General features: G+C 38.4%; 3 protein-coding genes across 3 annotated transcripts; 2 read left to right on the top strand and 1 right to left on the bottom strand.

The window, feature by feature from the left end:
* Positions 1 to 15,359: 15,359 nt before the first annotated feature.
* On the top strand, positions 15,360 to 120,429 carry PIK3C2A (phosphatidylinositol-4-phosphate 3-kinase catalytic subunit type 2 alpha). Its single transcript, XM_079928496.1, has 33 exons — positions 15,360 to 15,490; positions 44,392 to 45,531; positions 63,057 to 63,160; positions 68,862 to 69,019; positions 70,497 to 70,617; positions 71,268 to 71,379; positions 72,531 to 72,610; positions 72,741 to 72,804; positions 79,732 to 79,875; positions 81,695 to 81,743; positions 81,824 to 82,034; positions 84,250 to 84,372; positions 85,462 to 85,629; positions 91,339 to 91,450; positions 91,826 to 91,971; positions 93,556 to 93,744; positions 94,209 to 94,302; positions 94,796 to 94,890; positions 95,248 to 95,428; positions 98,817 to 98,921; positions 102,703 to 102,795; positions 104,063 to 104,192; positions 106,694 to 106,830; positions 108,291 to 108,460; positions 109,226 to 109,382; positions 110,066 to 110,175; positions 111,835 to 112,042; positions 113,222 to 113,346; positions 114,269 to 114,386; positions 114,479 to 114,551; positions 114,886 to 114,995; positions 115,083 to 115,208; positions 116,869 to 120,429. Exons 2-33 carry the CDS (start codon positions 44,458 to 44,460, stop codon positions 117,049 to 117,051), a joined length of 5,070 nt encoding a protein of 1,689 aa, XP_079784622.1. The 5' UTR covers positions 15,360 to 15,490; positions 44,392 to 44,457; the 3' UTR covers positions 117,052 to 120,429.
* On the bottom strand, positions 61,623 to 62,636 carry LOC307190583 (phosphatidylethanolamine-binding protein 1-like). The gene has a single exon (XM_079929835.1). The coding sequence runs from the start codon at positions 62,618 to 62,620 to the stop codon at positions 61,964 to 61,966; it is 657 nt and encodes a 218-aa protein (XP_079785961.1). The 5' UTR covers positions 62,621 to 62,636; the 3' UTR covers positions 61,623 to 61,963.
* A 6,150-nt stretch (positions 120,430 to 126,579) lies between the features above and the next one.
* On the top strand, positions 126,580 to 129,615 carry RPS13 (ribosomal protein S13). The gene is made up of 6 exons (XM_079929357.1): positions 126,580 to 126,676; positions 126,821 to 126,869; positions 127,274 to 127,352; positions 128,315 to 128,484; positions 128,809 to 128,909; positions 129,536 to 129,615. Exons 1-6 carry the CDS (start codon positions 126,654 to 126,656, stop codon positions 129,567 to 129,569), a joined length of 456 nt encoding a protein of 151 aa, XP_079785483.1. The 5' UTR covers positions 126,580 to 126,653; the 3' UTR covers positions 129,570 to 129,615.
* The last annotated feature ends 4,163 nt before the right edge of the window (positions 129,616 to 133,778 follow it).

A 133,778-nucleotide genomic window follows, 5' to 3' on the forward strand; every position in this document is an offset into this window, starting at 1 on the left:
TCAGTGGCAGAGACTGGAGCAAGACTTTCAGGTCTCAAATGCCAGCTCCACCCCTCCCAGGTTGTGTGACCTTGGGCAAATTATTCAACCTCACTTTTCCTCAGTTTCTTCATTTGGAAATGGGGAGAATAATCAGATTGTGTGAAGATTAAATTAGTTAATAGTTATAAAGTACTTACAACTGCATTTGGAATATATTAAGTGCTATATAAGTATTCGCTGAATATTAGATATTTATTTAACACAAATATTAGTTATTATGGTTAGCTATTATCCAACACTGTTGAAATAAACTCTACTTAGGTTACTTTTCAGAATTATCTTACCTACCCTCAACCTTGCTCCTCTCCTATCTGTAATTCTACAAATACACTGCATCTGTTATTTGTTCATATTATTCTCACAGTCTGGAATGCCAGTTCCAACCATGACTGACTGAAGAATGCTTAACTGTCCTTCAAGATACAATTCAACGATCTCTTCCTCCCTGAAGGTGGCTGCTGTCTCCTATTAGCTGCCCCATCACAGATCTCTAGTCTGACCCTTCCCTGCTCTCACTGCCTCTTGTCCTGCCTCAGACCAGCAGGCAGAGCAGGCAACAATTCGTGCTTGTGGGAATAAATGGGTAAATGGAATACTGACGTTTTCAAGGGAATTCAAAAAAGTGTAAGTTTTCTGTTGTGACATGTATTAAGTTCATTTTTATGCCCTAAATTCTCAGAGAGGAAAGAAAGAGCTGTTCACGGACACTTAATGGAAGGTGGAAATAGAATACTTTGGAAATTAGAAGGGGGTTTTTTTTAGTGTTTTTTTGGGGAGGTGTGTTGTTTTGGTTTGGTTTTTGCCTTTAATTAACATGGACCTGGCTCCCCCTGCTGGATCTAGAGTAAAACGTGGGTGGACTTGGAGAGTATTATACTTAGTGAAATGTCACAGACAAATATTATATGATATTACTTATATATGGAATCTAAACGATAAAACAAACTAGTGAATATAGCAAAAAAGAAATAGACTCACAGATATAGAGAACAAACATGATTACTGTCAAGGAGCGGGAAGGGGGGAGGGGCAAGATAGGGGTAGGGGATTAAGAGATACAAACTACTATGTATAAAATAAATAAGCTACAGGGATTTCCCTGGTGGTTCAGTGCATAAGACTCCACGCTCCCAATACAGGAGGCTCGGGTTCGATCCCTGGTCGGGGAACTAGATCCCCCATGCATGCCGCAGCTAAAAGATCCCGCATGCTGCAACTAAAGACCCCACATGCCACAACTAAGACCAGCATAGCCTAAATAAATAAATAAATACTTTAAAAAAGCTACAGGGCTTCCCTGGTGGCGCAGTGGTTGAGAGTCCGCCTGCCGATGCAGGGGATACAGGTTCGTGACCCGGTCCGGGAAGATCCCACATGCCACGGAGCAGCTAGGCCCATGAGCCATGGCCGCTGAGCCTGCATGTCCAGAGCCTAAAAAATAAGCTACAAGAGTATATTGTACAGGGACTTCCCTGGTAGACTTCCCTGGTGGTGCAGTGGTTAAGAATACTCCTGCAAATGCAGGGAACACGGGTTCAAGCCCTAGTCCAGGAAGATTCCACATGCTGCGGAGCAACTAAACCCGTGCGCCACACTACTGAACCTGTGCTCTAGAGCCCATGAGCCACAACTGCTGAAGCCCGTGTGCCTAGAGCCTGTGCTCTGCAACAAGAGAAGCCACCGCAATGAGAAGCCTGTGCACCGCAGTGAAGAGTAGCCCCCGCTCGCCGCAACTAGAGAAAGCCTGTGCGCAGCAATGAAGACCCAAGGCAGCCAAAAAAAAATAAAATAATAAAAAATTTATTTAAAAAAAACTGATTTGGGACCCTTCTCCTTTAAGAAAAAAAAAAAGAATATATTGTAGAGTACAGAGAATATAGCCAATATTTTATAATAGCTATAAATGAAGTATATAACATTTAAAAATTGTGAATCACTATGTTGTATACCTGAAACTTGTATAATATTGTACATCAACCATACTTAAATTTAAAAAGTCAATTCATTTCTGTAAAGGCAGAGGAAACAAAACTCATAGCATATTTAAAATAGTACCGAGAGCTTTCATCAAGGCTCTTATTACAGATGGCATAGTTGCAGCTATCCCCGTAATGACTGGCTACATAACAATTACAGTTACCTCATGTATTTGGAGGGAGAGGTGTGGCTTTGAAATCTAAGTCCAGGACTGCAGGCCAGGAAGTCCTGAGTGTATATCCAACTTTGACAAGACCTGCAAAAATTGGTCTCTGGCAAATAATTTAACTTGTTTTTTATGGCATTGTTAATTTTTATTTTACTGTCTGTGTGCCGGCACAAGAATGCTACTAGCATCTCATTGCCATTGAAGCACTTGAATGATATCAGTTGTCAACTGAATACCAAATGTCTCCTATGTGCACAGCAACACTCAGGGCCCTGAGGAACCGAAGAGCAGTATAATGTTCCTCCCCTCAAGGATCTGTGTGTCTTAAGGGAACGTGGAGGTTGTGTATGGTGCTTCGAATGGTGTCTGATATACAGTTTTAAGTCTTCAAAAAACATACATTCACTTCCTTCTTCCACCTCTGAATCTGGCTTCTGCCCAGGGCTAGAATCCCTGATTTCAGGCCTGATGGAACATTTTCTGTGATGGATTCTTCCCATCTAGATTGTCTAGATTGCCTAGATTGTCAGTGCCATGAGAATAGGGACCAGGTCTTATTCATGCTCCATCCCCAGTAACCAGGACCATGCCTGGCACATGAAATGTGCTCAGTACATTTTGTTGAGTGAAGGATCTTCCAAGGAAACTCATTCTATTTTGGGCTTACCCTCATTGTTAAAGAAGTGAAGTGAAATCTACCTCCCCGTCATTTGCATTCACTGGTTCTTCTCTTCTCTAATCTAAATAGTTCTCAATAAATGTAAACTCTCTTTCTACCTCCCCTTCATGCCCTTCTGTCATCATTGCCCTCATGAATATCACAAGAGACTATTTAAACCCCTTGCTGAAATCTAGGTACTACTGACTGTACCTCCAGTGTTCCTCTAATCCATTAACCAAATAATTAAAAACTCACAATGTAATTGAGGAAATCCAACCTGAAACATGAAACAAAGAGGAATCAAAGCCTTTAAATGTGGTGGGTGATTGTGGTCAGACAGGAGTAAATTCAGGAGTTCAGAAAAGGGAACTATCCTTAGGGTATAAGAGAGTGAGAAGAGATTTTCTGCAGTTTTGGGGCTGAAACGTTGATTCATTCATCTTAAGACCTAGATGAAGCAAATAACACAGTACTTCCCCTCACATGTTCACTCTCTAGTGGAGGAGACAGGTAACTATCAAGTGAATTAATAAAATGAACTTAAAAGATGGTGCTATGAAGAAAAAGGCAGGGTGCTTGGGAGGGAGAATAATGAGGTGAGGTAGGTAGGGGACAAACATCAGCTTTAGAGAGAACGGGGGTCAGAAAGCCTCTCTGAGGAGCCATCAAAAAGGAGCTTGAAAAAAAAAAACGGAGCTTGAGAAAAAGTAAGGGTGGGAGGGGTTTAAAGCATGAATTGGAGGACAGATGTTAGAATCAGTGAAGTACAAGGAAAGAAACAAACATGAACTCCAAGGTAAAACTTGTGTTTAAGCAAATATCTAGCTCAAAATCTTTTGTTTGTTATTCCAAATATTTGAGCATTACTTCATATAAAAACATACACACGCAAATACGTTCTGAAACATGTAAATAGTTTATATGTTCCCAAAAGGATTCGAAGCACCTTATAGAAATATAACAGGAAATAATTCAGAAATTAGGATGAAGGTGAAAAGTAAAGACAGTGCTCCCTTCGGCAGCACATATACTAAATTTGGAACGATACTGAGAAGATTAGCATGGCCCCTGCGCAAGGATGACACGCAAATTCGTGAAGCGTTCCATATTTTTAAGCAGCCGCATATCACAGAGAGATCAGCTCGGTGCTTTGTGTCCACCTAGAGGGGTGGGATAGGGAGGGTGGGAGGGAGACGCAAGAGGGAGGGGATATGGGGATATATGTATACGTATAGCTTATTCACTTTGTTATACAGCAGCAACTAATACAACAATGTAAAGCAATTATACTTCAATAAAGATGTTAAAAAAAAATAAAAGTAAAGACAAACAGGAGAAGGAAAATGAAGTCAATTGTTAGGACTGACATACAAAAGTGCATATTATACAGTTCTAAACAGTAACTAGATCTGGGCTGTATATTTGATTCTGAGCTTCCAGGAACAGAGCAATAGGGAAATATGAACAATTATGAAATTCAGTGTGCCCATAATAAAAAAAAAATGAAGTAGTTCTTAAGAGAAATATAGCTTCCTAGCTTCCTGGTATTAAGATCTGAGAGAAATACTCCTTCATCATGAGTCACTCTGTGACATACTGGTCAAAGTCCTCAACGATATCCCTGCAGTAAACACAACAGCAAGATTCCCAGGGCCATCTCTCAGAACTAGCTTGAATGCATAAAACCAAAGTGCAGCTCAGTAAAAGCAGTTCTATAAGGGACCAGAGGCAATCCAGCTACACAGCTTATACTAGCAGCTGTGAATCAGCGATAACAGTTAGAATGTCTAGAGAAATGGATGGATTACTTATCCTTCAGGTAATCCTCAATGAATATTACTTCTTTCACCTGAGCTTTTGATAAATAATGTGTAGGAGAGAATTGAAGTCATTTCTCTGGCAAGAGACTAGAGTGGAAATGATCTTGCTGCTAATTAGTAATTGTTTTGAAAATCAATGGCACTGAAGATAGGACTAACAATCTTTTAGAGAAGTAAGGGGTCTAACAGTGTGATAGCTTGAAAAAAGGCTATCCTACTGCCATTTGGAAGTGGACTTAAAACTTTCCTCGAAAAATAGATCTTAACCCACATAATCACATGGACAGATAATGCCTCAGGCCCCAAAGTACTTCCACACACATGTGGTCAAGATCATTCTAGCTGGGCTTCCCTGGTGGCGCAGTGGTTGAGAGTCCGCCTGCCGATGCAGGGGACACGGGTTCGTGCCCTGGTCCGGGAAGATCCCACATGCCGCGGAATGGCTGGGCCCATAAGCCATGGCCGCTGAGCCTGCGCGTCTGGAGCCTCTGCTGTGCAACGGGAGAGGCCACAACAGTGAGAGGCCCGCATACCACAAAAAAAAAAAAAAAATCATTCTAGCCTCTATTAGTCAAGAGAACTCAATAAATTAGTTAAAAATTTTTACTTTCCAGGTAACTGCATAGTGCATGTGCTGTATAAATTTTTTGTCAATAAATCAATTAAATGTTGGAGGACAGCGACCTAAAACAATATTTGAATATAAAAAGAGTTGATTTCAAGCCATGCTCTCTGACGATAATTATGTAGAAAGATTCAGAGCCTGCTTAGTGGTAATATCCTCAGCATAGAGGCAAATAATTATCTTTCCCTTCTTAAAAAAAAAAAAGCCATGCACTAATCTCATCTAAAAGTGCCTTTAGGGGGCTTCTCTGGTGGTCCAGTGGTGAAGACCTCATGCTTCCACTGCATGGGGCATGGGCTCCATCCCTGGTCAGGGAACTAAGATCCCACATGCCCTGCGACATGGCCGGAAATAAAAAATGGTTTTAGTTCTTTAAGGAGCACATTTTGAAAGAAAAAGCGGAAGCTTTCTGCTTGAACCAGTAGAGTTATCTGATCTGTTAGTTTGACTGAGACTGGCTAGCTGGTTGCCAAACTGGTTTTGTTTCCCTCTGGGCCCACAGTTCAACTAAATTTCCCAGCCTCCCTTGCAGTTAGGTGTAGGCAAGAGAATTCTGGCCAGTTGAATTGGATGTATTTCACCTTCAGGATGGTGCAAGAAACCTCAGAGTGACTTTGGGTGTAGTGTACCGAAGACGATAGACCTTTCCATCAGTCTGGGTCACTCAACACCCAAGCTCTTATTGGGCATATGTGTGAGAGAAATAACTTTATATTGCATTAAGCCACTGAGATATCAAAGTTTGTTGTTACAGCAGCTAGTGTACAGTCAATACAACATTTAAATCAAGTCAAGAATATGCTTCTACCTCTCTGTACCTCAGTTTCCTTAACCGTAAAATGTAGATTTTAATAGCACTTACCTCATAAATTTGCTCTAAGAATTAAATATGTTAATTCATGTTAATGCGTCCAACAGTGCCTAGCACATAGTAAACATTCAATTCATGTTAACTATTATGGTTATTACAATAGTACAAATCTTCCTAGTAGAATTAAGTTCCATATAACTCAAATTTCCTCTGACTACTCAGATTGTAGTAACAAGTGATGTCACATTCATGTTACTATCTGCACTGTGCTGATCTGTGCCCCAATCACTGCAGGATTTCAGTACATTTCTTGGTCACCTTGGGTTGTCCCATACATGCTCTGAAATTATTCTCTGATCTCCATTTTGTTGTCTGCTAACCACTTTTGAAGTTACTGGGAAGTAGGGGGTGGCAGAATGAGGAAGGCTTGCCGTCACGGTGTACTGCCTCTCATTTGTCCCAAAGCTATAAATCCTCAAAGTGCCAGAATAGACTCCCATCCATTTGTATCTGTTTTTTCTCAAATTTGCTTTAATTTTTAAACTTTGTGTAATAATATACTGCGTTTCAGGAAATGTTAGAAACACATTTAAGGAATTATTCTCAGATAACACAGAACAAGTTTTAATTCATTTAATTTTCCATTGTCAGTCAACAGGCTTATGGGAAGGGGCAAACAGTCCACACCACTGAATCCAGGAATTCTCAGTGAGGTGCCTGGGCCTCTTCTTAACCCACTTCTTGTCCATACAGCGGGTCACCACAGTTTACCCCAAAACTGCTCCTAGGTTTGGCTCACAGGGATTTTTAACCTGAGGCCCACAGACCTCCCTACCCAGCTGAAATAATCCCCAGGATATCCATGGACAGAACTCAGAGGCCTGTGATCTTGGATGGGGGAAAAAAATTATATATATATATATATATATATATATTACTAATCTCTAATAGAAATATAGCAATTCCTTCATTACTAATGTAGGCAACAAGTTATAGTAGTATTAGCTGTACCTGTGACTGTCACCAACAGATATACTAATAGATATTTCTATGTTACATTATAGCAGTTAAAAATATTTTGAAATAGCATTTATGCTCACACTACCATGAAATTATGGTAGTCACTAGATCTGCCAATGTCCTCCCTTTTGTCTTATTTCGTACATTAATAAGGATGTATATTACTATAGCAAATGCTGATTTAATATTCTGAGAACTATATTTTAATATAATTGGCTTCCAAATGTTTGTATGTAGAAACATTGTTCTGAGAAAGGAATCTATAGACTTTACCTGACTGCCAAAAGGGTCCATGGTACAAAAAAGGAAAACCTTTGGGTTATTGGGTTTGACATTAACTCCACACCCCCATGTATTTTTCCTTACTCACCCTCCTCTGTAGTCTTGAAGAGGACTATAGGGGTGAAAAACACTCAGACACGTTGAAATGCCATCCCCTAGGACAGCTTGGTAGGTGGTTAAGAGCTTGGGCACTGGAGTCAACTTGTCCTGCTCTACCACTTATTAACTGTGTGACCCAGGGCAAGTTACTTAACCTCTCTGTGCCTCATGTCTGTAAAATGGGAATTATAATTTTTCCTTCCTCATAGGGTTATTGTGAAGAATAAACAAGTTAATCCATTAAGTCTCTTAGAGTCTAGCACATAGTAAGCTCTCAGAAAATGTTAGCTGCTCTTTCAAGTGCCTGTCACAGCTGTTTCTTTATGATATTTATAGGGAAGGGAGAGGAAGAAAGAAAAGAGTAGGCTAGACATTCCTCTTGTGAGTCATAGCCTACACATATTACTTTTATGATGCACAAAGTTAATATCCTTTTTTAAAGCACGCATAGTTCTTCCTTGAAAAGTTTCCAATTTAATTTTATGTTTTATATAATAAGTCCCAACTGAATCTTTTTTAATGCTTCCGTAGCAGTACAAATGCTCCCTGCCCTTGGTTTACAAAAGCAGGGCTTACATTTAAATAACATTAGTCTTTCATAATTCATGCTCCTTTCTAAGCACTTTAAGAGGTGAATCTTGGCTATGTCATTTTAACTGAAGGGGAGAAAATATTAAAAATAAATGAAAGTAGATTCATTCATTCATTCATTTAACAATTATTACGCTCCTGCTCTGTGCCAGGCACTGCTCTAAATGCTGAGGACTTAGTGATGAACAACACAAAGTCCGTGCTGTCACTGAGCTTACTTTCTAGTGTGGACAATGAACTAAAAGTATCAGGAGGTGATCAATGCTTCACAGAGCATTAAAATAAAGTGATGTTATATACATAAGGACTAGGTGGTTATTTTATATTGGGTAGTCAGGGAAGTTCTCCCCAAAGAGGCGACATCTAAGCAGAGATCTGAATGACAAAACAGAGCTAGCCAATAAGGAGACAACATTCCACGCAAAGGGAAGAGCTAGTGCAAATTCATTAGAGCAGGACTGAGCTTACCTGTTCTTATCTCTTTAGGAATGAAAAGAAGGCTGCTGTTGCTGGAACATAGTGTGCAAAGGGCGGAGCCATTCAGGAGAGTTAAACAGGGATAAGATATTGTGAGGTTTTGCAAGTAAAGGCAAGGTTTATTTTCAGTGCAATGGGAAGCTACTACAGAGTTTTAGTCAGAGGCGAGGTGATCTGATATACCATTTAAAAGCACTCCAAGACAGGGAAGGAGAGTTGAAAATAAATAAAGTCCACTTACTCATGGGGAATGAATTTAGTGGGGCAAGACTAGATATGGGAAGACTGGTTGGATGGTGGCTTAGACCAGGATTACAGCAGAGAGGTGGCAAAGATGGTCAGTTTACGCGTTAGAGTATATTTTGGAGGTAAAGCCAGTAATACTTACTGATTGGGACATGAAGAAATGAGAGGAATCAAGGATAACTCCTGACCTTCTGGCCTATGTAACTGGGCTGATGGTGCCAATTGTAGCGATGGATAAATCCTGGGGGAATGAGGGGATGAGGAAGTGGGAACAGATGTGAGATAATGAGTTGCAATTTCTCATTTAGTGCTCATCTTAATTTTGAGTTGCCTATCAAACATCCAAATGGAGATATCAAATATACGGTTACACAAGTTTTAAGTTCAGGGGAGAAGGCAGGGGCTGGAAATATAAGTTTAAGAATCATTGGCCTAGGAATGGTATTTAAAACCACGGGACTTGATGAGCTCACCTAGTCAGACAGTATAAACAAAGAAAAAAGAGTTGAAGACTAGGTCTTGGGGGCACTCCTAACTTTGGAGGTCTGATAAAGGGGAAGGAGCTGATAAGAAACTAAGAAGTAAGCAGGAAGATAGAAGGAAAACAAGATGAACCTGGCATCATGGAAACTTTGAGAACAAAGTGCTTCCAGGAGGGAGTGATAACTAGTGTCAGAAAATGCTGAGTGGTCCAGAAGGGTGAGGACAGAGAATTGACCTGTGTCTTTGGCGAGATGTGGGTCAGTAGTGACTTGATAGGAGATGTTTCAGTATGTGGAGGGGGATGAAAGTCCAAGGGGATGAGAAAGTAGAGTTGGCGAATATGAGACAGTTCTTTTGAGGCACCAAAATCGGGCAGAAGCTGGAGGCGGTGTAAGATCAAGGGAGAGAGGGAAGTTATGTGTGTAAGGGGGTTCAATGAGGAGGGCTGGGTAGGGAAGTTGTGAGAAAGGAAAACATAGGTCTAAACTTTGGTTTCTGCCCTCAGGGAGTTTATGATCTTATCTGGGAGAAGTTGAGGATAGCAGTAGCAAAAAATTTAGGCTTTGGATTAAATAAAACAGCATCTGTAATGCTGAGCACGATGCCTAACAGTAAGAACTCAATAAATGGAAGTTATAATTACAAAACAATTTGAAAGCACTCTAAGATAGGCAGTAATTAAGGACTAAACTGAGTAAGTAATTGAATGTTAGGATTTTAGAAAATGGAGAGATTACTGTCAGCCACAGCGACCATACTTCCCAGTTAAAACTCAGGACCCATCATATGACAGTGGGTTAAAAAAAAAATCTGTCAGTATATTTATGTGAACAAATTTGCAAAGGTCTAAGATTTAAAAAAACTTTCAGCCACCTACTTAAACAATTGCCTATATTGGAGATACTTAAGTTCCATGTATCCCCAAATACCCTGAGCCATTTTGAGGCCTCTGTACCTGTGCTCTTGCTTTTCCCTCTGCCTGAAACACCATTCTCCACCTTTACATGACTAACTCCTACTCATTCTTCAGGGTTACTTCCTCTGGGAAGCCTCCCTTGTCCTGCCCTCCCCTCCAGCGGGGCTGGGAGCTCCTGTGTTGGGACCTTGTGCACAATTTTTTTTTTTTTTTTTTTTTTTCGGTACGCGGGCCTCTCAGTGTTGTGGCCTCTCCCGTTGCGGAGCACAGGCTCCTGACGCGCAGGCTCAGCGGCCATGGCTGACGGGCCCAGCCGCTCCGCGGCATGTGGGATCTTCCCGGACCGGGACACGAACCCGTGTCCCCTGCATCGGCAGGCGGACTCTCAACCACTGCGCCACCAGGGAAGCCCCTTTGTGCACAATTTTACCATAGCTTTTACCACACTGTATTGACATTTTGTATTTGTGTACCTTTTGTGGTTTTTTCTGCTGTTTTGGGGTTTACTAAACTGCAGGCTTTCCAAGGGCAGTGTCAAGATTGTATTCACCGTTTTTTCCCTTGCACTCAGCCCAGCTTATGGCTGATCTCAATCAATGTCTATTGAACCCAACAGAATCTGATACTAGGACTATGCTGGAATATCCTGGACACAAGTCCTTGAATGACTGATAACTAGCTTAAACACCCCACCGTAATCTTATAACAGGTTTATAATATGAGAACTACTCAGGACCCCATCCTTCCTCACTCCCTCTGAGTCTGCACAATTCCACATACTTCCTGAGCTGTTTTACAACACTTCCCAATACACTTTTTAAACAATCTTGTTTCTGATCATTCAGCTTCTAATCAAAATGTATTAGCCTCCAGTGCTGTCTAACTATACTTCATGCCAAAATTATTAAGCTCTCATGGTTTTCTCTTCTAAGTTGAAAGGAATACACACTTATGGTAACAAAGCCAATCTGTATAAAAGGAATATATAGTTAAAAGGAAGGCTCCATTCTGTTGCTGACTCCCAGTCTCCCAGGTCCTCTTTATAGACACAGTCACTACTACCAACTTCTTTTGTATCCTTCCAGAGGTATCCTATGCTATTACAACACACTCGGTTGTTTTTTATTTTAATACATTTATTTTACTTATTTTTATTTTTGGCTGCATTTGGTCTTCGTTGCTGTGTGAGGGCTTTCTCTAGTTGCAGCAAGTAGGGGCTACTCTTCGTTGTGGTGCGCAGGCTTCTCATTGCGGTGGCTTCTCGTGTTGTGGTGCACGTGCTCTAGGCGCGTGGGCTTCAGTAGTCGTGGTATATGGGCTTAGTTGCTCTGCAGCATGTGGGATCTTCCCAGACCAGGTCTCAAACCTGTGTTCCCTGCATTGGCAGGCAGATTCTTAACCACTGTGCTACCAGGGAAGCCCTTACACACTCTGTTTTTTAAAACATAAATACTAGCATTCCACAGATTATTTGCAGCCTGGCTTTTTCCTTTAACAGATAGCTTGACTGTAACCTCATGAGAAAAGCCTTTAGGCGAAAGTACCCACCTAAGCCATTCCTGGATTCCCGACCAAAGAAACTGTGAGATAGCAAATTTTTGTTGCTGTAAACCGTTAAGCTTTGGGATAATTTGATATGCACCAATAGATAACTAATATACCTTCATCCTTTCCTCCTCTTTTTCCAGAGCTTCCCAAGTTACTTAGAGATATCTCTAGTAATGCTTTTAGAACACTGTATCATACTTGTTTCTAAGTCTCTTTCCCCTACTTGACTATCTCCAAGGACAGGAATCCTGGCCCAGTTAGCTTTATATTTACCATGTCTTACGCAAAGTTCAAGCTAGAACATCATCACTTCCCTAGATTTTTGCAATAACCTCCAAACTGGGCTGCCCAAATCCCCTCTAGCCTCTCTCTGATCCATTCTCTACCCAGCCCTAAGAAACCTTTTTAAAATGCAACTTGGGTTATTTGAGAGCTTAAAATCCTTCTCCTCATTCTTAGGATAAAGACCTAAATTTTTAATACAGCCTCCCAGGCCTGGCATGGTCTGCCTGCCCCATCACCACATATAAAGCCACTTCCGCTTTGTTCCCAGCACAACAGCAACACTGGTTTTTCATTTCCTCAGCTGAACCATTCCCCTTCCTCCCTCACTGTCTTTGCTCACACTGTTCCCTCTGCCTGGGATGTTTTTCCCCTCCTCCTCACTCAATTTCTACTCATCCTTTAGATTCAATGTCATTTCCTCAGGGAATGCCTTTCTGCTTTCCATTCTAAATCAAAGACCCCTATAGTTTTCTTTCATACCACTTATCACAATTGAGATTAAGTGATTGTTTAATTAGGTGTTTAATATTTGTCTCCCCTGGTGGACTCTAAGCTCTGTTAGGGAGGGGACACCTTGTCTTGTTCACTACTTTATCCCCAGCACAGACCATAGTGCCTGACATATTGAAAATAAGGGCTCAATACTTTTTTTTCTTTTTCTTTTTTGCTAAATGAAACACAGGACAAACATTTCCTATTCCTTCTTCAAATCTTTTCATCATCTACACATTTAACCTTCTGAGTGTCATTCCTCTATGACAGTGTTATCTACCTTAGGTAATGACTTCTGAGAGGTAGAGATCACAGCTTTTAAGTTGTATCATATAGGACCCAGCAGAGTTCTCCTACTGAGGTGGGGATACAGCTTTGGGAAAGGAAAGAGAATAGGTTTACTTATTAACGGCCTTTTGTAGCTACTTTATTGCTGTTAATATCTCTTTGGCCTGTTGGGGGCAGTGTGAAGTTAAAAGAGCATGAGGCATGCAGTCCCACCCAGCTTTGGATCCCAGCTACAGTACTTAGTAGCTGTGTGACTGTGGGCAAATTACTCATGTTCTCTGTTCCTCAAATTCCTCAGCTATAAAATGAGGATATCATAATGGTACCGTTTTATGAGGTTGTTGGAGGGATTCTTGTAAATTCCTCTCCATGACTTGTAAAGCACTAAGAACAAGGACTGGCCTTAGCAAATGCTCAATAAATGTCAGCTACTATTTTTATCTGTGGTAAAACAAGGTTGCCCATTTCTCATTTGGTACTGGAAGAAGTTTGGGAATATTTGTGGTGCTGTGAAGTTCCCTGTGGGAGGTTAGGATTGGAACACTTAAAAGTATAATGCCTCCTCCTCAATTCTTTTCTCTACCTTTAAACCTTAATATTGAAGCCAGTGGGAGAAGGGAAAGAGGAGAAACAGCTGCCAGGTATGTTCTATTTGGTTCCAAATGACAGCAGCACCAGTTTGCACTTTCTCCTAGAAGTTTGTGTTTCTATTGTTCACACGTGCATCTTCATATGCCTATTGCCAGAGAGATGAGATAAGCTAAGCAAGAGCCACCATTTCAGATTCTTGACACCTGGTAGTTTGTGAATGCTGCTTTTTTGGAATCCAGAGAACCATCAAGCTCCCTTTCTTCCTCTTCTTATTGGGACCCTTCTGATTGATCAAAGCCTATGAAGTATTGGCCATTCAAGAGCCATAATAAAACAGTAATAAAATAATGAAGTCTGAACTGCAACAAGGAACTCACTCAAGCAAGGGCCCTCTGCTGCTGGGAACCAGAGAAAATATTTCTCCTAAGAAAAATGTAAGAAGGATACAAAAAAGTCAAACAGATAATCTTCCCTCAAGACACAGTGTTCTCTCAAGTCCCCGTCCTCCTTTTCTGAAGGAAGGCACACTCAATTCTGGGGCAGAAGATAGGAAACGAGCCCGAGACAATTGGTTTTCCCCTCCCCTTTTAATCTCCTGAAAGAGCTGCCAATTCTAGAAATTCCTCCTTTGATCAGAAGATAAAGCAGAACAATGCTGTAGCACTAAGCAGATTCCTAAGGGACATTCTTCGAGAGTGTGTAAAGCCTGCCTGGAAGTGTGTGTACATGGGGGGAGGAGGGGAGTTGGTGGAAAACCAGGAGTAGGAAGGGTGGGTGGAACAAGAGCTGGTAGCCACAGACACAAGGAATAATCATATAGTTGCTTCTAGACTTCATAGAGTAGCAACTCCAGCCACTCTCATTTCCTGGGAGGCATAGGCATGTTTATTACAGTGATTAGAGGGCTTCATCCACTTCAAATCCTCCCTCCAAAAAAAAAAAGACGAAAGAAAAATCGGATTTATATTCCACTACTTGTTGGAAGTGAGTTTTTACTTCTCTTACAGCTTTCTCACTTTTTTTTTTTTTCTGTCGGAGAATTGCAGCCCATACTAGTCTATCACATTAGACTGGGAACCTCTGGAAGGAGCTCTTCTCTTACTGTTTAAGGGACAAAAATACTATGGATTAGAGTCAGAACTGAGTTTGAATCATGCCCCCAGCTTCACCATCTGTAAATGGGTTTAATTTTCCTATCTGCTTAACATGGTCATGTAATTTTTTTAATCTAACATTTGAGGGCTAAAACTTTACAAGCATAATCTCATTCAATTCTCATGAGGAAAGTGTTATTATGGAGATTGTATGTGAAGATATTTTGTAATGTAGAAAAGAGCCGTCTGGCTGTGAGTTATTATTAGGCCATCTTCTTCACCTGGCTGTTGTGAGATTAGATGAGACACCGATGTGAAAGCACTTTAAACGATCCACGTGATGGGCTGACTACTAATTACACACCCCGCAGCACCTGATCCACTGTGAGGACTCGGTAAACGCTGGTTGGAGTGAACGATTTTATATCTTGCCTGTTCCCTTCAGTCCTCCAATCACAAACTAATCTCCTCGGGCCTGGGGCCAAAACCACGAATCTGGGAGCTGCAGCCCGGATGCAGGCGAGTGCAGAGTCCCAGGAGAGGGCACGGGAACAATAGAACAGTTCGGTGGTTGGGGGGGGGGACTTTGGACGCCGGGCCTGAGAGGTGGCCGACTGGGGTCCCCGGAGACCCCCTCCACTGTTCTGGGGCTGCACAGACAGACGTCCTGAACCCGCACGGCACTCCTCCCGGGGAGCCGGAGTCACCCCCACGCTCCCCCAGCTAGCGCCTCACGCGACGCGCCCAAGCCCCGCCCACTCCTCAGGTAGGCCGTCCACACCAGCCAATCCACGAGAAGCCTGGGCACGGAAGGCGGTGCTTAACCGGCCGGAAGTGACGTATCTGCTTGGCTGGCCCCAGACTCCGCCGATGCTTTCGGCAGCAGCTGAGGCGGCCGAGTGGAAAATGGCTCGGACCGTGGTGGCTGTGGAGGCTTGGGTTGCGGTGGAGGCAGAGGCTCAGGCAGCGTGAGGTGAGGAGCGGTAGGTGCGGCGGGGGCCGGAACCTGGGACCCTGCTCTGCAAATGCGGCGAAGGGCCCCGGGGGTCTTGGGAGGGTCTCTTGCCGCGGCCCCGAGTCCCCCGAGTGCCCGCTTCTGACCCTCCATCCCGTACTCTCGGCGCTGACCTAATCGACTTACCTCCCTCCGGGCCTTGTTTCCATCCAGGCCGTTGCCAGCTGCCCCTCCGAAGGTGCTTGCGTCCCACCAGGACCCTCTCGTCGGGGGCGGAGGGGGTCGCGCCTGGGAGTTAGTTTTGTCCCAAGGGGGGAGGAGAAGCCACCCCCTGGTTCTCGGGACCCGGCCGGAGCCGCGATGGCCGGTCCTACCCTCTGGTCGAATTGTTGGATTCTGGCGACTGTGTGTGCTGCACTTCTCAGCTGTGACCCGCATCCCCCCACCCCCGCTGCTTTTCTCCTCCTTGTCCCATCTCCGGCTTTGGGGGCGAACGATCCTTTTTCTCCAACCCCACCCCCACCCCGGTTCCTTTTTTTTTTTTTTTTTTTTGCCGCGAATCCACTTGCTTCGGGGAAGACAGTATTATTTCAGTGTGTATTTAGTGCATCATCTTTCTGGGAGGGCGATCAGATTAAAAATATTTGCTTAACTCTTCCTGAATGACGGAGGAACAATAAATAATTGAAGGGAAAAAAGCGCATGCTTATTTTCCTCACTAAATGGTTTGGCTTTAAGAACGAGATTCTCCAGCTGTGGAATTTTTTCTGGGGGGAGCAGGGATTGAGGAGGGAAATGAGGAAGGAGAAAAGTAAGTGAGGAATAAAGTCTGGAGATACAGAACGTGGAAGAGAGAGCCTGTGGTGGTTCTTTCCCTATATTAGCCTGATGGAAGTTCAGGTTGTAATTATATTTTTATTTTGAACAGTGGGTGTTGAATTGGGTGTAAGGAAGGAGGCCTTTCTCTGTGAACAAGATTACTTCTTAGAGAGGTACCCTAAAATCTTTCCAGGTGGGTGTCAGGCAGAAAAGTTCTGTTGGGAAAATTGTGTAACATACTGGAGCAGCAAAGCCACAGATTAGAAGAGATGCAGAAAAAAGAAAGCTATTCTTAGAAGAGTGGTGAAGACGTAGTATAAAAAGAGGGACGGCCATAGGGGGCTCCAGGAACACTGATTCCAGGAGAGACTTTGTACCTTTGCCTCCTTGGCTTGTGATTAAGTTTCCACATAAGACACCTCTCAGCAACTCTGCCAGGGCTGGGGCTGATGCTCTTATTCGTCGTAGCAAATTAGACCGAAGTGCGTTGGTTGAGGTCTGTACCGTCGAAGATAACTGCTTGTTGAATATTACCAGTCTTTGAGTACTGAAAAGCATTTTGACTGAATTACTTAACTCAAACCTAATTCATGAGTGATTTTACATAGGCTTGAAGTAATTTTGCCTAAATTAATAGATTCTAAAACAATTTTTTTTTACGAAAATCTCTGTTGTGATTTGTGTTCTGTATGCAGTGTTGCTTGCAGTTTTTCTTGGCAAGCAATATAGTGTTTCCGTCCATAGGTTTCACAACTTTTTCTATTTCACGGAATATAAAAGTTGGCATGCTTGCATTCTAGAAACTATAACTTTATGTAATTAGTTGTATGCTAAGCATATGATTCTTTGTTTTTCTCTTCTGTAAATGGTTCTAAAATTTTCAATTAATTGGAGATTGCTGCATCAGTTTCCATGTCCAGGAATCCTTCTTTATCTAGCCCAATGTTTTTGCACTTAGTAAGCACATTAAATAAATGAACTTACACCTAACCAAGAGTATTGAATTTCCCAAGAGTTCAGAGTTCTTATCAGAGCATCAGAGCAAACTTTTCAGAGCAACAGGGTGAAGCACTTTTTTTTTAATGTTTTGTAACTTGTGTTTCTTTGATAATATAAATTATCCATTTTTATTGTATTTGCTGTATTCCAAAAATAATTTAAGACAGGTAAATGATAAAGGTGAATGTTTTAGTGCAGTTCATTCACACAGTACACGATGTGATTACCTGAGTAAGGCTAAGAATTGACCGTATGGAAGATCTTGTTTTCAGAGGGCCTATAGGGGTGTCTGGTACAGCAGTGGTTCTAGTAATAGAAAAATGAATGAGATAGTGCTTGTCCCCAGTAAGTTCTCTAGTCCATCTGGGGGAGACAAACACAAATTATAACAGTATGGTTATAAGGGCATATAAGGGTTGTGGATCCAAAACACTAAAAAGGATGTGATCACCTGGGCTGAGAGATGGAGAGGGAATGAGTGCATCCCATGAGGACAGAGATGCTCAAATTGAGTCTCAAAGGGTGAATTCCTTTTATTAATGAGGGCAGGATAGAGGTTATCAGCTTCCAGACCCTGCTACTGTTTAATACCTCTGGTACCTTGTTTTTTTCATTTGAGAGTTGGACTACATCTAAATCAATGATGTCCAGTAGAAATATTAAATGACAGCCACGTATGTAAGATATTGTACATTTTCTTGGTAAATCTTGAAATCTGGTGAACATTTTACACTTAAAACATATCTTACTTTGGACTAGCTACTTGTCAAGCACTCAATAGGTGTTTGTGGTTAGTACATACCATCTTAGACAATGCAGATCTAGCATATGAAAATTCTGCTTTTCTGTCTTGGATTCCTGCTTGAAAAGGAAAAGCAACTCCTATGAGAAATGTATAAATGTAGTAATTTATAATTTCTAGTCATTTTGATAGTAGTCATATATGATGTTCTTTTGATTGGAATTATAGTCATACTTGAAAATGATGTTGCTGTAGGAGATTTTTCAGGTTGTTCATAGGGTTTTGGTTGGGACTAGAAGAAACTTTGTTTTCCCTGTGTCTGGTGCAGTCACATTTTGAAATATCTTTATTTTGTGTTTTTATATATACTTTGTATCTCTCCTTGTCTCTGCAGTCTGTTATTTATAACATGTGATGGATTCAAAATACAGTGAGATAGTGCACATGGACATTTTAGGCAGTTAAAAATGGAGATTTGTACAATTTTAAACTACATTTTGGATTTCTTAAAATTTTTATTTCAGCTATTTGGGTACAAAAGTGAATGGGGTTTTTAAACACTCTTGATTTTAATAGATTAGAAGGCAGTTATTATTGGTTTAGCAGTGTATTTATCTTTTAACCTTGAGAATGAATTAAGATACTATAAAATGAACATCCCTACTGTTAAACATATGGCTTTCTGTTAGTCTTACAGTACAAAAGTTACATTATTGATAAATGATGTACAGTGCTGATTCACTTAATTTGTTGTGCATTGAGTTTGGTTTAAAAAAAAAAACAGAGGCTTATTTTAGTCATGATAACTATGACTAACAATGATAAAGTGGGCTTCCCTGGTCACAGTGGTTCAGAATCCGCCTGGCAGTGCAGGGTACACGGGTTCAAGCCCTGGTCCAGGAAGATCCCACATGCTGTGGAGCAGCTAAGCCCATAAACCACAACTACTGAGCCTGTGCTCTAGAGCCCGCGAGCCACAACTACTGAAGCCACAACTACTGAAGCCCACATACCTAGAGCCCGTGCTCTGCAACAAGAGAAGCCACTGCAATGAGAAGCCCAAGCACCGCAACCAAGAGTAGCCCCCGCTCGCTGCAACTAGAGAAAGCTTGCGCACAGCAACAAAGACCCAATGCAGCCAAAAATAAATAAATAAAATTAAATTAAAAAATTTTTAAAAATGATAAATTATATCCTTACATTTGTATTGATTAATGATTATAGAGTAAGTAATGCTCCCCTCTCCCCCAAACCTTATTCTCTGAAATAAATGGGGCAGGTATTTTCTCATTTTCTTGAAGAGGAAAATGAGACCCAGTGAAGTTGTGACTTGTTTAGAATAACACATTAGCGGTATTGCTTGAATTTACAGTGTCTTACAATGCTAAGCCTAGAGTTCTTTTCATTGCATCTCTTCTGTAGTACTTCAGTGTTTAGATACATAGCACTTAACAGATTTTGGAGTGTGTATCAATGGGTACTTCCTGCCTTTAAGGAATTTATATTCCAACTTGGAGAGACCAACTACAATACATATAGCAGAAAGTAATTTCGTTATTAAAAATTATTAATGGGAAAGAAAAAATGTAAGGGATAGTATAGTTACATTTAAAATAGATGAGTTAACCAGGCAAGATGTTTGATTTTTGAGTAGAGGGTTTAGATCTTAAACTATTACTGTAGGAAGAAGGTGATGAAGTGTTAAGGACAGAATTATTTCAGTGTACCGGGAACAACTTGGGGAAAAACTTAGATAAGAGAGAAAGTATAGCTTTAAGGAAGGATTTGCAAAGTTTATTTAAAAAGATAAAGGCAAGACAGAGGTGAAGTAGGAAATGAGAATAGACATCTGCAATATAAATTTAGAGGCCAGTGGTCAGAACTTTTATATTATTTGGATGATTCAGGAAATCTTAGCACGTGCTGTGAACTTGTTGAGGCTTGAGTAGTGTGGAAGACGTGGCTAAGAGTACGGAAAGAGAGGTTGTTGACTATAATGAGCAGTAGAGTAATGTGAGTTCCTGTTAAATGAGTAGGGATTTCATAAGAATTTTACTATGAGAAAAGAATAGGCAGTGTTCATAAAGGAAAATCGGTTAAAAATTTTTCAATATGGGTAATTCTAATTGAAGCAGGTCATTTTTTAAAAGAGTATTTTCCTATAAAAACTGAAATTGGCAGTTTACTTTCAGAAAATAGTAGTAGAAGCAGGAAGATGTTAAGTATTGTTAAAGTTCTACTGTGGAATGTGGGGAAAAAGCAAAGGCAGTCCTTCTAGATAAAGGGGTGGGGAATATGAGAGGAGACAGTAGAATGAAATCAAAGGTAAGAGGTACTTACCTTCTGGTGAGGTGGGAAAAGAACATGGATGTTGATGGGAGAGATACGTGCACTTAAATACCTGCCTAATTAGGGACCAGGAAAACACTTTTTCAAATGTTTTATTTGCAGTTTTGGAAATTATGCAAAGCAGGTATCCCCTACCCCCCGTAAACTCTAAAGGAGACCTAATTACCTGTAAACAAAACCATAGTGCTGTGAGTAGCCATAACCAGATTGATTTATTAAGTCACTTTATATGTGTTCATAATGTAATTTATAACTGTTCTGACTCTTCTTTTTAGTTGTTGTTTCTTTTTAATTTATTTTTGGCTGCGTTGGGTCTTCGTTGCTGAGCGTGGGCTTTCTCTAGTTGTGGCCAGCGAGGGCTACTCTTGGTTGCAGTGCTCCGGCTTCTCATTGCAGTGGCTTCTGTTTGTTGCGGAGCTCGGGCTCTAGGCATGTGGGCTTCAGGAGTTGTGGCAAGTTGTGGCACGCGGGCTCAATAGTTGTGGCGCACGAGCTTAGTTGCTCCGTGGCATGTGATACCTTCCCAGACCAGGGCTCGAACCCATGTCCCCTGCATTGGCAGGAGGATTCTTAACCGCTGTACCACCAGGGAAGTCCCTTCTTTTTAGTTTAGTGTGTAAGTGTTTTTTAGACTATAGCGCTGAGTTGGGAAATGTGCTCTTTGTCTCGAGACTATAGCCTGGTTTCATCTGACTGGATCTCATGATGACATTTATCAGACTGGAATTCTGCCTGTATTAAAATACATGACATGGGAGCTTCCCTGGTGGCGCAGTGGTTGAGAATCCGCCTGCCAATGCAGGGGACACGGGTTCAAGCCCTGGTCAGGGAAGATCCCACATGCCGCAGAGCAGCTAAGCCCGTGCACCACAACTGCTGAGCCCGTGTGCCACAACTACTGAAGCCCGCGCACCTAGAGCCTGTGCTCCACAACAAGAGAAGCCACAGCAGTGAGAAGCCCGCGCACCGCAACGAAGAGTAGCCTGCGCTCACTGCAACTAGAGAAAGCCCGCGCTCAGCAACAAAGACCCAACGCAGCCAAAAAAAAAAAAAAAAAAACCTGAACAGTTACAGTGTCATGTCATGTTTTTGTTTGTTTGTTTTGTTTAACTCAGATTTATTGATATATAATTTACTTATAGTAAAATGTATCTGTTTTAGGTGTACAGCTCTATAAATTTTGAGAAATAGTGACAGTGTGTAACTGCCACCACCACAATTAAGATATGGAATAATTCAGCCGCTTTAGAAAGTGTCCTTTTGCCCCTTGTAATTGTTTCCTCCCACTCACCCTCCAGTCTCTGGCAACAACTGATTTTTTTCATTTCTATAGTTTGTTTTTTTTTTTAAGTTGTTGGGGGTAGGAGTTTGTTAATTTATTTATTTTTGCTGTGTTGGGTCTTCGTTTCTGTGCGAGGGCTTTCTCTAGTTGTGGCAAGCGGGGGCCACTCTTCATCGCGGTGCGCAGGCCTCTCACTATCGCGGCCTCTCTTGTTGCGGAGCACAGGCTCCAGACGCGCAGGCTCAGTAGTTGTGGCTCACGGGCCTAGTTGCTCCGCAGCATGTGGGATCCTCCCAGACCAGGGCTCGAACCCGTGTTCCCTGCATTAGCAGGCAGATTCTCAACCACTGCGCCACCAGGGAAACCCCCTCATTTATATAGTTTTGCCTTCCAGGAATGTCATGTAAATTGGCATCCTACGGTACCTATAGCCTTCTAAGTCTGGCTTCTTTCACTTAGCATAATGTTTTGAGATTCAATAAACCCTTTAAAAGAAAGAAACCAAACTAATTTTTAGAACAGTTTTAGACTACAGAAAAATTGTTAAGATAGTACAGAGAATTCCCATAAACTCTGGACCTGGCTTCCCTTATTGTTTTTTTTATGTTTGTAAACTATATTTGCTAATTGTCAAAAACACAAGATTCTAGAATTAAGTTTTTTGTGTGGAAATTGTGTGAAGGTTTCTGTCATGATGACTTTCTAATGACTTTTATTGTAAATTATATATAACAAAATTTGTCATTTAACCAATTTTAAGTGTACAGTTAATTCAGTGACATATGTACAATGTTATGCAACCATCACCACTATTTCCAAAATTTTTCATCACTCCAAACAGAAACTCTGTACCCATTAAGCAGTAACTACCCATTCCCCTTCATCCTAGCTCCTGGTAATTGCTAATCTACTTTCTGTCTGTATAACTCTACTTAATTGCCAAGATATGGAAGCAAGCTAAGTGTCCATCAACAGATGAATTGGTAGAGATGTAGTATATACACACACACACACACACACACACACACACACACACACTGGAATACTACTGAGCCATAAAAAGAAGGAAATTTTGCCATTTGCAACAATATGGGTGCACTTGGAGGATATTATGCTAGGTGAAATAAGTCAGACAGAGAAAGACAAATATTATATGATATCACTTAAATGTGGAATCTAAAAATACAATAAACTAATGAATATAACAAAAAAAGAAACAAACTCACAGATATAGAGAATAAATTAGTGGTTACCAGTGGGGAGAGGGAAGGGGAGAGGGGCAATATAGGGGTAGGGGATTAAGAGGTACAAACTATTATGTATAAAATAAGCTATAAGGATATATTGCACAATACAGGGAATATAGTCAGTAGTCTATAATAACTATAAATGGAATGTAACCTTTAAAAATTGTGGGGAATTCCCTGGTGGTCCAGTGGTTGGGACTCCACACTCTCACTGCTGAGGGCCCGGGTTCAATCCCTGGTCGGGGAACTAAGATCCAACAAGCTGTGTGGCGTGGCCAAAAATTATTTAATTAATTTATTTATTTAAAATTAAACTAATTTATTTATTTATTTTGCCTGCATTGGGTCTTTGTTGCTGCACGTAGGCTTTCTCTAGTTGTGGCGAGTGGGGCTACTCTTTGTTGCGGTGTGTGGGTTTCTCACTGCGGTGGCTTCTCTTGTTGTGGAGCACTGGCTCTAGGCATGCGGGCTTCAGTAGTTGTGGCACACAGGCTGTAGAGCACAGCCTCAGTAGTTGTGGTGCACGGACTTAGTTGCTCCGTGGCATGTGAGATCTTCCCAGGCCAGGGCTTAAACCCCTGTCCACTGCATTGGCAGGCAGATTCTTACACTGCGCCACCAGGGAAGAAGTCCCTATCCTTTTTAAAAATTATAGTCATTCTAGTAGGCGTGAAGTGGTATCTCATTGTGGTTTTGATTTGCGTTTCCCTAATGAATAATAACGTTGAGCATCTTTTCATGTGCTTATTGGCAGTAAGCTGCCTGGTTTTTTTTGGCCATGCCAGGAGGCTTGTGGGATCTTAGTTCCCCAGCCAGGGATCAAACCTGCGCCCCCTGCAGTGGAAGTGCAGTCTTAACCACTGGACCGCCAGGGAAGTCCCTAAGCTGCCTTTTTAAATGGTAGGAACAGGGACTTGCCTGGTGGTCCAGTGGTTAAGAATCCACCTTCCAATGCAGGGGATGCGGGTTCGATCCCTGGTTGGGGAACTAAGATTCCACGTGCCGCAGGGCAACTAAGCCCACACGCCGCAACTACTGAGCCCACACACTCTGGAACCTACACACTGCACTGAAAGATCCCGCATGCCGAAACTAAGATCCCACGCAGCCAAAAATAAATAAATAAATATTTTTAAAAAATGGGACTTCCCTGGTGGCGCAGTGGTTAAGAATCTGCCTGCCAATGCAGGGGACACAGGTTTGAGCCCTGGTCTGGGAAGATCCCACATGCCGCAGAGCAACTAAGCCCATGTGCCACAACTACTGAGCCTGTGCTCTAGAGCCTGTGAGCCACAACTACTGAAGCCTGCGCGCCTAGAGCCTGTGCTCCGCAACAAGAGAATCCACCACAGTGAGAAGCCCGTGCACCGCAGGAAGAGTAGCCCCTGCTCGCTGCAACTAGAGACAGCCCACATGCAACAATGAAGACCCAATGCAGTCCCCCCCGCAAAAAAAAAAGGTAGGAATGTACTGATGGTTGTTCCAATAGTTGAACAGGTGTAATGCATGTCTCTTGAAAATATTTATTTATTTGGTTGCATGGGGTCTTAGTTGCAGCAGGTGGGCTCCTTAGTTGCAGCACATGGGCTCCTTAGTTGTGTCAGGTGAGCTCCTTAGTTGTGACACCAGGGTTCCTTAGTGCGGTTTGCCAGCTCCTTAGTTGCAGCATGCGGGCTCCTTAGTTTTGTCATGCAAACTCTTAGTTGCAGCATGCGTGTGGGGTCTAGTTACCTTACCAGGGATCGAACCCGGGCCCTCCGCATTGGGAGTGCAGAGTCTTATCCACTGCACCACCAGGGAAGTCCCGTAATACATGTATTTTTTTATGCCTGTTATATACTAAGAGCATATGTATATTATTTTATTTAACCCTGACTACGCTGTAAGATACCTGTGTTTTACAGATGAGAAAACTAAGACAAAGGCAGATTAAGTAAATTGTTTAGGAATATACAGTAAGAGGAAGGTCTGATATTTGAGCTTGGGTCTTGCTGCTACTTCATTTTCTTCTCTTTGTTATCACTGTTGTTCTATAAAACTAGTAATTTCATGCATTTGATGTCATGTGAAAATAGAATTTTGTTAGCCATAGAAATTGATGGAGTTTAGGAGAAAAATTCCAGCAGTATTCATGTCAGTTTTTCATTATTATTCCCCATTTGGTGATTCTTAGTTGCAATCCAGTTTTATTTTCTCCTACCTTAAGCCATGTTGGAAATGGAGGCATATACCATAACAGCACAGAAGCTTACTGTTATTTGCCATGTTGAAATTGGGGTAATGTCAGGGTATATTTAATGATTCATGTTAAATGAATGAACAATAAAGTAGTCCAAAGTTCAGTAATTATCTTCACAAAACAATACTACTGTTGGGATTCTGGGTTAGATTGAAAACTGCTTTGTCAGTAAAATGTCTTTGAACAGGAACCTCTTGCTGTGACAGTATCCCCACCTTTGTCCCATTCCCAGCCACATACAGTGATACGCATAAGCAGATATAGAAAGTTGTTCTGGATGAATGCTCTGGTTGTGAACCCCTTATGTGTAGAATGCTGCTCGTAAGAGCTGAAGGTGGTATAATGACTGCTAGTTACTTATTGGACTACAGCGTAGCTGTTGATTTTTGTCAAAATGGGAGAATTAAGCCCTTTATTAATTGCTTATAATATTGGGCAAAGCATAATTGTAAGTGTGGTATAGAGGTTAAAGAATGCGAGAGCCAGGCTCAGCTCATACATCTTTAAACTTGTGAAGAACCTTGGGAAGTCTCTTTTCTTAGCTTTTCCCATGACTTCACTCTTTTCTTATGTCCAGGTTATGGTTCCAATTTCATCTTTTCTCTCATTCTACTATTAAAAATATTACCCCCCATCTAAATCATTCTCTATTACTTTTTTCCCCACATTTTATTTACTGTCTAAACTTATCTTTTTTGTTTGCTTGTTTAAATCAAGCCACTTAACATTTCCATTGCTGTCATCCTAATTCAAGTTATTACTGGTTCTTTCCTGTACCATTTCAGTTATTTGTTAATTGGTCTCCTGGTTTCCATTTTTGTTTTTCTTACATCTGTTTTCCATAGAGCAAATAGAGATCTTTGAACAACGCAAATCACGTAAATGTCTTTGCATAAAACACACCTTTGGCTTCCTATTACGCCTAATAATTGAATATGCTAGTTTTCCCCTCCTTGGAGGTATATTAAGTTTAATTATAAAAGTTCATATTGATAGATGGAGGTTTTAGGATTATTATTTTTTTGAGAGAAGATTTTTGATTTTGGATAATAGAGCTTGGTGGTTTAACTTATTCTTGATTCTTGTCAAAAAACATTTCACTAAAATTCCACTAAAATTAGGTTGAAGTAAGGAAGTTTTACTGTGGCATAACCCTAAACATAGAAATATAACTCTGCACGTTTAACGTATCTAAATTTGGAAAAAAATGATTAAATTGTACAAGTGAAATTATTATAGAAACCTCCCTGGTTCTTTAGGAACAGACTCTCTAGATATTATATGTATATTTAAAAAATTTTTATTTATTTATTTTGGCTGCATTGGGTCTTTATTGCTGCGTGCAGGCTTTCTCTAGTTGTGGCGAGTGGGGGCTACTCTTCGTTGTGGTGTGTGGGCTTCTCATTGCGGTGGCTTCTCTTGTGGAGCAGGGGCTCTAGGTGCATGGGCTTCAGTAGTTGTGGCATGCGGGCTCAGTAGTTGTGGCTTGTGGGCTCTATAGCACAGGCTCAGTAGTTGTGGCACATGGGCTTAGTTGCTCCACGGCATGTGGGATCTTCCTGGACCAGGGCTCCAACCCGTGTCCTCCACATTGGCAGGTGGATTTTTAACCAGTGTGCCACCAGGGAAGTCCCTAGATATTATATTGATTTGACCTTAACTCCACCAATGTTAGTAAAACCTGAAGCTGTTTCTTTCAGGTAGTTGTTTAATCGTATTACTCTGCAACCCCACTAGGTTAATTGTCTGGTGTATTTTTATCTTATTTTGTCTTCGCAACTTGAGATTTGCTTGGTGATGTCTTTCTTCACTTATAGAAAGTTTGTGGCCATTTTCTCTTCAAATATTTCTTCTGTTCAGTCTCTCTATCCTCTCCTGGGACTCCAAATACATGTATGTTACACCATTTGAAATTGTCCCGTAGAACTCAGGCATGCTATTTTACCTCTCCCCCTCTTTTTTTCTCTTTTAGTTTGAATATTTTCTTTTGATTTGTTTCTGAGTTTACCAGTCTTTTCTTTGTTGTTAAGTCCATCTAATTAATTCTTCATTTCTGATATATTTTTCCTTTCTGATATTTCTTTTTCATTCTTTAAATAATTTGTATTACTCTGCTGTAATCCTCCTCTGCTTCATGTATATCATCTACCTCTTGTGCTAAATTTAGCATTTTCATGCTAATTACTTTAAAATTCCTATTTGACAATTTCAGCATTTGGGCCATCTCTGTGTCTGCTTATTTTGACTGTTTCTAATACCATGGGCCACATTTTCTTGTTTGTCTTATAATCTTTGATTATATGCCAGACAACTTATATAAAACAAGAGTAGATACTGAAGTTTACTTATTATTTACTTAATATTTGCCTCCAAAATGCCCTGTATTCTGTCAGGCCGTTAAATTGAGAAAGTTTGATTTATAAGTAAAATGGGTCCGTGCTCTGTTGCAGCTTTAATTTGATTCGATTCACCACTACATTGAAATACTTTGGGGCAGAATTATAACTTTCTCTTTAGGAGGATTTGGGATCTGAGCATTGACTTGATTCCAGAGATTTGTTCTGCAGCCTAGCTACCAGCTTTTTGGGTTGCTGGGAAGTTTCTTTGTTCTCTAGTCCTGCTTTCTGTGTCTCATGAGATCTCTGTCTTGCTTCCATTACCCCAGCCTCTGGAGGGCAGCTGTCTTACAGTCTTAAAGGCCTGGAATGCCTTGGGGGGCTTTTTCTCAGCTCTCCTGCTATGTCCTGAGCCACTGGTAGCTGAGAGCTTGGAGTGCTATGATGGATTTCTCCCTGCTCACCTCCCCGGTCTTTTTTAGGGGCAGGTGGCTGCCTTGTACTTCAGGGAGGCCCACGAACCTCACAGGGGATCTCTTTCAGCTCTTCTGCCATGTCCCCAGCTTTCACTATGCTAGCTGTGCCTTTAGTGAAGACCCATGGAAAAGATTTGGTGGGTGGGTACAGACTTGTTCACGGGCCTAGCCGCTCCGCGGCATGTGGGATCTTCCCAGACCGGGGCACGAACCCGTGTCCCCTGCATCGGCAGGCGGACTCTCAACCACTGCGCCACCAGGGAAGCCCTTATAATTCTTAATCTAGTGTTTTAGACCACTCAGACTTGCCTCTATCTCTTCTCAGAATGGTAATCTGTCATGCTAGCCTACATGTGACTGTTAAAAGTCTGGCTTATTTCTCCTTATTCCTGTCTACAGTGCATTCCTCCTCCTCCTGCTGTATCAGGGTTGAGAGTAGTGATGGGACTGCTTCTCCTGTGAAGGGTTTATCACTTTCTGGAATTTAATTTATTTGTTTTTTTTATGTCCTCTACTCTCTGATGTCTTAAAACTATTTTTTTTAGCTTATTTAGATTGTTTTTTATTGTTGGCATGAGAGTGACAGTCTCTTGCCACTTTGTATATCCTAGTAAGAGAAAAACCCTCTATTACATATTTATCACCTTTGTTTTAAAATAGCCTGCAAATGATGAAATATTTAAAACTCTACCAAAGTTTAGATAGTGAAAAGTAAATCTGGGCTTCCCTGGTGGTGCAGTGGTAAAGAATCCGCCTGCCAATGCAGGGGACACGGGTTCGAGCCCTGGTCCGGCAAGATCCCACATGTCACGGAGCAGCTAAGCCCATGCGCCACAACTACTGAGCCTGCGCTCTAGAGCCCACAGGCCACAACAACGGAGCCCACGTGCCACAACTACTGAAGCCTGCACGCCTAGAGCCCATGCACAACAACGAAGAGTAGCCCCCGCTCGCCGCAACTAGAGAAAGCCCGCGCACAGCAAAAAAAAACCCAACGCAGCCAAAAATAAATAGATAAATAAATAAATTTATATTAAAAAAAAGGTAAATCTGCTTTCCATCATTGGCTCTTCCCAGTCCTCCCTTTTTAGTTATTGACTTAGTAGTTTCTTGCCTCTATCACCTCAGTCTCCTAAGGTTTCTCTTCCTTTGCAAGTCAGACCCTTCCAACTATGCTTCTGATTCTCTTTTTCAACACTACCCAGTATCTGAGCTAGTATTTATCTCCTGTCTCTTGTGCCCTTCAATCTTTGTGCCCTGAATCCTTCTCTTCAACCTACCACATGTTGAAATCCTTTCCCATTTTAAACAGCCATTCCTGACACCTCCTCTTGTCTACCTAGTTCCTTTTACTGTCAAAGAATATGCCCTTTTTACTTCTAATTCCTTACTTTTTCAGTTTTCTATACTTATTTAAATCACTAATGAGGATCTGGGGGTGGGGAATGAGGAGTGACTGCTAATGGGTAGAGTTACTTTCGGGGGTGATGAGAATGTTCCGAAATCTGGTAGTGGTCACACAATTCTGAATATACCAAAAACAACTAAATTGTATGCTTTAAGTGGATGAATTTATAATAAGTTAATTAGATCTCAGTAAAGTTATTAAAATAATCACAAATGAGGTCTTAAATCTAGAGTTTTTTCAGTCTTCATCCTGTGTCATCTCTGTAGTTCTGACAATAGTGACATCTCCATTTTAGGACATCCTATTTCCTTATTTCTGTTACCAGTCTTTATACTTATCTGTTGTTTTCCTTTGACCTTTTGTTTCCTGTTTAAGTATTTGTGGCCCTCATGATTTCTTTTTTCTCTCTTTGCTCTATGCATTATCCCAGTTCAGTCTCTACTTTTATGACTTTATTCAGTTCTTTAGTTTTGCATAGATAAGAAGGTTCATCTCTAGCCAAATCGCTCTGTTGAGCCCAACGCCAGTATTTTATTTATTTATTTATTCATTCCAGTACGCGGGCCTCTCACTGTTGTGACCTCTCCCGTTGCGGGGACGCACAGGCTCAGTGGCCATGGCTCACGGGCCCAGCCGCTCTGCGGCATGTGGGATCTTCCCAGACCGGGGCATGAACCCGTGTCCCCTGCATTGGCAGGCGGACTCTCAACCACTGAGCCACCAAGGCCAGTATCTTAAATTAGCAAGTAGAGATGAACTGTATTTCCCACAAGTACTTAAAATGGTAATGTGTTTCAGTCTGTCTAAAAAACATGGGGCTCTGAAGAACCGTTCTGAAAATATATACACATGATTTTCTTCCCTCAGAGAATGAAATTAATGGTTTATTATTTGGCACATTTAAGATGATTTCTAAGTACTTTAAATGAAAATGAATGCAACAAGAGTGGATTAAAAATCTGTTGTAGCTCTTAGGTTAAAATATTAATTTTGAGTCTATTTTTGTGTACTCTTGAGTATGTTACAGAATACCGAAGACACTCCACAGTGACGAACTGCTTCCTCCTTGTTCCAGGACTGTTCTAGGTGCTTGGGGATACAAGGGTGAACCCAACAGATAAATCCCAGCTTCATGAATTTTATAGTCTAGTGGGGAAACATAGACAATAAAATAAATAACTAAAATATACAGTATTTTGGATGGTACTGCATGCTAAGAAGAAAATAAGTAAAGTGCATAGGCAGTTGAGTCAGAGAAAGTTGTGGTTATAACTAGGTTATCAGGGAGGACTTTACTCATATGTTACCTTCTCAATAAAGACTTGAAGGAGGCGAGAAAGCGAGTCATTCGGCTATCCAGGGGAAGAACAGTCCAGTCAGAGAAAACAGAAGAGCAAAGCCTCTGAGTGAGAAACATGATGTATTTGAGGAACAAGGAGGCTCATGTGACAGTAGCAGAGAGGAGAGTTATAGGAGAGAAGAAATAGGGGACCAGATATTAGAGTGCCTCGTGGACTATTGTGAAGATTTTATCTTTTCTCTGAGATAGGAGCTGTTGCAAGTTCTGAGCATAGGGGTGAGATGATCTTTTTCAATATCACTGTGGCTGCTGTGTTGAGAATAGTGTGAAGGGGCAGGATGGAGGGGTGCTGGAGACAGATTGGGAGGCTATTTCACTAATCCAGGCAAGAGATGATGGTTGGTCTAGGGTGGTAGCAGGAATACAATGAAGAAATGCTCAAATTCAGAAATATTTGAAGGTAACGCCTCTAAGATTTTATGTACATATCCATAACTATCTCATAGAGCAGGGGTGCCCAACCCCCAGGCCGCGGACTAGTACCGGTCCGTGGCCTGTTAAGAACCGGGCTGCACAGCAGGAGGTGAGTGGTGGGTGAGGGAGCGAAGCTTCATCTGCGGCTCCGCATTGCTCCCCATCACTCCCCATCACTCACATTACCGCCTGAACCATTCCCTACCCCCCCATCGCCCCACCCCCATCCATGGAAAAATTGTCTTCCAGGAAAGTGGTCCCTGGTGCCAAAAAGGTTGGGGACCGCTGTCATAGAGCCACTACCAAACATTGCTGCCTTCCTGACAAGCTATAATTGAATTAAGATTTTCTAATTTAATTCAAATAAGCAAAATAAATAAACTGGGTATACATACAATGGTGAGAGTGTGCAGTCATCTATCTCAGTGATAGGAATATCTTACTATTCATTTTTAAATGTTTTACTTGTGTTTTTAAATGCAATGTATATTTTTTTACATAAATTGATCATGTTATGTGCAGTGCCCATTAAGTGATTCACAGATGGTGAAAACTTGAAAAACCATATTTTATAGTTTGTTGTTTTCTTTTACAGTCTTAACGCTTTCCCCATATCCCTTAATGAGTTAGGGCAGTGTCCTTAATTTAGCCTATAGATTGGCAAATGACAAAGGACAGTATAGCTCTTGTATTTTTTTACGGCATCACTAAAAAGTTGAACTTCTTGTGTTCACATAATTTGCCACGTGTGGGTAAGAAAAATCCCAACATACTATTCGTAATGCAGGTGTTCTTTATTTTTCACATACCATGTATAATATAGACATGAAAATGTATTTAAAATATGTGGGGAGTGGATTCTTTTATATTGTGAAATAACAGAAAAAAGTGCATAAATCGTATATGATTGTTTAACAAATAATTGTAAAACCAACACTTGTGTAACCAGTTGCAACGTTAGAAACTAGAATGTTGCTGGTATTCCAGAAGTCCCCAGTGTACTTCTCCCTTACCATAAATCTCTCCTCCCTCCATGAGTAACCACTATTCTAACTTTTGATAATCCTTTCCTTTTCTTTGAAGTTATACCGTTATGTAAGCATTCTTAAACAATGTAGTTTAGTTTTTCATGTTTTTGAACTTTATGTGAATGGAATCGTTGTATGTATTTTTGTCTCTCCATTTGCTTAACATTATGTTTCTAAGTTTTAGCCATTTTTTATGGTTCTAATTCGTTCATTGGCGTTGATGTACAGAATTCCATTGAATGAACTACAATGTAATAAATAAACATTTGGTCTTTGTCCCTGGTTCCTGTCATACAACTCCTAAAACTCTTGGAATCTCCAGACCATTGTCTTTTTGTATGTTAATAAGATGACTGTTGTCTGGGATCCCTGGATAGTTTCTGGATGAGGGCTGGTTGCCAGAAAGACCAAGGTGTGACTGCAGGTTTGGAACTTTGAGCCCTACCCCCTGACCTCTGGGGAAGAGAGAGGAGCTAGAGATTGAGCTAATCAATGACCAGTGATTTAATCAGCCATACCTATGTAATAAAATCTCCGTAAAAACTCTTTTTAAAAAAAATTTGTTATTTTATATTTGAATATAGCTGATTTTTAAAAAATATTTATTTAGCTGCGCCCTGTCTTAGTTGTGGCATGCAGGATCTTTAGTTGTGGTATGTGAACTCTTAGATGCCTCATGTGGGATCCTCGTTCCCTGACCAGGGATTGAACCCGGGCTCCCTGCATTGGGAGCGTGGAGTCTTAACCACTGGACCACCAGGGAAGTCCCTGGAATATAGCCGATTAACAATGATAGTTTCAGTGCGCAGCAGAGCGCCTCAGCCATACGTATACATGTATCCATTCTCTCCCAAACTGCTCTCGCATCCAGGCTGCCACATAACATTGAGCAGAGTTTCCTGTGCTATACAGTAGGTCCTTGTTGGTTATCCATTTTAAATACAGGAGAGTATACAGTTGATGCCAAACTCCCTAACTTTCCCTCCACCCTTCCCCCCGGTAACCATAAGTTTGTTCTCTAGGTCAATTAGTCTGTTTCTGTTTTATAAATAAGTTCATTTGTATCATTTCTTTTTAGATTCCACATATAAGGATATGTGATATTTCTATTTCTCTCTCTGACTTACTTCACTCAGTATGACAATTTCTAGGGCCATCCATGTTACTGCAAATGGCATTATTTCATTCTTTTTAATCAATGACTAGTGTTTTAATCAACCATGCCTATATAACAAAATCTCTGTAAAAACTCTTAAATGATGGGTTTCAGGGAGCTTCCAGGTTAGTGAACACACTGGGGTGCTGGGAGGGTGGTACTTCAGAGAAGCCATGGAACCTCCGAGCATTTTCCCACCCCCAACTTTGCCCTATACATTTCTTCCATTGGTTGTTCCTGACTTGTTTACTCTATAATAAACTGGTAATGGTAAGTAAGCTATTTTCACGTGTTCTGTGAACCTTACTAGCGAATTATCAAACCTGAGGTGGGATCCTGGGAGCCCCTGATTTGAACCCAAGTTGGACAGAAGTGTGGGTAACCTGGGTATCCAGTACTTGAGACTGGCATCTGCAATGAGAGCAGTCTTGCGGGACTGTGCCTGTTAACCTGTGGAGTCTGACATTAACTCTGGGTAGTGTCTGAATTGAATTGAATTGTGAACATCCATTTGGTGTCTGGGAGAGTTGGAGAACTGGTTGTTGGTGTGGAAAAACCCATACATTTGGTGTCAGAAGTGATGTGTGTAGAAACAGACCATCAACGTATTCTCCTTCATCCGTGTTCGGACAGGTGAAGATTAGGGTTATTTCCTATTTGGGGTAATATGTGCAATGTTATTTGAAGGTTCTTATGTACATATTTTGTGCACATATGCATGAATTTCTTTAGGGTATATACAATGGAATGTAATTGCTGGGCCATAAAGTAAGGGTATCTTCAATTTTTCTATATATGATCCGTTTTCTTTCTTTTTTTAAAAAAATATTTATTTATTTATTTATTCATTTTTGGCTGTGTTGGGTCTTCGTTTCTGTGCGAGGGCTTTCTCTAGTTGCAGCAAGCAGGGGCCACTCTTCATCGTGGTGCGCGGGCCTCTCACTATCACGGCCTCTCTTGCTGCGGAGCACAGGCTCCAGATGCGCAGGCTCAGTAGTTGTGGCTCACGGGCCTAGTCGCTCTGCTGCATGTGGGATCTTCCCAGACCAGGGCTCGAACCCGTGTCCCCTGCATTGGCAAGCAGACTCTCAACCACTGCGCCACCAGGGAAGCCCCTCTTTCTTTTTTTAATATTTATTATTTTTTATTTATTTTATTTTATTTTATTTTATTTATTATTTTTGGCTGTGTCAAGTCTTAGTTGTGGTATGTGGGATCCTTTGTTGTGGCATGTGGGCTCTTCGTCGCGGCATGCGGGATTCTCTCTAGTTGTGGCAAGCTGGCTCCAGAACACATGGGTTCAGTAGTTGCAACAAGCATGCTTAATTGCCCCGCGGCATGTGGGAATCTTAGTTCCCATACCAGGGATTGAACCTGCATCCCCTGAATTGGAAGGCGGATTCTTAATCACTGGACAACCAGGGAAGTCCCTGATCTGTGTTTTCTGAAACAGTTGTACCAACTTAGATTTTCCCATTGTTTCATATTCTTATCACTTAGTATTATAAGATTTAATTTTTTTCCCCAGGGTTATATGTGTGTTGTGGTATCTTACTGTGGTTTTTTTAAAAAATTTATTTTGTTTATTTTTATTTTTGTCTGCGTTGGGTCTTCGTTGCTGCACGTGGGCCTTCTCTAGTTGCGGCGAGTGGGGGCCACTCTTCGTTGCAGTGTGTGGGCTTCTCATTGCGGTGGCTTCTCTTGCTGTGGAGCACGGGCTATAGGAGTGCGGGCTCAGTAGTTGTGGCACGTGGGCTCAGTAGTTGTGGCTCGCGGGCTTTAGAGCACAGGCTCAGTAGTTGTGGTACACGGGCTTAGTTGCTTTGCGGCATGTGGGATCTTCCCGGACCAGGGCTCGAACCTGTTTCTCCTGCTTTGGCAGGTGGACTCCTGACCACTGCGCCACCAGGGAAACCCCAGAATTTTTTATTACATGTATTATTAGTTGGTGGATTTCATGTGTTTGAATGTGTTAGTGTAAATATTGCTTTTTTGAAGACTGCTTTTTCTAACTATTCCTTGTGGGTGTATGGAAATATAATTGATTTCTGTATCATATCCAGCAATCTTGCTGAACTCTGGCATGTAATTCTGTTAATTATCTGCATATTCTTTGGAGTTTTTACTTTATCTGTATGTAATGTTGTTTCTTCCTACGTGATCCTAGCTCTTATTTCTTTTTCTTGCATTTCTGTGCTGTCTAGGAGTCTATAAAATGTTGAATAAAAATGGTGGTGGGCATCCTGGTTTTTGTTCATAGAGGGAAAGCTTTAAAGGTTTTACAATTAATTGTGATTTTTGTTGATACTTACCAAATAAGGAACTTCCCTTCTGTTCATAGTTGGCTAAGAATATCTGTTGAGGTGAATATATGCTTTTCCTAATTTAATTCTTTAATTATTGATGTGGTAAATTGCATTTTGTATTTACTACTAAGTTTGGTTTGCTGTTATTTTTGTTTATTTTATTTTATTTTATTTTTTTGTGGTATGCGGGCCTCTCACTGTTGTGCCCTCTCCCATTGCGGAGCACAGGCTCCGGACGCGCAGGCCCAGCGGCCATGGCTCACGGGCCCAGCCGCTGTGCGGCATGTGGGATCCTCCCGGACCGGGGCACGAACCTATGTCCCCTGCATCGGCAGGCGGACTCTCAACCACTGCGCCACCAGGGAAGCCCGGTTTGCTGTTATTTTGTTTAGAACTTTTTGTGTTTATGTTCATGAGTAAGATTGGTTTATAATTTTCTTGTCTCATCCTTGCCTGGTTTTGTTATCAAAGTTAGAGTAATTTTATAAAATGTTTGGGGAACATACCTTCTTGTCTGTTCTCTGGAAGGGTTTGTGAAAGGTTGTTATTGTTTATTATATGAAGCCAGTGAAGACATCTGGCCTTGCAGTTTTCTTTGATGAAAAAATTTTTGGCAACTAATTCAATTTCTTTAATGGTTATAAGATTATTCAACTTTATATTTTCTATTTGAGTCAGTTTCAGTAAGTTACTGTCCTCTAGGAATTTGTCTACATTTTAAAATTTATTTGGTTAAACTTAATAATATCCTCGTTATCTTTCTAATGTCTGCTGCATGTGTTGGATGTCCCTTTTTTATTCTTGATATTGTTTTTTTTAAAAAATAAATTTATTTATTTATTTATTTTTTGGTTGCATTGGGTCTTTGTTGCTGTGTGTGGGCTTTCTCTAGTTGCAGCGAGTACTCTTGTGGTGTGCAGGCTTCTCACTGCAGTGGCTTCTCGTTGCAGAGCACGGGCTCTAGGCGCACGAGCTTCAGTAGTTGTGGCACATGGGCTCAGTAGTTGTGGCACAGGGGCTTAGTTGCTCTGTGGCATGTGGGATCTTCCTGGACCAGGGCTCGAACCTGTTTCGCCTGCATTGGCAGGTAGATTCTTAACCATTGTGACACCAGGGAAGTCCCTTGGTATTGTTTATTCCTGTCTTATTTTCTTCTTGATCAGCATCACAAGATATCTTCTTAGTGTTTTCAAAAGAACCAACTTTCAGTTTTGTTGATCTTCTCTGTTGTATATTTTTGGTGTTTTGTTTTGTTTTGTTTTGCTTTGCTTTGGGGTTGTTGTTTGTTTGTTTTTTTTTTTTTGCTGCACCACATGGCTTACAGCATCTTAGTTCCCCAAACTTGGGGCCTCCTGCAGTGGAAGCTTGGAGTCCTAACCACTGGACTGCCAGGGAATCCCTCTGTTGTATATTTATATATTTTTTGTATATTTTTTATGCCACTTAATTTCTTCTGTGGTCTTTATTCCCTTTCTACTTTTATTTTGGTGTTACTTTTCTACTTTCATGAGATGGATGCTTAGTTCATTAAGTTTTCAACCTTTCCAGTTTTCTAGCATCATTTAAAACTCTAAATTTTCCTTTATCTACTGTTGCATGTATCCAGCAAATTTTGGTATGATGAATATTTTTTTCCTTTATCTGTGTGTTTATTATCAGTTTAGTATAAAATTAGGTTTAGTATAGCTTTTAAATTGCTATTGCCTCAACATGAGTAAAGGTAAGTGTCTTTACTCTTTTGTGAATTGCTTATTCAAACTCTTTGTCCATCTTTCCATAGGGTTGTTTTCCTTTATGGGCTTTATGTTATATATTACTAAAATAAGTTCTTTCTCTGTGATATGAGTAGCAAATGTTTTTCCCCAGTTTGTTTTTTCATTGACATTTTTAATAGTCAAGTTATTTTTATTTTACTTTTCAGCACCTAGAACAGTGCCTGATTCATAATATACACCCAATGAATATTTACTGAGGAAATGAATAAATTCAGTGGTGCTTGTTTGCCAAACAAAAGTTATTTTTTAAAATGTTTATGTACTTGAATTCTCTTATGGCTTCTAGGTTTTTGAATCACATTACAGCAGCCTTTTTTATGCTGGTGTTATGTAGGAATTCTCTGTTTCTTTGGTTTTATGATTCTTTTTTTTAACAGTTAAATATTTAATCTCTTTGTAATTTATCCTGTGTGGTCGATTGTGAAACATTTCTCTATGAAATGTTAACAGTTTTCTAATTGTAAAAAGATTAATTGGAGGGACTTCCCTGGTGGTCCAGTGGCTAAGACTCTGCACTCCCAATGCAAGGGGCCCCGGGTTCAATCCTTGGTCAGGGAACTAGATCCCACATGCCACAATTAAGAGTTTGCATGCCACAACTAAAGATCCCGTGTGCAACAACTAAAAGATCCCGCATGCCACAACTGAAGATCCCGCCTGCTGCAACGAAGATCCTGCATGGTGCAGCTAAGACCTGGTGCAGCTAAGACCTGGCACAGCCAAATAAATAAATGTTTTAAAAAGATTAATTGGAAATTATGTACTTTAAAAATACAAAAGTTACAGGGGATGATAAGGCCTTTGTTAAAAGGTTGTATGTTATCTATGGGGCATAAAGAAATAAAAATTTTCTTCTCCTGAAAGATAACTAATGGGCAATTGAGATATGTTATTGACTTGAGGGAAGGGGCAACTTTTGGTAAAATAAACTTTTCCTTACCATCCAGAAAGTAATGATGCTTGTTCACCGTGCTTTTTGTTTCTTTCCTCATAAAGTCTAACCTTGTGTTGTCCACTAGCCACCTTTGTGTTGAGCACTTGGTGTGTGGCTAGTCTAAGTTGAAATGTGGTTAGTGTAAAATATATACCAGATTTTGAAGACTTAGTATAAAAAAGTGAAAGTACAGTATCCCATTCATTTTTTTACATTGATTACCTCTTTATAATATTTTGGATATATTGGATTAAACAAAGTTTATTATTAAAATTAATTTCATCTGTTTCTATTAATGTAGCTATAAAAAAATTTAAATTTCTATGTGACTTGCATTCTATTTCTGTTGAACAATGCTACTCTAACCTTATCTCATCCAAAACCTGGACATTCTTCTTTTTTGTCTTTTTGACAGATTTGTATAGTGTCTAATAACAATGTACTTGATTATTATTATTATTATTATTTTGGTCATGTGAGTTCTTTCCCCCTCCATGAATCAATTAGAGATAGAATATGCTTTTCTAATGCAGTTTGTCTGTCTGTTTGTTTTTAAGCACAGATGGAGCCCCTCTCTCCTATTTTTACTTTTCTGTTGCCACCTCTCCCTCCTAGTTTTCAAGATAATTTTCTCCCACTTCTTGTTTGTTTGTGTTTTTAGGTATTTATTTGGCTGTGTTGGGTCTTAGTTGCAGCACATGAGATCTTCGTCGCGGCATTCAGGATCTTTCATTGTGGCATGTGGGCTCAGTAGTTGCAGTGCATGGGCTCTCTAGTTGTGGTGCATGGGCTCAGTAGTTGAGGCATGCGGGCTCTCTAGCTGTGGCACGCGGGCTTTAGAGCACGCAGGCTTAGTTGCTCCGCGGCATGTGGGATCTTATTTCCTCGACCAGGTATCGAACCCTCGTCCCCTGCACTGGAAGGTGGATTCTTAACCACTGGACCACCAGGGAAGTCCCACCACTAGTTTATTCTAAACTCAACCACGTGATTTTTCAGTTTTAGTTGAATTATTAATAAATGAGTTCTTTCAGTCTGTTTGTTTCAGAGTTTAGTTTCTCTGATAAAAGAAATGGTGTCTTAAGTTCTCTAGTCATTGATGCATTATGCATTCATTCAACAACTGTAGTATAAGTTTGAGAGTAGAGGATAAATAAAATAAGAATTCATGCCTGCAATGAAATTATAAATTTGCTAGTCATCTGGTGATAATTAACTGATAAATTGATACATATTATAGCTAAATAGCAGTATTAACTACTTCATGATAGAATTAAAAGAAAATTTATTAATGCAGACAGAAATAACCCTAGGATTGAGGAAGAAAGTTGGTATTTATAAAGGATAAGATGTGTCTAGACACTTATTGATTCCACATAACTGTTAACATAAAAATATATTGTAGTGAATTAGCACTGCCTGGATTTGGGTCCTAATTTCACCACTTGCTAGCTGCTATGAGCTTGGGCAGATTATATGTTTGTATACTAGGGATAATAATAGTAGCTACTTAATAGAATTTGTGAGGATTAAATTAGTTAAAATATTTTGCAATTTTTGAAAATATATGCAATTTTTGCAAAATATATGCAATTTTTGGCATATAGTATCTATATATCTCCAAACACAGGTCTATGTATAGATAGATGTAGATATTTTCTAGAGTTTTAACAAACATTTAACTGCAGTCTTCATAATTTTATTTTTAGTAGTGGCATAATATTCAATCCATGGAGGTACCATAATTTATTTGTCTTTGAGATTCATTTTCATTTTAAAGGAGAATATTGTTGAACTCAAATAATTGTTTTTCCATTTTCTTAGGTTCTTGAATTTTAAGATCAGAAAGCATTTAGATGGGTAGCAGGACTGACTTGTTTTATTTTTGTCTGAGATTTAAATTTAAATTGTAAATGAATGTTAGAAGAAGCCAAGAGCTTTTAAATTAATTCACTTGGGTCTGCAAATGGTATCCAAAAGTTTAACTGAATAGTTTAATTGACCTCTTTTGAAGAATTTTAAAGCAGCTACAGCCTTGTGATCTGCACTGAGTTACTTTATGTTGGGAAATTTTTGGCAGATGGTATACAATCATCATTCAAAAACAAGTTATATTGTCTTTCCCTGCTTGGATTGGGTGAACATTAGCATGGAACATTTCATTTTGAATGAGCATGTTGGAAGTTATTTCCTGCTAAATGTTTGTCATCAAGTGAAGTTTTATTTTCAAAAATTAATGGAGCATGTCAGTGCAGCAGCCTTAGAAAAATAGCTGAGGCACAAGGTTACTTTTGGACAACCGTTTAAGTCCTTTATTATTATCTGAGTATACATGCATAATAATCTTTTGGGAAACTAAAATACGGTATTTTTTTAAGGCCCAAAACTTTAAAATATGGTATTTAGCTGCTAACAGACAGCTGTTACTGGCTACTTAGAGTTGTATTTACTTTAGCATATACTACTTTGAGTTGGAGCTAGGGATAGAGCAAGCAAATGTATTGGTGATGTATAAAAACATCACCAATTGTATAAAAACACCACAAATGAAATGACTCATTTCTCTTGTCATATATCCATACACTTGTGCCACCTGAAATCCCTTCTCCAAGACTCCAATAGCCTTCATTCCCTCCTGTTAAAACACATGTTAATTAAATTAAGTTCCATGTTTATTAAGCAAGGTGCTTTTAAATGTAGTGGGGAAGAAAAAAATGAACAAACTAGGCTTCCCTGCTTAAGAAGCTTATTTTAGTCTGTCTGGGTAGAGATTTCTGTGTTAATCAAAATACTTTTGGTTATCATGGAAAAAAGTAATTTTAAACGGGCTTACGCAAGGAGAGGGATTTATTGGCTTACATAAATGAAAAGACTGGCCTTAGACATGGGTTGGATCCAGATGTTTAATGTAATAGCTAGAATTTATATAATTTATCTTAGCTCAGCTTTCTTCTGGCTTGGGTTCATTCTCAGGTAATATCTCCTCAAGCGGTGGCAAAGATGGCCAAAACAGCTCCAGCCTTACATCCTATCAGCTTAGTAACCTCAGTGATAAGCTTCTTTTCCAAATAGTTCCAGAAATTCTGTAGTTAGCTCTGGCCAGACTTGGATCTTCTGGAGTTGGGGTAGGGTCGAGCGGGAGTAAGGATAGTCCAGCTTAATTCAAAGTAGGTGAAACAAAAGAAAGATAAGTGGTGTCCAAAAGTTATAGATTCTACTACCAGAAGAAAGGATGCTGAGCATGCAAAAACAGCATACAAAGTAAAGATAAAAATTTTTAGTTGAGCTAAAAAGATAAATTCTGGTAGGAGCTGCTTAAGTAAAGCCTCAGACAGGAGACTGTATTTTGAATTGGGCCCTAAAGGACAAGTAGAATTTTTCTAAGGCAGAGTAAGTAAAGAAAGGACTTTCTAGGTCACTCATTCAAGAAGTTTGGCAGTGAAAGGAGAAAATTAAATTGAAAGCTACTGGAGTCTAAAGGGGAATGTTAGATTTTTTATCCTCAGTATGGAGAAAACTTGAGCATTTTTGTGGTAGAGGAGCAGAAGCAAGTAAAGGAGAGATTGATAATACAAAGGAGGCAGTCATTGATAAAGAAGGGGAATTCAATAGGATAAAGGATATAAGTGGAGGAGGCATCCTTAGAAAGGAAAAGGGGCTATTCATTCTCTGAGGATGTGTGAAGGAAGGTAGTAGTGGTAACTGTGGAGGTTAAAACAGAAATTTTCTATTAAATATGTAAGTGACTTCAGTTTTGTTTTCTAAAAGTAAGAAGAAAAGGTGTATGTTATCTACCCATTCCAAAATGATTTTGTGGGTTAGCAGTTTGACTTGAACTCAAGCTGGGTGGTTTCTTCTGCTGGTCTTGCCTTGGGTCACTCAGGTGGCTGTGGTCATCTCAACTGTGGACAGATGGTCTAAGATGGTGTCTGCACTCACATGCTTGGTGGTTGATGCTGGCTGTTGGCTGGATCTCTTTCTCTTTGTGCTCTCTCATCCTATGTGAGCATTTACATGGCAGTGGCTGCACTCAGGTAAGGAAGAGCTGAAGCAGTTGGGCTTCTTATGATAGGCTTAGAACTCTCACAACGTCAATTCTTTCACATTCTGTTGGTCAAAGCAAGTCACAAGGCCGACTGAGATCAAGTAGAGAAATAGACCCCACCTCTTTATGGGAGGAACAACAAAGTGCATTGCAGAGCGGCTGTATATACGGGAATGGGAAGAATTTGTACCCATTCCCCCCCACCCAACATTTTATTGTGAAAACTTTCAGTCATGAGGCCAAGCTGAAAGAATTTCAAAGTGAATACCCACATATCTACCACCTAGATTCTACTATTAACATTTTCCTATACTTGCTTTATCATTATTTATCCATGTATCATCCCTCTATCAATTTATCTTATTTTTGATGCATTTCAAAATAAATTGTAGATGTTAGTACTTTTCTCTAAGTACTTCATGCATATTTAGCAAGTCAGTATTCAGTTTTTTCTTTTCACAAAACATTTATATACAGTGACGTGTACAGACTTTAAGTGTACATCATACCTAGTTTTGCAGCCTGCCAGGGAAGGGAAAAATTTGGAATAGCTTTTCAGTGAAATGCCTCAGAAACTCAACTGTAGTTGTATAAAAGAATTGCAGATGATGTCTTTCTTGACTGCCTTTCTTCATGTCATCACTAATAACTTTTTCATTTAGTATACCTCAACACTTAGGATTTTCATTTGTGTTACATTAATTTGAATTCACTTTGGAATTTCCCTACGTACTTTCATTAAGCATTTATTGAGCACATATTGTAGATAAGCACTGTACTAGAAAAAGGATGTAAACAGGAGCTCTCTTGCTTTATATTCAAACTAGGTGTATCTCAAATCAGATCAGATTAACAGTAGATGCCATTTATTTAATGCTTATGCTTAAGGCCTATGATAGACACTTTTAGTTGCATTGTTTCATTTTTAATTCTTTGTAATTTGGGAAATAGATACTTTCTCATATTTTAAAAGTTAGGAAACTAGGCATGTGGAAAAGTTATCACTTGCCCAAGGCCTTACAGCATCATAAATAAAGGTGATATAACTCCAGAACCCCCATTTAATCCCTGTATCTTATTGATTAGAAGCAGGAAATATGCCCTCTGTTGCACAGTAGATAACTAACCCTTTAATTGGTCATTTTGCTTCATAGGGTAGTCTTGATCTGAATTAAGTGTTTATTTTAAATAGAGGACTATAAATGTTTATTAACTGATCATGAGAAAGTTTACTAAACTATCTTCTAGTTTATGAATAGATACTTTAGCAATTGGAAAAGGAGAAATTTTAGTATCATAACTATTGATTTAACTGCAGATAATTAGAATAGAAGTGTGATCAGAACTATGTGACAGATTCAGCCATAATTTAACCTTTGAGTGCAGTATTACAGTTTCTTATAGCCTTAACACTTATCATATTATTCTAATCTATGTTACAGTATACATTTTTAAAATTTCTAGAATATTATAAGCCCTAAATTTTTTATACGATGATTTGATAAAATAATAGTTACTTGATTTTATTTACTAGGTGTTGAATACTTTTATTGCTAATTGGCTTTTGAGCAATTTTACAAATAGTAAAAGATTGAAACCATTTTGACTTGCTATTTGCATAACAGTAAACTGTGTCTGAACTCTTGAAAATTTGTGACTAGCACTTAAGCCATTTTATGCCGAGAATTCTGCCAGAAGTGCAACTGGTTAATGGCAGCCAGTGTGACAACTGAAGTGACAGCTTCTTGAGTTCATTTACTGTGTTAGCTTTCCTGTTAGGTCAGGGAATGGGATAAAGTCATGTATGTCTAAACATGTCTCTTAACCCAACAGTGTATAAGGTGTTTTAAAAGTGTTCCTTCACCAAGATTTTCCCTATTTCATTTCATTTCGTGGTATGTTTGTAAGTGGCATTAAATCCTAAATCATATGTGGTAGATTACAAACAAAACAAATTCGTGTTTTAAAAATCTAATCGAGTGTTATATTTATTTTTACGTGCAGGTCTTGCTATTTTGGAAGCTACAAGAAAAAAAATAGATTGGAGAAGGTTTGGTCTTTTAAGTGGACATGGCTCAGATATCCAACAACAATGGGTTTAAGCAGTGTTCATCTTCACATCTGGAACCAACAAGAACAAAAGATGTGGGCAAAGAAGAAGCATTACAGATGGAAGCAGAGGCTTTAGCAAAACTGCAAAAGGATAGACGGGTGACCGATAACCAGAGAGGCTGTGAGTGGTCAAGCAGCACCAGACAAAAAGCACAAGTTTATAGCAAACAGGATTATGATCTCATGGTGTTTCCTGAATCAGATACCCAAAAAAGAGCAGTAGATATTGATGTAGAAAAGCTTACCCAAGCTGAACTTGAGAAACTATTGCTGGATGACAGTTTCGAGACTAGAAGAACACCTGTATTGCCAGTTACTCCTGTTCTGAGCCCTTCATTTTCAGCACAGCTGTATCTTAGACCTGCTATTCAGAGAGGACAGTGGCCACCTGGATTATCTGGGCCTTCCAGTTACTCTTTACCTTCTGTTTACCAGTCAACTTACAGTAGTAAACAGACTGTATTCCAAAATGGCTTCAATCCAAGAATGCCTACTTTTCCATCCACAGAGCCTATATATTTAAGACTTCCAGGGCAGTCTCCATATTTTTCATATCCTTTGACACCCACCACACCCTTTCATCCACAAGGAAGCTTACCTATCTATCGTCCAGTAGTCAGTCCTGACATGGCAAAGCTGTTTGACAAAATAGCTAGTACATCAGAATTTTTAAAAAATGGAAAAGCAAGGACTGATTTGGAGATAACAAATTCAAAAGCTACTATCAGCAATCTACAGGTGTCTCCAAAGTCTGAAGATATCAGTAAGTTTGACTGGTTAGACTTGGATCCTCTAAGTAAGCCTAAGGTGGACAGTGTAGAGGTATTGGACCATGAAGAAGAGAAAAATATACCAGGTTTGCTAGCAGACGATCCTTGGGATGCTGTTCTTCTTGAAGAGAGATCACCAGCAAGTTGTCACCTTGAAAGAAAGGTGAATGGAAAATCTCTTTCTGGGGCAACAGTAACAAGAAGCCAGTCTTTAAATATTCGAACAACTCAGCCTACAAAAGTCCAGGGCCAAATATCTCAGGTATAGTCTTTTCTTACTCACTTCTCAAACTTAGTGTAACAGAGAATTCATATTTGTGTACATAATTTATTTGGTAAAAGAAATATTTTTTATGTTGAATCTTGTTTTCTTAAGTATACTGTGAATGTTAGATTGTGTGGAAAAGGATTAAATGTGTTTAGGCAAATTGAAAAAAATTTTTTTAAATTAAAAATTAAAAAAAAAATTTTGGCTGTGGTGGGTCTTTGTTGCTGCATGTGGGCTTTCTCTAGTTGCAGTGAGCAGGGACTACTCTTTGTCACAGTGCACAGGCTTCTCATTGTGATGGCTTCTCTTGTTGCAGAGCATGGGTTCTAGGCACACAGGCTTCAGTAGTTGCAATGTGTGGGCTCAGTAGTTGTGGCATGTGGGCCCTAGAGTGCACGGGCTTCGGTAGTTGCGGCTCATGGGCTAAGTAGTTGTGGTGCACAGGTTCTAGGGCGTGCGGGCTTCAGTAGTTGCGGCACGAGGGTTCAGTAGTTGTGTCTTGTGGGCATAGTTGCTCTGTGGCATGTGGGATCTTCCCAGACCTGGGATTGAACCCGTGTCCCCTGCAGATTCTTAACCACTGCGCCACCAGGGAAGTCCCAGGCAGATTGAAAAATTGCTTACTATTAATATTATCTTTTCTAGGATTGTGGATTTTGAAAACCTATAATCAAGGATCTGGCTTTCACTGATAGGCATTAAAAATAATTTTTATCTGTCTCTCCTTGTCCATTCATTATATGTGGTCCTACTTTCTTTTCCTTATTGCCTTTATTTTTCAGGGTAAATAAGGAATTTTGGTTTTTAACCCCATTATAGAAATTCTCATGTATATTGTTTTGTTGTTTTTAACCATGAATGAATGAATGAGTAGAAGAAAGGGAGGGAGGGAGGAGGGAGGGAGGAAGGAAGGAAGGCCCCAGAGAGATGGGAGAAAAGCCATTTAAAGGACTCTCTTTAAACACCTGTATTGATATAAGTGAAGAAAAGAACTGTAGTCTATATAGCATAGTTGCTGAGTTCATATAGTCTTACTGTCTGGAAAAATTAGTTAAGGGTGCCTGGGACAGGATGTCTTCTCTTAGAAGAGAGGCAGCAGGGTTTAGACTTTTCCTTTCCATAGATAGTATACCACTGAAGATTTGTATTTTGCTCTTATGGTATCTGTGGATTCTAGGAATGTTTAAGCCTCATTCTTACCTTAATGTGAATCATATCATTCAGCTAATTAGATCAGCATTTGGCTACTGTTTAAGCACTGAGATTCAACTAGCATTTAGGGGAGGATAAGCAAATTTTGCATGATTTGGATGGGTTTATGTTGAATTGTTGATTCTTAAAAACCATTTTAGATGTCTTGGGAGAAAAAAGCAGATATTAAGAAGGTTAAGAAAAAAGGATGAGGATTTCTTTGGATAACACAATCAGAACCCAGAAAAATCTTAACCAGTGCAGTGTTTTCCAAATGTATTTTGACTACCGCTCCCCACTAAGAAATACCTGTTATTAAGGTCTCTTAAGCTTTTCAGTACTGTTTACAAATTTAGTAACAGAATTTCTTAACACCTTTCAATTTAAAAGTCACAGGTTAATTTCACAGTTTAAATTGGAATCATAAATATTTATTCTAATGTCATATTATTTACTCTTAATATTCTATGTCATCTTGTCATGATTTTTGTCTTTGTATTTACAAATAACAGTCATTTCCTAAAGTATTTGAAAGGAGAAGGGAAAACTTTAAGCCAAATCAGGAAGTGTGGGCGGGGGGCTTATACCTAGTAGTGGAGCTGCTGGTTATTCTATGCTTAGCTTTTTGAGGAACCAGCAAACTCTTTTCCATAGTGGCTGCATCATTTTACATTCCCCCCAGCAATGTATGAGAGTTCCATTTCTTCACATGCTTGCCAACACTTGTTATTTGACAGTTTTTTGGATTATAGCCATCCTGATGGATGTGAAGTGATATCTCATTGTGATTTTGATTTTGATTTCCTGTTGACTAGTAGTGTTGAGTATCTTTTCATATGATTATTGGCCACTTCTGTATCTTTTTCGAAGAAATGTCTATTTGTCATTTGCCCATTTTAAAAATTGGGTTGTTCATAGCTTTATTCATAATAGCCAAAAAGTGAAACAACCCAAAATGTCCATCAGCTGATGAATGGGTAAAAGCAAAAGCGGTATGTCTGTACAATGGAATATTATTCACCCATACAAAGGAATGAAGCCCTGATATATGCTGCAACATGGATGAACCTTGAAAACATTGTAAGTGAAAGAAGCCAGACACAAAAAAACATGTATGATTCAATTTATATGATATGTCCAGAAAAGGCAAATCCATAGAGAAAGAAAGCAGATTAGTGTTTGTTGGGGGGGTTGGAGGAAAGAGGGAATGGGGAATGGTTGCTTAATGGGTACAGGGATCTTTTTGGGGGGGGGTGATGAAAGTGTTCTGGAATTAGAACATTTCAGTGTTCTTACCATAGTGGTGATGGTCACATACCATTATGAATGTACTGTGAGCCAACAAATTGTACATTTTTAAATGGTTAATATGGCAGTTTTTATGTTCTATGAACTTTACCTCATTTTTTTTTTTTTTTTTTAAAGGAAGACACTGGTCCCCCTGATCCTCCCATCTTGCTCAGGCCAGGTTACTGCCGGATTCACATTTGGGTCAGTGTTCCAATAGAGAGATCCCTCTCTAACTGTGGATCTCCTTTTTATGGATTTAGCATGAAGGCATGGTGTTTGACACCGTGTAGTCTGGATTAGGGGTATCAGAAGTAGTTTGGGAAGGGCAGCTGCCAGTAACTGGAGATCTCAGGAGCTAGGGAAAGTTGCAGTCTCTGCTATCAGGGAAAAAGAAGCCCCTGGTCCTAAAGGGAGCTGAGTTTAGGCTCAGCCCTCCCACTGGTAGAAGGCAGAGCCCCTGATTGTCCAGGCAACCCAGAGTGAGCATCCAGGTCACTTTCAAATAATCCTCCTGCTCCTTGCATCACACCTTCATGGGTATGCATTTGCACCTCTACAATATATGCATTGTAGCCACAATACATAGGTTATCTTGAATTTAATAAAATATTTATAAATGACTTTGGTTTATTTCATTATCTCTGGATCTCTAATTCTAACTTTCCCAGCAGTGGAAATTCATTTATTCACTAAGGGAAATAGATTATTCCAGATGAGCTGAAATTACCATTCCAGGTGAACTCTGGTTATCATCTTAAACAAGTTGAGGTTTCTGGGTCTACCAGAGTTACTTGCTATCAATGATCCAAGACTGGACTCAGAACCTAAGAGCTACATGCTTTTTATCTGTGCTGTAAATGTTCAAACTGAACTCTTTTTTTTTATAATCACTGAGACAATAGAGAGTTCCTAAGAATCCTATGAGATCAGAGTGACCCATACCTATTTCACAGTTGAAGAAACTGAAATGTGAAGAAGTTAAGGAATTATTAATTTTTTCATGTAATAATGGTATTGTAATTAGTTAAATGAACTCGTATTTTAGAGATATTTAAGATGATAACCACAGTTATCTAGTCTAACCAACTTTATTTCATGAATGAAGAAACTTAGATCCAGAGGGTGACTTATCTCCAATTAATATTTTCTTCTTCAGTTTCTTTGTAACTTAAAACCTGTGGCATAGATTGCCAGTGCTTTTGCTGCAAAACACTTGCTTCCTTTCCCTGTTGCCCTCTATAGTTTAGACTGGTCACTTCTGGTTCAACCGATGTTTTCTCCACCCTTTCCTTTGGTGGGGGCAGGGCTGTGATACTCATTTATATCCCTTTCATTGTCTCCCTGCATACATCTTTTCCTACTCATTTTTAATATTTGTCACAGTATCATCTTGATATTTTCCCTATTTGGGGTACTTTCAGAAATCATCTTGCAGGACTGATGAGGATAGGTAGTTTCCTAAAGATAAGAAAAGAATTCCCCTAACAAGATCTGGGAAATCAGATCACATGGGAGTTGCAGAGAATTACTGCTTGTTCAAACTCTAGGAATCAGGCTTCTAGGCAAGTTTTAGCAGAAACATGTTCTTAGATTTTGTTTAAAGTACAGGGGGAAGGATCAAGGAGTAATCAAATTGGTTGCGAGAGACATGAGTCAAAGCCAGGTAAGCAAAAATAACATGACTTGATCAGCTGATCAATCAGAGACGGGAGCTAGATTACTACAGTGTACATGAGTAGCTTTACTAAATGGCACAGTGTCTGAATTGAGGTGGCTTAGGCTCCTTAAAGGAGTTTAACTGTGGCATGGCTGAGGAGGTATGTAGTTGTTGATCATTCTGTTATACTCTGCTCTTTTATTTTTTTTATTTTTTAATAAATTTATTTATTTATTTTTAGCTGCGTTGGGTCTTCGCTGCTGTGCGCGGGCTTTCTCTGGTTGCGGCTAGCGGGGGCTACTCTTCGTTGTGGTGCGCAGGCTTCTCATTGCGGTGGTTTCTTTTGTTGCAGAGCACGGGCTCTAGGCACGCAGGCTCAGTAGTTGTGGCTCGCGGGCTCTAGAGTGCAGGCTCAGTAGTTGTGGCACATGGGCTTAGTTGCTCCGTGGCATGTGGGATCTTCCCGGACCAGGGCTCGAACCCGTGTCCCCTGCATTGGCAGGCGGATTCTTAACCACTGTGCCACCAGGGAAGTCCCCTCTGCTCTTTTAAAACCCCATGTAATAATTATGTTTGAGCACCACATTCTAAAAGGGACCAGTGGTAGACTAGAGTGTGTCTTGAGAAGACTACAGTGTTCAGGATCTAGAAGCTATGCTATTTAAGGAACTGTTGAAAAGATTGGAGATATTTTGCCTGAAGAAGCAAATATTAATTGGAGCTAATTCACACTCTGAATCTGAGTTTCTTCATCTATAATATAAAGTTAGTTGGACTAGATAATTTCTGAGATCCTTTCAGGAATAATATTTAAAGTTTGGAAAGTTGCCCTGTAAAAGAGGAAGTTGACTTTTTTTCTTTTAAAGTTTTATGTTTGGGACATAGGTTCTCAAAGCAGTTCAGGAAGTAGAATACCTGAAAATCATGGTATTCTTGTAAAACAAAGGTGAAATAGTTATGTTCTAAGTTTTCCAATACATTAAGTGCGTTGCTTTGTGCAAATTACATGGTACGTTGTACTAGATTTTGTTTTTGTTTTTGTTTTTGCGGTACGCGGGCCTCTCACTGTTGTGGCCTCTCCCGTTGCGGAGCACAGGCTCCGGACGCGCAGGCTCAGCGGCCATGGCTCACGAGCCCAGCTGCTCTGCGGCATGTGGGATCTTCCCGGACCGGGGCACGAACCCGTGCCCCCTGCATCGGCATGCGGACTCTCAACCACTGCGCCACCAGGGAAGCCCTGTGCTAGATTTTAATAGACAAGTGGTAGCAGGTGTAAAAGTTAAAATAACCTTTCATAGAAAGCTTAAAATTACGCAAGTCCTAGTTGTTTATATTTTTCTCTATGAATTGAGAAATTCAGTTTAGTAACTTAGTTTTAAAATTCATTGTCCCAAAAAGTAGAACAAGGACCAATGGGGAATAAAACTCAAAGAGGCAGATATACAGTTAAATATCAATAAAGGAACTTATAAATAGCCATTTGGTAATGGTTCCTCTCAGGTGGTCAATGCATAGTTATTGGAGGTCTTTAATCAGAGGTTTAGTGTGCACTTGTTACAAATGCTATAAAAGGATTTTTATTTTCAAAGAAAAGTTCTAAGCCCTTTTATTAACACTAAAATTTCATCATTTTGTTTGTGTACAAGAAGATAAAGTTTGGTTTGATTTAGACCAAAAGGGGGAGGTAAACAGAACACTAATAATAGGCTGATTTAAGAAGTCTGTGACACAAACATTGGCGTGCAACTTTTTAATTTTTCACACACCATTCATCTCTATTTAAAAACTTTTCCCTGAGGTTCATATTTTTTGTTGGGAAATAAGATTGCAATGCCTGTTCTTTATAATTACTTTACATACTTAAGTGTTCATTTCCTGTAAGAGTTTTATGCTTTGTGGTAAAAACTCTGAAGGGTATTTTTCTTCTCACTCAGCAGTCTTACTTCCTATTTCCTTCTAGTGTCTTTTGTCCATAATAATCTAAATACTTTAGTTCAAATTTTTGTTTTCAAAACCAGGAAAAGGCATAGTACTTAAAACTGTCTTCTGGCAATTTAAGTTTAAATCACACTTTTAGTTAATAGCTATAATTTAGCTACTTTGAATAGATCCCAAAGATTTTAGTAGTGAATGAAATTATTTTCATAGAAATGGTTTTGCAAAGTTCTGTGGCTATTGACTTTTTCTAAAAGTTGATTATATTAACACTATAAACATGTATATCCCCATTAGCACAATGTCTAACGTTAATTTTAAAGAAGAGGTAAAGTTGAATAAAATGTGGTTTTTCATTGTCTAGCTGAATATAGTACATTAGTTGAGTAGATTACTGAAGTCTCTATAAAATTTTGGTAACGAAGTAACCAACTTTGTTCTGAAAAGCAGCTGATATGTTTATATTTAATGCTTAAAATACATTTATTGAAAACTTGGTGTTCCATCTAATTTCTGGGGTAAGATGGCATGAACCTGGGAGTTGTTTAGGTGTAAAGCTTTCCCATATTCTTTTTTTTTTGGACATGGTTTCATTTTTTTTTTTAATTAATTAATTTTTGGCTGGGTTGGGTCTTCATTTCTGTGCGAGGGCTTTCTCTAGTTGCGGCAAGCGGGGGCCACTCTTCATCGCGGTGCGCGGGCCTCTCTCTGTCGCAGCCTCTCTAGTTGCGGAGCACAAGCTCCAGACGCGCAGGGCTCAGTAGTTGTGGCTCACGGGCCTAAATGCTCTGCAGCATGTGGGAGGATCCTCCCAGACCAGGGCTCGAACCCGTGTCCCCTGCATTAGCAGGCAGATTCTCAACCACTGCGCCACCAGGGAAGGCCCTCCCATATTCTTATAACTGCTTTATAGAGTATGCACTGATAAGTTTTTGTGAATTATTGCAAACCTGCGTCACTTTCCTTAAACCCTTAATTTACCCTTTCCACCTCTCCTTGACCTCACTACCTTTTTAAAAAATTGAATTATAATTGACCTACAACACTGTTAGTTCCAGGTGCACAACATAATTTAGTGACTTGGCATTTCTGTACATTACAAAATGATCACCATGATAAGTTTAGTTACCATTTGTCACTATGCAAAGTTATTACAATATTATTGACAGTATTCCTCATGCTTTACATTTATCCTCCTGACTCATTTATTTAGTAATTGGAAGTTTGTACCACTTAATTTCCTTCACCTGTTTCATTCCCCCACTCCCAACCCCCGCCCCTGACCTCCCCTCTGTTCTTTTTCTTCTTCTTTTTTTTAAAAAAAGATTTATTTATTTAGGCTGTGCTGGGACTTAGTTGTGGCATGTGGACTTCTTAGTTGTGGCATACGAAGTGTTAGTTGCAGCATGCATGCAGGATCCAGTTCCCCGACCAGGGATCGAACCTGGGCCCCCTGCACTGGGAGCATGGAGTCTTACCCACTGGACTACCAGGGAAGTCCCTCCCCTCTGTTCTTTATATCTGTGAACCTGTTTCTGTTTTGTTATATTTATTCATTTGTATTGCTTCTTAGGTTTCACATATAAATGAAATCATACGGTATTTCTCTGTCTGACTTATTTCAGTTAGTATAATAACCTCTAGGTCCATCCATGTTGTCCCAAATGGTGAGATTTCTTTTCTTTTTTTAATGGTTGAGTAATATTCCATTGTATGTATATACCACATCTTTATCCATTCATCTGTCAGTAGACACTTAGGTTGCTTCCATATCTTGGCTGTTGTAAATAATGCTGCAGTGAACATAGGGGTGCATGTATCTTGTCAAATTACTGTTTCCGTTTTCTTCACAAAAATACCCAAAAGTGGAATTGCTGGATCATATGGTAGTTCTATTTTTAATTTTTTGCGGAAAAAAATACTGTTTTCCATAGTGGCTGTATCAATTTACATCCTGCCAGCAGTGCACTAGGGTACCCTTTTCTCCACATCCTCACCAGCACTTGTTATTTGCTGTCTCTTTGACAATAGCCATTCTGACAGGTGTGAGGTGATACTTCATTGTGGTTTTGATTTGCATTTCCCTGCTGGTTAGTGATGTTAAGCATCTTTTCATGTGTCTGTTGGCCACTATACCTTCTTTTGAAAAATGCCATTTTTTAAATCAAATTGTTTTTTTGATATTGAGTTGTATGAGTTCTTTGTATATTTTGAATATTAACCCCTTATCAGCTGTATCCTTTACAAATATCTTCTCCGGTTCAGTAGACCACCTGCTCATTTTGTTGATGTTTGCTTTGCTGTACAAAAGCTTTTTAGTTTGGTGTAGTACCATTTATTTATTTTTGCTTTTGTTTCCCTTGCCTAAGGAGACATATTCAAAAAAATATTGCTAAGATTGATGTCAAAGAGCATACTGCCTGATTTGTTCCAAAAGTTTTATGGTTTCAGGTCTTACATTTAAGTCTTTAATTTATTTTGAATTTAATTGTGTATATGGTGAGAGAAAGTCCAGTTTGATCCTTTTTCATGTAGCTGTCCAGTTTTCCCAGCACCATTTATTGAAGAGGCTATCCTTTTCCCCATTATATATTCTTGCCTCCTTTGTCATAGGTTAATTCACCACGTAAGTGTGGGTTTATTTCTGGGCTGTCTGTTCTGGTCCATTAATTGATGTTTCTGGTTTTGTGCTGGTTCCATACTGTTTTGATTACTGTAGCTTTGTAGGGTAGTTTGAAATCAGGGCGCATGATACCTCCAGTTTTGTTCTTCTTTCTCAGGATTGTTTTGACTGTTGGGGGGGGTCTTTTGTGTTTCCACACACATTTTAGAATTGTTTGTTCTAGTTCTGTAAAGAATGCCTTTGGTGTTTTTTTTTTTTTTTTTTGACTGTGCTGCACAGCATGCGGGATCTTAGTTCCCTGAGCAGGGATCGAATCTGTGCCACCTGCAGTGGAAGCGCAGAGTCTTAACCACTGGACTGCCAGGGAAGTCCTGCCATTGGTATTTTGTTAAGGATTGTATTGAATCTGTAGATTGCTTTGGGTATTATGGCCATTTTAACAATATTAATTCTTCCAATCCATGAATACAGTATATATTTCCACTTGTGTCATCTTCACTTTCTTTCATCGGTATCTTATAGTTTCCCGAGTACAGTTCTTTTACCTGTATTGGTTAGATTTATTCCTAGGTATTTTATTATAATATCTTTGACACAACTGTAAATGGGATTGTTTTCTTAATTTCTCCTTCTGCCAGTTCTTGTTAGTGTATAGAAATACAACAGATTTCTATATATTAATTTTGTATCCTACTGAATTCATTTATTAGGTCTAACAGTTTTTTGGTGGCATCTTTAGGATTTTCTCTGTATCATATGTCATATGCAAACAGTGACAATTTTACTTCTTCCTTTCCAATTTGGATTCCTCTTCTTTTTCTTGTCCGATTGCTCTGGCTAGGACTTCCAGTTACCTTTTTTTTTTTTTTTTTTAAATAGTGAAGTTATGGTTATTCTTTGTATGCACTTGCCCACCTCAGATTTATTTGCCTCTTCTTTCTGGTTTGCAGGGAAGAGATATTCCTTCTCTTTTCTCAAACTTAACTCTTTCACCTCTTTTCTTGTTCCTGTCTCCCCAAAGTATTTTTTACGATTATTCTTCAAAGTGGAATTTGTACTTACTGCTTTTCCAGTCCCTCAACATCCTCTCTTGTTCCTACTATATTGCAGAAACTTGTTTCTGGTAGTATGAATACTAATTGCCAATCTAGTGACCATACTCACTGTCCATCCTTATTGCTTCATTTGCAACAATTGACCACGTTCCTTTCTTGAAACTTCTCTTGTATTGCCGTAGTTAAATCTACTTCCTAGTTTTCCTCCTGTAATCTTTGAATCGTTTTCCTTGTCTAGTTTCTAAATATAGGCACTCCCCCAAGGTTTTGTTTTTGGTTGTTTTTAATATATCTGTTCTCTCTCGGTCAGTGCTTTATTCTTGAGGCTCTGAGATAGAGTTTGAAAGCTACTGATCTAGACTCCTTGGCTGTCTATGGTTGAGATGCAGTGATGATTAATTTTATGTGTCAGTTTGACTGGGCTATGGGGTGCTCCGACATTTGGTCAAACATTATTCTGGGTATGTCTGTAATGATGCTTCTGGATGAAATTAATATTTGAATTTGTAGACTGAGTAAAGGCAGATTGCTCTCCCTAAAGTGGTGGGCCTCACCCTAACAGTTGAAGGCTTGAATAGAACAAAAGGGCTGACCCTACCACCAAAAAAGGGGAATTCCTTCAACTTGACTGCCTTTGAGTTGGAACATTGGGGTTTTTTCCCTGACTTTGGACTCAAACTGAAACATTGGCTTTTCCTGGGTCTTGAGCCTGCCATACTCAGACTTAGAACTATAACATCAGCTCTCTTGGGTCTCCTGTTTGCTGACTGCAGGTCTTGAGACTTGGCATCCTTTATAATCACATGAGCCAATTTCTTATAATAAATCTCTCTCTCTCCATTCATATGTGTATAAAGAGATGTCCCAGCTTGATGTCCAGTAGGTGCAGTCCCTTAGGTATTCCTCAGCCTCCTGAAGAGACTTTCCTTTTGATGGAACTTGGACCCAAAGTCCGTTTGGTTGGGATATTGCTCTGTCAGTGATCCATATAGATGCTGACAACAATTAGCAGAGAGAAATTTCCCTGTAGAAAAGTGCAGAAATTGGATGATTCCCAGTTCTTTGTCTTTAGCTCTGGAATAGAATTTTGTAATAGAGTATTTCTAGATGATGACCAAACATCTCCATGGATTTCCAAACCCAAAATATTTACTAGAGAACTCAGTATCTTCCCCCACAAACCTCTTTGTTTCATATATTGGATAATGACATTAGTGATTTTTTCTTATTATCATTTGCCTCTTTCATTCATTGAAAAATATTTGAGGGGACTTCCCTGGTGGTCCAGTGGGTAAGATTCTGCACTTTCAATGCAGGGGGCCCTGGTTGGGGAACTAGATCCTGAATACATGCCGCAACTAATAGTTTGTATGCCGCAACTAAGAAGTCCGCATGCCACAACTAAGAAGCCCACATGCTGCAACTAAAAGATCGCGTGTGCTATAATGAGCATCCTGCATGCCACAACTAAGACCCGGCAAAGCTGGGTCTTAAATAAATATTAAATAAATGTTTAAATATTTAAAAAAAAGAAAGGCTCTTATTTAAAAAAATTAAAAAAAAATTTGAGGACAAAATGTGTGGGCTACAAATATTAACCATTCACAGACCTCATCCTTAAAGAACTCGGGTTAGAAGGGGGAGACAAAATGTATGTGCATATAACTGCAGTATGTAATAGAAAGCCGGGAGTGCTGCATAAAAGTTTGTGCAAGATCAGTGGAGGAAAGAGATGATTTGATGCTTAAGTTGTTTGGAGTTTGAGGAAGGGATCAGGAGCAAGAGTTGAGGGAATAGGTGTGAAATTTTTTAAAAAATTGTTTTTGGTTCCAGAAAGAGTGGAAAAAAACAAAAAAATGCTAATGTTAATGTAAGGATGAAATCATTGGCAGCCCAGCTGTTTTTTACTTTGTGAGCAGAACATTTGTGTTAATTTTCCAGATTCTATTATTACCTTGATGTATGACTAGATAATTAGTTATTATAATCTATTTCTGTCACCATCAATTGAAACTTATAACTTGCTTGAAAGGAAGGACCTAATACATGAAAGGCACTGTAAAAAATACTTTTTTGATTTTAAAAAAAAAGCATCTAGAAATGCCACTAAGGAGATTCAAAATCTATTAATAAGTGGAACATGAAAAACAGACAGAGTTAAAGAAGGAAAGATGGTTACTAGGTCAACAAAAATACGAATTTTTTATAGCATTGCTCCTGCAAAGGTCACAATGCTGTTTTTCTCTCGTGTTTTAAAGGTTTTTTTTTCAGGAGACTTTGTTGTGAGGTACTAGAATGGCATAGTGAATAAGTTAGGTTGCCTGGGTTGAAATCCTAACTCTGATTATATTAGTCATGTGACCTCATGTGCCTCGTTAACTTCTCTGTGCCTCATTTTTTAATCTGTAAAATGGGGATAATAGTAATGTTACCCACCTACTAGAGCTTTGTGAGAAATAAATAATATATACATACATATATATATATATACACACACACACATACATACATGACTAAATTTCTTACAGCAGAACCTTACATGTAAGAAATGCTCAGTAATTGCTAGATATATTTTTGTGTGGTAAAATACATATAACAAAATTACCAGATTAACCATTTTAAGGTGTACAGTTCAGTGGTATTAAATATATTCACATTGTTGTGCAACCATCACCACCAACCATCCCCATAACTTTTCATCTTGTAAAACTGAAACTCTATACCCATTAAGTAGTAACTCTCCATTCTCCCCTCCCCCTGGCCCCTGGCAACCACCATTCTACTTTCTGTCTTTATGATTTTGAATACTCTTAAGTACCTCATATAAGTGGAATCATATAATATTTGTCATTTTGTGACAGTCTTATACACTTATAATGTCCTCAAGTTTCATCCATATTGTAGCATATTGTAAAATTTTCTTTATTTTTAAGGCTGAATAATATTCCACTGTATACCTCAGTTTGCTTGCTTTTCCATTCATCTGTTGGTTTATACTTGGATTGCTTCCATGTTTTAGCTATTGTGAATAATGCTGCTATGAACATGGGTGTAAAAATATCTCTTTGATACCTGCTTTCAATTCTTTTGGGTATAGACCCAGAAGTAGAATTGCTGGGTCATATGGTAATTCTATTTTTAATTGTTTGAGAAACCACCACATCGTTTTACACAGAGGCTACACCATTTTACATTACTACCAACAGTGCCCAAGGGTTCCAGTGTCTCCACATCCTTGCCAACATTTGTTGTTTTCTGTTTTTTTGTTTGTTTGTTTTTGTGGTACGCGGGCCTCTCACCATTGTGGCCTCTCTCGCCGCGGAGCACAGGCTCCGGACGCGCAGGCTTAGCGGCCATGGCCCACAGGCCCAGCCGCTCCGGGGCACGAACCTATGTCCCCTGCATCGGCAGGCGGACTCCCAACCACTGCGCCACCAGGGAAGTCCTGTTTTTTGTTTTTTTTGTTTTTTTGTTTTTTTGTGTTTTTTTTTTTTTGCGGTACGCGGGCCTCTCACTGTTGTGGCCTCTCCCGTTGTGGAGCACAGGCTCCGGACGCGCAGGCTCAGCGGCCATGGCTCACGGGCCCAGGCGCTCCGCATGTGGGATCTTCCCGAACCGGGGCACGAACCCGTGTCCCCTGCATCGGCAGGCGGACTCTCAACCACTGCGCCACCAGGGAAGCCCTGTTTTTTGTTTTTAATAGTAGCTATCCTAGTGAGTGTGAGGTGGTATCTCACTGTAATTTAGATATTATTTTTAATAATAATAATAATTAGAAAAATACTTATTTTATAGAATCAGATATTAATTATGAAAATTACTGCTGTTCTTTTTAGGAGACAGTTGAAGGAACTACATAGTGCCTTATATTTTTTCATTGTTTTATGATTGCTATGGCAAATTCATTGGTTCTATGGAAGTAAATTTTAACTTGTTTTTAGAGGGAGCAGAACATTTAACAAATTGAACCAATGGTTCGGTTCCTTATGAACTGGATATAAAGTTTTACAAAAATATGAAATTCAGTTAAATTTGATTCTTGTCTTCAAGGAGCTTTCACATTAGGACAAATATAAAACAGGATGTAATGATACCGGTGTTTGGTTCAGACTAAGTACTTAGAAATTCTAGGAGGGAAGAAATGCTTCATACTGAATATTCATAGAAGACATTGTAGATGAAGTGGCATTCCATTGGGCCTTAAAAAATTAATAGATCTTTGACTTGTGTTGTGAGGGAAGGTTAGGAGGAAGACATTGAAGACAAACAGATTCAGAGGCAAGATAGTTCAGTTTGTGTTTCATAGGAACAGGATATGAGTCAAACTAACTTGGACATAATATTCACTTGGGAAGTTCTGGGAAATACTATTGGATTAGATTGTGGCAAACTTGGAGTGGCAAACCAGAGGATTTCTTTAGAAATATAAAAATCCATTTTTCAGGTAGTATGCTCTATTTGCTACGATACTTGTTTATGTAACACAGATTAACTTCTGTAATTGGTAAATATGGGATTGATGTCAGTATAATGGGGAGGTAGCATTCGTTCAAAAATAATCTTTCCCAGCATATCAACATTTCAAAGCAATCTAGAACAAACTCTCATAGTTAAAGGGAATATCTTAGTAATGCAGGAAAATATTAGGAAAACACTGAAAGTTCTGCAGAAGTGAAAATGGTGGCTACAAGAACAGTTCCACATTTCACAGGGTTAAGCATTCTGATGAAACAGTAAGTGCAGACAGAGAAGCTGAGAAGACATTTCTGTTTGCATTAAGAACTTTGGTGAAGAAGTGTACATCCTGGGGTATATTTTTAACTTCATTGAAATTGGTCTTCGCTAGAAGCAAATGCCCTTCAGAATCCATATAACAAATTAGGAAGCAGGAGCTCCAGGGTTTAAGGAGGCTTCAGAGGATCAAAGACCATAATTCAAGGTGCAAATTCAAGTGGAGATTTAACTGCACTAGTGTTTCTGTAAAGACTTATTGTTTTAGTTAGGGCTTTGATTACACTTTTTTTTTTTTTTTGTGGTACGCGGGCCTCTCACTGTTGTGGCCTCTCCTGTTGCGGAGCACAGGCTCCGGACGCACAGGCTCAGTGGCCATGGCTCACGGGCCTAGCCGCTCTGTGGCATGTGGGATCTTCCTGGACCAGGGCACGAACCCGTGCCCCCTGAATCGGCAGGTGGACTCTCAACCACTGCACCACCAGGGAAGCCCGATTACACCGATTTTTGAGTAGTCTGCCTTAACTCTGTTTTTCCCATGAGCTCTGTTATTTGTAGTAGCGATTTTTCTAGAACTCAGGGCTGGCCACTTCCCCATGTACATATCACATTCTAGCAGAAGGGGCTCTGCCACATTATAAAAGCAGTAAATTAGTAAAGGAGTTGTCCTGAATTTTCAGTTTAATTTTCTGACAAAACCTTGTTTGTCATGGTTATGGAAATCCATTACAACTCTTGAAATTTATACACTATGTTCTCATTCACTCAAGTTTTAATTGAGAATGTTCCCATTTTAATTTTAAAGGAAATTTACATTTGGAATTTGTGCTAAATCAAGTATTTTTACGTAGTAAGTCAAAACACCTCTAAATGGACTCTGCTGCTTGGCTGTGCTTGGGTAGTGAATTTATCTTCCTAAATGTTGCACACAAATTTTGATCAGACATAAACTTAACTTTTGAAGGAATGTCAGGGTGTTTGTACAAGTTTATTAACATAGAAAATGCCCACTAACTCCTAAAACTCATTCTCTTATATAAAGAACCAGATGCTTTCTTGGAATTTGAGACCTAAGTTGAATATATAGAATTCCTGGTTTATTAGAGGAGTCCCAAATGGGCTTGATATCTTCATTTTCTTAAAACAGAGCCTAGTCCTTTAATTTCATTCAGCTGTTAACTTTCTGAAGTGTTCATTTCTGGAAGATTTTGAATGGAAATGTCTTTAGCGTTCCATTCTTATTGACTGATACAAAGTACAGCCTATTTCTACTTTTTTTTTCCATCTACACATGTTTTTATTTTTATTCAACTATAAGCAAGTAGCAGAATTAACACAACATTCAGCAACTCCAGACCAGCTTTTCTTACACCGACGAGTGATCAATTTAACACGTACAGACTTTCGGATTTCTGATGACCTCTCACTCAGCCCCGCAGCTCATCTAGATGGCCAAGCTTTAACAGCAAAGTGACTCTCTCCCTATTGCTTTTTCCAGTATTGCTCTTTAAAGGAACCAGAGCGGGACACTGACAGCCAATAACCAGCCTGAGATGTATCACGTTGGGGGCTAGTGGACATGCCAGCCCCTGGTTGTCTTAGTGAGAGACAGGGCCCTGAAAACAAATGCCAGAAGATGCCATCACACACAGCCCTGGGCTCGGGCTCACAAAGGCAGAGGCAATCAATCTTTTCGTTTTTTCAACCTCCCTTAAAGATTCTTTGATGCTCTGTTCTAATACTGCAGACCTCGTCTTTTTACCAGAATTTTTTTCCTCTTTAACGTCTGGGTTGTTATATTAACATTTTGATGACCCCATCCTAGTACCAAAGTATCCCCCACCAAAACGGAGTTCAAATTTGATCAAAACATAAACCCCCTAGAATTATAGAGAACAGGCAGAAGGAAAAGACACCCTAAACCTAAATCTTACTGCTCAGGCCTCAGGGCAGGGGGAAGAGAAGAAATCTACATGCATCACTAAACTGAAACACTGCTTGGGAACTCTGGGATGATGTCCATCTCCTGGCTTTCCTCTGCTTCCCAGACAGCTGCTCGTAGAGTTTGGGCACATAGTCATCCCATTTGGCCTGGTAACACGTGCCGGCCCCTGGAGCCCCGAGCTCATACTTTTTGCAGAAATTCGCCACCTTGAATCTGCCACCGTGGTCTCCAGATCTGTTGCTGAGAATGGGCTCATCACACTTCAGTGGCCTGTCCTGCTCGTAAACCAGCCAGATGTAGTAGTGAAGGCCTGTGCCCTTGGGAGGCCCAGAGCCCACATAATCGGAGAGGACTGTGCCGCTGCTGATGTCGTTCCCCTTCATGTTGACCACTAGGAAATGGTGCCATTCCCTGTATTTGGGGTCCTTCCTGCTGGGAGCATCCGGGTCTGTCAAGACCAAAATATACAGTTTACCTGGATGAAGGCCATCCCATGCAATGCTGGTGGGCCAGTTCTTCACCTGCGTGGGTGTCAGCACTTTACCCAGCTCGTCAACCTCTGCCCCGCCGTATTTGACCTGCAGTGGGTGCTGCGGCCTCTCATCCACTTCCTGCAGGCTCAAAGGCCCAGACTGCTTGTTGAGGTCCACGAGCATCACGGAGCCAAGGGGGGCGGACAGCAGGGAAAGCAGCGGGAGGACTCAGTGCAGGGTAGTAGTCCAGACTCCCAGGCCTATTTCTACTTCTGAGCAAGTAAAACCAATGAACTTTAAAATAAGGCTTGGGACTTCCCTGGCGGTCCAGTGGTTAAAGATTGCGCTTCCAATGCAGGGGGCGCAGGGTAATCCCTGGTCAGGGAACTAAGATCCCACATGACATGCGGCCTGGCCAAAATTAAAAAAAAAAAAAAGACTTAGTTGGCATTACTTTTACAAAGATAGAAATCCATACTTTAAAACTTTGTTACTGATATGATTTATTTTACCTCCATATTTTTGTACATGTTTTTATAAAAATGTGTTTGTGCTATATGCTATTTAGCGTTTTGGGGATCTTTTACTTTTAAAATAAAAACACTCTTTTTCATTACAGAAAGGCCCAAATGGGACCAGTACTTTGCCAGCTGAAAGTTCTCTTCTACAAGAAATTGAAGTACAGAATGAGGAAGTGGCAGCTTTTTGTCAATCCATTACAAAGTAAGGAATTTTTCTTTATAAAGATGATTTTTTATTAAGTAATTTTTTAAAATTTATCTTAACCAGCTTAGTGCTACTAATTACAAAATTTTTTAAGTTTTAACTATTTTCTCCCTGTGGCTAAAATGTCAAAACAATCAGTTAATTGGTACATTAACACAAACTACAGTTGAACCTGTTAGTGTTCTGAGTATTTAGAAGAAAAAATTGAGGTCAGACAGTAGATTTCTGATAGTCTATTACCGAGGGAGAATATGGCTTAAACATAGAAGTTTCATTAGAATTAGAAAATGCCTTTTTTTTTTTTTTTTTGCGGTACGCAGCCCTCTCACTGTTGTGGCCTCTCCCATTGCGGAGCACAGGCTCCAGACACATAGGCTCAGCGGCCATGGCTCACTGGGCCCAGCCGCTCTGCGGCATGTGGAATCTTCCCGGACCAGGGCATGAACCCGTGTCCCCTGCATCAGCAGGTGGACTCTCAACCACTGCGCCACCAGGGAAGCCCAGAAAATGCCTTTTTTTTTTTTTTATGGCTGTGCTGGATCTTCATTGCTGCACACGTTGAGGTGCGTGGGCTTCTCACTGCAGTGGCTTCTCTTATTGCGGAGCACGGGTTCTAGGTGCACAGGCTCAGTAGTTGTGGTGCGTGGGCCCTACAGCGCACAGGCTTCAGTAGTTGTGGCGTGTGGGCTTAGTTGCTCCATGGCATGTGAGATCTTCGCGGACCAGGGATCAAACCCATATCCCCTGCGTTGGCAGGCGGATTCTTAACCACTGGACCACCAGGGAAGTCCCTGCCTTTTTTGCCTTTATAGGGAGACTTAGTTTTGCCATAAACTTTCTAGCATTCAAAATATTGTCCTACTTAGAATTAAGAGATGATATAACAAGCAAGATTAGAGGAGCAAATATATTTTCTGAAGGTTAGAAAAATGCATTTCTAAAATGTTCTTTTAATCCTAAATGTGTCCAGTGTTCTTAATACATGAAGAAACTGAGACTCAGAGAAGTTACCTACCAAAGTTTACTCAGCTAGTCTGTAACAGAGCGAGGTCTCCATTACCTCTGGTTTGGTGTGTTTTCTTTCCATCATTTCACTGTATTAGTGAGGACTTCTGTTATGAGTGCAAGAAACCCATCTTAAACTAGCATAAATCAAGGAAGGTTATGTATTGGTTCACAAACCCGTATAGCAGAAAGAGGGAGGATGGGGCAGAGCTCAGTGACAGCAAGATCCAGGAATTCACACACTGTAATTGATCCCTACTCCCTTTGGACTCTTCTTCTTCCTCCCTTTTCTCCCTGGGCCCTTTCACCATGCATGTTGGCTTCTACTAGAGATGGAGTTTTGAAGGCAGGGAATATAACCACCGATAGCTTAGACTTTGATATTCTAATGGTCTTGTTAACAGAAAGGAGAGAGTCCTTTCAGTCAGCACCAGATAGAAAAATCCCACGGAAGGAGGGAGTGGAACAACAAACATTGTGGCCAACTGGATGAGATCTGTTATCAAAAGAAGGAAAAGTAGGGACTTCCTTGGTGGTACAGTGGTTAAGAATCCGCCTGCCAATGTAGGGAACACAGGTTCGATCCCTAGTCCGGGAAGATCCCACATGCCACGGAGCAACTAATCCGTGAGCCACAACTAGTGAGCCTGCATGCCACAACTACTGAAGCTCACACACCTAGAGCCCGTGCTCCGCAGCAAGAGAAGCCACCGCAATGAGAAGCCTACCCACTGCAACAAAGAGTAGCCCCCGCTCTCGGCAACTAGAGAGAGCCCGTGCGCAGCAACAAAGACCCAATGCAGCCAAAAACAAACAAATAAATAAATTTATTTTTTAAAAAAAGAAGGAAAAGTAGATCACTACTGGGAGATTTATTCTGAATCCAGTATTTTCCCCAGTGTGGTTTAAGCAAAGCAGAGTTTGGGGTTCCCAGATCATTTTCGAGTATATTCATCATTTTTATGATATGGGACTTATTATATTTAACTAGATTTTCTAGACTATTGGTAACATTTCATTAAAATTCTATCTTCTTGTGTGTCACCTTTTAACCAGCATTCCTTTTCTTCAGGATACCTTAGGGAAAAAAAAGAAGAAAAATATCAGTAGAGTCACTTTTTCTTTCCTGAAAAGGTTACTCTTTTTTTTTTTTTTTTTTTTTTTTTTGGCGGTACGCAGGCCTCTCACTGCTGTGGCCTCTCCCGTTGCGGAGCGCAGGCTCAGCAGCCATGGCTCACGGGCCCAGCCGCTCCGCGGCATGTGGGATCTTCCCGGACCGGGGCACAAACCCGCGTCCCCTGCATTGGCAGGTGGACTCTCAACCACTGCGCCACCAGGGAAGCCCAAAGGTTACTCTTAACTGTGTTTTTAAAACTCATATTTTTCAGTAGACGTTTAAAATAGAAGAGACATTTAGGTGACTGAGAATGCAAATTGCATGTGTTAGAAATTACCTGTGCCTTTATTCCATTATACCATTATGTATGTGTGGTTAACAGTTTAGAAATAATCTTTTATCTTAATGGTTTGGTATTAATCTGGTATGTGTTTTATCTTAATGGTTTGGTATTAATCTGATATGTGTTCATCGAGTTTTTAAAATTTTCTTTCCAAACAAACCTTGTCTATTAGACTGTGTTGAGTGACTATTGCATTTAAGCTTTGCATGTTGAGAAATTAGGCTCTCTGTGATCTGCCTTTTTTTTCTGCATTTGAATCTTAGTGTTATTTACACAAACTCTGCCACTAAGCTAAAATGATCATTTTTATTTATGTGTGCACACGCGCGCGCACACACACACACACAAATGGCTTCTGTAATATTAAAACCTCAGATGAACTAGAGACAATGAATTCTTTTTGTAATTTATTTCTGTTAGAGTGGGATTGCAACAAATGTTTCAGAGAAGTAAGAGGGAGAGGTGTTTTTGAAGCCATGTTCTAGAAAATTCTTTCATTCCCCTCTGACCTTGGAGATTGGAGTCAGGAGAAGTCTTGATGTCTTGAAGAAATTAATGTCACTTTCTATTTTTTCCAGTGTGCAGATTTTAAAAACAAGTGTTTATACTCTTAGTAAATGCCTCATTTTTTGAAATCTCCTAAAATGATTAATTTCATTATTTTAATTCAGCTATGACATTAGTGTAAGATTGTCAGGATGATATTTGTTTACAGTTAAGCCTACTTCTAGGCCTTGTTTTTTTTTGCTTCTGTGAAATCAGGGAGTTGCACTAGTGATCTCAAGGGTCACTTTCAGTTTAAAGTTCTGTAAAATACTTTGAATCGGGACATTTAATTATTACTGCATTTTTCTTGTTTTTATTTCTTTTATTTCTTTCCTTTCACACTCATCATAATTGACAAAACTTGCTGTATCTACTAGTTACATAGGTCCAGAGAAAGTTCTCAGAGGAATGTTAGATACCAGTGGAAATTTTTTCTGCTTCATTTGTGGTCCCCTAGGGTAAGATGAAAAACTACACTTTACACTTGTCATTCTGAATAGCCTTTAATTTCCTTTCCTCATATATGGTTCCAATGTAATATTTATATTCTACAAAAATGTCTTGATCCCAAGGATTCCCTGTAGGTTTTTACCTCTGCATTTAGTTAATTTTATTCTAAATGACGCTGACTCAAGTTTCTTATAAAGTAGTGTCAATTCAATTAAAAACCCTCATTTTTTAAAATAAATTTATTTTTATTTTTAATTTATTTTTGGCTGCATTGGGTCTTTGTTGCTGTGTGCGGGGTTTCTCTAGTTGTGGTGAGCAGGGGCTACTCTTTGTTGCAGTGCGCAGTCTTCTCACTGCCGTGGCTTCTCTTGTTGCGGAGCATGGGCTCTAGGTGCACGGGCTTCAGTAGTTGTGTGGCACGCAGGCTCAGTAGCTGTGGCTCGCGGGCTCTAGAGCACAGGCTCAGTAGTTGTGGCTCAGGGGCTTAGTTGCTCCGTGGCATGTGGGATCTTCCCCGGGCCAGGGCTCGAACCCACATCCCCTGCATTGGCCGGTGGATTCTTAACCACTGTGCCACCAGGGAAGCCCAAAACCCTCATTTTTATATGTAACTTTTTATCACTAGAATTTTTGTCCAGTAAATTCTTGTTTTCTGAACTGTCATCAGGAATTTCTGATTTTCCTTTTATCATCCTTAAGGATTTCTGAAAATTGAAGGCTTCCTTGGATATAGATAAAGTTCTTTACCGTTTTATATATTAGTTAGCTACGTGATTTGCTGTGAGTATCTTATTTCATGTGGTATTTCTTGTTTCATAGGAAACAAGAATACCAAGTATGTGAGAAACAATAAAAAATCTTAGGCTGGGTCCTGTGAAGGTCTTGTCATTGTGTTACAGAGGGGTAAGCTTGGCAGCAATCAAATATTTGAAGGTAATGTGTCCATATCTAAAGGTGCATTTCCAACATCAATTTAAGTTTATTACTTTCTATTACCTTTTTTTCAATTACATTTCTTTTTAATATTGGATCCTTTGTGGCACTTAAGATCACAGTGCAGAAACCAGATTTATTCATTTATTCATTTATTTGACGAGATGCTTATAACGCTTACCATGTACTAGACACTGTTCTGAGTGTCCTTATAAACTTAATTCACATAATTCTCACAACAACCCCATGAAGTTAGTAGTAGTATTACCCCCATTTTATAGAAGAGGAAACTGAAGCAACAAGGAGATTGAATAACTTGCCTAAGATTACACAGCTAGTAAGTAGTACAAACAGGATTTAAACTTGGGAAGTCTGACTCTAGCAGTAGTGCACAAATAGTTACACTTGCTGCCTGCCTCTCCAGAACCTTTCTTATTGTCAACTCAAACTATTTTATTCTGTTCCTATAACTTGATTATTTTAATCTCTACAGAGCGAATAGATAAAACTTCCAGCATTCATTCCGTTTATAGCCCTGTGAAAAGCAGATGGGAGAAGTGGAGTTTGTCTTCTAACTTCCAGAAAAAAGTCAGTTAAGGGAAGCCCACAGGCTTAAAGAAGGCATCAAATCCTCCTTTGTCTTCAGATAATAGAAGTGCTATCTGGAGATGAGCCATACACCTGCCTTATATATTTAAATTTAAACTATTTTGCTACTATGAATACCAAGAACACTTCACAGGCAATTTTTTTTGCCATTCCCTAAGTCTTAGAAATCACTTTGAGGGAATAAAGGCCTCATAGCACTGTAAAAACCCATTGTCTATGTTTTTCTATCATGCTAACAACCAAAAACTGTGTAGGAAAAAGGATGTCAGAAAAAAAGATTTTAAAAAGACAACAAACTTTTCATCCCTCTGGCAATTACAATTTAGGTCTATCACCTGTATTGTCAGTGGTTCATTAAAAATGTACATTTTGTGAAATTATACTGTTTAGCCAAAAATCTGAAGCAGAGAACCTCATTTAATGCTGTGTATCCAGTGTGTGTTTTGTTGATGTTGATAGTGTTACCAAAGCGGTCCTGGCAGTACTTAATCTCTTTCCTTGGATTCTGTTTTTCAAAAGGCAAATGCCGGTGTTTTGGAGTTTTGACAGGGGTCCATTCATTGCATTTCTCCTGAGCTGCTCTAGAATTGGACAGTAACACAGAATTGAATGGCTATAAGCATGCAAAGCCTTGTTCAGAGCTCTCAAATGCAGCTTTCAAAAAAAGAATTTAATTTCTTGTTTTTTGTGAATAGATTGAAGACCAGTTTTCCATATACCAATCACTGCACAAATCCAGGCTATTTGTTAAGTCCAGTCACAGTGCAAAGAAACATATGTGGAGAAAATGCTAGCGTGAAGGTCTCCATTGAAATTGAAGGATTTCAGCTACCAGTTACCTTTACATGCGATGGTAGGTTCATAGTTCCCCAACGATCTTGTTTTGCTCTGATTAGGGAGAAAATGTTTAAAATGTTAATGTTATCATTCTTTTAATAAACGGACTCAGTTATCATTAGGTATCCTTTAAAAATCTCTGTGTGTGTCGGGGGAGGGGGGTAAAATACTTAACATGCATTAGTTATCCCTTTCTAGAAATTGGCGTTCATATGGATAGTTCTGTGGTTTGGGTTAGAGAAAAAACAGTTTACTTTTATAACTACATATTTCTCTGAAAGATGCTGAGTAATTTGGTTAATCAGTGGCTCTTGGCCAAAGCCCAAAAGCATTAGCTAGCAAGGCTAATTATAGTCCTATTCTTTATATTCTAAAGAAAGACTTATTCTCTTTAAACATACCTTAAATTTTGGTTTGGGGAATCGTATGCAGTAAGAATTAATACTAAAATTGAAGGAAAGTAAGGTCAATAAGCTTCTTGATTGAAATAAGCATGGATAAGCATTGATAGCAAATGTTTTGATTTGTATCAAATTTTGACTTGATATATCAAGATCTGATTCATTTAAAAATATATCAAATGCCTATTGTTTGGTGCTTCATAAATGTGCACATTTATAGTGTACATCTCTTTTAAGAAATGTAACCATTTTATAGTAGAAGTGCTTTGTGTGTTTAAATAATAACTGTTATGATACATATAAATGTGTTCAGAAATGTAGCTATTGTATTAGATAGAGGTTTTATGGCCTTTTCTGCCAAGCTGTTAATTTTCATGAATTCTGAATGTAGTCACTGTCTTCTAAGTTGAACATAAAAGCTCTAAGTATAGAAATAGGTTACTTTAGTTTTTAATGGTTTGTAATCTTAGTATCCAGCTATTGTGAAGAATGATAATTGAATAATACTTCCTACTTTCTATATTGTTATTCTTCATTGGATAATTTACCAGGCAAATGTCAAATGTTTAAAATGGTGATTCTTTTTCCTTATGATTTGGTTTAAATAATTGTTTGCTAGACACTGCTAAATGTCATCCTTTTTGGAGGAGTCTGTAAAACAGAGGTGGCTTTCTTAGCTTAGATCTGCCCTGTCTAATACGATAACCACTAGCTACATGTGACTATTGATTACTTGAAATATGGCTAATATAGATTGAGATGTGCTATAAGTGTAAAATACACACTGGAATTCAAAGACTTACTTTGAAAAGAGAATGTAAGATATCCCATTAGTAATTTTGAAATACCAATTATATATTGAAATGATATTTTGGATATATTAGGTTAAATAAAATATATTATTGAAATTAGATTCATCTGTTTCTTTTTACTTTCTTCAACATGGCTACTAGAAAATTTTAAATTACATATGTGACCTGCATTATAGTTCTCTTATATAGTGCTGTTTTAGATTGTAAGACATACAGTCTGAATAGGTATATACTTAGTGTTGAATGTATACAATGAAAATGATGACTAACTCTTTTACAGTGAGTTCTACTGTAGAAATCATAATAATGCAAGCCCTTTGCTGGGTACATGATGACTTGAATCAAGTAGATGTTGACAGCTATGTTCTTAAAGTTTGTGGTCAAGAGGAAGTGCTACAGAAGTAAGTATTCATTTAATTATTGAGCAACATTTTTGGAAATTTCATTTTAATGGATTAAATTAGAAAAATTTCAAGTTAAATTTATAATCTAAAACCACATTGGGTCCTAGTGAATTGGTTTATTGTATCAGTTAACTTATATTAAGGTATACGTTGTCGAAGACATTGTGTCTAAGACAGTAGAGGATCTTGCCCTTAAGAAGCTGATAGTCTTAGATGGGAAGAATGGTGGGCAATTGGTTGACAAGTGAATTTAAAGTTGTTTTTCTTTCTGCAGAGAGGCAATAGTTACATCATTAGGGACTCCATTTTCCCTTTGTAGCATGCAGTATTACTTTATACACAGTGTTTAGTTGTGATTTCCTTTTAGTTGCCTGAAATAATCATTATATGAATCTTTTTCTGAACCTACTAGAAATGCTCTGTCCCTGTTTTTTTTCCTTGTTTGTCTTCATCTTCTTTCTTCTTTGCTTTAACTCTTCTCATGTAGAATTATTTCTCTATTTAAATGCTCACACTTGGTTAAAAAAGTCTCTGTATTTTACCATTCTCTTCAATTCCTGATGAGTAAAATTTACATTTTACTCTCACCTGTATAATTTCTAGTTTGAGGAGAATAACATTGATGAATAATTGATATATTTTAACAGTAATCATTGTCTTGGAAGTCATGAACATATTCAAAACTGTCGAAAATGGGACACGGAGATTAAACTACAACTTTTGACCTTCAGCGCAATGTGCCAAAATCTGGCCCGAACAGTAAGTGTGTACCCTATAACTGAATTGCATTTGGTTGAATCTAAATAATTTTAGATTAATTTAGATATTATTAAATATTAATTTTAGATTAATATTAGTTTGGATTAATATGTAATTCTAAATAATTGCTAATCAGCCAATTTGCAATGTGTACGTGCTCTGAGAGTTTTGGGTTTGACTGGGAGTGAGGCACGCTTTATCCCCTACAGGATAAAGCAGATGTGGGGAGAGTTTTAGCAGACCGGGGGGAGACTTTCAATCATGGAGGTTTAGGTAGCATACTACTCAGAGTTGGAGGCATGTTTGAAAATCAAAGTGGAGGAATTATAAAAGCTTGGCTTATAATAGTTTTACACAAGTTACACAATGAAAACATCAGGGTCAGTCAAGGAGAAATGAGGAAGAAGAAAGATTTTGAATGCTAAATATGGTTTTGGGGAGAAAAAGATCCACATTGACCTTTGCACCAAACTGAGAAAAATATATTATTTTTCACAAAATGAAAACTAATTCTCTGTTTTAAAACTATAGTACTTTCTTTTGAGGTTAAAGCAAAATAGAATGCAAGAAATTAGGCCATTTTATTACTGTATAAACACTTGATGACTTTTAACCTCTAAAGAGAATCATTCATTTGGTAGAATTTTAGGAGGAAAAATATCAATCATTTCTACTTTCTCTTTTCTTTATTTTCCTAGGTTTTGCTCCTATGTTAGGTAGAATTTATTTCACTTGGGTAGAAACTATTTCACAAAACTCAGTACATTTTAACAATCATTAGTAACTTCTCTTTTCAGTTTCTTAAGGCATGATGTTTTTGAGTATTTTGAATAATAAGGGTTATGGTTGAAGAGACCAGTGCCTTATTTATTGAAGGTAAGGTAGAAGGAAATTTGGTTATCATTATAAAAAATGCAGAAATTCAGATGATCTCTTCTCATCTGGTTCCCACCCCACCTTCATTTGGCTGTCCGCCATCTTTAAAAGTGCTTTTAGCTCTCCATTCTCTCTCTATAGCAGAGGCCTCGGTTCTCAAAAGTCACTTTCATTTCAAGAATTTATCATACGCTTAACCTTACTTAATTTGGCAATAGAAAGACCAAAGAATGGATTTCATTATTTGGTAAACATTTGTCTGTATGTTTATTTAGGCAGAAGATGATGAAACACCTGTGGATTTAAACAAACACCTGCATCAAATAGAAAAACCTTATAAAGAAGTCACGACAAGGTGTGGCATCTAAAACATTAATTTCAGGTTTTCAGACGTTACTTTTGGATGTGAATGCACTTATTTTGGTGAATAAAACAATCATTTTTGCATATGGTATCTTTCAGCCACAATAACTTCTTTATTTCAGACATCCTGTTGAAGAACTTTTAGATTCTTATCACAACCAAGTGGAACTGGCTCTTCAAATTGAAGTAAGTCTTAATTCACATTTTGGCTTGATGATTTAAAGATTCTTTTCTCTGTACACTCTTAAATACTAATGTTGGAATTAGATTAAATATTTTAGAAGGACTATTTAAACTATATTCTTGAAGTTGATATTTGATAACTTGTTTTCTGACCCAGCATATTAACAAAAATTCTCAGTAGTGCTTGAGTTACCTGAGCTTTATTACTAAGAGGAACCTTCACTTCAATTCAAAAAGCATTTATTGAATACTTGCTATATGCTAGATGCTGGAGTTATGAGAATGAATGACCTAATCCCCACCTACCAGGAACTTAAAACTAGCAATGAAAGATTTAAACAGAATTTCAACATAGTAAATGTAGAATAGAGGTATGTTTTGGCGTTCTTTGAGAGATTGATGAGGGGCACTTCTCCCAACTTGAAGGTTCAAGGAAGGCCTCTAAGTAGGGATGCTGCCGGAGCCAAGTCTTAAACAGTATGAGTTAGCTAGAAGATAGTTGGGAAGGGCATGTGAACAAAAGTACATAGGTGCGATACATATGTGGAAGTGTAAGCACTTCTCTGATACAAAGTGTGAAGTGAAGGTTGAAAGATGAAATTGGAAATAGCCAGATATAAATTACCACCATACAATTCATGTGAAGGAGTTTTACTTTATTCTCCAGATCGGGGGCCATATCCAGTCCACTTCCCATTCTTGTAAAGAAAAATTTGGGGGACACAGCCACATCCATTTGTTTACATATTTTCTATGACTGCATTTGTGCTCTAATACTAAAGTTGAGTATTTGGGACAGAGACCATATGTCCTGCAAAGCCTGAACTATTTACTATTTTCATTTTACAGGAAGAGTTTGTTGACCCCTCCTGTAGCCATTCAAGGTGTTTTAAGCAGAGGGTAGGAAGTGGAGTGGGGTGGGGTGGGTGACTTGTTTAGTCTTGAGCTCTGAAGTCACTCTGGCCAAATTGTGGAAGTTAAATTTAAACTTGGCAGGATTGGTTTCAGGGAGACTACTTAGGAAAGTTTTTGATAGTAGTCCAGGTAAAAGACAGTGAGTGTGGTACAGGTAAAGAGGAGGGACTGATTAACAATATTTAGTAGATAAAATTGGTTAGATTTTGATAGGTAATGAGATGTAAGAGAAGAAGAAATAGTGTAGGATGACCTCCAGATTTCTAGCTACTGTTATACTTTTTATCAATATATAATTATGTTGATTTATCCAACAAATATTACTGAGTATCTCCTCTCTCAAGGCACTGTTGTAGGTGCTGAGGATGTGGCAGGGGACAAAAGAAACTGTAATCCTTGCTCTTTAGAGAATTTACATTCTAGTTAGAGGAAACAGAGTAAAATAAACTAGCAAGGTATATGTTATATCAGGTGGTAAGTGCTATTAGAGAAACATAGAGGAGGGTAATGTTGCAATTTCAAATAAGGTAATCAGAGAAGGCCTCATTGAGAAAATGAACTTGAGTAAAGAACTGGAGAAGGAGAGGAAGAAGCTACCTGGTTATCTGGGGGAGAAGTGTGCCTGGTATGTATAAGGTCTGCTAGGCTAGAATAGAGTGTTGAAGGGGGCAATAGTGGAAACAAATGAATGAGGAAGATTTTTTTTTTAGTCACAGGAGAGAGAATGATGGCTTGGACCAGAAGTGATGAGACGGGGTTGAAATTCTGTGACAATTTTGAAGTTAATGCTAGGAGGATTTACCAATAGATTGGATGTGGAGCATGAGAGAGAGAGAGAAGCATAATTCCAAGGTTTTCTACCTGAGCATTTGGAAATTTGGAGTTGCTTTTAGTGAGATGTAGAAAACTGAGAGAAGAACAGGTTTGTGGGGAAGACCTGAACTCAGTTTTGGACATTTTGTTTGAGATGACTGTTATTCATCCAAGTAGTGATATTGAGTAGGCAGTTGGATATGAGTGTGGAATTTAATGGAGGAGATCCAGGCTGGAGATAATAAACTGGGGAATCATCAGAATATAAATATTTTGCAGCCATAAAACTGGATGAGATCACCAAGAAAACCACTGCAGGTAGAGAAAAAAAAAAAAGTTCAAGGATGGAGCCATGGGTATACTCCCATCTTATAATAAAACAAAAAATCCACATCCCCCTGCAGCAATCACCCTACTTCTCTGTTCTCCTTATAACAAAACTTGAAAGTTAATCTGTTTTTTCTGCTTGTACTTCCTCTCTTCTCACTCTCTTATGAACCCACTCCAACCAGGCTTTCATTCTCAACGGTTCTCTGAAACTGCACTTAAGATCATCAAGGACTTCAATGATCAGGATTCCAGTAATAAGTTCTTAGTCTTTCTTTTTCTCAACTTTTCTATCGTGTTTGATAGAGTTGATCGTTTCTTCCTTCTTGAAACACTCACATGGCTTCTGGGATACCACATTCTTGGTTCTCCTACTTCCAGTGTCTGCTCTGTGTTCACTCTTACTTGTGGCTTCGAAGCTCCTTATGATCTCCTTATCTTCCTGACCTCCAGAACATTAGAATGCCCGGGGTGCTCAGTTCTAGGACCTCTTCTTCTCTCTGTATTCACATCGTAGGTGATCTCATTTAATCTCATGTCCTTAAATACCCTACATATGTTGATCATCACTTCAGATTCAAGTGTCTATTACTTGATATTTTTATATGAATGTCTGACATCTCAAATTTAAGATATATGAAACTGAATTTTTATGCTATCCTTCATATCTATTCATCAGTCTTCCCCTTCTTAATAAATGGCAGCTCTGTCCTTCCATTTGCTCAGGCCAAAACCTTGTAGTCATATTTTATTTCTCAAGAAAAAGATATTTCACATCCCATATGCAGTCCCATTCCTGTCAGCTCTGCCTCGAAAATACATTCAGAATGTGACCACCCTTCATCACTACCAAAACTATACTCCTAGTCAGCTATAGTAGTTAACAGCAGTTCCTTACTGGTCTTCCAGCTTCTACGTGTCCTTCTATAGCCTGTCTTCAATAGGCAACCAAAATTATCTTTTAAAAATATATCACTAAATGCAATGTGGTATCCTGGATTGTATCTTAGAAGAGGAAAAATACATTACTGGAAAAACTGGTGAAATCTGAAGAAAGCCTGCAGTTTAGGTAATAGTAATTTAATGAGTGTTAATGTCTTAGTTTTGACAAATTTAACATGGTTATGTAAGAAGTTACTTAACCCATTTTCCTTTAATGTTGAATGAGAACTCTCTTTACTATTCTTGCAACTTTTCTGTAAATCTAAAATTGTTCCAAAATAAAAAAAAAATTTAAAAAATGACTATAATCACAGAAAGCAAATGTAAAATAAGAGAAAATCAAAGCCAAAAGATGGTTCTTTGAAAAAATTAATAAAATTTGTAAACCCTTAAAAATATTAAATCATGCCACTCTTTTGTTCAAAATACTGTTTACCACCTCAGTCAGTAAAATTCAAATCCCTAATTGTTGCTTCAAGGCCCTACACATTCTGACCCACTACCTCTCTGATCTGGCTTCCTACCCCTTTCTTCCTTTGTTCTAGCTGATCTGCAGGTATGCTCCCCAGCTGGGACCCTTGTGCTTATCCCTTCTTTTAATGCTCTTTCCCCAGATACTTGCATGACTTACCCTTTCAGTTTATTAACGTCTGTGCTCAAATGTTGTCTAATCAGAGAGCTCTTCACTGACCATCTTATCAGAAATAATAGTGACTCTGTATAGCTTTATTGAGGTATAATTTATATACTGTAAAATTTACCCATTGGATGTGTACAATTCAATGATTCTTTTAGCAAATGCATAGAGTTGTATAATTGTCACTACAGTCCACTTTTAGGATATTTTCATCACTCCCAGAAGTTTCCGTGTACTACTTTCCAGTCATTCCCCATTCCCATCCTCAGCTCCAAACCACTGCTGATCTGGTTCCCGTCTCAGTAGGTTTGCCTTTAATGGAGGTTTCCTGTAAATGGAATCATACCTTATGTAATCTTTTACATGTGATTTCTTTCACATACCATACTGTTCTTAAGCTCTGTCCATGTAGTATGTATCCACAATTTTTTTTTTATTGCTGAATACTTCCATTGTATGGATATACCACATTTTATTTATCCAGTTACCCAATAACTGACATTTTGAATGTTTGTAGTTTTTGATTATTATGAATAATGCTGCTATAAACATTCATGTATAAGTCTTTGTGTGGATGTATGTCTTGATTTCTCTTAGGTAGGTTTATGGGAGAGGTCAGGAAGTTGAAAAGTTCTGATCCCTCCTGGTCTTAGTTTTCTAGGGATAAGATGTTAATTTATTTCACTAAAATGAAGTTAGGGTGGCAAGTAGGGGTTTTGAGGCAAGGAATAATGGTTGGCTTCATCTTCTAAGGGGAATGGGAAAGAGAGCTGACCAGGGCTTGTAAAAGGAATGTTAAATGGCATGCAGATGCCTGCTGAAATTGGAGACTGTTGGATCTTTATGGTTGTGAGATTTTCTTTAGAAGAACTAGCTGCCTGGTAGAAGAAGCAGAGAAGTCTCTGAGCTCAGAGAACAGGTTTGGTCAGAATGAGGGTGTGAGGGCTGGAAGCAAAGGAGATTATGATCAGAATATGGTATTGTGGTTAAGATTCTGATAGGGTACAATTATGGGGTTGAAGATGCTGTGAATTTTTCAACATTGACAGGTTTTTTTGGCTGTGTTGGGTCTTTGTTGCTGCGTGTGGGCCCTCTACAGTTGCGGCGAGCAGGGGACCACTCTTCGTTGCCGTGCACGGGCCTCTCACGGCGGTGGCCTCTCCTGTTGCAGAGCACGGGCTTCAGGAGCACGGGCTTCAGTAGTTGTAGCACGAGGGCTCAGTAGTTGTGGCTCACGGCTTAGTTGCTCTGTGGCATGTGGGATCTTCCCAGACCAGGGCCTGAACCCATGTCCCCTGCGTTGGCAGGTGGACTCCCAACCACTGCACCACCAGGGAAGCCCCACATGGACATTTGTGTAACTGAGGCTTCTTATAGAATATAGAGATAAACGTCCAGAGCAAAAATAAGGCATGTAGTAGGGGAAGTGACCACATGTCAGTGGCAAGGCAGATCAGTCAGTCAGGGGCCAAGTCAGGCAACAGAAACTATACTGTAGTTTTTTGAACAGGGAAATTTAAAGAATTGTTAATTAGTAAAAGGTAATTAATTACTATAAGGGGTAAAAGAGGACTGAAGCAGGAGTTGGCACATTATGGCTCACATGACAAATCTGGCCTGTTTTTGTAAATAAAGTTTTATTGGAACACAGCCTTATTCATTTATGTTATCTGTGTCTGTTTTCATGCAGAGTTGAATTGTGACACACTATTTGACCCACAGAGCCTAAAACATTTGCTGTCAGGCCTTAAAAAAGTGCCAGCCTTGCTCTGAGGGGTCCAGAAGTAACAGGTGCAAAGAAGCGCAATTATCAATTCTACGTTGAGGAGTAATGTGGATAGTGAAGGAACTTTGAGGACTTACGATAGAGCCTCTCCCTCAGCCCCAGGCTGAAATTTGGCCTCTTTGAAGAGGGTATGGCTATCACAGGAGCACACAGGTTGCCTATGGCAAAGAAATTTGGTAGAGCTGTCAGATTGGAGGAGCATGGCTTGAGGGTACAGCTGGAGCGGGTAGTTGAGGACCACTGGGCTTCCATACTGAATTTAAAAATAGAGGACTGGAACCCTGATGAGAAGTACCTTCCTGCTGTTATTGCCTTTGAGTGTCCTTTCAGTGCCCTCTATTGACAAAACCTAACATTGTGCTAGCTGGCAAAGGAGAAATGTTTGTAAGGTCAAGTTCTTGTATCACAGAGTAGAGCAAAGAAGGGTGGATTTGGAACTGATAGACAATAAATTGATAACTGGCATATAAAAAATGATGGAGAATAGTATAGGAGAATGGCATGAGCCTCAAAACTGGAAAGGTTTTTGCATGAAGGTGGAAGAGCAAAAATAAGAAATACAAGTCAAGTAAGCAAAAATTGGGACCTTCGGGATCTGAGGACTGCAAGGTAATTGGGTATTTGAGAAAATGAGGTGGTTTCATTTACACGTGAAGATGAAGAGAACATTTGGTTTATGGTAGCCAAGCCTCAAAGGTGGAAAATTTTAAATGTTTAAGGGATGGTACAGTACTGAGTTTCAGCCCATTCTAACAGTACTTGGCATTTAAGTTTGGTGTAAATATTTGATGAATTAATCCATTATATAAGAATGTTTTTGTTTCTTAATGAGATATGTACTTTAAAACGATGATGGGGGAGTGGAGAAGGATTTTTGAATCATCCTCATCAGGAAAATTATTTTATAATATATTTGTACATGTATACTTACATGGTGAAATGATCTGTGGTTGAATAGTAAGGAGGGATTGTCCTCACAGAAGTTTTTTCATCAGACAAGACTTAGAAAGTGTTGGTTGTATAGATGCAAATGATGCTGAAAAGTTGACTCACTTTTAGTAACTGTTGCCCAGTGTTATTAATTTGTGACCAGTCTCTGAACAACCTGGTTTTTGATACCAGATTTTTGCAGGAGAGCGAGAAGTGTTGATGTTTTTAATGTGGAAATTATTCACAAAATGAAAATTAAAAAGAACTCTAGCTTTTTAAAGTGATTTCATAATTTGTTAGTGATTTATTGCTTTTGCTTCTGATTCTAATAAGAAATTAAAGGCATTTGCATATGAATAATTGTACAGGCAGAGTGAAAATTAACCAGGCCTGCTTTTTTCCTATTTCAAAGTAACTTATGTAATTGAAAAGCTATCTTGTTTCTTTTCTTTTTCATCACAAAAGAGTAAAGGATATCTGTTCTTAGGCACATCTGAAATGTCTGGTTTTTTACTTCATCTCTGAAATAGATCCTTTAAATTTCATATGCTTATGTTTATTTTACTTTTTATTTTTAAAGAACCAACATAGAGTGGTAGATCAAGTAATTAAAGCTGTAAGAAAAATCTGCAGTGCTTTAGATGGTGTGGAGACTCCTGCCATTACAGAATCAGTAAAGAAGCTAAAGAGAGCAGTTAATCTTCCAAGGAGTAAAAGTGCTGAAGTGAGTATTTTTTAGTAATTAGCATTTTATCACGCGCAAATATGTACTTAAGTGAGCATCTATCACTTAAACTGGGAGATTCTTGCTACTGCTAGACAAAGTGTTAACCTTTTTTTTTTGTTTAGTTTTAAAATAAATTTTATTTATTTATGTATATATGTATGTATGTATTGGCTGCGTCGGGTCTTCCTTGCTTCGTGCGGGCTTTCTCTAGTTGCGGCGAGTGGGGGCTACTCTTCGTTGTGGTGCGCAGGCTTCTCATTGCGGTGGTTTCTCTTGTTACAGAGCATGGGCCCTAGGCGCACAGGCTTCAGTAGTAGTGGCTCGTGGGCTCTAGAGTGCAGGCTCAGTAGTTGTGGCACACGAGCTTAGTTGCTCTGCGGCATGTGGGATCTAACCGGACCAGGGCTTGAACTCATGTCTCCTGCATTGGCAGGCAGATTCTTAACCACTGTGCCATCAGGGAAGCCCAAGTGTTACCGTTTTAACTTTGGCTTTTACTTTTGAGCTGATTTGGTCACTTACTTGGTAAGGTGGAGAATTCCTAAGAGGAGATGGACTGCCTTGAAGAACTTTGTGAGAGTTGACACTGAATAGGTGGATGCCCAACTGAACTTTTTGTGTGTAGAGAGTAACTCTGGCAAAAATGAGTTGGTTTGGGGTTTTAAGGTAATACTACGCTTGAAGGACCTGGATAGTAATAGCTAACATTTCCCTCCCTCTGGATGGAAGTGTTCATGATTGTCAACGGGGAAGTTCTACTTTGGACTATACCTCCTTCCTATTGGAAAGACCCAGGAGCCTCAGTAATAGTGACTTAAATTGCCTCAGAGGCAACCAGGTTAGGAGCCCTCACTTGACATCATACTGTTGCATTTAGTAAAAGTTCTCCCCATGATGTTTCCACCGGGATATAATTAACTATTTTCAGAGGGATGTTCATAGCTTTGATTGGAAGGATGAGAGAAGGATCACAAGACATGATAAATTTAAAGAAAGGAAAAGTTATATTGTTGGCATGTTCCTCAACAAATGTTTAGGAGCTAGCTTAATCCATTCATTCTCACAGAGAGCCTATTCTTATGGTATATAGAAATTTGGACCTCTCGTGTTTTGTTTGTTTGTTTTTTCCTTTCTTATTATGTGCTTGTTTTTATAAATTAAAAAATATGTCTGAAATCACTTGGAGGTGATAAACTGCCATGGTCCTAATGTTGTCTGAGGCTTCTACTCATTATATTCATTTGCTGGATAAAGGAGCAGAGAGTAGGAGAGCTCAATTCGAATAATTATAAGAGCTTTTTTTGAGACACTAAAGGGTAATAAGTAGAGTCTAGTTTCTTTAAGGATGTGCTTATCATGCTAATAGTAGAGCAAGTAATGGAAATGCATTTTCTTCATATTAAAAGTCATCTCTGGGCTTCCTAGTGGCGCAGTGGTTGAGAGTCCACCTGCCGATGCAGGAGACACGGGTTCGTGCCCTGGTCCAGGAAGATCCCACATGCCACGGAGCAGCCGGGCCCATGAGCCGTGGCCGCTGAGCCTGTGCATCTGGAGCCTGTGCTCCGCAACGGGAGAGGCTGCAGCAGTGAGAGGCCCGCGTACCGCAAAGAAAAAAAAATCATCTCTTTATTTGATTTGGGATATTCATTTTCTTTTTGCAGTCTTTTTTTATTGTTTTATTCTGCGGACACTTGGGAAGTTTCTCCTATGAAGGATTTCTTTGATATAGAATTTAATGAATGTATTGAGATAAAAGGTAAACATTTTATATTACCTCATGGGTGATTTTCTCACTAATTTGTATGTATGTAAGCAGGTGACTTCACTGTCTGGAGGAGGAGACACTAGCAAGAGTTCAACTAGAGGTATGTATTGAAGTTCCTTAAATTTTAGGACTAATTGTTGCTTTTTCAGAGAATTATATTAACAATTTCTTTAAACCTAGGCTCACTGAATCCTGAAAATCCTGTTCAAGTAAGCATGGACCAGTTAACTGCAGCAATTTATGATCTTCTCAGACTCCATGCAAATTCTGGTAGGGGTTCTGTAGACTGTGCCCACAGTAACAGGAACATCAAGGAAGCATGGACCACAATGGAACAGCTCCAGTTTACAATTTTTGCTGCACATGGAATTTCGAGTAACTGGGTATCAAAGTAAGTAACTATTTAAAAGGAGATATGTATAGCTTCACCTAGAAGCTAATCTAATCTTGAAAAATGTCAGCATCCACTGTTACCTTGGCATTTAAATGGATGATACGTGATCCACCAGATACCTTTGTGGTTTTCCTAAAAATTACAGGGATGTTTGATGCTGTTCCAATAAAATATATCACCCCCACTACGTACAGAAAAGGCAGGAAAATATGTTTAAACTTACAAGGGCAAATGCTAGTTAATAAATTAGTCAATTTATGACTGCTGTTTCTGCCTTTCCTTTAGAACCAGGGTAATGGGACTATAGCACATTTTTGTCCCTCTTTAGTAGTTTACAATTTACTCTTTGCTAGACTTTGAAGTATGCAAGAGCATATTTCTTCTATTGAATTTTTAATATGGGTTTTTCCTTTTTGATTTTTTTGTCAGTGCCAAAAAGTTTGCCACCTTCAACTTATTTGGAAAAGACTAGTATAAACTGAAAAGCCCAAATTGAATTTTTTTTTCTTTTTTGCGGTACGCGGGCTTCTCACTGTTGTGGCCACTCCTGTTGCAGAGCACAGGCTCCGGACGTGCAGGCCCAGCAGCCATGGCTCACGGGCCCAGCCGCTCCACGGCATGTGGGATCCTCCTGGACTGGGGCACGAACCCGTGTCCCCTGCATCGGCAGGTGGACTCTCAACCACTGTGCCACCAGGGAAGCCCCCAAATTGAATATTTTTAATGAAATTGTTTTATAATAGCTATATATGTATATAATAGCTATAAAATAAAGCCTAGTTATAGATACCAAACATAAATTCTGCTTTAGAACATAAACTGAGCATTAGGTAATATATAATATAATGACTTGAAAGTGTATATTAATTCATTCAGTAAATATTTACTGAGCACCATCTGTGGGCAGTATTCTTAGTACTAGGGATTCAGCAGTAAACAAGGCAGCAAAAAATCTTTGCCCTCTTGGAACTTGCATTTAAATGGGTACTATTGGTGTCTAAAGGTATTTCATTCTTTTAAATAGTTACAGAGATAATACCCTCCACATCCTCCATACAAAACCATGTATACACACAATTAAATTTAGCGACACTAATGAGGAGAACAAATACTCAGTAGAAAACAACACAGTGATAATTAAGATGGAAAGAAAGTTAATACAATGCTGATTTTTTTTTTTGGCCACTCCGCACAGCTTGCGGGATCTCAGTTCCCTGACCAGGGATTGAACCTGGGCCACAGTAATGAAAGCTTGGAATCCTAACCACTAGCCCACCAGGGAACTCCCAATACAATGCTGATTTAAAAAGAGGTTGACGGAATTCCCTGGTGGTTCCAGTGGTTAGGATTCCGTGCTTGCACTGCCCAGGGCATGGGTTCAATTCCTTGTTGGGGAACTAAGATGATGCAAGCCGAGCAGCGTGGCCAAAAAAAAAAAAAAGGAGAAGGTTGAGAAAAGCAATTAAATAGTTAGCTATGTGAACCAGTGAGATTAGATTTGAAATATATTTAGAATGATTAACAGATTGTATGAACAAAATGGTTAATGGGTAAGCCTAGCAGTAGGTTAGAGTACTAGTAGAATACAGTTTTATTGAACCTAAAACTCCTGCTCTACAAGATTGCCTGACTGTATTACCCGGCTTTGTACTTGTAGCAGTTAGGGGCTAAATCATTGCTGTCCAGTGAAAGAATGCAATAGCATCTGTCCCCTTGGATGGAAGCCTCCTAATAGAGTAGGAAGACTGGCTCAGTGCAAGTCAGGCCCATGCACCATTAATATGCTAAACCGACTCTATTTCAGTGGCTTAGCAAAGGAAAATAGCACCTAGGGGAGATAAATGTTTGTACTATTACTTCCTAGAATTTACCTAGAAATGAAGAATTATTCAGTGTCATTTAACTAAAATCTAAAGCTAGTAACTAACTGAGCACAAAATTGAGATAAATTCTCCAGCTGGTATCAATACGGCTCCTTTAGACTGGCACCTAGTGATATATGTTCCCTTCGGAACTATGCCTTTGCTATGCCTCTATTTTTGTAGGATTTGCAATAGTTAAATTTTAGATGTTTTTCCATAAATTCAAGTGAATGGTAACCAAATTATTTCAGATAATAGTCACTTTTAGGTAAGAATGGCTAATGATACATATTTGATTAGTTAACTAATTTGTATTATCAAATAAAAATTAAATTAATCTCTTTTCTCAGTTATGAAAAATACTTCTTGATATGTTCCCTGACTTACAATGGAAAGGATCTTTTTAAACCTATTCAATCAAAGAAGGTTGGCACTTATAAGAATTTCTTCTATCTTATTAAATGGGATGAACTGTAAGTGAAATTTCTGGCTTTTTATTCTTTCAGTATGCCATGTTCTTTACTTTTATTCATTTATGCATACAGCTTTCAGTTTTAATTACAAGTTCCATTAAAATTCATTAAATTCTTACTGATATCTTAAAGTCTCTTCTAGATAAAATTCTATCGAATGGACTGAAATTTTCATTTAAAACTCTGAAATATTCTTTTAAATCTTCATATTGTTAAATTGCAGAAGGTGCCATCAATTCTTACTGGGCTTTGTCAAGTTAAAGTTACGTATAATTCTACAAAGATGGTTTTTTATAACATTGCTTTAGCTCAGTATTTATTCTGTAACACTGTATATAGGAAGCCTAGTTCTTGGTTAACAGATTTTTAAAATTATCTTAAATCCATGTACAAGATGATATTTTGCACTGTTAATATTTTTAAAATATTGTCTTCAAACTAAGGGAATGCTTTCATTATTTAGACAAGGAGGCAATTGCAGAACTTTTTACTTTTTTTCTGCATTTATTTAATGGTTTCCTATTTTTCTTTTATTTTTTTAATTATAAAAATAGCACATGTCTGTGAAAGCAATCAAATAATACAAAAATGCATGTGGGGTGGAAAGTGTCACTTTATTTTTCACTCTTAACCATCTCATCGCTCCTCAGAGTGACCACTGTTGGCCTTATGTGTCCTTTCAGATTTAAAAAAAACAAAAACAAAACACTGGTAAACATATATGTCTGTCTGTGTATGTATGTGCACACGTAAATCTCGAATCAGAAATACTCAAACATTCATCTAGCTTTTCCTAAAGGAAATAAAAATGATTATTATTTTGCCTAGAAATTGACATTGCCAGTCTTAAGTAAAGGTATTAACAAATTTTTGAAGAGAGAAATGTTATGTGTTTGAAATTATAATGAAATTTATTTAAGATTTTTATAGTATTTGTTAGTGAAGCTTACTGCTTAAGTAAAGGTTACTCAGGATTAAAGATTATTTGATGAGTCAAATAAAATACCTAAGATTGTCAGTCTCGTTAAAGCATTAAACTTCATATTCAGTCTAATTTGTTTTTTCTATTAATACATTTTCCCCCCATAGAATCATTTTTCCCATCCAGATATCACAATTGCCATTAGAATCACTACTTCACCTTACTCTTTTTGGAATTTTAAATCAGAGCAGTGGAAGTTCCCCTGATTCTAATAAGCAGAGAAAGGGGCCAGAAGCTTTGGGCAAAGTTTCTTTACCTCTTTTTGACTTTAAACGGTAAGTGTTACTGAGTTGTAATGGTGAGTTACTGTGGACACACCTGCAGCATGAGAATTGGGTAGAGAGTGGAGTGGGGAACAGTGACGTACGTGATGAGATAATGAGTTGCCTCATTTTTTCTGATGTGATTAAAGGAGGTCATTTCAGAGACACAGAGGAAACCAAAGTTGTACTGCTATAGTTTGAACATATCTATATGGGTATTCAAAGGATTGTTTGCCACTCACTATTCCAGAAGAAAAGCAGCAGCCAATTCATTCTTTAATTGTAATTTATGGAAAGCATTATGTTATGACATAATACTCGTGTTCTTACAAGTTCCTTTGATATATTTAAAAAAAACCCACAATGCGAATTCCCTCTTCGCATCTCTTCCCCATCCTTCTCCAGTTTAAGAGAGTCTACAACTGCATATTATTCCCTTTACCTAACTGATCTACCCTTACTGCTATGGACCCCTGGCCTTTAATCTTCAAAAGTCCCACATGTATGCAAAATTAATTGATCCTTAGGGTTAAAGGAATTCCTTTTGAACTTTGTGTCTACTAATAGCCATTGGGATAATGTAGCTGGCCTTTCAGCTATTTTGATTATGTTTTAAGTAATAATATGTTCCATGAGACCATCAAGTGTTTTCCTAAATGAAAAAAAAATTTAATTGAATAAGTTTGGAATGTTTGATATAGCACGTGATAACACTTTGGAGCATGATAAAGGACATTAGCATATTAAAGAATCTCTAAAGTTCTGCAGTCAAGAAGCCTACTGTGTTTAATAATAATATTACTGTAATTATAAATGCATAGCATTTACTGTATGCTGGGTATTAGTCTGAGTGCTGTATACATAGCCTTATATACCCCACAACAACCCTATGAAGGTAGGTATTATTATTATCCCTTTTTACAGAGGGGAGAATCAAAGTGCCTTGCCCTTGGGCGCTTAGCTAGTAAGTGGCAGAAGTGGGATTTGAATATAGGCAGTTTGGCCCCAGGGTTTGTGTTCTTAACATTATCCTACATTACCATTCTCAGACTTATTTGATACCATAGTACTTTTTTTGTTCTAGAATACATCTTTTAAAACATTGTGTCCCATGGGACAGTTTTGGGGAAATGACTTAATAACTGATCTATTTAACCTACAATAAAACAATTAAAAAATAAGAGTTAAAAAATTCTGCTAATCTAGTTCTACTTCCTTTTTCCTCTTAAATGACAAACACAGTTTGAATTTCCAGTAATCATTTTAAAAATCATGTGATGTTTGAAACACTGACTTCATAAGTTTTGTTTTTGAAATATTCTTTTCTTATGTACTTAAATATAGCATTTATTCACACATTTTTCTTTTCTTATAGTCACTTCCCCTATATGTGAGGAGGCAGTTTAAGATTTTTTTATTCTATAACTTCTTTTGGGCTCAAATTTTATTTGACACCTGACATAATTCTGAACTGCCAAAGGCTAGATAAAAGCAGTTGAAGAAATTGCTATTAGGACTTCCCTGGTGGCACAGTGGTTAATAATCCACTTGCCAATGCAGGGGGACCTGGGTTTGAGCCCTGGTCCAGGAAGATCCCACATGCCACAGAGCAGCTAAGCCCATGCGTCACAACTACTGAGCCTGTGCTCTAGAGCCCGCGAGCCACAACTACTGAGCCCACATGCCACAACTACTGAAGCCCGTGCGCCTAGAGCCCGTGTTTCGCAACAAGAGAAGCCACTGCAATGAGAAGTCCACGCACCGCAACGAAGAGTAGCCCCTGCTCGCCGCAACTAGAGAAAGCCCGCACACTGCAACCAAGACCCAACACAGCCAAAAAATTAAAAAATTTAAAAAAAAGAAATTGCTATTAATGATGTATATTTAGAACCGTTTGCTAAATATAATCCATGACTACTCTAAAACAGAATATTGGCCCCATAAAGGAGGAGAATTGTGTTCTCAGTTGTCTTTCCCCCCCACCCCTATAAATTTATTTATTTATTTATGGCTGCATTGGGTCTTCGTTGCTGTGCGTGGGCTTTCTCTAGTTGCAATGAGCAGGAGCTGTTCTTCGTTACGGTGCACGGGCTTCTCAACACGGTGGCTTCTCTTGTTGCGGAGTATGGGCTCTAGGATTGCGGGCTTCAGTAGTTGTGGGACTCGGGCTCAGTATTTGTGGGTTGCGGGCTCTAGAGCACAGGCTCAGAAGTTGTGGCACACGGGCTTAGTTGCTCCGTGGCATGTGGGATCTTCCCAGACCAGGGGTCAAACCTGTGTCCCCTGCATTGGCAGGCGGATTCTTAACCAGGGCTCCACCAGGGAAGTCCTCAATTGTCTTTGATAAATTAGTGTCAGGGAATAGTTATGTGAGAAAATTAAATGTAATTATATCATTATCATTAATTTTTATAAATGAGTCAGTTTTGAAAACCTTCGTGCTCTTGAAAGCTCCAGGAGTCTTTACTTCATTTGAGAAGTACTATCATTTTTTGCAACTTTTTTTTGACTATTAATAAATGTTTTTTATTGGATGAATGACATTCTTTCAAAATTCAAAAGAGTAAGGGGAAGGGCAGTTGACTTTGTTTTTTTTTTATGCGGTATGCTGCCCTCCCACTGCCACGGCCCCTCCCGCCGCTGAGCACAGGCTCTGGATGCGCAGGCCCAGCGGCCACGGCCCACGAGCCCAGCTGCTCCGCGGCATGCGGGATTCTCCCAGACCGGGACAAGAACCCACGCCCCCCGTATCGGCAGGCGGAATCCCAACCACTGCGCCACCAGGGAAGCCCCGACTTTTGTTAGACAATTAAATAGTTGCATCCAGCACTCTACTGTTTAAAACAGTGAGCTGATGCAGTTAATCTTGAGACTTTGGCAAGTAGTGTAGTCAATCTAGGTAATGTTAGGATTTAACATTCAAAAAATGCTCAGAAATTAAGAGGAGAGATGATTTTATATTAATACATATAGAGAAAGTGTTAATGATTTAGTCTGTTAACGTACTGTAGTACAGTGATCAGAAGTCCTGGTCTTGAAATTCTTTTAAAATTAATTTATGTTTAAGGTATAACTTGCATACAGCCTGATGAAGTTACTATCATGAAAGCCAAATGATTTACAGGCATTTCAGTCAACCTCAATGATAAATGAGTTCTTAACTCATTTTTAAATAAACTGAATCAAGCATTTAAGCTGCTGTTCCTTTATAGTTGTGTCTCAGGATTACCAAATAGTTGACGTGAGAAAGTTTTTTACAGAAAAATTCCAGCTAATAGATGCAGAAGGAATGACAGAATATTACAGTTTTGCAGCCCCTACTGAAATAGTAGATTTAGGCCAGGAAATCTCAGTCTTGGCACTGTTGACATTTTGGGCCAGGTAATTCTTTGCTGTGGGAGACTGTCCTGTACACTGTGGGATGTTTGGTGGCATCCTTGGCTTCTGCCCACTAAATGCCAGTAGTACCCCCTAGTTGCCAACAAAAAAGTCTCCAGACATTGCCAAATATCCACTGTGGTCAAAAGCATTCTTGGTTGACATTGATTTAAGCAGTGATTTATTAATGCTTGTTTAAAACCATTGTGATTAAGTTTTCTGGAACTTTATAATGGATGATTTAGACTGATAGCACTTGAACAAACCGATTATCTTCACATCACAGAAGGAGAGATATACCAATGTGTGCTTCTTTATTTGATGCATCAGGAACTAGTGGTATACAATACCACCTACAAAGTATTAAGTATTCTTGCCACATAACTAACCCTGAATCAGATCAAACCTTTAGATCTATTACAGAAAATATAGGAGATAAAGGGACATGCTAAATGATACCAGAGGAATGCAATCAGTAAAATCCAGGATGTAGAAAATTCTCAGAACGGAAGACCTGGATTCTTCAACAAATAACGGGGGATAAAAAAGAAGAATGTATGGATTAAAACAAGAGTTGGCAAACTTTGTTAAGAGGACCAGATAGAAGTAGTTGAGGCTTTGTAGGTCATGTAGTCTCTGTCACAAATGTAAAAGCAAAGGCAAAAGCAGTGATAGATAGGCAATATGTAAATGAATGAGTGTGGCTTTATTTTAGTAAAAGTTTATTTACAAAACAAGGTGACAGTCTGGAGTTTGTTGACCCTTGATTTGAAAGATACTTTAAAAGACATATCAACCAATTCACATGTTGGATCTTGCTTGTATCCTTATTCAAACAAACCAACTGTTAAAAATTTTTTTTTTAGAGACAATCAGAGAAATTTGAGTGCTGACTAGATAGCTAATAACTTTGAGTAATTATTTTTAATTATTCTGTTGTAATTATGTTTAAATATTTATTTGGCTGCGCCAGGTCTTAGTTGCGGCACACGGTATCTTTTAGTTGCGGCATGCAGGATCTTTAGTTGCAGCATGCGAACTCTTAGTTGCGGCACGTGGGATCTAGTTCCCTGACCAGGGATTAAACCCGGGCCCCCAGCATTGGGAGTGCGGAGTCTTAGCCACTGGGCCACCAGGGAAGTTTCTGTTGCAATTATGTTTAAATTAAAGTGTTTATCATTTAGAGATACATAAAAGTATTTGCAGATAAAATAATATCAGAATTTGCCTTCAAATAATCTAGTTGAGGGTGAGGGTGGTTCTAAAGTAGACAGAATGTATGTGTCAAAGATTTTTTTTTTTTTTGGCCGCCTCGCGCAGCTTGCAGGATCTCAGTTCTCCGAGATTGAACCCAGGCCCCCTGCAGTGGAAGCGCGGAGTCCTAACCACTGGATTGCCAGGGAATTCCTGTGCCAAAGATTCAAAGGCTGTTAACCTGTTAGAGAAAACATTAAGACTGGAGTCTAGTTTTGGAAAGGATATTTGCTGTTTGAATAAAATGAGCAAAGTGTGATGAAGTTTATAGTTTCCTGCTTTTATGTCTCATGTTATTTTTCAGAAATTTCTTCAGTGTAAAGATATATCAGTATCTTTATTGGTAAATGTTTTTAATTTCAGTAGACAATAAATTGGTAGTCTAGGGCAAGGGTCAGCATACTCCGGACCACTGCCTGTTTTTTGTAAATACAGTTTTGTTAGAACACAGCACACATTTTTTGAAATGTATTGTTCATGGCTGCTTTGGCACTATACTAGCAGAGTTGAGTCTCTGACAGAGATTGTATAGCCCAGAAAGCCACAAATATTTGCTGTCTGGCCCTTTACAGAAAAATTTGCTGACCCCTGGTCACAAACAGATGAAACTTCTCATCTCAAATGATTAGTGCTTTGGCACAAAGCAGATACTGGTTTTCTTGGCATGCGTTTTTGTTGTTATGGTAAAAGTCAAGGAGCAGTTATGAAATCCAAACCACCATCTTGAGATGTGTTCCTCTGTAGATGATCTTCAAAGACTATCCTTCACCTTCCTATTTATAGAAGTTGTTTTGGGGACAGGTGACTCTGAGACTTTACCCATCTTGTCTTCTATCCTGAGCCCCGATTCTCCCAAGATAATGTTGCTTCATCTTCCCTCCTTTTGTTCTAACTCCCATACTTCAGTACCTAAATACTGAAGTGAAAGTACACTATGGAGAGTGACTCCTTCTGATATGTTCTTTTTATATAGAGGATGCTTAATAAATATTTGATTATTAACATTTCAAATTCATTACCGTGTGTTGTGAGTTTTGAAGTAATTTTTAAGATGAAATCCACAGTATTCTTCTGTTTACATTCATGAAGGTTTTTAACATGTGGAACTAAACTTCTGTATCTTTGGACTTCATCACATACAAATCTTGTTCCTGGAACAGTCCCCAAAAAAGGATATGTGATGGAAAGAATAGTGTTACAGGTAATGATACTTCCTGACACGTGGAAAGGTTCAAATTTGAATTCTTTATGAAAAGTATATGTGTACCATGATCTGGGTTGTTACTAAAGAAGCCTAATTGATCTTGTTTCGATCTTAGGATCTATATTTAATTTAAATGTCAATAAACCACTTCCTATTTCTGAGAAACAGTAAAAGATGCACTTACACCAATCCCAAGTAGTACACGTGCTATTGTGAATTACCAGTAATGGTAATCACTTTTAATAAAAGGACAGAAGCATTAATTTAATATTTGGTATTATCACCCTGTTGGCTAAGAAAAATCAAAAACAAGTTAATGTAGCAAATATGTGGACTTTTCAGCTATAATTTAATCTTCTGTTAATTTTTAAGGTTGATTTTCCTTCTCCTACATTTGATATCATTTATACCACTCCTCAAGTTGACAGAAGCATTATACAGCAACACAACTTAGAAACATTGGAGAATGATGTAAAAGGGAAACTTCTTGATATTCTTCACAGAGACTCATCACTTGGGTACATTCCTTTGATTCTGTTTTGCCTGGGTATCTCTTACAATGTAAAGTTCAAGTTAATGGTTTATTAAATGCCCTGATTTAGTTCATGATTTAGCAATGTTCCTGATATGGAAAGTTTTTTTTTTCTTTTTTTAATTGTATAAAAAGACTATATGACTACATAAAATTTAGAAATTTGTACAGGTCAATTTTTTTACATAATCAAAAGGCAAACGATAGATTGGGAACTATAATCTGTATCCTTAATATATGAAGGACCTTTTCATATAAGTAGAAAAACGGACAACACAGTGGTAGACAAGAATATGAATAGGTAATTCTTTGGAAAAGAAATACAGTACCTTTTAAACATCTGAAAAAATATGTTCAACCTCTCAATAATCAAGAAATTATAAGTTAATACAAGATACCATTTCACACATCAGATTGTTGAAAATTAAAATGTCTCATTATATAAGGTATTGATGGGATACAGAAAATGGGAATTATACTGTTGGCAGGACTCTAAAAGCTTTTGGAGAGCAATTTGGCAAAATCTATAAAGGTCGCAGTGTCCATAGTCTGACCTAACAATTCCACTTCCAGTTAGTTATAGTGTATTTTAGAGAAAACCCTTTTATATTTGCTTGTGGAGACAAGAATATTCATTGCAGTGTTTATTTGGGTTATTATAAAACTGATAGGGAATGTTCATTAACGGGTTAAATTACGGTACATTTATCCAACAGTACTATGTAACTATTAAGAATGAAGTTCTAGCTATATGTACTAATATGTAAGATGTTAAATGAAGAAAATAAGTAGCAGGATAGTGTGTATAGTGTGTTACCATTAACATATAGGAAAAAAAGAGAATCTACATACACCTTTGTGTATGCTTCTATATGAATAGACTACCTCTGGAAGAATATACGAGGTTAGGCAGTTGCCACTGGGAGGGGAATTGGAAGGAGAAACTTAATTGTGTACCTTTTTGCAATACTTGATTTTTTTTTTCAGTATTCCATGTGAAATACATTTCAATTCAATGCATGGATTATATACACAAGGGTAGATAGATGAGTAGTGAAATATTTCATTCACATAAACATCTGTCATTAACAGTAGATTAGAATTTCCAAGACAAGTTCTTTTTATTTTGAATATTCCTCAAATGAGCTATATAGTCATCTTCTAAAATTTTGTAATAGCATTTGTTTTTGGCATGACATTTGATTTTACTTTTATAAAATGATGAAATCCTTGCTGTCTCTTAGGGTAGGTTCTGCGTAGCCAACTCTGATTTCCAGTGCCTGGCATCTGGTTAGAGCTAAATAAATTTTATTGTGCTGAATTATCCTTCTTTTTCTTAACTAAGACTCTTTTATCAAGGCAGAATAATTTCTTTCCATCCCCCAAATTAGGGTAAATTAGTGGTGTTTGCTGTACATTGCGTTTTTCTATTCCAAATTAGTATTAATGATTCTACCAAGAAGTGGCTGTCCTAAAAGGAATAAATTTCTTCTTTGTATTTTTAATCATTGAGATTATAACTGTCATTATGATACCACTAAGAAGTGATGTAATTCTGTTACATATTCAGACTTTCTAAAGAAGATAAAGCCTTTCTGTGGGAGAAACGTTATTATTGCCTCAAACACCCAAATTGTCTTCCTAAAGTACTAGCAAGTGCCCCAAACTGGAAATGGGTTAATCTTGCCAAAACTTACTCATTGCTTCGGCAGTGGCCTCCATTGCACCCACTGACTGCGTTGGAGCTTCTTGATTCAAAGTAAGTTAACTGTGGCTGAATTTATTTGCTCTGTTTTATTGTTTTTCCAGTAAGATATTATGTTGCAGGATTAGTTCCCTTTGTTATAGCATGAAAGCAATTCGATTCAGTATAAATGTGTAAATGCATATTTCTATAAACACATCTTTTGTGTTGAGGTTATTAAAAAGGGATATCATATCATTTAAAACTAATCTAGAGAGGTTGTAAATTTTGAATACTTTGTTATATTTTTATGATGTAGGTCAGAATTAATTTTCATAAGGTTTCTAAACAGTCACGAAATTGGATTTGTGTATAGGACAATAAGATTTTCTTCCTAGAAAAAGAGAAGAAACACATTGCTTTTGAATAGCTATTTGAGTATTCTTTGTCAGGAATAGATTGAGATTGTGTTTTCAGGAAAAACAGCTTCATTAGAAAGAAATCGCTGTCAAATCTTGATTTTTGTGGTATGCTTCTAGATTTGCTGATCAGGAAGTGAGGTCCCTAGCTGTGACCTGGATTGAGGCTATTAGTGATGATGAGCTAACAGATCTTCTTCCACAGTTTGTGCAGGTGAGTTTTTTACGAGGTTACCTACCCTCCTTACCCTCTCCCCAGTTTGTATGAGTAGGGACTTTGCTAAGGGATCCCCTTTCTGTTTTGATTAAAAGTACTTTTGTTGTGTGGGAATGTTGAGGTGTATTGCATTTGGATTTAGTGTGAATTTTTTTCCACTATTATCAGCTGCCCTACTTAAATACTAACTATATATATATATACCTGGATTTTTAATTCTCGGGTTTTAATTCTCAGAACAAACCAGACTTGAACTTTTCTTTGATTTCTTTTCTTTAATTGGCCTTTTAAACATAGCTAATGAATGTTATTCCCAGGTCTGTACTTTTCTGCCTGATTTCATTAATTTCACCTAAGTTAATTCATCTGTTTCATTTTTATCAGTATCACCTTTCATCCTTGATTTATATAGTTTATCTTTTGATAATTTTATCCTAACAACGTAGTATGGGTTTGACCACTAGTGATTCTTATTTTTCTTTGCATGTAGGCTTTGAAATATGAAATTTACTTGAACAGTTCATTAGTGCGCTTCCTTCTGTCCAGGGCATTGGGAAATATACAGATAGCACACAATTTATATTGGTAAGATTTAAATTTTCTTAAGTACTTTATTTCTGTCTCTGTTATTTACAGAGATGACACTCAAAGTCTAAACTGTATGCTCGGACTATTTACTGTTGATACCAGCTGTTTCATTGAAGTCATTATTATAAAGAAGCTAAATTTCTATGTCTTTAGAAATAAAGCCAGAAAATAACAAAACCCTCTATTGCAAAATTATTTGGCATGTTAGAGCTCTATAATAATGACTGAGGTTTTACTTGCTTATATAGCTTAAAATTAATTCCTGGATACCAAAAATTAAACTTGTTAAATTGATTTTGAGAGACATTAATCTGTTTCTCAGAAGTGGCTGACATCAATATTTTGCTGTATTAGGCTCCTCAAGGATGCCCTGCATGATGCACAGTTTGGTGCCCGATATGAACATGTTTTGGGTGCTCTCCTCTCAGTAGGAGGAAAAGGACTCAGAGAAGAACTTCTGAAGCAGGCAAAACTTGTACAGCTTTTAGGAGGAGTGGCAGAAAAAGTAAGGCAGGCTAGTGGATCAGCCAGACAGGTATGTACCCATAGAGGGAACATAAATATTTTGATGTTAAAGGATCTTTACAGTGCTGACAAGTTGTTATTCTTTTTTTTTTTTTTAATATTTGTTTATTTATTTGGTTGGTTGGTTGTGCCGGGTCTTAGTTGTGGTTTGTGGGCTCCGTAGTTGTGGCACGTGGGCTCCTTAGTTATGGCAAGCTGGCTTCTTAGTTGCAGCTCACCAGCTCTTTAGTTGCGGCGCACAGGCTCCTTAGTTGCAGTATGCTAACTTTTAGTTGCGGCATGGGTGTGGGATCTAGTTCCCTGAGCAGGGATCGAACCCAGGCCCCCTGCATTGGGAGCCTGGAGTCTTAACCACTGTGCGCCACCAGGGAAGTCCCGGTTGTTATTCTTTTTCAATAGACATCCAATAGAACTCTAACACGCTTATGCTGTTTTGGGCAGATTGAATTCAAAAGTTGCTTAAAACATGTCGGAAAAGATTTTATATCCTAACTCAGTTCCCTTTCATTTCCATGCTTATTAATTCCTTTCTGATCAAAATTGTTCTCTTGAGTTTCTTTTTCACTATTTTGCTTTTTAACATTTTTGTAATTGTAAAGGTAATAGAAGTATGAATTGATGCTAATGTTTAAGAAGTCCAAATGAATAAATTTATGGATTAAAAAATTAGGACTTTTCCAGTTTCATTTTCTCCCTGTAGGTATCTTGTTCACAGTTTGCTTTATGTCCTGCTTGGTCATTTTATATGACCTTTACACATATATACATGTATATATACAAATGTTTGGAGTTAAAAATTTTTTATAGAAACGTATGTTATTTTTTAACTAGACTTCATTATTTTAACCACTTTAAGGTGTACAGTCCATTGGCTGTTATTGATAGTACATTCACAGTGTTGTGCAACCACCATCACTGTCTAATTCCAGAACATTTTCATCACAACAGAAAGCAATCCTGCACCCACTAACCCTTTACTTCTTATTCCCCTCTCCTCCCAGGTCCTGGTGAGAACTAATCTGCTTTCTGTCTCTATGGACTTACCTATTCTGGACATTTCATATAAATGGAATCATGCAACATGTGGCCTTTTGTGTCTGATTTCTTTCACTTAACCTAATGTTTTCAAGGTTCATCCATATTTTAGCATGTGTATTTATGGCTGAACAATGTTCCATTGTATAGATAATACCATATTTTGTTTATCCATTCATCAGTTGGTGGACATTGGGCTTGTTTCTATTATTTGACCACTAATGAATAGTGCTGCTATAAATATTTGTGTATAAGTTTTTGTTTGAACATCTGTTTTCACTTTACCTAGGAGTAGAATTAGTGTATCATATAGTAATTCTATGTTTTTTGAAACTGTTACCCGAAGTAGCTGCACCATTTTATAATTCCAGTATAACACTAGTAATGTATGAGGATTCCAGTTTCTCCATATCACCACCAAAATTTGTTATTTTCCGTTTTTTTAAACTGTAGTCATCTTAGTGGATGTGAAGTAGTATCTGTAGTATCTCATGGTGGTTTTGATTTGCATTTCCCTAATGACTAATGATTTGGGGCACATTTTCATGTGTTTGTTGGCCATTTGTATATCTTCTTTGGAGAAATTTCTTTTCTAAGTCCTTTTTAATTGGTTTGTCTTTTTGTTGTTGAATTGTTGGAGTTCTTTATGTATTCTAGATACTAGACCCCTATCAGATGTACTGTTTGCAAATATTTTCTCCCATTCTGTGTATCATCTTTCTATTTCCTTCATAATGTCCTTTGATGCACAAAACTTTTACATTTTATGGTCTAACTTATTTTTTTGTTGTTGTTGCTTGTGCTTTTACTAGTGTGTCCAAGAATTTGTTGTCAAATAGAAGGTCACAATGAGGTACACCTTTGTTTTCTTCTAGGAGTTTTATAGGTTCACTCTTAAAAAGTCTTTGATCCATTTTGAGTTTCTTTTTTTTTTTTAATATTCTATGAGCTAAGGGTCCAACTTCATTCTTTTACATGTGGTTATCCAGTTGTTGCTGCACCATTTGCTGAAGAGACTATTTTTTCCTGTTGAATGATCTTGGCACCCTAGTTGAAAATCAGTTGACCATAGTTATATGGGTTTATTTCTGGACTCTGAATTCTATTCCATTGATCTGTATGCCCCTCCTTATGCTATACTGTTTTTATTACTATAGCTTTGTAGTAGGTTTTGAAATCAGGAATTTGAGTCCTCCAACTTTTACTTTTTCAAGATTGTTTTGGCTGTTTGGAAGTCCCTTACAATTCTATGTGAATTTAGTATCAGCCTGCCCATTTCTGCAATAAAGGCAGTTGGAGTTTTGATAAAGATTGTGTTGAATCTGTAGATCGATTTGGGAAATGTTGCAGTCTTAATAATATTAAGTCTTACAGTTCATGAACATGGGATATCTTTTCATTTATTTAGATCTTTAATTTCTTTCAGCAATTTTTTTTTTTGTAAACTGCTTTTTTTTTTTTTACTTTATGTTGGAGAATTCATGTAAGTACATATAGTTACACTTCATGTTTCTTAATGAGTACATGGTATTACATGGTATTACAAGGTATCTTAGCATAAATTATGAACTATTACCTCTATGTAGGTTGTTTATACATTTTTCTTTTCCCAGACGGTTCTGTGATGAATTTTAATATATAAGTGTTTGCCCCTTTGCTAGTATTTTTTTTCCTTTTTTTTTAAACATCTTTATTGGAGTATAATTGCTTTACATTGTTGTGTTAGTTTCTGCTGTATAACAAAGTGAATCAGCTATACATATACATATATCCCCATATCCCCTCCCTCTTGCGTCTCCCTCCCACCCTCCCTATCCCACCCCTCTAGGTGGTCACAAAGCACTGTGCTGATCTCCCTGTGCTATGCAGCTGCTTCCCACTAGTGCTAGTATTTCTTCATAGGATATTCCTACAGATGAAATAATTGAATCAAGAGCTTTGTATATTTTTAGTTATAATAGTTTATATTAGATTGCAATAACAAAACAAAACTTACCAGTATACACCTCCCTCGCCACCAGTAGATTATGAAAGTATCTGTTTCCCACCTTGTTGCCAGCACTGGATGTTATCTTAAATTTTTTGTCTCTTAGATAAAAATTGGCGTCTCGTTATTGCTTAATTTCTATTTGTTAGTGAGTATTAACTAATATGTTAAATATAACCCTATGTAATTCCCCCCTATGTTTATAGCCTTTGCTATAATTTTAATTTTTATAGTAAAAATTAACTCTCTTTAGCAACTTTTTTGACCATTTGACAATTGGGCATTTAAAAAATTGGGTCCATATCATATTTATGTTGTCATATAAAAAGGTCTTCATTTTCATTATGTACTTAACAGTATCGGTTTCTTTTCATAGGTTGTCCTCCAAAGGAGTATGGAACGAGTACAGTCCTTTTTTCTAAGAAATAAATGCCGTCTCCCTCTCAATCCAAGTCTTGTGGCAAAAGAATTAAATATTAAGGTGACATACAATGCTTATAAGTTCATATTACATTTTCAAATAATGTGTAGGAAGAAGGCAAATGGGCAGGTATGCTTAAGGCAAATGCAGATAATATCTGCATAGGTTGGTTATAAGTACTTATGGATGTATGTTTGTGTAAGATCCATATTTATCTCAGTATATTCTTATCTAATCACCATTCCTGAAAGAAAAAGCAGTGTAAAATTATTCACTGCCTTGAAATTATTTTTTGCTATGGTGTAATAGCTGCATATGTTGTAATTCCAGTGGTAAAAGTACCCAGTCACAGGTAGGCAGTTTTTTTCCTCTCTTGTGAATGGCCAGGTGGAGTCTTCCAAGGTTTATAACACTTCTTAGAGTCATCAAAAAGTAGTTGTAATCATCAAAATTGAGTTAACTATATTTTTAATTGGACTAATAGTAACACAAATAGTGGATTTTTCTCTAACATGAGTTCAGCAAAAGCAGCCAATTAATTCAGCCATTAGTGTCTGTGATTTTGAAAGTCTAGGGTGCAACTATCCATAAAGGAGTCTTACATTTAATTTTTTTAAATTGACATATGGCTACTCTTCATTGAAATACTGCGTTGGCCAAAAAGTTCATTTGGTTTTTTTCCGTACGATGGCTGTAGTAGCGCTTAGTTGTCTTTAACTTCATGTGAAACAATTTTCTTAGATTGTATTGTGACAGCTGTCATATCAGCGAGCATTTAAAAAAAAAATCAAAATTGGTGAATTTTTGTGTAGCCGTTTTAATATTGAAGATGAAGAAAAACAACATTTTTGGCATATTCTTCATTATTTCAAGAAAGGTAAAAACACTACTGAAATGCAAAAAGAGATTTATGTGGTATATGGAGAAGGTGCTGTGACTGATAGAACGTGTCAAAAGTGGTTTGCAAAGTTTCGTGCTAGAGATTCTCGCTGGATGATGCTACATGGTCGGGTAGACCAGTTGAAGTCGATAGCGATCAAATCAAGACTGTAATTGAGAACAATCAACGTTATACCACGTGGGAGATAGCCGACATACTCAAAATATCCAAATCAAGCGTTGAAAATCATTTGCACCAGCCTGGTTATGTTCATTGCTTTGATGTTTGGGTTCCACTTAAGTTAAGCGAAAAAAATCTTCTTTTTTTTAATAGATGCATTTATTTATTTACTTTTTTTTGGCTGCATTGGGTCTTCGTTGCTGCACATGGGCTTTCTCTAGTTGTGGTGAGCAGGGGCTGCTCTTTGTTGTGGTGTGCAGGCTTCTTGTTGCAGTGGCTTCTCTTGTTGCGGAGCACGGGCTCTAGGCACGTGGGCTCAGTAGTTGTGGCTTGTGGGCTCTAGAGCACAGGCTCAGTAGTTGTGGCGCACGGGCTTAGTTGCTCCGCAGCATGTGGGATCTTCCTGGACCAGGGTTCGAACCTGTGTTCCCTGCATTGGCAGGCAGATTCTTAACCACTGTGCCACCAGGGAAGTCCGAAAAAAATCCCTGACTGTATTTCTGCATGCAATTCTCTGCTTAAACGTAATGAAAATGTTTCTTTTTTTTTTTCTGACAAAAAAATCATTTATAACCTCCCCATGCACATAAAATGACTGGATACACTTTGGTTTATATGCTTTCAGGCTTTTTCTAGTTACATGAACTATGTTTTTATAAAAATAAGCCCTTACTATATGAACTATTTTGTAACTTACTTTTTTAAAAATTTAAATTAATTATTTTTATACGGTAGGTTCTTATTAGTTATCTGTTTTATACATATTAGTGTATATATGTCAATCCCCATTTCCCAATTTGTTTTTTGAAAACAAATTGTGACAGGAGATGAAAAGTGGATACTGTACAATAATGTGGAATGGAAGAGATTGTGGGGTAAGCAAAATGAACCACCACAAACCACAGCAAGGGCCAGTCTTCATCCAAAGAAGGTGATGTTGTATATATGGTGGGATTGGAAGGGAGTCCTCTGTTATGAGCTCCTTCTGGAAAACCAAACGATTAATTCCAACAAGTACTACTTCCAATTAGACCAACTGAAAGTGGTACTCGACGAAAAGCATCCAGAATTAGTCAACAGAAAATGCATAATCTTCCATCAGGATTATGCAAGACCGCATCATGTTTCTTTGATGATCAGGCAAAAACTGTTACAGCTTGGCTGGGAAGTTCGGACTCATCCGCCATATTCACCAGACATTGCACCTTCGGATTTCCATTTATTTCAGTCTTTACAAAATTCTCTGAGTGGAAAAAATTTCAATTCCCTGGAAGACTGTAAAAGGCACCTGGGGGCTTCCCTGGTGGCACAGTGGTTTAGAATCCACCTGCCAATACAGGGGACACAGGTTCGAGCCCTGGTTTGGGAAGATCCCACATGCCACGGAGCAACTAAGCCCGTGTGCTACAACTACTGAGCTTGTGCTCTAGAGCCCGCAATCCACATCTAGTGAGCCCAAGTGCCACAACTACTGAAGCCGGTGCGTTGAGCCTGTGCTCCGCAACAAGAGAAGCCACTGCAGTGAGAAGCCTACGCACTGCAACGAAGAGTAGCCCCCACTCACTGCAAGTAGAGAAAGCCTGCGCACAACGCAGCCAAAAATAAAATAAATAAATTTATATTAAAAAAATACTGTATAAAAAAATGCACCTGGAACAGTTCTTTGCTCAAGAAGTTGAAAAGTTTTGGGAAGATGGAATTATATAGTTGCCTGAAAAATGGCAGAAGGTGGTGGAACAAAATGGTGAATGTGTTGTTCAAAAAGTTCTTGGTGAAAATGAAAAATGTGTCTTTTGTCTTTACTTAAAAACCGAAGGAGGGCTTCCCTGGTGGCGCAGTTGTTGAGAGTCTGCCTGCTAATGCAGGGGACACGGGTTTGAGCCTTGGTCTGGGAAGATCCCACATGCCGCGGAGCAGCTGGGCCCGTGAGCCACAACTACTGAGCCTGCGCATCTGGAGCTTGTGCTCCGCAACAAAAGAGGCCGTGATAATGAGAGGCCCGCGCATCCCGATGAAGAGTGGCCCCCACTTGCCACAACTAGAGAGGGCACTCGCACAGAAATGAAGACCCAACACAGCCCAAAATAAATAAATTAATTTAAAAAAAAAAGATCAGCAAGTAGCTCATTCTCATTAAAAAACAAACAAACAAAAAAACCGAAGGAACTTTTTGGCCAACTCAATATAAGAGTGGGTGCTTGAGCTGTATAATTATGTCACTGGAGGTGGGGGGGGGGTTACATTTACCCCTTGGATTTTGTTTGCTGTTTCCTTTAAATTGCTCTCGCTCTCTTAAATTAGTTTTTTAGCCAGTTTAATTTTAATATTAGACTTGATCTTTGCTAATGAAATTGTTTAATTTAGTGTCACTATTTGATCCCATGGCTAATGATTAATTTTACTAGTACCATGAATAGAAGTAGAGATCTCATTCCAAATCTTACTGATTTAGAGGAAAGATAAGCATATACAAAATTTTGTGCTTTGTTGAAGGATTATAACACTTTTAAAGTGTCATAATATTTCAAATTTTTAATGGCTTTTGTCTCAAGTTTTTAAGGTATTGCTTCTCTGCTTAGACAATGTGTTATGTTTAAGTTTCAAAAAGTATCTTTATATACCTCTTATCTGCCAGATAATCTAAGAAGCAGCTCACGTGCGTTATTTCATTTGCCCTAATTCAAAGGAAAAAGTGAAAGGAGAAATGCCTTGGACAAAAAAAAATTTTTTTTAAGTTTTTATTTCAGTGTTATTCTAATGCTTAACATATTGTATTTGTAGTCATGTTCCTTCTTCAGTTCTAATGCTGTGCCCCTGAAAGTCACAATGGTGAATGCTGATCCAATGGGGGAAGAAATTAATGTCATGTTTAAGGTGAGCAGAGAAAGGTGATTTTGTTTTTTGGTAATTTAAAAATTCTTTTCTCAAATTCCTTTTTCAAAATTGCAACAGTAATTTTGTTTATTTAGAATTTAATTAAATTGAATAACTGTGAAAAATTATTACTGAGATAAACTGTTCCCAAATGGATTTGGTAATAAATGCAACTCTGGGCTAGAGCTGCTGTATATGGCCATGCTAGTTAAGTGTTAGTACATCATAGCTCTAGGTAATGCCTTTCACCTGGAGGTGAAATGGTATGCCCTAGAGACGTGCAGGGCAATATTGCAAAACTATGAGAGGGGCACTCTTTTTGGAAACGTGTAACTTACCTGTGGGAAGCAGCAGGAGTAGAGTACTTTAGAGTAATCTATTACCAGTCAAAGTTTTGTGTGTTGTGATCACAATTAGTATTACTTTTAAGAAAAAGTGGAGAGTTTTAGTTAATTCAGTGAGTTCATTTAGTGGAGGTTCATCAAGATAGCTTCTCTTGAACCACCTTTGATATGTCTATAGCAAGTTCCCATATACTCAGATCTGGTTTTAGATTCCATTTTATTGTGTTGATGTATTTGCCTTTTCCTAAAACAGTATCATCTGTTTGAATACAGTAATTTTATATGTTGTAATATTTATTAAGGCAAATCACCTCTTTTTTTCCATAATTTTCTTGGCCAGTCTCAAAAATGTATTCATCATTATGTGTTTTAAACTTACCCAATTTAAAAAGAAAATGAAAACTTGATGTGATCCAGTTAGAATTCATTTGGGGAGAGCTAACTTTTTTTTAAGTAAACTTTTAATTTGAGATCATTGTATATTGAAGTTTGCAGTTCACTGTAGTTCATTTTAAGAAATTACACAGAAATCCTGTATACCCTTTACTCAGTTTCCCCCAATGGTAACATCTTGCAAAACTGTTCTACAATATTGCAGTTAGGATGTTGACATTGATACAGTCAAGATATGAAATATTTCGATCAACACAAAGATCTTCCATATTGCCCTTTTAAAAAATTGAACATAATTCACATACCATAAAACCCAACCTTTTAAAGTGTACAGATCAGGAAACTGAGACATGAAGAGGTTAAGTAACTTTCTGTAGAATGCTGCAGAAGAATAAAAATGTGGTTCTGTTCATCTTATTCTTTACTCTTTTCACTATTCCCTCCTCCCCACACCCCCCCTCTTTTATTATAGGTAACCTATTAAGTCTTTTGGAAATGTACAAGTTTCATTTTGTTTCCTTGATTTCAAGGTTGGTGAAGATCTTCGGCAAGATATGTTAGCTTTACAAATGATAAAGATTATGGACAAGATCTGGCTTAAAGAAGGGCTAGATCTGAGGATGGTAATTTTCAAATGTCTCTCAACTGGCAGAGATCGAGGTAAATATGTTAGCTATGTCTTATTTTATTCCTTGAATTTAGCTCAGAGTGCACCTGCTCTAAGGGTCCTGGTGCTGGTACACTATGATCTCAGCCTTATCACTTTCCTTTCATAGGTAAGGATGTGCAGACTTTATCTTGTCAAAACGAAATCAGGTCAGGGACTTCCCTGGTGGTGCAGTGGTTAAGATTCCAGGCTTCCACTGCAGGGGGCATAGGATACGTCCCTCGTCGGGGAAGTTCTGCGTGCCGCACGGTATGGCCAAAAAAAGGGAAATTAAGTCAGTTTAAGAATTCTTGCTGGTTTTATATAGTAACTCAATGAGTAGCCCTAATAAATGCTTGCATGACAATAAGTTTTATAAGATGGAAGTCACTTTATCAAGCAAGATTCCTTATTCATCAACAAGAGCCTACCATTTCACTGGATTAGTTTTTCTGTCACTATACTTATTTCATATAGTTGAACTCTTCTTTCTTCTTATGGAATTCTATGTAACTTTGTAGGCAGTCAACTCCCTCTTTTTTTTATGTTGTTTCTAATGGTTGAGTGCTTACTTTGTGATTTGCCCTGTGCTAAAGCTTTTCACTCGTGTTATCTCACTGTGTCGTTATTTTTCAAATGAAAAATCACATTCACATCCTCTGTGAAGTTGTTTTTTTTTTTTGCGGTACGCGGGCCTCACTGCTGTGGCTTCTCTGGTCGCGGAGCACAGGCTCCGGATGCGCAGGCCCAGCAGCCACGGCCCACGGGCCCAGCTGCTCTGCGGCATGTGGGATCCTCCTGGACCGGCGCACAAACCCGCGTCCCCTGCATCGGCAGGTGGACTCCCAACCACTGCGCCACCAGGGAAGCCCCTTTGTGAAGTTTTTAACAAACACCTTAGTCTATAGTAATCCTCCCTTCTCCAGACTCAGCAGTTGTCTTTAATACTTACCACACATTGCGTCATCTCTGCTGGATTGATTTTAAGTTCCCTCAGGGGATGGTAGTACTTTGTATATTTATGAACGTTTATCCACTGTTTTGTACACAGTAATTTCTACATGTGTATGTTTGATAATGAAATTAGAAATTTGTATATTAAAAATTTGATTAAACATACTCATAGAATCAAGATGCAGGTATTCATTGAAAAAGGATGTCACTGTGAACTATAAACCAGATAATGTAACCAAAACAACACAAAGGATCCAAATGAGTTCACTCTGCCATGTGTGACCAGTCTACTAGGATTACAGCCTGACCCTGCATGCTTTCTTTTGGGATGGCCTGGAGGACTGGGCCTTCTTGATTATTTCCAGTCCTTTCTTCAAAGCAGGTCTCTGTGTCTGTATCTTTTATTTTGATAACAGCGCATCTCCTTGATTTGTTAAAATATATAAAACTAATTTTTAAAATACACAAAAAATATATGCACAGAGTAAAATATCCATATAGCATGTAATAGAATAAATTGGAATGTAAATCTTAGTTTTCTCCCACACCTCCTAGGCAGCCTGCTCTCAAAATATAACTGCTTACATAGCTTTCTGAGACTATGTTTTTATTCTTTTTTAAAAATGTTTTTGGCCACACCACACGGCACACGGGATCTTAGTTCCCCAACCAGCGATCGAACCCGTGCCCCCTGCAGTGGAAATGCAGAGTCCTAACCACTGGACCACCAGGGAATTCCCTTTCTGAGACTATTTTGTATATATTCCAACATGCATAATACTTTCTTTTAAACAAAAGGTACAGTTCTCTATGTGGATTTTGTCTTTAAAAACATATTTTTGAGATTTTTCTACCTAAGCACAGCATTTACATTTCAGTAAGGAAGACAAAACATGTACTTGAGACTCAAACATATCACAAAGACAATCTTCATCTGTTCTTCCCTTTGAAAGGGCTTAATGTACTCTGAAACACTCTTATATTGCCCAAGTACATGACTAGAGAAAGTTTTTTGTGCAAAATGGGACAGCATATATCTTGTAAGTAACTTTATTGATGAGGTCAGTATTATCTAGTTTGCAGTTAAAGTTGTTATTCTTATTCTTTGTGTGGGTAGCACATGGATGTACAGACAAAGTCTGAAATAGTCAAATTCAATTTTATATCTTGGGTACTTTTTTTTTTTTTTTGCGGTATGCGGGCCTCTCACTGTTGTGGCCTCTCCCGTTGTGGGGCACAGGCTCCGGACGCGCAGGCTCAGTGGCCATGGCTCACGGGCCTAGCTGCTCCACGGTATTGTGGGATCTTCCCGGACCAGGGCACGAACCCGTGTCCCCTGCATCAGCAGGCGGACTCTCAACCACTGTGCCACTAGGGAAGCCCTATATCTTGGGTACTTATGAAAATAAAAAATAATTTTGATTTCTCACATTTTCTAGCATGGGCTGCCAGAGTTGACTTTTTTTTTAAATGTTGATTGTTAGCTGGTATCTTATATCAAACATCAAAAGCTATAAATTTGGGGGACATTTTCACATATCTTAATATTTTGTTTTTAAAGGCATGGTGGAGCTAGTTCCTGCTTCAGATACCCTCAGGAAAATCCAAGTGGAATATGGTGTGACTGGATCCTTTAAAGATAAACCACTTGCAGAGTGGCTGAGGAAATACAATCCCTCTGAAGAGGAATATGAAAAGGTGATTAGCTAGTCTCTGTATTCTAAATTACCGTCAAAAATGTGTTACATAGGTCTTAAGTGCTTTCATTTTCCAGCTCTGATGACTAGTCATTTAGTTTAAGTTGTGAATTTTTCTCAGTTTTAATGAGATCCTAGTTTATGTCAAATCATTAATGTATCGTATTTACAGATAGATACGTACAAATGCTATCTGTTGACCTGTGAAAGTAAAGCAGAGGAATTTTGTTCTTTGTTGGTCTTTTACACTATTTAAGAGCTCTCCCTTTTCTTAATTCTTCGTGGTTTGGGGAAAGAAGCTAATATTTGTTTACAGTAATATTGGCTCTGTGATTCTGAATAAGTTATTTGACCCAAAATAATTGTCAAGTAACATACTTTGAATGGCTTTCATGCACTTGGCTCTTCTGTGTGCTTTGCTAAATAAGAGGGAATATAACATAGTGGAATCTCGTTGCCTGGGTTTGAATCTTGGCTCTGCTACTTAACAGTGATGTGATCTTGGGCAAATAATCTTTCTGTTTTTGTTTCTCTCATACGTAAAATAGCAGTAATAATAGTATTTACATCATGTTTTGTTGTGGCATTTTAAATAAGTTTAATATGTACATACACACACACATATACTCTGGTGTGTGTATAGAAAGAGACTAGTGCAATGCCTGGTTTTGTGATAAGTGCTGTGTAAACATATGCTGTTATCGTCATCATCATCATCACCACTAAAGATTTCTAGGGGGTTATGGAATAAAATTAATCACATGGACCTGTAGAGCCACATGACTGTTCCGTTCAGAAATGTAGTATCTTGAGAATAAACTAAATGCATGTGCTTTAGTATTTGCTTTACAAATACTCATTGTATACAACTTGTGTCCTTCTTTGTGATATTATATTATTAATTTAATCCCCAGGACAGGCAGGACTAAAGTGAAAGAAAGTCTTCCATCTTTGAGAAACTTGCAGATGACACATAAGGAGTCACTAAATGGACAACAAGACACATTCATTATATTATTGGATGTTTAAAGATATAAGCTTACTTTCTTTACACATGCCATTCCTACAAGCCAAAAAAGGGGAAAAAATATTCCTTTATTTAGATTAATCTTTGTCCCAATGTTACCACTTGCGGTAAGTAGCAGAGCCTGTGAAGAGCAGGGTTCCACAAACATGATGCTTAAAAGACGGTCAAAGGCAGAGTGTACCCTAAGTAGGGACTGACAGGATCTCTACCTGTTTGTTGAAAGACAAAAGCTAGAGAGAAGGGGCAATAACCACTTTTAGAAGGGTGTTTGCTTTTAAAAAACTGGCTTCTGCTACCATAACCCAGTTTACAAGCTATTGAGAAAGTGAATTATAATAGTGTTTTCAACAAGTGATAAATTACTTTAATCTTTGTTACCCTGCCTCCTTTAAAAATAATCTTTTTCCTAAGATAATTCTGTATCTTTATTATAGGCTTCTGAGAATTTTATCTATTCTTGTGCTGGATGCTGTGTAGCCACCTATGTTTTAGGTATCTGTGATCGACACAATGACAATATAATGCTTCGAAGCACAGGACACATGTTTCACATTGACTTTGGAAAGTTTTTGGGCCACGCACAGATGTTTGGTAGCTTCAAAAGGTACTAATATTGTTATTATTGCTAAAGAAAATAGAGGCACTTCCTATTTCACAAGTTAATGTCCCCAACTATTACATATAAAATAAGCTACAAGGATATACAACACAGGGAATATAGCCAGTTTTATAACTATAAATGGAGTGTAATCTTTAAAAATTGTGAATCACTATATTATACATGTAACATATAATATTGTATATCAACTACAATTTTAAAAAATCAACTTCAAAAAAAAACCAAGTTAATGCCCCAAACTTTGCTTTTTTTCTTGCTGTTCTTTGCCTTGTAGCTCCCTTTGAGCGTAACTAGGGATGAAAAAGGCTCTAAAAGATGACTTTACCATGTAACAGAAAGAATGAGTATGTGTGTGTAACCTTTGAAATGAGTTAAGGTGTATTTTATTTTATCTAGTTAGTGGTACCTATTAGAAATGTTCCCATTTATATAATGGCAACGAGTACAAATTTTTTCTCTATATTTGTTTGTAACTAATATTTGATCTCTGTTTGGCTGTGGGTGGATTGATAAATATCACCTTGGAAATATATATAAATTCTACCTAAATAATGAGATTATATGATGGCTTTCGTGGGGAAATGTGAATTTTTAAGAATTATGCAAATTCAGAACTGCCTGATACTAAGTTACCCACTTAGAAACTGCTATGGCTCAGATAGCTTTAGTTCAATAGCCATGTAATAGCAATAGCACTTATTTGAATATCTTCTGTAAATAATATTTTGTATGTACTTTCTTTTTAAATAGGGATCGGGCTCCTTTTGTGCTGACCTCTGATATGGCATATGTCATTAATGGGGGTGAGAAGCCCACCATTCGTTTCCAGTTGTTTGTGGACCTCTGCTGTCAAGCCTACAACTTGATAAGAAAGCAAACAAACCTCTTTCTTAACCTGCTTTCACTGGTAACTCTGTTCTTTACAAGCATTTAATTAATTTTAAATGAATGGTTCTGTGTTTCAGTATCTAAAAATAGATATTTTGTGATTTTTGGAATATAATTTATTGTAGTTTCAAGTGTCATATTATTACCGAAATATTTTAAAATTGCTGCCATGTGAAATATGCCAGACACCATTTATATAAAATAAAAAAATAAGTCACTAGATAGAGTGGGTACCCTGGGGATGAGTAGTAATAGTAACTGGAAGGGAGCTGAGAGTATCATCTGGGATACTGGTAAATGTTTTATGTCTTAATCTGGATGTATTCAAATTTTGGACATTCATTAAGCTGTGCTTTTAAGATTTCCGTGCTTTTCTGGTTGTATATTAAGTAAAAACAAACCAAAAAAAACCCCTATGATTATTGTGACTGAAATTGATGTAGAAACAGAGGACTACACAAAAGACCTGGATTTCACAGCGTTTATTCCATAAACTGGCTGTGACTTGCAACAGTTGATCTTCTTGGCCAAGATTTTTCTTATTTATGAGAGAATCAGTCCCTAAAACACTAACAGACTCTTTAAAACTGTGATTGTTTTGGTTTGTTTGCTTTATTTCTGATTACTTGGCCAGCTTTTAGGGAGGGGTGAGGAACAGACTTTTAAAAAATTTAACTCACAAACCTTTTATCCTTTCTAAAGATGATTCCTTCAGGGTTACCAGAACTTACAAGTATTCGAGATTTGAAATATGTTAGAGATGCACTTCAACCCCAAACTACAGATGCAGAAGCTACAATTTTCTTTACTAGGTAAGGTATATTTAAGTATATTAGAGAAGGCACACACTGTTTAACCTTGATTTGTTTTCCTTAGTTTAAACAAATGCTATATATCAAAATTCTGATTTATAGGAAAAAATTGTGATTCACAGTACTAGCAAATAGGTTTATCAAAAGTTTATTTACTGAATAAATGTGAAGCATCGGCAATAGCACTTCAAAAAATACATTTATTTCAGGAATTCCCTGAAAGTCCAGTGGTTAGGACTCGGTGCTTTCACTGCAGTGGCCTGGGTTCAATCCCTGGTTGGGGAACTAAGATCCAGCAAGCCGTGTGGCGTGGCCAAAAAAAAAAAAATTTACTTCTCTCAAAATATCATCTTGGGGCTTCCCTGGTGGCGCAGTGGTTGAGAGTGCACCTGCCAATGCAGGGGACGCGGGTTCATGCCCCGGTCCGGGAAGATCCCACATGCCACGGAGCGGCTGGGCCCGTGAGCCATGGCCTCTGAGCCTGCGCATCCGGAGCCTGTGCTCCGCAATGGGAGAGGCCACAACAGTGAGAGGCCTGCGTACCGGGGGAAAAAAAAAAAAGATCTCAAGTTTTATTTAGTATATGATTTCAATTCTAAACATCCCATTTATGAATCATTTCTGCAAAACATATTTTCTACAGTATCACATACAAGGTTTTTTTCTAAAATGATATCTCTACTAATGTATTTTTCAGGATTCTGCCATAACAATTTTCATGGATACCATAAGTGCTTAAAACAGTGAACTCTGGGTCACTGCTGTAGTAAATTGTTGTTATATGACGTAGTACTTGAAACACATATACCAATAAGTGGCATTTGAACTTGTGATTATTACTTTAGAAGCAGATCTTCCTGGCAAATATGTTCTAAAGGTCTGGTGACCAGGTTGGTCACAGACTAGTGGTACCACCTCATTAAACGCCACAGCAGGGAGGAGCACATGAGCTCATATTCTTTTCTTTCCTTTTTCTCTTGCCTTCTTCCTCTCAGTGGAGAAGAGGTAGAAAACACTGGACTGGACTTCCCTAGTCTCAAGAGTCTGGGCTGAATTGAATTGAAGGAAGCTGACTTTTATATAGCCTTCCAAACTAATCCTGATAATTTAGGTATTGATGGGTTTTGTTTTGTTTTTTTGAGATTTGTTGGCTCCCCTGGGCAAAACTATAAAGCAGGCATGTAAGTATTAGTCGGCTTGACCTGCCATAACAATACACCATAAACAAGGTGGCTTAAACAAAGGAAATTAGTCTTCTCATTGTTCTGGAGCCTGGGAAGTCCAAGATCAAGGTGCCAGCCTATTTGTTTCCTGGTGAGGGTTCAAGCTTGAAGATGAAGGAGAGAGGAGAAGAAAAAGGAGGAAGAAAGTCATTCTTATAAGGACACTAACTCCATAAAGGCCCTGTGGGGTTGGGGCTTTAACATTTGAATTTTGGGGGACACAAACATTCAGTTCCATAGCAAGGCAAAAACCTTTGTGTGAGGTTCCCTGACCTTTACTTTTTGACTCTCTTTTTGATTCTCATTCCTTGACAAAGTGAGAATCTACTCAGTATTTTTAAATGAATAAAAGTGTTTTTCATCTTTTATTGTTAAAATAATTGAGAATGTTTTCTTATGAACTTTAATGTTAACACATTGTCTGATTATCTCATAGGCTGATTGAATCAAGTTTGGGAAGCATTGCCACAAAGTTTAACTTCTTCATTCACAACCTTGCTCAGTTGCGTTTTTCTGGTCTTCCTTCCAATGATGAGCCCATCCTTTCATTTTCACCCAAAACATACTCCTTTAGACAAGATGGTCGAATCAAAGAAGTCTCTGTTTTCACTTACCATAAGAAGTACAACCCAGATAAACATTATGTAAGTTTGGTTCTGTATCTGTAGACACTCATGCGTGCATTATTTTTGTCCTTTCCTACTTACTTCACTGACTCTGCTAAAGTTCAAGCATTTGTTCTTTTCATACTTCTTTCTTCCATGGATGGTCCAAAAATTAATAAGTATACTTGGAGCATCCCTAATTGTTTTTTGGTGTTTATTTCTTGGTAAATTTGCTCCAGAAGCATGAAGGACAAACGATACTCTTCTTTTCAGAGACAAGACTGAAAGGGTGGTGCTATTTTGCTTTTCTCCTTCCTTATCTTCGTTTTTAATTTCAAAGGTAAACCTTGCTCAGTGTAACAAACTCAACCAATATAGAAGCACGTAAAGTAAAAATCTAAGTTCTCATTCCACTCTCCAGGGATGATTATAAAACATGCACATAAAGTTGGGCTTTTTGAACAAAAACAGGATCTTTAGTGTGCTCCCCCCGCCCCAAATAGTATAGCATTATCATCTTTTTTGCTGTTATTTTTGTGCTAATATTTTTGTTGGATAACTTTACAGCACTGTCAGCCTTTAAATTTTTGACAAATTGCTAGATTTTAAAAGTGACTTCACTATTCTTAATAAATTTTTATGTTTACTGAGTATTTTAGGATACCATTTAACTGAATAGTCCATTCTTTCCCCCCAATGATTTATAATGCCACCTTTAAATAAAGTAAGTTTGTATCCCTGAATTTATTTCTGGTCTTCTGCAGATATATCTGACTCTCTGTGCACCAGCATTTTACTCTTTAAGTACTTTATAATATATTGATAGTGTAAATATCCAGTAAGACATGTTTTCCCCCATCTCCCAGTTGCCCTAAGTTTTGCCTTCTCATTTGCTCTCATAAATGAATTAACTTAATATTTTCACTGAAAATGCACTACACTTACAAATTTGGAAGGACATTTATATTTAACCCTAGAAATAGAATGACTTTCACATTCCAGTTCTTATTTATTTAGACAATAGTTAAGAAGGTTACTCTTAGAATGTAGTTAGATATGCTATAAATACCTTGACTTTTATATTTGCTGTTTCCTGTTGGTGACATATATATTGCAAAGTGAAAAGCACTTGGTACATATAATGGTCAAGCTGAAAACTGTCTATCAAGAAAGGTTGTATTATAAATCTAATGTGTCAGGGGTGTGATTTCTTTTCAGATTTACGTAGTCCGAATTTTGAGGGAAGGACAGCTTGAGCCATCATTTGTATTCCGGACATTTGACGAGTTTCAGGAACTTCACAATAAGCTCAGTATTATTTTTCCACTTTGGAAGTTACCAGGGTATGTTCTCATCCTTGTACATTAATCTTGTTTTATAGGAAACAATTTCTTTATTACCAAGTATAGGTCAAAAGCTTTGTGTTAAGCTAGTGTAAGATACTGTACTATGGACCGTGTGCAGCTAATTTTCCTTTGTATCACAAGAGCCTGACACAGTACTAGACATAAGGAACTGAGTTTTTCTTGAATGAATGATTAAGATCTTAAACTTAAAATATGTTTAAGTTTACATGTTTGTGTAAATTTCTAGCTTTCTAAATCACTGCAGGAATAATCTATTACGGCCATATTGAGCTCCTCTGAAAAACAATAAACTGAGGCACTGATCACTAATCAAAATGTTAGTGTTTAGGTTTGTATTTGATACCCTTTGGAAACCTTCAATTTTTAAGGTAGCTAATGACCAGTAGATGTCCTGTGTTGAATTGCTCCCATTCTTCTCAAGATTAGATTTTGAAAATGAGGCAGCAAAGTGGGTATCAGAGTTTATTTCCATGTGCAGTCTCATTTCACCACTGCCACCAAAATAAGCAGAGTTAAGATGAACTTGATTTGAGCCCTGTGGCATTTGTGGATTTTACTGGTATCAGTGATAGCTGTGGCTGATTGCATAATGATTATTTTGGAGGATAAGGTCTGCAAATTTGTGAATGATTAATCTTGAGTAGAAATAAGTAGGAAATAAGTAATACATATGCATATTAGCAATGTACGTTTTGTACCAAGGTCATAAAAGGATAATATATACCTGAACTGTTTCGTCTCTAGTACTTGGAAAAGAAATCCAAAAATAACTTTATAGTGAATTAAGACTCCACTTTGTATTTAAGTGTATAAAAGAATATTTCTAAGTATTATACTTGATTCTATAAATACTCCCAGATGAAATAATTTAAATTCCACTACTTTTTTTCTTTTGTAGCTTTCCTAATAGGATGGTTCTAGGGAGAACACACATAAAAGATGTAGCAGCCAAAAGAAAAATTGAGTTAAACAGTTATTTACAGAGTTTGATGAGTGCTTCAACGGATGTAGCAGAGGTGACTATCCTAACTGAAAAATAACAACATACTTTTCTGTGCTGCATAGTATTTAAATTAATGAGTCTTTTTTTTTTCCTCTTCCACCTTAGTGTGATCTTGTTTGTACCTTTTTCCACCCTTTACTTCGTGATGAGAAAGCTGAAGGAGTAGCTAGGTCTGCCGGTGAGAATATTTTTCTCTTTATTGATAATTCATGACTTCCCTATGACCTGCAAGTCTGTAACTTCTCGATGGATGTGGTAGAGTGACAGTGGGTTACTGTCTGTAAACAGTGAGAATGAGAGGAGGGTATTCTTTCTAAGCCAGTTGATTTCTGGATAAACATAATTTTCCTAATGGAGTGTGATTACTAAAGAAGTGTGTATCAATGTTCTACCAGGTTCTTACCTTCTTTTCTCCAACATGTGATGGTCCTGGAATTAGAGCAAAAACTTTTGTTGCAGCTTGAACCACTGCAAGCAACATAAAATAAAGATGAACATATTTGTATTTTCAGATGCAGGTTCCTTCAGTCCTACTCCAGGCCAAATAGGAGGAGCAGTGAAATTATCTGTCTCTTACCGAAATGGCACTCTTTTCATCATGGTGATGCACATCAAAGACCTTGTGAGTGATTACAAATAATGATGATTGTAGAGGAAACCTATACCTTGGTAGGAAACATTACTGTTAAGGGAATGCTTTTCTTTATAGGTTACTGAAGATGGGGCTGACCCAAATCCGTATGTCAAGACATACCTACTTCCAGATACCCACAAAACATCCAAACGTAAAACCAAAATTTCACGAAAAACTAGGAATCCGACATTCAATGAAATGGTAAGTTAAAATCATTTCTAAAAATTTCCTAGATTTGTTGTTTTAAGATTTTTAATTTTAAGCACTTAAAATTTTTTAGCTATCAGTAGCTGAACTATTTATTGTACTCGTAAGGCAAACCACTAGCAGTCCAATGGTATTTAACAAAATGATGCAGAATTGAACCTTTGATCATAGATCCTTAGGCTTTAAAAAGATCTTAGGGGCCATTATTCAACTACCCTTCTAGTGCTTAAACCCTTTCAAAAAGTGGATGTCTAATCTGTGCTGAAATACTTGCAGGCCATCCAGTTTGTTTTGGGCAGCTCCAACTCTTAGATCATTTTCTTTACTGAGCTGAAATCTTCACTCCCTCTAGTTTGCACCTGTATGTCTCAGTTGTACCTCTTGAAACCACACAAATGCTCTGTTCTTCCTTCTACATGGCAGCCCTTGAGATAACTGAAGTTCAAATGCCCTTCCTCTTTATTCTGTTGAAACATCTTCAGGACCTTTACCTTGGTTTGATAGGAGGTAGTTTCAAAATCATCCTCCTTCTAATTTGTCTTAGTCTGTCAACAACTCTTGCAAAATAGAGTGATCTGAACTGAAAGCAGTAAGCGAAACATCAGCTGAACAGTGGGGAGCAGAACTGTGACTTTGCTGAGCCACTCATGGTCAACTTATAAATTTACTAATCTATTAAAATGCGCTAACCCTTAGTCAACTACTAGTTTGGGATAATAACCACATTTTTTGTGTACATTAACATTATATCCACACAAAAATGTCTGGATAGAGATTTGGAAGCAAATAATTCTGAAGTTTCATCAAGGTTATAAATTTATTAAAACCACAGAATACCCTTTCAGCCCTTTTTAAAAGCATATAAAATGTTTGGAGAAGACCAATTGGTATTCTCAAAAAGTAGTAGAGGCTTTTCTTCTAGTTAGTGTTATACTTTCAAGAAACTGAAATGTGGTCATTTTTTTAGTCCTTTTAGTCAAACAGTGAGAACTAGATTAAGGAGATGTTGCTCAGAAGTTATGGTGAGGCTTTCTTGAAAAGAAAAAAATTGTGTTGCATGCAGTGTTTGAAAGAGAATAACCTTACAACACTCCAGATTTGCTATAAACTACATTTGTAATTGGTGATTTTGCACTGAATTATGGATAATCAGAAATTATCACTTCATGGTATATAAAATCCAACAGAATAAAGACAACAAAAGGAAATTTTAGTCCCTCACTTTCTGTAAAATAGTTACGATTACACTATCCCAACTTGCTTCCTTCTACTCTCTTTTTCTTCCATTCTCTTCCTTCCATTTCTCTTTTAAAGATGATCTATTAAATTATCTTAAGGCAGGCTGCCATGTAATTTTCCTTCCCCATACCTCCATTTCAGAAAAACCATGTTTTTAGTTTTTAGCTAATAATAATTTTCTGCTTTGTGCATTCCTGTCAGACACTCAGAGGAATGATAATACAATCCAAGACTCCTGAAATACAAAATGTGCATCTAAAGTATGATACATATTCTACCAGATGTCATAATCAATGTCATTAGTTGTAGTCACTCTTTGACTAATAATCTCACTTATGTTTTTATGTAAAATAATCCTAGAAACCGGACAAATAAATAATTTGTAATCTGCTGTTTCTTTTTGCCTTTGCTATAGCTTGTGTACAGTGGATATAGCAAAGAAACCCTAAGACAGAGAGAACTTCAGCTAAGTGTACTCAGTGCAGAATCTCTGCGGGAGAATTTTTTCTTGGGTGGAATAACCCTGCCTTTGAAAGATTTCAACTTAAGCAAAGAGACAGTTAAGTGGTATCAGCTGACTGCAGCAACCTATTTGTAAGCTAGTGAATTTCTGAGCTTTGGAAGCAAGAATAGTTATAAACATGTGCAGACACACGTGAACTTTGTATAATATTTTTATACTGGACAGAAATTATAAAGTAAATGTACTTGCTGCATTTCAACACATCTGTTGGACCAACAGTTACTTAACTTTTATGAATTTGTTGACTCCATTGCTGTTTTAAAGTCATTGTATAGAATGCTGTAAATCCTAAACTTAATATATAATAAGTCCTGAAAAAGACTTTGAGTTGGTGAAGGAGTTAATCCTTTCTTGAGTAATAGCTTTAGTGTGGTCTGATAGTATTGTCAGTTCAACCATCTATTTTGCATTGTTTCTTACACAGACATAGCATGTTTGTTTTCCTGTTTTGCACCTTTTACAGCCTTTACCACTGTGTATGTTCACAAACACCAAAGGAGAGGAAAGGTGCAGGGTGTTACCATAAAATGCAGCTGCTATTCACAGGGCTGAAAAGCAAAGCACAAATAATAAATAGTTATGTTAAGAACTACTAAGTAGTTGATAGAAGTAGGGGAAAATAACATTGCTTTTTATTATTCACGTCTTTAAAACCTTTTTCAGAATAAGTGCCAATCACTGAAGTTGTAAATAATGGTGCCTTAACTTCATATGCTTCTCTGGCACTTCATTCTGAGTTTTTTCCTGACTTAATAGTAAGTAGTTTTGACTTCCTTTTTACTAAAGACAAGAAATTAATGTAACTTTACTAATGCTTTTCCCACAGATAGATCATTTTCTGTACTTCAGATGTGTGACTTATTAGTTATTTAAACATCAGCCATTTTATTTGTTTTATGTTTTCGTTGCCCAGTAACTGAATGAGAGTAATCAACATAGATGTACACTATATTCCATCATTCCATTATAATCCTACATTTATTCCCAGGAGGGTGAACTGAAGTTTGGTCATTTTACCTCCATAAATCTATACTCCACCCCTCATTAAACGAGAGAAAATATTCCCTCAAGTGTCCATTCCTGTTCGGTAGAAGAACTCCATGAGTAGGGCAGACTCTTCACAAGAAGCCCAGGACAAGAACTCTAGGGTCCAGACTAAATTTTAATGTAGACCTTTATGGCACAGTTTGTCTTGTACACTGTCTTACTTACCTTTGTAAACATTTTACATTCGCATGAATTACTTTCCTTAATATAATGAGATTTAGAATCATAAGGGACATGATTGAAATCATTCTATAGTAACCATTAAGAACAGGGTTCACTTTTATTATTCATTCAACTTCACACATAATTTTGTGTTTAGTTTGGATAAATAGGTATATATAATATTAATTCTCATGGCTAGAATAGGAATTCACTTTTAAGTGGTAAGACACTGTAGCAATCTAGTTGCTGTGAGATAACTGACAAAATATTCAATGAAAAATACCAAGAAAGGAAGGACAATCTCCGATTCAGTTGCCCAGAACAGAATTTTTATTAACTGTGCAAATGTTTAATGTAAATGGTGATACCTGCAGAGCAGACAAAGAAGAGTTGAGAATGTATCAGTGGGACAGGTTAAAAAAAAAACTTGAAATTTTTGGTGCCTAACACTAATGGTCCACTTGTAGGAAACCCCGTATGATATATGAATGTCTTTTTTTATATTAAAATGTGTTGTCTATTTAATAAGTTAATTAAAAGGCAGATCAAAACACCGCTGTTTATTTGCTTTTTCCACATACAGTTAACATTTCCTTAAAGTGTGTAAGTAGCTTTGCAAATGTGAAGAAGTACTAGATATTTTCACTTGTTTTTAAGACCTAATTCCATTCCATGAATTGTCACTTAGCCACTGTTAAAAAAAAAAAGAAAAAAAAGAAAAAAAAGTACTGTCTTGGTAAAAGGTCACTGTTACTTGGACTCAGTGTATACTGCCTGTTTGCAATCTGTTATAGCAGTGTCTTTTATCCAAATAGTAGTTAGAAAATGTGATGTCACTTTTCAATTACAAGAAATATGGACTTTTTAACCAAAAATGTATATTACACACTCTGTATAGTTAACCAGAGTTCAAAACAAGTGGTAATCTTTCTCTTAATTTAACTCATTATGTGCCTTCTTTGGTCATTAAAAAAACACACGTTAAATATATTTTAAATATAAGTTATTTCTTTGTGAACGCTAATCTTCAGCCCTTACCAAAAACAAATAAAAAAATGACAGAGGCGCCTCTTTGCACTACTTACTATCAGTAAATTTTTAAATGTTTTTTTAAACACTTTTTAAAGCTTGCATTAAAGTAAATCTGAAACAAAAGTTTAAACAAACTAGCCAAGACACTAATTTTTATGTATAATCACAGTGTTTTATACCTATCTTTACTGAGTAAAAATAGTTATGCTTAAGTCGTACACCAAAAGAATTTTTTACCCTCGCAGTGTTTTGGGATTTGAAAATAATGGTTTACTCGAAGAACCTATTATTTTCTCTACTGAGGAACCCAATGTAGAACTTGCACTGATGTTTTTATTACTGCCTTTATAAGAATCTGTAGGTATCTAAATGTTAAGGCATGTATGATGTTTGATAAAGTATTCTTTCATCTTTTCAAATTAATGTTGTGTAAAAGTTTCAATATCTTGCCTTAAATTGGTTGACTGTTCTTCCTAGGATTCATGTGGCATTTAAAAAAGAAAACATTAAATTTGATACTTAGACTTCAGATCAAAAAGGAATCAAGCCCCACTACCATAATCCATGGATTTACTTACATGCTGTTTGACTAGCAATGCAAATATGAATAAATATGGCAGTTAGTCTCATCTGTAAGAACCAAATACTTTAATTATGTTAAGGTAGTTAATAAAGATGTATAATATTTTTATTAATACCTTGAATATATTCAGTGGATTGAATGTGACTTCATAACTGTACTACAATTGTATTAAAATATTTCTGGAACAAAGGAACTCTGCTATCATTTCTTTTTTTTTTTTAAGATTTTTTTTTGATGTGGATCATTTTTAAAGTCTTTACGGAATTTGTTACATTATTGCTTCTGTTTTATGTTTTGGTTTTTTGGCCGCGAGCCATGTGGGATCTTGGCTCCCTGACCAGGGATCAAACCCACACCCCCTGCATTGGAAGGCAAAGTCTTAACCACTGGACCACCAGGGAAGTCCCCATGCTATGATTTCTTTCCTCATCCACATATTAACATTTTTGGTTCAAAACTCTGGTATGAGCTCACTGTTGCTATTCTTTGCATCCAACCCAGGAGTTTATTAGATTCAGATAATCCTGAATTTCAGAACTGGCCTGTGATCTGCCCCTAAAAATGTCCAAATAGTGTGTCTGACTTCTAAGTGTGGTTTGTGGAAGGTCTGGATTGCCACTTTGTTAAACCCCATCATCATTTCATAGAAGTGAAATGCTTCTGTGAGTACGGTCCCTGGCCTTTGGTAATTTACTTAAATATTAACTATGTGTATAGCATGGCTATTACTATACTATCTTCAGAACAGAAAATGTAGATTCTTAATACCATACCTCCATCCTGGAATGATACCAATGAGGTTGTGGTTCTCTGATCCTAGAGATAACATGTAAAAGGGCCAGAGACCATGAAAGAGCAATAACTTAATTAGAGCCAGTTTCTTTGGTTGATAAACTCAGTTTGTGTCAGAAACAAAACAACTTTATTTTACCCTTACTGTGTTGAAACACTTTATCACGCAAATTTTAGACAAAGTTAGACAACAGTATAATGAACTCCATGAATGAATCCTGTCACACACCTTCAACAATTATTACCTTAGGGCTAATTTTGTTTGATCTATATTAATGATGATGTGCCTAGGTGTAGATATCTTTATTTTTTTCTATTTAGGATTCTTAAGTCTATGGATCAGTAACTTTCTTCAGTTCTGAATAATTTATTGTGACTTCTTTTCCAATTCACTACTTCTCTCTTCAACTGTTTAACCCATTCATTGAGTTTTTAATTTGGGTTATTGTATTTTTCACTTCTATTTGGTTTTTTTTTGTTTGTTTATTTGAATCATGATCCAGAAAAGACACAAGACTGCCAGGATCAGTGTGGAAAGAATAGTTCTTTTTCAACAAATGGGGCTGAGACAATTAGATAACCACATGCAAAAAAGTGAAATAGGTCTCTTACAACATATACAAAAATCAATTCAAAATGGATCAAAGACCTAAACATAACTAAAATTATAAAATTCTTAGAAGAAAACATAAGTGTACATCTTTGTAACCTAGAATTAGACAGGGTTTCTTATGTCACAAAAAACACAAGCAACAAAAGAAAAATAGATTGGTTTTCATCAAAATTACAAACTGTGCATCAAGGACACTATTAATAAAGTAAAAAGACAACTCACAGAATTGGAGAGAATATTCACATATACCTGATAAGGACCTGGTATCTGGAATACATAAAGCACTCTTAAAATTAAAGAGAAAGCAAACTCAATTTTTAAATGGGCAAAGGACTTTTGAACAGACGTTTTTCCAGAATGGCCGACAATCACATGAAAAGATGCTCAATATCTCAGTCATTAGGGAAATACAAAACTACATTGAGATACCAATTCACACCCACTAGGATAGCTAGAATTTAAAAAGTTAAGTGTTTGTGAGGATGTGGAGAAATTGGTGCCCTCGTACACTGCTGGTAGGAATGTAAAATGGTGCCAGCTGCTGTGGAAAACACTGGCAGTTCTCAAAAAGTTAAACATAGCTTCCCCGGTGGTGCAGTGGTTAAGAATCCACCTGCCAACGCCGGGGACACGGCTTCGACCCCTGGTCCGGGAAGATCCCACATGCCGCGGAGCAACTAATTCCGTGTGCCACAACTACTGAGCCTGTGCTCTACAGCCCGTGAGCTACAACTACTGGAGCCCACGTGCCACAATTACTGAAGCCCACGCGCGTGGAGCCCGTGCTCTACCACAAGAGAAGTCACTGCAATGAGAAGCCCGCGCACTGCAAGGAAGAGTAGCCCCCACTCGCCGCAACTAGAGAAAGCCCGCGCGCAGCAACGAAGACCCAACGCAGCCAAAAATAAATACATACATACATACATACAAACATAGTTACCCCTATGACCCAGCAATTCATATGATATGTAATCTCCAAGAGAACTGAAAACAGGTACTCAAATACTTGTGCACAAATGTTCATAGCAGCATTATTCATAGTGGTCAAAAAGTAGAAACAAGCCAAATATCCATCAACTGATGAATGGATAAAACAAAATGGTATATCCCTATGATGAAATATTATTCAGCCATTAAAAGATATGGAGCATTGATACATACTACAATATGGATGAACCTTGAAAACATGCTAATGGAAGAAACAACATATAAAAGGCCACATACTGTATGATTTAATTTATATGAAAAGTCCAGAATAGGCAAATCCAAGGAGACAAAGCAGATTAGTGGTTGCCAGGGACTGTGGGGGACGGGATACTGAAGAGTGATTGCTTAAGGAACAGAAAGCTTTTTTTAGATTTACTTTTTATTGAAGTATAGTTGAATTACAATGTTATTGATGTACAGCAAAGTGACTCAGTTATACATATATATATATATATACACATTCTTTTTCATATTCTTTTCCATTATAGTTTATCACAGGATATTGACTATAGTTCCCTGTGCTATACAGTAGGACCTTGTTGTTTATCCATTCTATATATACCAGTTTGCATCTGTTAATCCCAAACTCCCACTCCTATCCTCCCCCTTGGCAGCCACCAGTCTATTCTCTGTGTCCCTGATTCTGTTCCATAGATAGGTTAATTTGTGTCATATTTTAGATTCCACATATAAGTGATATCATATGGTATTTGTCTAGAATAGAAAGCTTTTTTAAAAAAAAAATTATTATTTTTTGGCTGCGTTGGGTCTTCGTTGCTGTGCACTGGCTCTTCTCTGGTTGCAGCGAGCGGGGTCTACTCTTCGTTGCGGTGTGCGGGCTTCTCATTGCGGTGGCTTCTCTTGTTGCAGAGCACAGGCTCTAGGTGCGCAGGCTACAGTAGCTGTAGCACACGGGCTCTAGAGCGCAGACTCAGTAGTTGCGGCACACGGGCTTAGCTGCTCTGCGGCATGTGGGATCTTCCCGGACCAGGGCTTGAACTCGCGTCCCCTGCATTGGCAGGTGGATTCTTAACCACTGTGCCACCAGGGAAGCCCAGAAAGCTTTTTAGTGAAAATTTCTGGAATTAGTGGTGATGGTTGCACAACACTGTAAATGTGCTAAAAGGCACTGGATTATACACTTTAAAATGGTTACTCTAGTGGATTTTATGGTATGTGAATTTTACCTCAATAAAATGTTTAGAAGCTCATACAGTCAATTTTTAGAAACCATTTGATCATGGAACCTCTGCCTTTAATAAATGTGTTAACACTTTTTTTAGATAGTGAAATTATAATTTTCCCTTTTTTGCCTTTGAAAAATCAGAAGGTTTTAATTAACAAGTTCTCCAAAAAGCATGCCACATTTAAAGGCAATAGAAGGTAAATATCATTTGATTAAAATTTATACACATCATATTTTATCTTTATTATTACTGAATATACAAACATGGCCAGATAAAGAATTGAAAACTAGTGGAGGGCTTAAACATGACTAAAACAAACAAAAAACCCTGAAACAATAGTTATAATTCCTATACCATGAATAAATATTTGAGTCAACATTCCTATATCCTTATTAGAAAAATTGTATGGTCTTTTTAACAACTGATTTTTTTAAATGATTTTTTTTAAAACCAGAGTGGTATTCTCAAAACAATCCAATACTAGTATTGGTTATATCACAGATATCCTTCAAATCATTCTACTACAAGACATAAGTGTGATGAGTTAGCGGGCTGAGGGCAAATCATGCTGGCAATGCTTGAGTACTCAAAAACCTCATGTATAACTAAGAAAGTGATTTGATCCAAATCACACACAGATGTATGGTAATCCAGGTCTAGATTGCCAAATCTTACTCTTCCCACTATGCCTCCTGAAATAAAGTTTGTAGTCTACACATCTTCATGAGGAAAAAATTACTTCTTTAGATTCATTCTTTAAAAATATTATTGACTGCCTAGTTAGGCACTGTTCTTGGTGCTGGAGGTGAAAGCAATGAACAATCTAAGAGTTCACATTTATTGGAGGCAGACAACCAAACAACTAGAAAGGAAAAATGAAAGCACAAAAACAAACATACAGATCAATGGAACAGAACAGAGAGCCCAGAAATAAACCCACACACCTACAGTCAATTAATCTTCGACAAAGGAGGGAAGAATATACAATGGAGAAGAGTCTTCAGCAAGTGGTGCTGGGAAAGCTGGACAGCTGCATGTAAATGAATGAAGTTAGAATACACCCTCACACCGTACACAAAAGTAAACTCAAAATGGCTTAAAGACTTAGTATCAGACATGACACCATAAAACTCCCTAGAAGAGAACATAAGCAAAACATTCTCTGACATAAATCATAGCAATATTTTCTTAGGTCAGTCTCCCAAGGCAATAGAAATAAACAAATGGGACCTAATCAAACATAAGCTTTTGCATAGCAAAGGAAACCATAAACCAAATCAACCAAAGACAACCTATGGGAGAAAATATTTGCAAATGATGCAGCCGACACGGGCTTAATTTCCAAAATATACAAACAGCTCATACAACTCTAACGAAAACAAACAGTCCAATCAAAAAATGGGCAGAAGACCTAAACAGACATTTCTCCAAAGAAGACATACAGATGGCCAACAGGCACATGAAAAGATGCTCAACACCGCTAATTATTAAAGAAATGCATATTAAAACTATTAAGTATCACTTCACATCGGTTATAATAGCCATCATCAAAAAGTCTACAAATAATACATGCTGGAGAGGGTGCGGAGAAAAGGGATTCCTCCCACACTGTTGATAGGAATGTAAATTGGTGCAGCCACTATGGAAAACAGGATGGAGGTTCCTTAAAAAATTAAAAATAGGGCTTCCCTGGTGGCGCAGTGGTTGACAGTCCGCCTGCCGATGCAGGGGACGCGGGTTCGTGCCCCGGTCCAGGAAGATCCCACATGCCGTGGAGCGGCTGGGCCCGTGAGCCATGGCCGCTGAGCCTGCGCGTCCGGAACCTGTGCTCCGCAACGGGAGAGGCCACAACAGTGAGAGGCCCACGTACCGCAAAAAAAAAAAAAAAAAAAAAATTAAAAAACAATTAAAAATAGAGTTACCATATGATCAGCAATCCCACTCCTGGGCGTATATCCGGAAAAGACAAAAGCTCTAATTTGAAAAGATACACGCATCCTAATGTTCATAGTGGCACTATTTACAGTAGCCAAGACATGGAAGCAACCTAAGTGTCCATCAACAGATGAATGGATAAAGATGTTTTTATATCTATATATATATATCTATATATGCAATCGAATGTTAGCCATAAAAAAGAATGAAATAATGCCATTTCAGCAACATGGATGGACCCAGAGATTATCATACTAAGTCAGACAGAAAGACAAATATTACATGGTGTCACTTTTATGTGGAATCTAAAAAATAGTACAAATGAACTTATTTACAAAACAGAAACACTCACAGACATGAAAACAAACATGGTTACCAATAGCGAAGGCAGAGGGAAGGAGTATGGGATTTTAAAAATAAAGGAAAATGATAGACTATATGTTATGAGGATAATCAATAGGATACTGTGTTGGGAGGGAAAAGAACTACTCTAAAGGGAATGGTTTTCCTCAGGGAGGGCCTCATTGAGATGACAGAGGCCAGGATCTGACTTCTCTGTAGTCAGTGACCCCTCCCCTGAGAGATTAGGATTAGAAATAAGAAATGTTACTCTTGGCTAGGCGGCAGCCACTACTATTACTTCCAATGTAGCACTTATCACCATGGTATTGTACCTGCGAATTTTTTGTATGTATGTATTTTCTGGCTCCGCAGCGCAGCTTGTGAGATCTTAGTTCCACGACCAGGTACCAAACCCAGGCCCTTGGCAGTGAGGGGGCGGTGTCCTAACCACTGGACCACCAGGGAATTCCCCCATGTGAATGTTTTAAGGGCAGGGACAGACTCTGAGGTATCCAGTGCCAAGGCAAGGCCTGGCACTGGTGAGTGGATGAACAATTGTGTAGGGCTGAACTTCTGACGCCCAAATTCGCTGGGCGGCGGGGGCGCAGATAACGGCCTTCTTTAAGGGCGGGGACCAAGTCTACCAACCTCTGCAGCCGTATCTGTTCCATTCGCACTCCCAGTCCGGCATCCGAACCTGAACAACCTCGGCGCAAGCAGCACTTCTAACTATCCCACAGCCCGGGCTGGAGGCGGACTCTTTTTCCCCTTCTCTAGTCTAGCACCGCCTCAAACACCGATGCATGCCGGGATGTGTAGTCCGCGTCGAAGTGCTTTTCGGGATATGTAGTCACGCGGTCGCAGGGAAACACGCAGCGCAGCTCCGCCTCCTGCCGGCGAGGAAGCGAGGACGTGTGAGGTCACTTCCGACGTGTAGGGTGGCTTCCTACGGCGCTCCCACCCTCTCCCTCCTTTTCGCTACCGCACCGCCGCCATCATGGGACGTATGCATGCTCCCGGGTAAGCTCGGGTTTGTGAACGGGTTGCTAGGGCTGGGCCCGGGAATTGGGGGGAAAGAGAGACTGTGGGCAGCGGGTCGAGGGGGTTAGGTTCTGGGCTGCTGTGGCAGGGATTTCCTCACCCCGAGACTGCTTCTCTCCCCAGGAAGGGCCTGTCCCAGTCGGCTCTACCCTACCGCCGCAGCGTCCCCACTGTAAGTAGCGCGCGGGGACCGGGGAGAGGCCGCGAGGGGGTGCCATTCGTTGCTTGGGGGAAGCGGCGCGGGGATGGGAACCACGTGTGCATGAGGAGCGCGGTTTGTTGTGGTTTTTTTTGCGGTACGCGGGCCTCTCACTGCTGCGGCCTCTCCCGTTGCGGAGCACAGGCTCCGGAACCGCAGGTTCAGCGGCCATGGCTTACGGGTCCAGCCGCTCCGCGGTATGTGGAATCCTCCCGGACCTGGGCACGAACCCGTGTCCCCTGCACCGGCAGGCGGACTCCCAACCACTGCGACACCAGGGAAGCCCAGGAGCGCGGTTTTGAAGGTGGAGGGGACCGCTGTGTTTCCGTTCTATCTCTGGTTTTTCGTCTTAAAGCCGCTTTCTTTACCATAAACAGTGGCTGAAGCTGACGTCTGACGACGTGAAGGAGCAGATCTACAAATTGGCCAAGAAGGGCCTGACTCCCTCGCAAATAGGTGAGTGTTTTTGTTCAATGCAGCCCCTTCCGCTTGCCCTCGTGTAACCTGCTGAAGAAGACTCGGGGCAAACGTCTCACACGTGGCTTGAAAATCTTTTGCTCGTTTTCCTTGCTTTACTGTTGATGATGACCGAGGCCTAGTCTTCATTTGCTGAACTCTCAGGTTCTTACTTGGAAGGCGGTAAAGTGAGTAAAATGTGCTCCAAAATTTAATGAGTATTTTCTTTGGGCTAGGCACTCTCCTAGGTGCATGGTTCTAAGCACTTTACATATGCTGACGTTGTTTAATTCTGACAGCCATACTTTCAAATAAATACTAGTTTTCTTTATGTTAAGTTGAGGCACTGAGGCACATTGAGGAAACTGAGGCACATTGCAGCTGTGTAACACGCCCCAAATCACACAGGTGTTAATGGAGGAATTGGGATTGGCTACTCAGAGTGCTCATCACTTTCTCACAGTTAGATGTGGTTTGAACCTCAGCTGTGTGTGACTTTGTGCAAATGGCTTCATTCAGTGAATGTTTGCCTGCTATGTGATTTTGGATCCTGAGAATAAAGTAATCAAAAAAAGGGCAAGTTAGTCTTCTGGAGTTTACAGACTAGTGGAGGTATTGCACACAATAGGAGATACATAATAAATAGACTGTCAAGTAGTCAGATGGTGCTGTTTTGAAGAATCTCCTTGATTCCTTTGGTGGCCTGTAATGCAACAGCTGACTATGATGATGGTCTTACAACATTCGCAGTTTCCACCAGAAGGGTTTTCCTTAGTGTTGGGTAAACTTTCCTTGGCTGTCTGAGTGAGCTTTGCATGCAGTCTAATGTCGGTGTCTGATGTATAAAAGTAAGCCTTGTTTTACAGATGGGTAACTTGGAAGGTGACTTGATCTCAGAGCCTTGACGTCACATGCTTCAATTTGTATGTTTGGTGTGGGAATTTATATTATTCCCTTTTCAGGTGTAATCCTGAGAGACTCACATGGTGTTGCACAAGTACGTTTTGTGACAGGCAATAAAATCTTGAGAATTCTTAAGTCCAAAGGACTTGCTCCTGATCTTCCTGAGGATCTCTATCATTTAATTAAGAAAGCTGTTGCTGTTCGAAAGCATCTCGAGAGAAACAGAAAGGTAAGAGAAGAGGACTGCTTGTACTAATTCATTTCAGTAAAATATAATGCATGTGATTTGAATTATCCAAGGTGGGTTAGGGCACAAACAAATCACACTGTTTGCTTTGAAATAAAAGTTCCACTGGGAGAGATTTGCAGGGGGAGCTTTGGCTCCCTAAATTCCCTTAAGGACTTAATCTAGCCACATGAACCCTAGCCTGTGGTTCTGTTAAGGGACACTGGGTAACTTCTCATTAAAGTACGTGGTGTCTATATATTCTACTGTTAAAATAGTGTTTAGTTTTTAGTGGTTTTCCTGAATTCTGTCAATTTTTATTTTTAGGATAAAGATGCCAAATTCCGTCTGATTCTGATTGAGAGCCGTATTCACCGATTGGCTCGATATTACAAGACCAAACGAGTCCTCCCCCCCAATTGGAAATAGTAAGTATTGATCCCTTTTGTTAACAAGAACAGGAGTTGGCCAGATATTAAATAGTAATAATTATAGTAAAAGGCCTGACAGTAAATATTTTAGACTGTGGCTCTATGGTCAACTACTCTTTCAACTCTGATTATAGCAAGAAACCAGCCATAGACAATACATAAACAGGTGGACATGGCTGTGTTCCATTGAAACTTTTTACAAAGACAAAGGGCCATAATTCTGTAGACCACTGATTTAGAACACAAGCAAGCCCTTTGAATCGCTTTTAGATTGTGGGTAAAGTTTCAGTTCTTACCTCTGCTCCCAGGTGCTTATGTTGTCTTAATTTTTGCATAGATTGCTCACTATAATGACTAATTTCCAGACATTCGGAGTTTCCACCAGAAAGGTTTTTCCTTATGTTGGCCAGTTCTTTGGATGTCTAAGTGATCATCTTCATATTATGCTTGATCATAATGAACTGATTCAGGAACTGAGCTGTTTGGTGCATTTATATATTTGGGGTTTATTTTAGCTGTTAGGAAATAGCTCTCATAGTTTTTGGAGATTTTTGGAATGAATATGGAGGACTTTTATTAATCTAGCTCTTCTCATCCCCCCCACCTTTTTTTTTCCTTTTCAGCGAGTCATCCACAGCCTCTGCCCTGGTTGCATAAAATTGTATGTTGTACTCAAGCAATAAAATCATTGTTTAACTAGAAACACGTTTTGTATTTCTTTCCCTAAAAAAATTCAGTGGTTTGTGTGTTTATCTTTTTTGACGTGGACGTGTGTTAGCAGAATTAGAACTGGGTGATTCCACAGGGAGCAATGAGATAGCATCTATCCGTTACATCCCTTCACTGCTCAAACTAGTTGAGCAGTTTATAACTTCATGGTGATTTCTGTGTACAAAGTGAGTAGGTATTGGAAGAGACTAGGAGGTGGTGACTTAACTGTTTTGATGTCATGGCAAAAATGTTTCTAAGTAATTTGGATACATTTGATGTATTTGAGGTAGATCTGTGATGTTATCTACATTGAAATATCAGAAATACACTTGAAAGCGTCTGGAGGGGAGGGCATCTTTAGTATGGAGGGACTTAGGAAGCAATATTTGATCCTAGTCCTGTGGGTGAGGCTTAAAGATGAGGAAGAAGGGCTTCAGGGAACAGGAAGAACTATGAGATGAGCTTAGCTCCCTGAGCCTTGCAACTTTTGGATGGGTTAGGACAAAATTTACTTAGCTGGGTGTTGTCAGAATATTCATTTAATTAATTCTTAAAACCTAATGAGGTACATGGGTAACCCTGTTTGAAAGAGGCAAGTCTTGAACAGCTGGAGTGAGGTGTTCAAGGCTGTAAAACCAGTAAATGAGAAGCTGCGTGTCTGGCTGGTTTACTCTTTCAGAATTCAGAAAATTCAAGCAAGCCATGTGTATGTACCACCTTTTTTCTAAGTGTTTATCACTTGAATAAATGTTTATTCTTTTTACTTAAGCTTTCCCCAAGCAGTAATCAAAGTTGTGGTCGAAATCAAACTCTCAGGCAAAGTCCCTTGTTTTCAAGAGACCAGTATCATAAGTAGCATTGATGTCCCTGTGGGATGGTGGGCTCTGGGGGCACAGACACCTCCTTCACTTCCCTTGTTCTTCAGGACACTGCGTATATTTGCCTCCCCAGCTCTGCTGGGTATGCAGCTCTCTGTGCCCTGCTGGGTGTACAAACTGACTCAGCCCCACATCCTAATGGGCTCACAAATATGGGAAACAGGTGTGGAAATTTTACCCAATTCTTACATAGTGTTAGATGTAAGTTTCTAATCCCTGTGCTTTTATGTTCAGGTCTTAAAAGTGGGTAACTGTCATAAACCAAGAAATAAATTTACTGTAATAAGGCAAACATCTCCAAGAATGATGAACAAGTAAAACAAGGTAACAGCAAGATCTTTGCAAACCCCAGGTAAGCTAGGCAGATGTTGGGTATTGATGATTCTGGACCAAAAGCTAGTCAATAGTACATGGAACATTTGATGTTTCCAAACATCTCTAGGTTTCTTTTAATTAGGAGAAGTATTTACCTATTTATAATTTTGCCATCAGGCCAACAGAATTACTGCAAATACTAAATCGGACTACATATTGGGAGGGTTTTTAATACCTTAAAAAATAATATATTAATGTAAAAACCATCTGCAGTCCTTTAGGCAGAGGGTTCAAACTTGGCTTTCAGAAACAGCCCTGCTACTTAAAGGCCGTGTGGTTTGGGGGTCAAATCTCAAGAATCTCTAAATTACTGTGAGGATCACATGTTCTTAATATGTGGCAGTAGTTAAACATTTCAGAGAAAACCTTAAGTCTCTCCAGATCACTGTTTATATAATTGCCGACACTTTTTGCACATGGGCATTATATGCTGCCTATATGATGATGATATACTGCATATATCATCCCATAATCTTTACTTGTTACAGGTTGTGGGAACTTAGTATTCCATGGACTGTACTCTAATTTGCCTTGTAGTTATCTTGAGATAAATTCCCAGAAATGGGATCTCTCGGTGTGTATATTTTATATTTTGTAAAATTGCCTTTTTTAAAAATAACATTTTATTTTGGATTACACACGGGCAAGGGGTGTGGGTTGTGTGTGTGTTTTCCACTCATTTTTTTCAGGGCTTGGGACTGCTAAAGTCTTATGCAGGATCTTAGTTCCCCAACCAAGGATTGAACCCATGCCCCCTGCATTGGGAGCACGGAGTTGTAAGCACTGGACCGCCAGGGAAGTCCCCAAACTGCCTTTCAAATGTGTACTGATAAGTACCCAAAAGGTGTATGAGAATGTCATTTCTTTACATCCTTTGAAAATTGTTTTTGTTTATAAATCTTTGTTAAAAGAGACTGATATTCTGCTTTACCTCTTTGATTACTAATGAGTATCTTATGTTTACTTTTTGTGAATTGCCTATTTATGCTCTGTTTCTCTTTTGGGACATTGTTATTAATGCTTTATCATGTGTTACAAATATTTTCCCCAGTTTATTCTGTCTTTTGATCTTGTTTATGGTATTTTTGCTATAGAAGTTTTAAGAACTTTATTGATACTGTCCCTGATGTTTTTCCCTAATCATCTTTTTCTTTTTTAAATGGATTAGTCTGTTTAAATTTTAAAAAATTTTTTCTGCTTCTCCCTTTTGTTAAATATAGTATGGTCTGTCTCCATCTGTCTTCCAGACTTAGACATTTATTCTTTCTTTTCAAATAAAAGTTCCCATATGCTTTTTCTTTGTAACATCTATTTTGATGGAGTTGGAAGCAGCATATGCATGTAATTTGTCCAGATCTACCCATATGTGTGCTTGTAGTATCTGAAGGTTTCCTTCAGCAACTGTTCTTTTCATTTAAAAATCATCTTTTCTTCAAGTGACAGGTGTTCATCTTATTTTTTTTTAACTGGAAGTTATGCATATATCTGGTTTTTAAAAGTCGTGATTATTTTATGAGGCTTATAACTAAAAACAGCCCCTTCCGTTTTGCAGCCTAAAGTCTAGGGCAACCACTTGCAACTCAGCTGTTTTTTTGACATGTAATATGCCTTCTTATTTCTAAATAACATTTTTTTTAAAAAATTGAGGTGAAATTTACATAAAACTCATCATTTAAAAGTGAACAATTCGGTGGCATCTAGTACATTGTGCAACCACCATCCTTATCTAGTTCCAAAACATTTTCATCACCCCAAAATAAAACACTGTACTCATAAAGCAGTTATGCCTCATTGTCCCCTCCCCCCTAGCCCCTGGCAACCACCAATCTGCTTTCTGTTCCTAAGGGTTTACCTATTCTGGATATTTCATATAAATGGAATCATACTATGTATGGCTGGCCTTTAATATCTGGTTTTCACTTGGCATGATGTTTTGGGAGCTCGTTCACATCGTAGCATTTATCTATGTTACTCATTTTTATGGCTGAATAATATCCCACTGTATGTATATACCATAATTTATGCATTCATCAGTTGATGGATATTTGGATTGCTTCCACCTTTTGGCTGTTTTGAATAGTGCTGTTATGAACGTTTATGTGCGTGTACTTGTTTTCAGTTCTTTTGGATGTATATGGAATTGCTCTAACCACCATTCTTATACTGTGATTTTTTTTTTTTTTTTTTTTTTTTTTTTGTGGCAGTGCTGCATGGTTTGCGGGATCTCAGTTCCCTGACCAGGGATTGAACCAGGCCATGGTAATGAAAACCTGGAATCCTAACCACTAGGCCACCAGGGAACTCCCTACTATGATTTCTTGATTTTTAGTTTATACCTCTTCATCTGGAATTTTCATATAATGTTTATATATAATATGTATAGTTCTATACTTCACATTTCCTATAAATACATATATTTACAGAAATTGTTAGAATTAACTTGTTCTTCCATCTGCTTAGTGTTTTGTGTTCCTATCTCTAATTCATCCCCAATTGTTGAACCATAGTTTAAATCTCAATATGTTCAATCAAGTTTACTTTTGTTCTCGTTTTTTGGTGATATCCCTCCCAGGGCACTCACCCGCTAGCTCCAACTCAGGTAAATTACTCTTCAGACCTATAGTTCTGGGGTCTCCTTTTGCCATCAATATGGGATTCTTTCTGCCACCAGTGTCAGAGTCCCGATTTCCATATCATATATCTTCCTCTTTCTTGGTTTACGCCTTCCTTTTGGTGAAACATCCTCTGGTAGCTCCTGAAGAAAGAGCTCAATCCTTGAACCTCATTTCTTCCCTGTTTATACCAACTCCGAGGTAATTTCATCGAGTTTCTAGCTTTAAATGCTCTCTTTGATGTTAAGTACACTAAAATTCCTATCTCCAGCGCAGACCTTCTCTGAACT

This window comes from Stenella coeruleoalba, assembly GCF_951394435.1.
Source record: "Stenella coeruleoalba genome assembly, chromosome: 8".
NCBI lineage: Eukaryota > Metazoa > Chordata > Mammalia > Artiodactyla > Delphinidae > Stenella > Stenella coeruleoalba.

Bases quoted from the DNA above. Each gene is read 5' to 3' on its own strand.
- PIK3C2A (XM_079928496.1), top strand. From the start codon at position 44,458: ATGGCTCAGATATCCAACAACAATGGGTTTAAGCAGTGTTCATCTTCA. The intron at 72,805-79,731 runs GTAAGTCTTAAT...TTATTTTTAAAG, and splicing joins AACTGGCTCTTCAAATTGAA to AACCAACATAGAGTGGTAGA. The intron at 95,429-98,816 runs GTATGTACCCAT...TTCTTTTCATAG, and splicing joins CTAGTGGATCAGCCAGACAG to GTTGTCCTCCAAAGGAGTAT.
- LOC307190583 (XM_079929835.1), bottom strand. From the start codon at position 62,620: ATGCTCGTGGACCTCAACAAGCAGTCTGGGCCTTTGAGCCTGCAGGAA.
- RPS13 (XM_079929357.1), top strand. From the start codon at position 126,654: ATGGGACGTATGCATGCTCCCGG. The intron at 127,353-128,314 runs GTGAGTGTTTTT...TTCCCTTTTCAG, and splicing joins CCTGACTCCCTCGCAAATAG to GTGTAATCCTGAGAGACTCA. The intron at 128,485-128,808 runs GTAAGAGAAGAG...TTTTATTTTTAG, and splicing joins ATCTCGAGAGAAACAGAAAG to GATAAAGATGCCAAATTCCG.